At 42.1% G+C, this 144179-nt stretch overlaps 2 protein-coding genes across 2 annotated transcripts in view; both read left to right on the forward strand.

Annotated features, from left to right (window-relative positions):
* The window catches only part of LOC126336167 (trypsin-1-like), a 26217-nt gene extending 14246 nt beyond the window's left edge, over window positions 1-11971 (forward strand). Inside the window, exons 4-7 of the mRNA XM_049999661.1 lie at window positions 1371-1462; window positions 7953-8065; window positions 8306-8505; window positions 11789-11971. Of these exons, the coding sequence (XP_049855618.1) occupies window positions 1371-1462; window positions 7953-8065; window positions 8306-8505; window positions 11789-11932 (549 nt within the window). The 3' untranslated portion in view covers window positions 11933-11971. The remainder of the gene's footprint in view (window positions 1-1370; window positions 1463-7952; window positions 8066-8305; window positions 8506-11788) is intronic.
* Window positions 11972-28414: 16443 nt separating this feature from the next.
* Window positions 28415-76361, forward strand: LOC126336115 (chymotrypsin-like elastase family member 1). The gene is made up of 7 exons (XM_049999593.1): window positions 28415-28475; window positions 28565-28663; window positions 45241-45371; window positions 49553-49644; window positions 60009-60124; window positions 64023-64222; window positions 76001-76361. The coding sequence occupies exons 1-7, from the start codon at window positions 28415-28417 to the stop codon at window positions 76142-76144; spliced, it is 843 nt and encodes a 280-aa protein (XP_049855550.1). The 3' UTR covers window positions 76145-76361.
* Window positions 76362-144179: the final 67818 nt, after the last annotated feature.

Below are 144179 nucleotides of genomic sequence, written 5' to 3' on the forward strand. Positions count from 1 at the left end.
CTTGCAGCGGACCATAACGTAAAAAGCGACTATTCAGGTTCTTGACAGGTGGCATCATTAATGTGACTGGACAGTGTAGAAGTTGTTGTTCTGAACGTCTCACAGTTTTTACGAATGTACGAAACACATATAGTTAGTTGCGATCTAAGAGCTTAGTAATTCTAATGAACCGGAAAATTCTGTATAGGGTGGTGTGACGATCTTTCTCTTAGGGATTTTGTCTTTTCTTATCACTTTTACTTACGTGCATAAGTAAATATGCAACGGGTTCTTGAAGGTCATGAGTTTCGCATGTACCAACTTTAGATTTTGAACGTGATGACTAAAATATAATTCCCGTTAACTGAATTGAATCTAATTTTGTTAATTTCTATTTATTGATTGCAAAGCAAGGCTTGAGAGAATTTCGATTGTTGCCGTGGATCGGCCAAGATAAAACTTACTGAACTCATGGAATCTGTATAGTGTAATAACATGAACTTTAACGTAAATAAATTATCTGTTGCAATTTAAAAAGGTTCTTATAACGAAATCTCTCGGATTTACAGTTACTGTTAACACTGAAAAGTAAATTAATACTTCGGCGCGTAATGGCCGACCAGAGGCTCCATAGGAAGATGAGCTTCTCGCAGCGCAGTTTACTGAAAAAATGCTTATTAAAAATAGTTAGCCTCTGCTAGCCGTTGAGGTGACAACTGTTACAAATAAATTCATTTCTTTAAGCAGAAATACGAATAACTTACATAAAATATGTGTAGCCGCTCAATGGCTGCCCTCCATATAGCGAAACAAAATAGTGTGTGTCTCAAAAAATGTGTCCTTCCTCCTCGGTTGCACAATCGGGACTCTTTCGATCCTTTCTTATTTTCATAGACATTAAATAAAAATGCTGCATATCAGTTGTTTCAAGAACATAAACTATATATTTTACACTAATTATATTCTCAAAATACTTAATTACGGTTTACAACCGCTAAAAATGTCAATATTTATGTGACGTACCGTCATCGGAAGCGGGAGAGGGAATTCCCGTCACAATTTTTCTTAAGTGTACTGAATAGTTACTAGACATTCAGAATATCGTGCTGCACACAGCATTGGTGTTTTGCTTTTCTTTCGTAACATGTCAGCTAAGCATTGCGTTTCAGCAGCTATTACTTTTATTTTTTCTCAAATACCCTGTCAACTGTTTTCTTTTCTTTTATCTCTCCTGGTGCCCACTTTTTCCACTGCTTCCTTGAAGCTGTTCCTTGGAAACCATCCAAGATCAATAACATTTGGAAACTGCCCTACTTTTTAATCTGTAATGTAATTATAAAACAAACTGATAAGTGGGCACTAGCACGTGTGCTTTGTTCCTGTGTTTCCAGGCGGTTGCTGGAGACTACGACATGAGCACAGATGAAGGCACCGAGCAAGAGGTGCTGGTCACGGAACAGATCCCACATCCTCAGTTTAATGGGTGAGTGTCTTTCGTAATTACCAGCTGGATCTCTTGTGTTTCAGCTGCACAGTAAAATTCTCGTCGTGGGTCACATCACACCGATCAATACTTTCTCAAGTGCCATTACACAATGTTACTTAATTTCTTACCGTGATCCAGTCTGTTTATCAACCTCTACATACCGAAATGAAATGCAAAATACCTCGTCGGCGTTAATGTGATTATAAACGGACCACAAGCTCCGACTGGACAAGATAATTGAGGAAATGTATCTTGGAGCTTTAAATGAAAGCCATGATCTGATTCAAGCAAACCATGGAACACCTAAATGTAGATATTCATTGGTCCTTAAAGCGGCTACAGAATTAAACACAGTTGTGTTAGTACTTGAAATACGTACAGTATTCAGCTATTTATAGAATATGGTGCCTCGATATGCAGCAAATTATATAACCTTCAATTAAATTTCCTGCTACACTCATTTTTCCTCCTTGCATCTCCACAAGTAATGAATCTGTATACCCGTTTTATACTCAGCTATCTTCAAAGTATTTTCGAAAGTGGTTGCATCTGGAAGTGCACTATGTGGTCTTTGATTCTGGCCAGTAAATTTCAAATGGAATGAGAAGGCTATGTTTTCTTATTCTTATTTCTTTCACACAAGAAATACTATTGACCTCCTGATGCCGAAACAGGGTAACACTGCATCATCTTGCCAGCCTCCGCTGAAATTTTCATAGTATACTGCTGCCTTGTATTACTTTCTGCAGCAATGGACAACACTAACGAAAATTGATGTAACAGCAAACGAAGTCTTTTTTTTATTGAATTATTTGTTCTGTAGCTTACACCATTTCGTGAGCTCACACATAAAGTATACAAATATTGACACAAAATTTGTGTCAATATTTGCGTTAGAATAATCGTTTATTTTCACGTACACGCATGTTGTAGATAGACCAACACCGTATAACCACCGTAAAGTCAAATGTTATAGAATACTTTTGTGCAGGCATAGTCTTCTGTACTTAATGCTACATGCTATCTTCAGGACATATATTTGGGTACCCTAGTGGTGCAGTGTTGTGTCTACTAGTGTTTAGCATTGACTAAACGTGTAAGAGTACATGAACAAACATAATATCTTATTATATCTATTTGACGCGCAGTTCCCTATAAAACTTAAGAGGTACGTGGGTCGAACATAATTTTTCAGTTATCAACGGAAACACAAAGGTTGCATAATTAACTGCTTTATTTGTTTGCAGCAAGTGTTAGCATTGTTTCCCATAACATGTTAAGCCTCTAGATAAAAATGGAGCAGCCTGTTAATGAACTATAGCATTGTGTGCTAATCCATTTTCTGCCATCAAAGGGAAACAAAGCTGTATTAGTGCAATCTGAGTTCGTGACGGGCGTATGCAACAACGCATCAATGTATGACAAAGTAGTTAGGCAGCTCAGAAGCTTCCTGTGTGGCCAAACATGTATGAATGAAGAACGAGTTACAGACCACCTCTTTTTGAAGAACTGGGAATAGCATAAAGGAAGATTTAATGGTTGAAAACCAGCGTATCACAATCGAGTCATGGACCAGTTTTCAATGTCTTTCACGATATTTTGATCGTAACAATAGTCGTCCCTCGCTGGATTCTTCACAACCTTTCAAAAACCCGCTGAACAAGGCAGCAGCGGTGGTTTAACAGTTGTTTCAATCCAATCCAGATGACTTCTTTAACTGCGCATTCACGATGGACGTGCGCTGCGTGTTATCACTATGATTGCAAGACGAAAGAATAGAAATACGATGACCCGTTCAGCACTGTTGAGAAAGTCGCAGTCACATTTATAATCAGAAAATGTGTTCCCGTGTACGTTTGGGACCTTTTACGATGTACTTCTAAAGTACAATAATATAGAAATTACGCCGTGACAAAGTTTCCAAGGGTGTTTTTTTGCTCCACCCAACGCCCCAGGTCATTCTGCATATATCACAATCACACATGCTGCTTCCTGGGCTATCAAAGTTTGCTACGTAACCTTATTCTCCACCCACTGCACTTAGAGAATTCTTCATCTTTTCTAGAATGGCAGGCATTTTCAGAATGGAAACCAGCTAATTTATCTAGATGGAACTTTTCTTCAACAGCCAAATTATTGAATTCTACAAACAAGTTCTGCACCTCGTCATCCATCATTGTGAAAAATGTGATGCATAGAAGGACTCACTGAGTTTTATGGAAAAGGCTAGATCTTTTCGTGGCGATAATATAGGGTTTGACTATCCCTCGTGTATAACTGATGCAGCACCCACCACAAGTACTGCAGCATTATTAATGAAACGCAATACCAGGGTATGTGACGCTGGGATCTGGGCATTTACCAACGATGATGATCGACTGGTTGACTGTTAGTTTAACAAGCGCGCGTAGACATAAGGTATCGAGAGAGTAATGTCGATACCCATTAAGCTGCATCGTAAGACAAGTGTCGTCATCAAAAAAGTACTCAAACAGAAATACCGATGTTGTTTGGAGATTATTGTGTCTCCCAATTTTACACGGTTGTCTGCTTACGGAAACGTCAGAAACACAACACACTCCCAGGCCTAGTATGGTTTAGGCAAAACGACAGCATTGAAACAGTTCCCGGCCGTCTTAGAAGGGTGAAATGCAGGCCCTGTACGTTTTTCAGCGGAACCTGATACCAATCCTCTTGCATAACAGAAGAAAGTTGAAGTAACGGTGATGGATATTGAGATCTGGTGATTGTGTTGGCCAGGGGAGATGCGACAATTTATCCTCGTGCTCGCAAAATGAGGTTTTAACGAAGCAAGCTGTTTTAACACGGCCTCCGTCGGAATACAACACCTCCACTGGGGAGCAAACTTTGTACAATGAAACTGGGCTCATCAGACAAATGGCTGCATAATTCTTAGCAGAATACCAAAGAGGTCCATGGACTAGCACGAGATGGCTGCCAAAATCATCACTGAACCCCTTCCATGTTGCATGTAATCTCGCTGTAAGAGAAATAATGAATAAGAAATTTGATTTTTTAGATGCTTGGTGGCTTCGGGAGACAAGAGGAAGGGCAGAGATTGAGTATGCTAAGCGGAAAGAGATGAAAGAGAAATGAAGAATTTCATTAAACCAAGATAAAATTTTGGTGCCGGTAGTAAATTAGAATATGGTATTATGAGACCATGTGATAGAGCAGACGATTAATCATAGTTACTTGCCGCACAGATGCTAATTCCTTCATAGAATGGCCCTGTGCAAACCATCGTCTCTGTAAGAGGATTGAAAGTGGGATCCAGTTCATCCACGTTGGAAACAGTGTGCGACGAGCCTCGTGCGATGAAAGGACTTTCTCCATTTTTTTATTTTTGCACTGTTCGCTACAAGTAAGGCAAAATAGTCGTACAAAATTTTGAACAAACCTGTTTTGTGCTTCTCTTACATGCCTCTTTCTTAACTTTTCCTCATCCTTTTTTATCAAATACACTGACGAAAAAAAAACGACAGTACTAAGAAGAGCTGCGCAACATCAGTAAAAGTTGGTAGACGTGTTTCTACATGATGATCTCCATTCAGATTTCGCCCCAGTCATATAAGAGTAGCACTAGTACCGCCACTAAGAGGACGCATATCAGGTTCTCTTTAAAAACACGCTGTAACGGTCGTGAGCGTTATTTACCTTTGAGATTGGACGAGGTGAGTTGACGTTAGTGAAGAGTGCCTGAAGGGACAAAGACACCATTATAAACATCTCACCGAGTTTGAACGAGGTCATGTAACAGGGCTACGAAAAACTGATTTTCCCTTCTGCGATATTGCAGAAAGACTTGGGAGGAACATAACCGCTGTACATGACTGCTATCAGCGGTGGACAACAGAATGAATGGTCGCTAGCAGACCGGGCTCCGGACGGCCACGCCGCTCTACCGAAGGGGAAGATCATCGTGTTCGACCTATGGCACTGGCGCATCGTAACTGCGTATGCAGCAGCATTTTGAGCAGCAGCTGGCACAGCAGTGATACAACGAACTGTCACAAATCGGTTACTTCAAGGACAGCCCCGAGCCAGACGCCCTGTGGTGTGCATTCCACTGATATCTAACCATCGCCAATTGCGACTTCAGTGGTGTCAAGTGGTATAATGTCCCATGCCGTCCATAAACGAACAGATATACGAACTATCCAATTGAGCAGGAGAAGAGTAGTAAACAACGCTGTAGTGTGAAAGACGAAAATTAGAGTTGGTTTCCCCATAGTTCTCTCTTTTGCGAAAGTTGTCAGAGTTGAGCATATAAGCCCCTACATCTCTCAAGCGGAGCTGGTAGAAGCTTCTACGTTAAAAGGAAAACATTCACACTAACATTTTTCAGATGCAAATCTTGAATGATATGGTCTGAAAGCAAGAAAACATCAGAAAGCCTCTTGAAGAGAGAGAGACTATGAGAGGGAGAGAGAAAGAGGGAGAGAGAGAGAGAGAGAGAGAGAGAGAGAGAGAGAGAGAGAGAGAAAGAGAGAGAAGGGGGAGGGGAGGAGGGAGAAGGGGAGAGATAGAGAGATCACTAGTACAAGAATATATGGTGACTTAATAGTGAATAAGATCAGGAACAAGAGGAAGAGCTACCTGTATTGAGTGATAAATGGGGTCACAGCCACACAGACGCAGTTATTGATCTGAACAGGAAATACGACAATGAATGAGTTATGTCAATCATTGCAGTTGTACCAATGTCTGGTACAGAAGCAAAATTAAAGCGAAACCCACGAAAAGAACACAAGTTTAAGAGCTTGTCAGCTTATTCAGAAGACTGAGGAAATACCCTGACGGGAAGAAATCTGAACACCAAAAAATAATTAATGTATACTAAAGAACTTTCGGGAATACCCTTGTCTAGGTAACTTATGTAGGTAAAAAAAATGGTTCTGAGCACTATGGAACTGAACATCTAAGGTCATCAGTGCCCTAGAGCTTAGAACTACTTAAACCTAACTAACCTAAGGACATCACACACATCCATGCCCGAGGCAGGATTCCAACCTGCGACCGTAGCAGTCGCGTGGTTCCGGATGAAGCGTCTAGAACCACACGACCACCGCGGCTGGCCATGAAGGTCATTAACACAGCAAGATCACAGGTTAACGTAAGCGCGAGATAAGCTGCCTAATATGTCAAATGCTAGTAAATTAACAGCCAGTGTAACCTAAGGATGGGTTGAGTGCAAGAAGCACACGTGCATGTTGGGTGCTGTACAGGTGCTGGATGGCCGTTTGTGGGATGGAGTTCCGTGACTGTTGCACTTGGTCGGTCAATACAGGGGCTATAGATGCTTTTTGCTAATAACGCTGGAGTTGTCCAATATTGTCACATATGTGCTCGTGGGATACATACGTGGTGTCGAGCAGCCCAAGGGACGTGTCGATACTCTGCAGAGCACGTTGGGTTACAACAGCGGTATGTGGGCGAGCGTCATTCTACTGCAAAACATCCCTTGGAATGCTACTGATGAGCGGCAACAAACAGGTCGAATCACGAGACAGATACATGTACAAATTTGCAGTCCAGTTGCGTGGGATAACTACTAGTGTGCTCCTGGTGTCATACGAAATCGCACCCCAGACCATAACTAAAGGTGTAGGTCTAGCACGCAAACAGGTTTCTTTAAGGCCCTCATCTAGCCGACTTCTAAGTCATACGCGACCATTACCAAGGGAGAGTCAGCTTTCATGAGAAAACACAACAGACATCAACCTTGCTCTCCAATGAGGTCCACTCTTTCCACTCAGATGTACGTGATGTTGATGATTCTTTCTGACTCAAGAATCATTGCGGCACCAAAGTTTTGCCAAGGAGCGAATTAGCCCAGTGAGTACCATATTAACTAGACTCACATTCTATAGAATGACATTTCAGACTCCCATTCTGTCACTTTTTCCGGCTTTTCCCTAAATAGGTTTGGACAAATTCCGGGATGGTTCGTTTGTAAAGGTCATGGCTTACTTACTTCACCATCCTTTCCCAAACCGAGTTTATATTGCGTCTCCAATGGCTATTCGTCAACGGGAAGATGTATGTTACTTCCTTCCTTCTGAAGTTTCCTGACATTGCCGCTGAAAACGAACTTGATATGTAATGGATAATTCTGGAAGTTTAGAACGATATCGCTGTACAGCACAGGCATCAAGCTTTGAAATACATCACCCAGTCCATTTGCTCTGAAATCGAAAACTGTTCTCAGCGGTCAGCAGCTCGTGGTCGTGCGGTAGCGTTCTCGCTTCCCGCGCCCGGGTTCCTGGTTTCGATTCCCGGCGGGGTCAGGGATTTTCTCTGCCTCGTGATAACTGGGTGTTGTGTGATGTCCTTAGGTTAGGTTTAACTAGATCTAAGTTCTAGGGGACTGATGACCCTAAATGTTAAGTCCCATAGTGTTCAGAGCCAATTTTTTTTTTCTTCTCAGCGACTGACTTTATACTGAGTTTATATTCTTCCACAGCGCTGCCGGCGTGGGGCCATACGACGTCTCAGTCTTCAAGCTGCAGTCCGCCCTGACACTGAACTCCAATGTCCAGATTATCAGCTTGCCCAGCGCGGGATCCATCCCTGAAGGTATGCATAACATCTGCATTAAACGATAGTGCCGATCTTTCGACTTCTTTCACGTTGACTATTAGGACACACTTCAAAAAGGTATTCAGATCCCAGGTACATTTACATACTTAGCAAAGGATCATTTACTTACATATAGTGTTAAAATTACGACCAGTTATAATAAGGATGATCCCTTGAACGTGGATACTTAATGAATCTTACATTATTTACACGTAAACCAGACTTTTTTATCATTAGGTGGGTCCATCGGCGTACTTTCTGGATGGGGCTATACTGAAGACGGGACGCAACCTAACATTCTTCAGACGGTCGATCTCACTATCTACGATTACGAAACTTGTAAGGCGCACATGGATGAACTGGATCCCACTTTCAATCCTCTTACAGAGACGATGGTTTGCACAGGGCCATTCTATGAAGGAATTAGTATCTGTGCGGTAAGTAACTATGATTAATCGTCTGCTCTATCACATGGTTTCATAATACCATATTCTAATTTACTACCGGCACCAAAATTTGGTCTTGGTTTAATGATATTCTTCATTTCTCTTTCATCTCTTTCCGCTTAGCATACTCATCTCCGCCCTTCCTCTTGTCTCCCGAAGCCACCAAGCACTTAAAAAATCAAATTTCTTTTTCATTATTTCTCTTACAGCGGCCTATATGGATTATTTCAGAAAATAAAATACGCGCCTCTCAAGTCTATTATGATTTTCCTAAGGTCCTATTCTTGCCAATACCTCTTCAGTCTCCACAACACATAGCACAACATTCCAATACATCCATTTCGTCTTTCTCAGCTATACCACTAGTATTACGTAGTATTTAACGGCGTCGGAGTTGAAACTCTTTCCTGGCTACTTACTAGTCGCTATTCGTATCGCATAACATTAACAATACTACATACCACCAGGTCTAATCCCCCAGCCGGACGCTGTGGCCTAGCGGTTTTAGGCGCTTAAGTCTGGAACCGCCCGACCGCTATGGTCGCAGTTTCGAATCCTGCCTCGGATGTGTGTGATGTCCTTAGGTTAGTTACGTCTAAGTAGTTCTAAGTTGTAGGGGGATAAACTCAGATGTTAAGTCCCATGGTGCTCAGAGCCATTTTCTATTCCCCCCACCCCCACCCGTATAAACTATTTTATAGGCGCCCTTGCTTCCATTGCACGTTGGGTAACACGTCGACAGTTACGCAAACAGCATCCACAACTCTACTACTCAACTGCTTAACTCAGGGTTGTTTCACTCATCGAAAATGTTTACTTCACGTGACCCAAATTACTGCTAGTACGTCATTGTTTAGTCTGTTTCGAGTAACTACCTCACAGAAGATAAAATTTCTCCATAATAATCTTTCGAATGGTGTCTCTTTTCTTACTTTCCCTGCTTTCAAACAAAATTGAAGGGATATTTAGCCAATGGTGAATTTTCTCACGAAACAAAAACAAAAGTTCAGGTGTGTGTGAAATCTTATAGGGCTTAACTGCTAAGGTCATCAGTCCCTAAGTTTACACATTACTTACCCTAAATTATCGTAAGTACAAACACACACACACACACCCATGCCCGTGGGAGGACTCGAAACTCCGCAGGAACAAGCCGCAGAGCCCATGACAACGTTCCCCAAACCATAATGCTGGTCCTTTTTACTGGACCTCTTTTCCTTCAGACATTTCACGCTGTACACGCCAACGGTCGTCTGCCTCATGGGGCATAAAATGCGATTCCTCTGAAAATAAAACATATCGTCCAGAGTGGATAGCTAATTACGGTACTAGCGTGTCAATCTCAGCCTTCCTCACCGATAAACTGTTTTCATCACGGGTGCACGGACAAGATGCCCGCAAGGGGATCCACACGCAGCAACTTTCGTTTCATTTCATCATTACGATAATGGCTGCACTGTTTTCGCGTCTACACTCCCCCCACACCCCCCCCCCCCCCGCCCCCACCGCCACCCGACACGCTGTATTCAACCTCCGCTGCCAACTGCCGTCTTGACGGTTATTGTACGTTGATATCGAACGCAGAGAATGGTCACATTATTGTGACTGGGCCATATACACTCCTGGAAATTGAAATAAGAACACCGTGAATTCATTGTCCCAGGAAGGGGAAACTTTATTGACACATTCCTGGGGTCAGATACATCACATGATCACACTGACAGAACCACAGGCACATAGACACACGCAACAGAGCATGCACAATGTCGGCACTAGTACAGTGTATATCCACCTTTCGCAGCAATGCAGGCTGCTATTCTCCCATGGAGACGATCGTAGAGATGCTGGATGTAGTCCTGTGGAACGGCTTGCCATGCCATTTCCACCTGGCGCCTCACTTGGACCAGCGTTCGTGCTGGACGTGCAGACCGCGTGAGACGACGCTTCATCCAGTCCCAAACATGCTCAATGGGGGACAGATCCGGAGATCTTGCTAGCCAGGGTAGTTGACTTACACCTTCTAGAGCACGTTGGGTGGCACGGGATACATGCGGACGTGCATTGTCCTGTTGGAACAGCAAGTTCCCTTGCCGGTCTAGGAATGGAAGAACGATGGGTTCGATGACGGTTTGGATGTACCGTGCACTATTCAGTGTCCCCCCGACGATCACCAGAGGTGTACGGCCAGTGTAGGAGATCGCTCCCCACACCATGATGCCGGGTGTTGGCCCTGTGTGCCTCGGTCGTATGCAGTCCTGATTGTGGCGCTCACCTGCACGGCGCCAAACACGCATACGACCATCATTGGCACCAAGGCAGAAGCGACTCTCATCGCTGAAGACGACACGTTTCCATTCGTCCCTCCATTCACGCCTGTCGCGACACCACTGGAGGCGGGCTGCACGATGTTGGGGCGTGAGCGGAACACGGCCTAACGGTGTGCGGGACTGTAGCCCAGCTTCATGGAGACGGTTGCGAATGGTCCTCGCCGATACCCCAGGAGCAACAGTGTCCCTAATTTGCTGGGAAGTGGCGGTGCGGTCCCCTACGGCACTGCGTAGGATCCTACGGTCTTGGCGTGCATCTGTGCGTCGCTGCGGTCCGGTCCCAGGTCGACGGGCACGTGCACCTTCCGCCGACCACTGGCGACAACATCGATGTACTGTGGAGACGTCACGCCCCACGTGTTGAGCAATTCGGCGGTACGTCCACGCGGCCTCCCGCATGCCCACTATACGCCCTCGCTCAAAGTCCGTCAACTGCACATACGGTTCACGTCCACGCTGTCGCGGCATGCTACCAGTGTTAAAGACTGCGATGGAGCTCCGTATGCCACGGCAAACTGGCTGACACTGACGGCGGCAGTGCACAAATGCTGCGCAGCTAGCGCCATTCGACGGCCAACACCGCGGTTCCTGGTGTGTCCGCTGTGCCGTGCGTGTGATCATTGCTTGTACAGCCCTCTCGCAGTGTCCGGAGCAAGTATGGTGGGTCTGACACACCGGTGTCAATGTGTTCTTTTTTCCATTTCCAGGAGTGTATAAGACTTATTTCTTTATGTTATGAAGTATTATTTGATCAAAATTTTATAGTACTTGTCACAGAATCACTCTCACATCGACTCTAACAAAAACTCATTGTTGTTGATCACCATGAGAATCCCGGTATTGTAATTAGTGCCAAATATGACGTAATACTCCAATACAAGCAATACGGAAGTCCATTAAGAAAAATGTATGTTAATTACTCAATACGTTTGTGTTTGCGTTTGCAGGGCGACTCTGGTGGTCCGCTGGAGCAGAACCAACAACTTATCGGGATAGTGTCGTTCACGATGAATCCTTGCGGCGCAGCGGGAGCACCGTCCATTTTCACGAGAGTCTCCGCCTACCTGGACTTCATCAACGAAAATCTGTAAACACTTGGAACTGTCGTCTTAATAAATGTTTAAATGACAGCTGCAGCTCTTCTTCTCTTATTTTTTTGGTAATACTTTTACTATCTCTGTGGGAAAGGGAACTGTATGATAAATACACTAGAGGAATGGTTAGTGATCCTTTTTTATAAATGTAGATCAACGCTTTGAAGCACGAAGGTAGTGTGTAAGCGGTACGATGTCGTCAAGTGAGCCTACACCTCTTGAGATAAGTCGTGGCCACAAAGTTGTGTGTAAATGTAAATCGATGGCATGGCACTGTGTAAATGCCATGTTGCATGGTCGAAGTGGAGAAGTGTTGTATTCCCTTGTGACTACACCGTGAATTAGGCTGGCTTACATGATAGTGAATCAAAGCTTATTTTCAAACTTATCCACGAGGTTTGGTGCACAATTATCAGCCACTTAACGCGACCCAAGGTCAATGTACGTAAAGAGATCTTAAATTACAGGGACAGGAGGTGACAATCACTTTCAAAATCGACAGGAACTGCTCCTCGCAGTAAACGCAGGTTCATCTCATTCAGCTCCCTACTGAATTTTGCGAAGGGAACACGGTACATGGCTTGTGTGTCGTACACCGCAAAATATAGAATGGTTATAACTACAGTGGAGCTATTCGTCGAGGGACAGTGTGGGCTGCTATTATCGTATGAAACTTCAGCTTCGCAAATATTCTACTGTGTTAATATGAGACTCATTTACGCTTGAAAACTAATTAATTCCAGTTGTGACAACCACGTGCAAATGTCTGTTGTTTCATTGTCGATATGCAACAGCGGCCGGTCAGATATTTACCAGGGAAATATCGCCGATCAGTCACACGATTTCAGAAGTTACTTCATTTAGAAGACCAGTTTCGCATCTGAATAAGATAACTTCTGAAAACTGACGGCCATTTGAGGATTTTTCTGTGGTAAAAGGTGCAAATGTGGCGCAGTAAACTGTTTGTATGATAATTTAATAACCACGCTGGCATTTGACAATCCATAACCTGAGTGAACAATATGGCTACCGAGAAATGAGGCCGTGCTCTGTTAGTGAACGTATTTTACACTGAAGAAACTGCTATAGGCATGCGTATTCAAATACAGAGACACAGTAGGTAAACAGCGCTGCAGTCGGCAACACCTATATACGACTACAAGTGTCTGGCGCAGTTGGTAGATCGTTTACTGCTCCTAAGATTGTTTCAAGATTTAAGTGAGTTCTAACGTGGTGTTATAGTCGGCGCACGAACGATGGTACCCAGAATCTCCGAAGTAGCTGTGAAATGGTAATTTTCCCCTACGACCATTTCACGAGTGCACCTTGAATATAAGGAATCCCGTAAAACGTAAAATCTCCTGCAACACCACGGCCGGAAAATGATTCTGCAGGAACCAAACCAACGAAGATTGAAGAAAATCGTTGAACCTGACAGAAATGCAGCCCTGCCGCAAATTGTGCAGATCTCAACGCTCGGTCATCAAGTTCAAATGGTTCAAATGGCTCTGAGCACTATGAGACTCAACTGCTGTGGTCATTAGTCCCCTAGAACTTAGAACTACTTGAACCTAAGTAACCTAAGGACATCACACGCATCCATGCCCGAGGCAGGATTCGAACCTGCGACCGTAGCAGTCGCACGGTTCCGGACTGCGCGCCTAGAGCCGCGAGACCACCGCGGCCGGCGGTCATCAAGTGTCAGCGTGCGAAGCACTCAATAAACATCATCACTTTCGGAACCAAAGGCCCACTCGTGTATCCTTGATGGCTGCACGACACAAAGCTTTACGCCCCGCATGGGCCCGTCAACACCGTTATTGGACTGTTGACTGGAAACATGTTTCCTGCTCGGACGAGTCTCGTTTCAAATTGTATCGAGCAGATGGACGTGTACGGGTACGGCGACCACCTCATGAATCCATGGACCCTATACCTCACGAGGGAGTTGTTAAGCTGGTGTAGGGTCTGTAGTGATATGGGGCGTGTGCAGTTATAGTGATATGGGACTACTTATACGTCTAGATACGACTCTTATAGATGACAAGTGCGTAAGCATCCTGTCTGACCACCTGCATCCATTCATGCCCACTGCACATTCCGACAGACTCTGGCAATTGCAGTGGGACAACGCGAGGCCTCGCACTTTCAGAACTGCTACAGAGTGCTCCAGGAACACTCTTCTGAGTTTAAACACTTCCGCTGGCCACCAAGCTCCTCAGACACGAACGTTATTGAGCATATATGGGGTGTCTTGCAACATTCTGTTCAGAAGAGATCTCCACCCCGTCATACTCTTACCAATTTATGGCTAGCCCTGCAGGATTCATGGTGTCAGTTCCCTCCAGCACTACTTTTGACATTAGTCGAGAACATGCTACGTCCTGTTGCGGCAGTTCTGGGTGCTCGCTTGGGCCCTACACGATGTTAAGCGGGTGTACCAATTTCTTTGGCTCTCCAGTGCATGTGAACGGCACCAATTACACTGCTGCACTGAGAGGGAGGATAGCTGACTAAAAGGTTTGAGGAGAGGCCTGGGCTCATTCAGTTGCTTAAAGAAGACGACAACGAAATTCTAAAAAGCGGGTGAGTATACTATGGCACGTGAAAGAGGAACGCATTTTTTCTCAGTGGAAGTTACTGACGAGAGTGTGGTTGCTGTAATATGTAGCACGTGACCCGGGCAGTGTTCAGTGCTTGTTCCATGTCACGAGAATGGTCCGTCCCATGGTCCACAGCACGGAAAGTTTTGTGGTCTATTGAACACTGATACCTGTACAGAATCCAAACACTGCAAAGTTCTGAATTAGATCTTCGGTTTCTGTCACGCGTCGAAGTAGATTTTATACTACAGGGTGTAATGAATACACAGACCTGACGAATTTATGGTACTGTTAAATGGCGTGGTGCCGGGATGAAGAGCAATTGCAGACGCCGTAAGCGCCTGTCTGGTGTCGATTCACAGGCACCTCTACCCTCGTTCCTCTCTTGTTTGAAGAGAATAGACAGAGAGGACCTGTCATATGCTCAGTGGCATCTGCATCTTATCAAGACCTCCTTGTATCGCATGAGATTCATGTTTTGTAAGAGCACAACTGTCTGGAAACCAATGTTTTCATCCAACATGGTTCAAATGGTTCAAATGGCTCTAAGCACTATGCGACTTAACTTCTGAGGTCATCAGTCGCCTAGAACTTAGAACTAATTAAACCAAACTAACCTAAGGACATCATACATAACCATGCCCGAGGCAGGATTCGAACCTGCGACAGTACCGGTCGCTCGGCTCCATACTGTAGCGCCTAGAACCGCACGGTCACTCCGGACGCTCATGCAACATGAGGCTCGTCCAATAAAAGATCTGATTATTGCATCCTTCCACGAACTTGTTACCTGCAGATGTTTTCCAACTGAATGGCCTGCAAGATCACCTGAGGCGAGTCCATGTGATTTTAGGATCGGGGAATATAAAAGCACGCGTTTACTAGGAACACCGTCGGTCTCTACCTGATGTGAAGGCCAATGTACAGGAAAGCGTTGCTCGTCGATGTCTCCAGTGCTGTTATTTAACAAATTGTATAAGTGGCTGTTAATAACGAAATCAGATTTTCTAACTTGACCTTTTCTATGCACGTTCACTTCTAATCCATTATATGTGGAAACATTTCTTGCAGTCACAACGCCAGATTTTCACCTGCTGGCCAACACTGGAAACATTTTTTCCAGTGTATAATTGGCTGCACATTAATGAAGTATATCATCTACCAGGTTTCTCTGACATACGATACGATTTGTTTGATCTCTAGCACTGAAGGGGTTTGCAGCAGAGGATGTAGGCGCTTAGTTTCATAAGTGGGCGATCTCAGGGTCGAATCTCAGTGCCACAATTTTTAATTCCCGCGTAATTGTAAGGATTTGTTATGAGTGTGTAAATTATCAGTATTTTAAGATTCATAATCTTCATCCTGAATAAGAGAAGAAGTGTTTTCCTAAGTATGTCGAAAATAAAAAAAAGATGCAAGAGAACTTTCAATCGGTCTATTTACGTTATTCCTACAAGTATAATGTGTAACCTATGTCTTGCAGCAACCGTATGTAAGTCTCGACGGGGAACTAACTAGCAACCGATCACAAATAACTGTTTAGTTCAATGCCCTAGGTTTCTACACCTCTAAGGAGGTCTTCATCAGAAAGAAATTCTAAAAATCCTGTAAAGATACACAGAAAAAGAAGTATGACATACACATTAACCAAAATGAAAAAAGTTGTAACATAGCAACGTTACTTACTAGTACGTAAAGTTACATTGTGAGAAGGCACCAGTCAAACGCTAGAGAAGACGTGCTCAAGTCAAAACCAAAAACCTTCCAGCCCTTGGTACATATGCCTTGCAAACAGCAACATCAAACTGATCGGCCCACTGGGTTCCATGGATGCTACAAAAACAAGACACAAATTGCGTCGTCCATCAGGGTTGGAAAGTGACATATGTCCCATATTATAACGAAAATAATCGAATTAACCAAAAGTTAATTATAACAACGAAATTAAAAATATGAGATTTTAATTTATTTTATAAAATACGAAGTAGCCAAATGAAGTTCAACTAAGATCCATCAATTATGCTTCACGGAAATGCCCATTATGCACAGAACAGAATATTCAGCTGAAACAGTCCAAAAAAAATATCTCCATGAAGGAAACCTTCCTAGCTCACAACTGTATGAAATTTTAAGAAAAAGATGTTTCCGAACAAGGGGTAGGGAAAACGTAGTTAAATAAAAAGGAATTAAATTCCAGCGAGTAGTGTATTAAAACCTATGAAAAAATTTTTGTTACCTAATTATAATTGTTCGGTGAGGATGATACCATTGTTATTGGAAATATGTTAAGAAATTTCCGACTGTTTGAGCACGTCTAGCCTGTAACCTTTCTTTCCCCTGCGTAATGTGGAAATTTCTTCAATAGTTTTGTGGCCGGAAATTAACAGATTATCACCGCAAGTGGAATTATGTACATTAGTGCCACATTCTCTCAATAAACGTTCGTTATTGCTGACGCTGAAAGATCTTCTTGTTAGTCCTATGTTATAAACAGGGCACGTATCAAAAGTGACTTCATAAACTCCTGAAGTGTTTGCAGGAGCAGCTGCGAACTGCAGATTGTGAATAAGATTGTTATGCACGTAATTTTAGTAAAAAAATGGCAACTTTGCACCCATATTTTTTAACTAGAGGACGACGAATTCAATAGCAAACAGGCCATAGATATTGAATCGAAAAAACCTTTTTATACTCGATACGTTACTGCCAGAAACAGCACTGATGCCTGAAGTAGCATTTTCAGGTCAGTTTTAAATTTGAAGATATTTTCAACTAATGAGGGATCATAACCGGTATTAACTGCAATATGTAGGTCTGCACGAGTCAATGTGATACTGATCGTAGAAACACTGAAAACAACTATTGGAATATTGCACGTGTAATCATGGTTATATACTTCCAAACTTCTAGAGACAAATCCGATTTTTCAGAGCAAAGATTACGAAAAGAATAAATGATTCGTTTTAGGGTACTGACAGTTTGCACCGTCGTAATAAACTGCTGTTAGATTTACACGGAAATGAAAAAAAGAAATAGCGGCAGTGGGGCAACTACGTGCCTTCGCATTTCTTGAAAACTAGTGAACATATGCGGCTACAATTTCAAAACACCATTTTCTCGAAAACGCTTGAGTTACATCTTCGTGATTACATATAGTTAAGTCTTACACACCCTGTCGCAATGAACCAAATAGGTAAGTTCCCATGGTCTACTTGCCAGAGCAGAACTTCACTCAAAGCCCTGAATTATTTATTGGATGTATACCAATATCTGTCTTCCCTTACAGTGGAAGATATTCCCAGATGCCTTAATACATGTCCCTTCAGAACCGTTATGCGGCTCGCGCCATGTCTTCTGCAACACCATCTTTGGTGTGATGGGGGCGTGCGGGAATGCCGTTGAGGCCGTTTTTCCTTGAGAGGCAATGAGTGAAGAGGTACGGACAGAGCGGGTCTCTGGGGCAACGGACTGCCTGTTTTTTCTGACATCCGAATGACTTCCAAGTATGTCTGGATGAGCATCTTCCAGTCACGAGGGATGTGCACCGGTAACGGAATTGGACACATTATTCTTTTGGACAACCAGATTTGCAGGCGGGCGGTGGGTCATCGTCACCCACGCAACTCTTGGAGGCGCCAAGTTTCACCATTGTTTGCACAGCACAAAGGCTTTGTATGCTCGGCGAGCTACTTTTACTTGGGCGCTTCGGTGTCGATCGAGATCCCGCGGCATTCATAAAGACTGATACTGGTCCCCGCTGTGAGCTGATAATTGTGACTGGTTCGGTTCCTGATCGTCTTTGAGTCTTGCTGTTCCTATATCTGATCTGGTTCATCTCTTGTTGTTACCTCCTCCTGTGTCTGGCCAAGCGATTTGAAGAGCGTGTCGCTCGTATCAGAACGTAATACTTTCGATTTGGTGTCATAGAGCTATGATCTGATTGCCGTTTTACATTATTGGCATTGTAATTACTTTTTATGGTCAGTGTTATCAATTTTGACGTCCAAAACATTTTTCTAGTCTAGTATTTTCTGTACTAAATCACCAAGTCGCTTTCTTTGATTAGTTGGAGCCTGAAAGCTTATGCGCCTCACCAGGGCGAATCTTGTTTCTTGTATTTTGGCGGGTTACACTCCCAAGCCAAGCATGCGTTTACGTAGGTACGGTTCATCAGCCGATCGTCCACACCTGTATTTCCCGTCCCACGCAACGGTTAAATACTTATCTGTTTCCGTCTCGTGGTGTGATATGAAGCTTTATCTCGGATGTACGCTGAGGTTCTTTACAGTTAGGTGTAAGTGGAATGGTTGCCTTGGCCAGTTACCTCATTTACTTAAACCGTCTTCAAACAACTGTTTTGTCTACGCTGCCAGAATGTAATAAGATGACATAAGTTTACACTCGCCACAGGACCTATTCCTCCGGCCATGCATGCATGAGCAAGAGAGCATTGTAATATTGTATTTATCCACCGACACTGGGCTAGTAACTTTCAAGTGAAATGAAACCTCCTGGCAGATTAAAACTGTGTGCCGGACTGACACTCGAAGTCGGACCTTTGCCTTTCGCGGGCAAGTGCTCTATCAACTGAGCTACCCAAGCACGACTCACGCCCCGTCCTCACAGTTTTACTTCTGCCAGTACCTCGTCTCCAACCTTCCCAACTTTACAGAAGCTCTCCCGCGAACGTTGCAAAACTAGCACTCCTGAAAGAAAGGATACTGCGGAGACATGGCTTAGCCACAGCCTGGGGGATATTTCCAGAATGAGATTTTCGCTCTGCAGCGGAGTGTGCGCTGATATGAAACTTCCTGGCAGATTAAAACTGTGTGCCGGACCGAGACTCGAACTCGAGACCTTTGCCTTTTGCGCCCTCCGTTGCAGAGTGAAAATCTCATTCTGGAAATATCGCCCAAGTTGTGGCTAAGCCATATCTCCGCAATATCCTTTCTTTCAGGGGTGCTAGTTCCGCAAGTTTCGCTGGAGAGCTTCTGTAAAGTTTGGAGGGTAGGAGACGAGATACTGGCAGAAGTAAAGCTGTGAGGACGGGGCGTGAATCGTTCCTGTATAGCTCAATTGATAGAGCACTTGCCCGCGAAAGGCAAAGGGCCCGAGTCTCTGTCCTACACTCAGTTTTAATCTGCCAGGAAGTTTCGTATCAGCGCATACTCCGCTGCATGTGAAAATCTCATTTTGTTGTCAGGTGGAATGTCTGTTTATCCGCACTTTTGATACTACCATAAAAGGAGATAGTTTTTGTCACCGTCAATTGTTTATAGGGGCTGAGGGAAAGTATGTGTGCTATGAGAGGAGAACGGGGAGAACACTGAAACACTGATAATAATTAGTGACAAGAACACACACACTAACTGACGAATACTCAACTTTGTACAAATACGCTCAGGCAGCTCTTGAACTACTACTCCAGGAGATAAGGCTGGATAGTAGATGGTCTTTGTAAAGCAGCAAGTTATTACGAGTTGACATTCGTTGTAGTAATGCACGCAGCCGTGCAGTACGCTGGCTGCCGGATGGCTATGTTTTATTTTTTTCGCGTTGCTCACAGCAGAGCTGGCGCTGCCTGCCTTGAGAACTGCATAGCGTAACATTCAGTCGATACGAGGGTATGGAGTCCATGAGTGGGTGCAAATGGTCTCCAAATACCCTACACGAACTAAATAATTCGTATTAGTTATTATCCAATTTTGTTCAAATTTGGTTAGTAATGGAATGATGCTTTTAAAATTTCAGATTTTTATTTATTATAGTACGGAAGATAAAGACAATTACCTAAAACTCCTAAAACCTACGCTTGTTTTTTTTTTTAAACCAAGTTAGGAACAATAACAGATTGAATTTCAATATCACTTGAAGCCATTCCAAAGTTATCAGTGCATAAAAATGAATTGGTTATAATTTTCATTTTAAAACTTGTGTCACTGTGCCTTACGTAAAGCAGAAGTCGCTAAAATTATTATTAGGTTATATTTTGCCATGTGAGTGCGTGAGAACGATTAAGTGGGTGTATGTGGGACATAAGTTAAAATTTAATATTTCATTTAACTTAAGACTTTCTACAAACGAACTGTTGGAAATTTATGTGGCAACGACGATTCAGGTGACGTATGTTGGGGTGTGCTTTCTTTTGTATAACAGCAGCCAGAGTGGAAGTTAGAAGTGGAATAAGTTTATTTATCAATTAGAAGAATATTTCGCACTTGATTAAACAAAATACAAGAATTTGAGGTTTTTTTGACATTAATTACTGTCAAATTAGTGATTGGATAAGGCAAGATTTGCCGCGAGAATGATCTGGAAGGAACGTTCTGATTGGTCGTTTGTATCAACAGCCAATCAGAATTAAGCTATTCCCGCGCGAATACAGAAGTGTGATGTAGGAGAGTACCTCGAAAGTAGTCGATTTCTAGCCGGTCTACGGATAACACGATGTCAGATCGCTCCTTAAAACTACTCTGTGAGATGAAGAAATAATGAGGTAATTTCAGTTCGAACATATCGTGACTGAAGCTGTTGGAGTTACGAGAAATTTTAATGAAAGTTTCGTGTTTCTAAATTAAATAGTTTGAGAGATAAAAGCGTGTGAACTTTCTGGTCGTAGTAACAACTCCACGTGACGTGTTTCGTGCTCTATAGGGAATATTTTGGCGAGCACCCTTTACAAAGAAGACCACGGAAACGACCGAATGTTTAACTCACAAATAGTTGTGGGTCTGTGACTGGTGGAAGGTGAAAGTTAGTCGGGTCGGACTTACTAAAATTCCGGCTGCTTTTCGGGTGAATATTTGTTATACAGACAGTGAACTTTGAATGATAACGTTTTACCATATTAAATATGGACTTGATAGCCATTCCATGAGTTTCAGTAGGAATAAACAGCAGAGTAAATCTAATTATAAAACGGTTTTCTCCAAGTAGACGGACGTTCCCGAACGCCTGATTTTTTTGATCATGAACTTTCAGGAACTGATTTTCAGCTAGAGTTACGCGGCCTCTGCGTGCTAGGTATTAGATGACGGTTTCCATCAACGCTGCTTTGCACTACCTAGCACGTATCTGCTACCACAGAGTGAAAGGACCTCGCAAGAATATTATCTAGGTTGATGGACTGAATAATAGCGTTAACTAAAACGCAGACGACCGACCCCGTTCGGCTGCATCTTGTCCCACTACAGTGTACACTGAAGATGGGATGATCTGTAGTCGCCAGAAGCAAACGATCCGGCCGAGAAGTACACAACTAGAAGGCGGTCTGCTCGATATCCGAGCTGACTTGCAACTGCTCGCTCTGTTGTCCCGTCGGCGTATGTCATTTCTTTGGAGGCACAACCGCTGCGACTTCTTATTCCGGCAACCGCTGGGCTATACGCCTTCTCTGAAGCGGGTTGTCGACCTATAGACTCCTGTGGTGTTGCGTGGATGTGCGTGCTGTCCTTAGGATACCGCTCTCCTACCTCCTACTCCCCCCCCCTCCTCAAAAAAAAAGAAAATCTCCTGGTCGTGGTCGCCTATGGCTGCGGTGCGAACCGATGGCGCGTGGAGGTCTGGGTGCAGGCGCAACAGATGGGATTGAGACCTGGGACTGAAGACGGCAACAGGCTTCCGTTCACGAACCGAAATTTGCCTTCCCACAGGAACGCCTCACGAATCACAGGAAGGGGGCACAAATACACATCCAAGACTGGTGTCTCGACGCTGGAGGACTTCCCTTGGAGAGGAAGGTGGCAAGCGCAGACCCGTTGTCCACGACGACAGAGGTTGTTGTGAAGGTGGTATCGGGGATTAGGGAGCGTCCAGCTCCCTGGGATCACCTCGGGCCGTGACCCTGGCTATTGGCTGCGTGCCAAATCTGCAAAACGAAACGCATCGGCAGGATCACAGAATTTCAGGAACGAAGCTGGTTCCGGTGTCTTTTGAGAAGTGGCCTTGTAGGGGAAGAAACAAGACAGCACGAAACGATCGCCTGTTGCCATCGCTGTCCAGGCTTCAAAGTCCTGAAAAGTATTGTGTCCTGGATCTGAAGATGAGAACCTTTGTACTGAACAGTACTTTCCGTTGGTGGGGCAGCAGATAATGCCGTCGGCAATGAGGGAGTTCGGCGCTGGAAGACGTATCTCGATGCATCGGACGCTAGGTGGACAGGAACAGTTACAAGGCCTACTCCCGTGAATGAGTTCCACGTAATTTTACCCATCTGCACCTTACATGACAACACGTAACGATCGGCTTCACTATTTGGTTGCAGGTGGAACGGCGCTGTGGCCACACGTTCAGTACCTTGGGCGGTACAAAATTATTCATATTCCTATGAGGAGAACACTTATTGCAAGATCTCGATGCCAAAAGATTGAAATAAGTGTTGCGATAGTATTGACCTATGACGTAAGAGTTCATTGGAAACACAAAGGCAAAACGACTGAAGACATCCACTACAATAAGCCATCGTGTGTTCCAGAAAGGTCCATCAAAATCACTATTGATGTGTTTCCACAAAGTGCTGGGGCGTGCCCACTCAGAAAACGTTGAGGTGGAGCCGCCTATTGCTCCATGCAAGCGGTCAAGCGTGACGTCATGTGTTCAGTCTGATCATCCATCCCTCCTTTGTCTTCACAATATCTCAGTGTCCTTGATACAACAGCTCTAGAACAACATGCTGAAGGGAGCATGCGGTGATGACCTGGTCCTGGTAATTCTCTGTGTGTAACAGTGAAACACCACGCTGTATTGTCAAGACTTACCTGTGAGAGAAGAGTAGACGTACTTCCGGCCGAATGATGTCTCCTTCGCAACCCTTTGCGCATGTAATTCAGTGCAATGCTTAAATATCATCCTTGTTCAGCGGCAGCCTTGGCATCATATCGGCGTTGGAGTGCTGAGCTACAGAGCGGTACGAGATTTCATTGTTGTAGTTCAACAGCAATAAATCCCTGCGTTAGAATTGCTGTCTCGTGTGTGGTAGAGCAGACTAGGTTGGGTGGAAGAGTGAAGTAAGTGTCTTATGATCCTTCACCAAGTAGAACTTCTTCCATATAGGTACTGATGAAACTTCGTTACACCATAAATGATGGTCATTGCTTCATTTTCAATCTGACGGTAATTTGCCTGAGTCCTCGTCAGAAGTTCAGAGGCAAACGCTAATGGCCGTTCCGCTGATACAACGCGATGCCAAAGAGCGACGCCAAGGCCAATAGAAGAAACAGCAACCGCTAATTGGTTTAGCCGGATAAAAATTTACGTTATTGAGTAGCTCCTGTTTCAATTGATCAAAAGTCAACTGACGTTTCTTAGTCACTCTGTTGCGTCCACTTCTTCAGAACGTGTTTACCTGGAAAAAAAAATTATTTCATTAACCACAAGACCAGTCCCGTTCGTCGTTATATATATCAACTTGCCTTACAATATTTTAAATAATTTTAATCTAGTGGTTTTTTTCCTGTTTAGGTATTTGGCGAGTGGCTGCACTTTCTCAGATTTGCTTTACAAGTATCTCCTGGGGATTTCGACTATAAGAAAGATCGTTAGTTAGGTTTGTTGTGCAATCTGGACGGTATTACGATTGGAATCGCTCCAGATAAGAAGAAATGGGAATCAATTGCCCAAAAATTTGAAAATGTCGCTACTTTCTCGAACTGGGAAACATATAAGGATCGTCCACCCTCTCAACTCGATGCATATAAACTATAAAGGATAATCCTCTACAGTTCTGATGGCAGTAGCCGATGCAGGATAGCGATTTCTTTAGGCTAATGTTGCAGCGTATGGGAAAGACTGAGACACTAACATTTTTCAAAACTGTCAACTGTGGAGATCTATTATTAGCGGCACCATAGACCTACCTTAGGACAAGTGTCTTCCAGGCGCAAATAACCCAAAAATTCCTCACTATCTCATTGGAGATGATGCTTTTGGCTTACATAAGCACCTCCACAAAGTGCACAGTGGAAATAGTTTGACCGTAGAGAAAAGGATCTACAACTACCGTGTGTGCAGAGCTCGCAGGTACAGGGAATGCACTTTTGGAATACTTAGCAACTAATGGAGAATCTTACATCGCGCAATTAACTTGGATACTGACTATTCTGCGGACATAGTGAAAGCTTGTGTTGCTCTGCACAATTTTGTACGAGACCGAGGTGGTTTTCAAAAGGAAAGCACATTGTCCATCTCGGGTTTTGAAGATGTCCCCTCGGCTGAAATGAGGAGAAATCAGGCAACTATATTGGCATAAAATGTAAGACATGTGCTGAAAGATTATTACCGAAATGGGTTCAGTGTGTTGGCAAGTTTCTAAAATCTGACTTACCTAGGTACTTATGATAAAAATAGTATACTGTATTATAGTTGTGATATGTGTTTTAAATAAAGGTTACTGATTATTTTCTTCATTTTCAAATCATTTCCTTTTAAATGTTCGCAGATTCGCCGTGAGTTTACCAACTGCCGTAATGTACTTGGTGCCTTATTCGACAAAAATGAATTCGTTACTTACCCAATTCTATATTTTTAGAGACGTCAGATTCATCAAAGTCGTTAAAAATTTCAACACCAACATCTTTCCATACTTCATGCGTCTTAAATTTATCCTTATATTTTTCACAAGTTGTGTCCCACAGCACTGGTTTAGACTGCACTGCAGAAATCATTCGATCCACTTCAACATCTGGTAAATCGCTCATTTTATCAGAAAAACTGCGACAACAAATAATGATAACAAGATATAATGTTTACAGACATCCACTCGCTATCAGGTTAAAACAGAAACTGAACCGTGCATGTGTGAACGCCTTGATTGCTTTCTGTTCCTTGGACGTGAGTTCTAACCTCATAGAAACCTAATGAAACCTATTCGGGTGCAGGGAGTATTCGGTCCTATACTGTTTCTATTAGGTACCGAATAGAAACCGAAGCACCGTCTCACACTTGCCGGTAGTGACCGAAAAGGAACCGAAAACTAACCGAACAGAATGGAATTGCGTACGTGTGAAACAGGCCTAACGCATGTGTGTAATGTGGCGTCATCTTTGTAGTCGTTGATATTGAGAGAAGAGATAGGGTGAATCCTGGTGCACTCCTCTTGAACGAGGCACGAAGAGGGCCATCGAGTTTAACGCCCCCATCTGGTGTGACGGTGTCGCATGTCCTCACTTAATGAGGATACCGGAGAGACGTTTTTAACTGAAGCTACCACCCCTCCTGACCTTTGCACAAAGACAGCTGCTGACGTACCCATCCAATTAATGGCCACGCTCAACGTTGCCTATCTGCGGTGATCTTACAAGGGAGGAATGTTGGCATACTTTTAGTAAATATATTATAATATTTAAGTATTTTAACAATAGAACTTGTAGTCCTACAGGCACGACTACAAATAGCCACAAACACTGCATAACAACGTTTTAGTCCCTAGATTTACAAGAAGAGTATAAAGAAAAGAAGACCAAAACATCCAGAAGCATTTTGGAGCTCATATTGTAGCAGACACGAGGATCCACTGGGTCCCTGGTAAGAATCCAGCAAGTGCTCACGTTTTCGACAGATGATGGCTCTGAGCGCTATGGGACTTAACTTCTGAGGTCATCAGTCCCCTAGAACTTAAAACTATTTAAACTTAACTAATCTAAGGACATCACACATATCCATGCCGGAGGCAGGATTCGAGCCTGCGACCTTAGCGGTTGCGCGGCTCCAGAGTGCAGCGCCTAGAACCGCTCGACCACTCCGGCCGGCTTCTGTTTTGAACACAAAATGATCAGTAATGCTAACCGGAGACTTCTGGTGTGACGAATCACACTATTTTTGCTAACTGCGTTGTCAGAGAAGATGGACGAGTGGATAGAGTTTCAGGAAAACATCTGGTTTTGGGTGGAATCTGTACCTGAAAGTCAAAAGCATCTGTAGTGTTCAACGTCATGACATTATACATGGCAATGCAAGGACCTCCATTAGAGCCACATAACGTAAACCTACAGGACATGTGCGTTGTCCTCGTGATCTCTCCATTGGCAACTTAATCCGGGTTAGCAGCTGAAAATGGTATAAAGGCAGCAGAATTCGTTACGAATAGGAGGGAAGCGTATAGAATCTGCTAGTGTGAACGGTTCAGCTGTGTAGCTGGTCTCATCAGTTGGGACAACTAACCAACGACAACAAGAATATTTGAAGTATACATGCCGACGTCACAAGCAGAAGATACAGAAGAAGACATAGAACTAAGTGGAAAATTCGGTATGAGAAAAAAGACTGACAGCCGACTGGAACCACGAAATAGGAGAAGGGATGGAAATTTCGTGCTTGGTAGCAGTAATGAGGGAGGAGATAGGCTAATTGAGTGCTCCTTTGCCTTTCAGCTGTTAACAAAAAATACACCGTTCAGAAGTCACAAATGGAGGAGATGTTTAGGGAGAAGGTCTCGAGACATAGGAATACTCTAAGTGAATTACGTCATGGCCAAATAGCGATTCGAAAATGAGATATGGGACCGCAAGGCGCACTGAGTGGCGGATGTAGACACAAACCACAAGGTCATGAAGTGTAGACTGAAGTTTATGAGAAACGTCTGAAAGACTCAGTATGGAAATAATTAGGTTATTGAAGTGCTGAGCAATGATGAAATGCGTTCGAAGTTGGTCGATATTGTGATAAGGGATAACACTGTAAGCAGTTCATTTAAAAAAGTGTGAACACAGGCAACGAGGGAATTCTTGGCCAAAAGAAGTTTACTCATTCCAACATAGGCCTTATTCTGAGAAAGAAATTTCCGAAAGTGAAGTCTTGAAACGGAGCATTGTACGTACGGTAGTGAATCATGGACTGTGGTGAAACCGGAAATGTAGATAATGGAAGCGTTTAGAGTATACCACTGTAGGAGGATGCTGAAAATTAGGTGGACTGATAAGGAATGAGGAGGCCCTCCTCACAATCAGCGAAGAAAGAAACGTACGGAAAACACTGAGAAGAGAACGGATCAGGTTGATAGAAAATGTGTTAAGGCGTCAGGGGATAACGTTTAGTGTACTAGGGGAGGGTAAAAGCTGCAAGGGAAGGCAGGGAGTGGACTACATCCATAATTACGGACGTTAAAGTTCAAGTGCTACGCTGAATGAGAAGGTTGGCGCAAGAGAGGAATTCATAGCCAAACACGTTACCAGAATTGTACCTAACAAAAGAAGGGAATGGTCAGTAGTTCTCTGATGATCAGAATATGACAGACGTACCTTTACAGCTGCTCTACTAGTAATTATTTCACGTAACAGTATTTAAAATGTGATTCAAGTAACTTCTTTATTGCCAGTCAAAAGTAAGCTCCTAATTACCCTTATAGTATGGTATTGAAAATGTCGTGCTGTTGACTTAGATCCGTTTTGCGTCCATAATTTAACAGAGCGTGCAGCAATTTAAGCAATACGTTGATTACATCCAACGATACGCAAAAACAGATTTCTCGAACGTGACTCTGTCTTCTGTAGTCTGTGAGAACTCGCCTCATATCGCCTCAAAATCGAAGATTTCATATCCATCAACAAGACACTTAGCTTCAAGATTAAACGTGATGAGTATAAATGGTGAAATAAATGGCGAGTTCATGTAGTTCCACGCATCATTGCAAATATTTGCTTACCACAAACACATTAAGAGATCATGAGTCACATTCTAACATCCCAGAATTGAGCCACATTGCAAACAGCTCATTAAAATCTTAACTGAAATATCATTAACATCTGGCATTTAATAAGACATCATTTTACACTTCTTTACCCACTTTCAAACAGCGAAGATTCGTATCTGAACTGTTGATAACATTAGCTAAAGCCACTTGACGTTCTATATAAACTGGAGCACGCACTTTTACGTCATCACGATGGCGGTCAGTGTGCTACGAGATACGTTAGTGCTCTTAGCTCTCGCTGCGTGTGTGCTTGGTGGGTTTGTTGCAAATGTTCTTCAACTACTTTGCGTTTCCGACAGCTATAGTGGTACTTTCGTCACACTCAGACGTCTTCGTTTCCAGGGGCAACGCTATTCCCAAGTCGCACGCTGGATGAAGATCATTTTAGCGACAAGGAGTTATACAGCGAGCGTATCTATGGAGGAGAGGACGCCGTTCCAGGCGAGTATCATTGGCGTCGACGATTGATGTCAGATACGACTAAACCCAACAGTATAATATGAAAATAATAGTCGATAGGGTGATATTCATTGAGATATTTCTCGGAGCAGGGTACCGATTATAATTGCTTCGGAATACTTTTGTACTGTTTTTCTTTGTCAGGAACACGGTTAAGAGAAGAGAAGGACACAATGTTTGACACAAAAGCATTAGTGGTGTTGGTATTTTTTGCAATTCTTGATGTTGTATAAAAATAATTTTTTCCAAACTCTTCTTCGAACACATTACAAGTAGTAAACATAGGAGAGAAGGTGTTTTCTGGATGTCTGATTTTTCTACTAATTTGCTTACATTAAAGTAGAAGACGCCGAAACAGTCCATCTGCAAATAACGAAAATGAATGCTCTTAATATTCACAGAATGTACAGGAGTCTTGTAAGATACACCATTACAATGACCTTCACAATAAATATAGAGAAATTAAGTACCTTGGTTAATGCAATAACATGATGTGGAAAGGTAATAGAGGAAGAGTGAGGGGGGGGGGGGGGGGGGGGAAGGTAGTGTGCTACTACTAATGCAGCAGATACGAAATGTACTTTTCTACTTCGAAATGTACTTCGTTCTCTTTCCCGCGTTGGCCCCAGGTGGTTCGAAGGACTGCAGTGGTGGAGATATTGACTGAGATGTTTCCAATTACTTTTGATGTGAAGGTCACCAGGTGGCGTGCACGTGATTTCGGTCGCGTCACGTAAATATTTGAATGATCATTTTGTAATCAGTCCAGAACTTTTAGCGTCTTGTAACATACTCTGGTATTTACGCGCATGGCGTCACAAAGATTCAGCTCGTCCGTTTTCGTAGACTGGAAGCTAATTTATGGGATCGAGTGTATCTGTTCAATCCATTGTCTCCTTTTTCCAGTCCTACCAGCCACTTCCCACGTGCCTATGGAAGCTGTAACTTTTACTAGAACATCAAATTACGTCTACTGATAAAGTTGTTTTTGTTATCTATATGCACAGTCTGAGTACAATATACTAACTGTATTTAGTAGTCCTGTTTATTGCTTTGTTCTTCCTTATCCATTAATTTATTCTCTGATACAAAATAGCTTCACGCCGACGTGCCGTCTTTTTGTCGACACCTGTTGCTAAAATCCTTGTCTCATAAATGGTAAGTCAGTTGGCGAGTATTCAGATTTTTCATTCGTACTCAACTATTTCGGTTCATTAATAATAATTAATAAGTAATATACAGATACATTAACGTGAGTTTAGACGCTATTCCGGAATGCCGGCCAGGGTGGCCGAGCGGTTATAGGTGCCACAGTCTGGAACCACGCAACCGCTACGGTCGCAGGTTCGAATTCTGCCTCGAGCATGGATGTGTGTGATGTCATTAAGTTAGTTAGGTTTAAGTAGTTCTACGTTCTAGGAGACTGATACCTCAGAAGTTAAGTCTCATAGTGCTCAGATCCATTTGAACCATTTTCCGGAATGGAGACCCCTGTGGGAAACTAAATAGTTTGTTTCCTCGTATAGCAGTGAAGCATTTTGTAGAGTACATGGTATTAACGCTTATCCCATTTTCAATAATGTGTGCAGGACTTGCTTTCGAATTACATCATGTTCAAACTGACTTGCCGAAGTGTTTCAGTGATAAACTTTTTTGAGTCAATGTTCAGCAATTACAGTCACGAGGAAACATATTCAGAGCACTACTTTTGGCTGTAAGCCGGAAGTATCCACATTATATGATATTTGGGTAGGACTTTATCAGCATTTGCCAAATTGTTTTACGATTGTGCACTGCGTTAGTGTATGTGTTGCTGTTAAAATTTCATTGTTTTCTTGTGATCAGATACCGTTTTTAATTGAATACATGGGCATTATAATTGATATTTTAGAGCATAGCTTTATACATCAGAGTTTTATCTATGACTGTAGGTCAGTTTCAGACACAACTGACAAATCTGACACTTTGCAATAAGGAGCTGCAGTATTTGAACAAAAACCAATGAAATAAAATACTGTTTTTTAATAAACTACTTTCTGAGACTAGATAATTTGCTTTTGAGATGTAATTTTCAGCAGAGTCCTACGCTCGAAGAAGTAGGTTACTTGTCATCCAGAATATAAGAGGCTGCAGAGCTATTAACATTAAACCGTGGAGTTCCCTCGAAGCAGTTACCACTAATAATTCAGCTACTGCTCAGTATACCCACCAATAGAACTGAGGTGCTTGAACCAATAGATCCACATTATATTCCTTTGTAATAGAAATCTGCCTATTATAATCGGATATATTCCTTTGTAATAGAACTCTGCCTATTATAATCGGAACCAATTTGTGACACCCGTCTGATAGCTTTCGTCAGTATGGAAACGTTGGAAGTGTCGACAGATAAAGGAGAAAACATATAGAGTCGGGTGGATGTCTACACTGTATGAAGGAAGGTCAAAACACTATACAGCGGAACTGTGTCACAAAATATGATGGCTTGTAAGTGGGTGACCATTGTCGAAGATTAGTACAACTACGCTGATTGGCGCGACTCCCCCCGTCGGAGGTTCGAGTTCTCCCTCGGGAATGCATGTGTGTGCTGTCCTTAGCGTAAGTTACTTTAAGTTAGATTAAATTGTAACCTTAGGGAATGACGACCTCAGCAGTTTGGTCTCATAAGACCTTACTAAATTTTTACGCTGATTGTAAAGCACATTTATTTCGAAACACCTCGTTACAATTTCAAGAGGTGTGGCAAATGATTGTTGTGTTTAAAATAATCCAAACGTGACGGTTCTCGACACTGGAATGCGCCACCTACTCCATAAGGTCGACAGACAACCTTGCGCCCTTTCTTTTCGGTACAAAAGTTTCCAAGACTTTGGCAAACTACATGCACCAACAACCTATCACCATGAAGTCCAATCCGTAAACAAGTCAGAGCAGAAGTCAAAAATTTCGACCTCCTCCAATTCGTGTGTGATCGTAAGCTTCCGTGTTGGGCAGAAGAAAACTAACAGGCCCACTTATAATCCTCTAAAACGGTGATATAGTCAGCGATTGGGAAGCACAGTTTGTAGCACAGCTACATGTTGGATGTTTCACACATTCTCTTCATTAGCATCGCATGGCATACTATAATAAGCCTGCCTAAGAAACTTACTGTAAGAGCTGCTGTTGACAAGGGTCCATATCTCAAACTGGAAATATTTTTAAGGCGACGTCCTTAAATTACTGTAATACCTTGTCCGAAACTACACTACCGGCCATTAAAATTGCTACATCCCGAAGATGGCGTGCTACAGACGCGAAATTTAACCGACAGATGCTGTGATATGCAAATAATTAGCTTTTCAGAGTATGCACACAAGGTTGGCGCCGGTGGCGACACCTACAACGTCCTGACAGCAGGAAAGTTTCCAACCGATTTCTCATACACAAACAGCAGTGGACCGGCGTTGCCTGGTGAAATGTTGTTGTGATGCCTCGTGTTAGGAGGAGAAATGCGTACCATTACGTTTCTGGCTTTGATAAAGGTCGGGTTGTAGCCTATAGCAATTGCGGTTTATCGTATCGCGACACTGCAGCTCGCGTTGGTCGAGATCCAATGACTGTTAGCAGAATATAGATTCGGTGGGTTCAGGAGGGTAATACGGAACGCCGAGCTGGATCCCAATGGAACGGCCTGGTATCACTGGCAGTCGAGATGACACGCATCTTATCTGCATGGCTGTAACAGATCATGCAAGGCACGTCTCGATCCATGAGTCAACAGATGGGACGTTTGCAAGGCAACAACCATCTGCAAGAAAAGTTCGACGACGTTCGCATCAGCATGGACTATCAGCTCGGAGACCATGGGTGCGGTTACCCTAGACGCAGCATCACAGTCAGGAGCGCGTGCGATGGTGTACTCACCGACGAAGCTGGGTGCACGAATGGCAAAACGTCATTTTTTCGGATGAATCCAGGTTCTCTTTACAGCATCATCATGGTCGCATCCGAGATTGGCGACATCGCCGTGCACGCACATTGGAAACGTGTATTCCTCATCGTCATACTGGCGTATCACCCGGCCTGATGGTATGGGGTGCCATTTGTTACACATCTCGGTCTCCTCATGTTTGGATTGACGGCACTTTGAACAGTGGACGTTACATTTCAGATGTGTTACGACCCGTGGCTCTACCGTTCATTCGATCCCTGCGAAATCCTACATTTCAGCAGGATAATGCACGACCGCATGTTGCAGGTCCCGTACGGATCTTTCTGAATACAGAAAATGTTCGACTGCTGCCCTGGCCAACACATTCTCCAGATATCTCACGAACTGAAAACGTCTGGTCAATGGTGGCCGAGCAACTGGATCGTCACAATACGCCAGTCACTACTCCTGATGAACTGTGGTATCGTGTTGAAACTACATGGGCATCTGTACCTGTACACGCCATCCAAGCTCTGCTTGCCTGAATGCCCAGGCGTATCAAGGCCGTTATTACGGTCAGAGGTGGTTGTTCTGGGTACTGATTTCTCGGTATCTATACACCCAAATTGCGTGAAAATGTAATCACATGTCAGTTCCAGTAAAATATATTTGTCCAATGAATACCAGTGCTTCATCTGCATTTCTTCTTGGTGTAAAAATTTTATTGGCCAGTAGTGTACTTGCACTCTGACAACATTACTAATAGAAATCCTTTAACCATGATTTCCAGAGCATCGTAATTTGCCTCCTATACCTAGCAACACATCGTCGAAGTTATTTACATTATCTTTCAACAGCCGTTACATTTCAGAATAATTAGATACTCGTTTATAGCACTGACCGTCGGTTTGCAGTATTTCATTCTCAAAAAAAAGGAACATTGACGCACAGAGCCCGCGGAATGTGTGACCTGTAAGTAGCTGACAGGTACCTTCCTTTCGCATTGTCACTTTTGCGTATGATAGGTTTGCTAGCACATGTATCAGCAAGACGTTCTTTGTGCTGAAACCGTTTTTTGTTTTCCCTTTGTTTAATCGCTGAGACATCATTCAACTGCAGATTATCTTATTCAATAAACGATTCAAACTATAAGCGCTCGGAAAATATCGGATGATAAAAACATACTGTAAGACAAACTTTAACAGCAGTGAATTTCGTTCCTTGAAAAAAAGATGTACTAACTTCCCCTTTGCTCATTTTCACACATTTCTATTTTCGACTATCCAGTGTTGTCATATTCGTGGGATTCTTCTGATTTTGTTAGACAGTAGTGATGCGATTCAAAATAGCAATCGCGGTCGCAGACTCCGATGAATCGTCTCAGTTGTGTTACTTTCCTGCCTTTCTTTACAGTTCTTTATTGTGTAATCACCCTCCGACAAGTAAGAAATGCCCCTTGATGTCGAAAACGGAGATTGGATGACAGTATTGGGGAGGTATATGGTCTTCATTGCTATGCTGTTTTTACGTAACTAATATCAAATGAAAACGTTTCCGTCTGTAAAAGTTCGCAGATTCTCACAATTCCCGTCACGGCGCACTGTAAATTTTGTGCTTTTTCAATTTTTTGTTGTTGGTAGTATTGGCTGAGAAGAGGATTATAAAGTATTTGTCCTATACTCCGTTCGTCGTAAGAATAAACCACATGTAAACATTAAGTATTCTTCCGCGTTTGCTGGGACCTTTTTTCGAGTACAATCAAGTACGATAATGAGGATACGTAATATGCTGTGCGTTATGCGTACATCAACTCAGCGATAATACGTGGCAACAGCTTTATCGGCGCATTAACTTGGACAGCATTGGCCAGGCAAGTGATCCGGCTAAGCAGCAGTGATGTGAGCAGTTGCAGTAAAGACGTAAAAGGAAAAGAGACGAGCAAAGAACAACATAATTTTGAATATCATTTAATTTTTAAACAGGAGGAAATTATATATGGCAAAAAACAGGAGATAGCTTCGTATGTGACCTGACGGGAAACAATAACATACTCTTGAACTTTGCTAACGTAGGATTGCAATTAAAAACAAGACTGATGAAAATTTCAGACTTTAATGAGGGTAAGTGTTCTGCATGAGCTACGCGTGGCGTAAAAGCGCACTGCTGATTTCCCGTGTAGTTAAATATTTAAGCCACAGAAGGTGTTACAGTCAGTCGTCTGGTAATCTCCGATCTCCACCCATATCTGACTCCGAGGAATACATTTCCGTACTGCTATGTAGGTAACGATGCCATCAGCGACAGAATCCCAAGCCACCAAGAGTTCGACGTTTCCTGCTGCTCTTTTACGACGTGCTGTTCTGCATTTCGCCATCGTTAGGCAGTGACGTTGCACAAAGCTTCGTGCTTTAGTTCCAGTACGTTTGACAGCTTAAATGTCTTGTTATTTCTCGCGACAAATCCCGTAACTTGGCCCTAGTTCAGTTCTGTTGTGTTCGGATAGCAGTTTTCAGGTGACAACTGTAAGAATTTAGTATTTCTACAGAGTGCTAGCCGCCGTGAAAATTATTGTTTTCCAAGGTCATCATTCTGGCTCGTAAGAGGCCACATCTGTCCTTCAGAACAATGGACATTCCAGAAAATTGTTTGTTTAACGTTTTCTTAACTTCAGCAATCTTTAACAATCTTTTATAGAATATCGATGCTCAAGAATTTATATTTCCAACGAAAACTAGAATTTTTCGTGCGATATGTAATTAGAAACTAGAAGACATGAATTTTCTTGAAAAATGATGGTTATGTATGAGTTAATTAAGATATGTTTGATGAATTTCACTTTTAAATGGTCTACGTATTCAAATCGAAAAAAAGCTTCGTACTGCCGCCTCAAAACATTAATGAGTGATATGCTACGACGCTAATGATTACGCCACGCATATAATTCAGACAGTAAACATTATTTAGTACATAGTGTTTCTCGGAAACCGTTAGAGCTGATTTTTCCCTGAAAGCTTGTGACAAACATTAAGAAACACATGTAGCTCGCCATTAACGGTTTTCGTGGTGATGTTTCACTACGAAGCAGGAGGCAGGGTCATCCATTTTCACAGTATATGTTCAAAGCTATTCAGTCAGATCACTAGTAGCTTTAGGCAGACTATGTGCACGACGTTTGGAATAAGAATTACGCAGTTCCAGTATGATTAAAAAAACGTTGATGCCTGTTAATGTATCAGAATGTCTAAAGGTTTCATTTACAATGACATAGTAATAAGACATAAAATACATATATTATGTGATCAAAAAATCCGGACACCTCCAGAAACATATGTTTCTCATATTAAGTGAATTATGCTGCCACTCACTGCCAGGTACTCGATATCAGCGACCTCAGGGGTCATTAAGACATCGTGAGAACATAATGGGGTACTCCGCGAAACTCACGAACTTCGAACGTGGTCAGGTGGTTGCGTTCACTTGTGTCATACGTCTGTACGCAATATCCCCTCACTCCTAAACATCACTACGTGATAGTGAAGTGGAAACGTAAAGGGACACATAAAGGGCAAAAGCACGAAGGCCGAGCTCGTCTGTTGACCGACAGAGACCGCCGACAGTCGAAGGGTCTCGTAATGTACCATAGGCAGACATCTACCCAGACCATCACAGAGGAATTGCAAGATGCATCAGGATCCATTGAAAATTCTATGACAGTTAGTCGGGAGGTGAGAGAACTTGTATATTATGGTAGTGTGGCTGCTAATAGGTCACATATCACGCCGGTAAATGGCAAACGACGCCTCGCTTGTTGTAATGAGGATAAGCATTGGATGATTGAATAGTGGAAAAACGTTGTGTGGAGTGATGAATCAAGGCACAAAATGTGCCGATGCGATGGCAGGGAGTGGGTATGGCCAAAGCCCGGTGATCGTCATCTGCCAGCGTGTGTTATGCCAGCAGTAAAATTTGGAGGCGGTGGTGTTATGGTGTGGTCGTGTTTTTCAAGAAGGGGGCTTGTTCCTCTTGTTGTTTTGCGTGGCACTATCACAGCACAGGCTTATACTGATGTTTTAAGCACCTTCTTGCTTCGCACTGTTGAACAGCAATTCGGGGATGGAGACTGCATCTGTCAACACGATTGAGAACCTGTTCATAATACACAGCCTGTGGTGGAGTGGTTACACGACCATAACATCCCTGTAATGGACTGCCTTGCACAGAGGCCTGACCTGAATCCTATAAAACACGTTTGGGATGTTTTGGAAGGCAGACTTCGTGTCAGGCCTCACCGTCTTACATGGATACCTCCGTGAAGAATGGTCTGCCATTCCCCAATAAACCTTCCACCACCTGATTGAACGTATGCCTGCGAAGTCATCAAGGCTAACGGTACGCCAATTCCATATTGAATTTCAGCACTACCGATGGATGGCGCCACGATTGTGTAAGTCATTTTCAGCCAGGTGTACAGTCCGAAATCGAACCTACTTCCAAAAGCGGAACGACACCAATATACTAGATTTACGGATGCTGACCAGTCATAGCGCTTCTGTTTGTTTACGTCAGGTTTATTTTTATGATGAACGTAGTATAAGAGATATAAGCCGGACGTCAGTTAAGAGACAATGACTAGATGTGTTAAAAGGCAGGAGAACACAGGCGTCAACTGTTGCAACAGATGGTAGTGTAATGGAGAGCTGTGAAATGAGGATTAGTCTATTTCATGTGGAAGGCTGATGGAGCTTTAGTCCATATAAAATTGCTTCACAGTTCACTTTTGTCACTTGCAGTGTTGCCACATCGGTTACCGGTTACCGGTCGATTATAGGCCGCACACTATAAGGTGGCGACCGCTATGGTCGCAGGTTCGAATCCTGCCTAGGGCATGGATGTGTGTCATGTCCTTATGTTAGTTAGGTTTAATCAGTTCTAAGTTCTAGGCGACTGGATGACCTCAGAAGTTAAGTCGCATAGTGCTCAGAGCCATCTGAGCCTATAAGTTGGGGAGGCACATTATAAATGCTTTTAATGTTTACCGCGGAGCAATGTTGGAAGCGGAAGCTTCGAAGTGTGTTGGAAATACGAGATGCTCTGTCGACTGTTGCTTTTTGGTGACCAACTGCGGCTGACAACGCTTTTTGTAGCCCTGAATTTTAAACTCATGTCCTAACCTAACCGCAACTTCGTGATATTCAATGTATGCGAGATAAGGGTGATAAGCAGTATGTGGCAGAACTAAAATCACGATCACCTTCTTCAAGGCGTTTAAAACAAACGTTTACGAGAAAACTGAAGACAGAAATATGTCAGTTTCAGTTCTAAAAGCAAACTGTAATCTCTCGCTACCATAGATTACTTGAAACAATCGCCATAGTGGCTTCACGAGCTGCAGGGTTACCAATATTACCAACCAATGAGCAGTCATGGTTGGCACTTGGTTGCAGATTATAGGCGGCACACCCAGATTCACAGATGACAGGAGAAAAATAAGAGCAAACAAAAAAGTGAATACGCTGATGTAAATGATGCGGCAAAGTATTATAAATAAATAAATACACCTAACAATTTAATTGAATAAAATACCTGTAATAATCAAACTATCTTAGTAAATTCAGAAATAAAAATTTTTGGTGCATTTGATGATATTTAGACTGATGACCTTCTACACGTATTTATACGCTACCACACCACTACACGACTAAATATACATCTACATGATTAATCTACAATTCACAATTAAGTACCTGGCAGAGGTTTTATCGAAGCTCATATTTATACGCTAACCACTGCACTACACCACTAAACATACATCTACATGATTAATCTACACTTCACGATTAAGTTCCTGGCAGAGGGTTTACGAAACCATCTTCAAGCTGTTTCTCTGTCGTTCCACTCCCAAATAGCATGGGAGAAACGATCATTTAAATCTTTCCGTGTGATCTCTGAATTCTCTTGACTTATTATAATGGTCACTTTTCCTTATGTAGGTGATCGCAAACAAATTATTTTCACTCTCGCAGAAGATTCTACGGCAACAAAAATCATCTGTGCTTTAATGACTGCCGCCACAGTTCTCGTCCATGGCGCTCTCTCCCATATTTCGCGATAATACAAAACGAGCTGCCCCTCTTTTTCCTATGACCCCCGTCAATACCGTCTGATGAGGATTGCATACCGTACAGCAGTACTCAGAAGAGGATGGACAAGCAGTTTCTGTGTGATCTGCCAATAAATTGCAGTCTTTGATTTGCTTTCCCCATAATATTATCTGTGAGATCGTTCCAGTTTAAGTTATTCGTAACTGTTATCACTAAGAATTTAGTTGAATTTATATCCTTCAGATTTGTGTGATCAATCGTGTAACCTAAACGTAGCGAATTTTTCATGCTACGCATGTGTGTGAATTCACACTTTTCCTTATTTACAGCGAACTGCCGCTTTTCGCACCACACAAGTGTCTTGTCTGAATAACTTTGCGACTGATTTTGATTATCTGGTGACTTCACAAGACAGTAAATGTCAGCATCATCTGCAAACAATGTAAGAGTGCCGTTACCATTGCCTGGTTATGTACATTAGGAACAGCAGAGGGCAAATCAGACATCCTTGGGGTACTTCTGTTTCACTCGGACTTTCCGTCAACTATTACAAACTGTCACCTTTCTGAAGGAAATCACGAATCCCGTCACATAAGTGAGTCAATAGTCCACAAGTACGCAGTCTGATTAGAAGCACTTGAGAGGAACAGCATCAAAAATCTTCTGGATATCTAAAAATATGGAATCAGTCTGACATTACATGTTCATAGCATTAATTACTTCATGAGAATAAAGACTAGTAGTGTTTCACAGGAACGATATTTTCTAAATCCGTGTTCGTTGTTTCTCAATAAATCGTTTTCTTCCACATAGTTCATAATGATAGATCACAATACATGTTTCAAAATTCATCGAAAATAGAAGTTAGTTATATAGGTCAGTAAATCAGTGGATTATTGCTATTTCCATTTCTTGAATATTGACGTGAACTGTGTAACCTTCCAGTCTTTAGGTAGGTGTTTTTCGACGTGCGAGTGGCTGTATATTACTGTTAAGTTTGGAACTATTGTATCACCCACGCCAAGGATATGTACTAAGCTATTGATTCTTATCTCTTTTTGTTTGGTAAAGGAATTCCGGAAACTCTGCTTGTGGCGTTATCATCAATAACATCGCCATTGCTATAGCCCAGTGAACGTATGTATTGCGTCTTGCCACTGGTGCACTTTACATATGATCAGAATCTCTCTGGGTTTTCTGTAAGATGTCGGGGCAGTATTTCGATGTGGCCGCGCGCAGAGGCCGCACGGTTTGAGCCGCCATGTCACTGCGCGGCCCATCCCGCCGGAGGTTCAAGTCCTCCTTCAGGCATGGGTGTGTCTGTTGTTCTTAGCGTAAGTTAGTTAAGTGACCTATGATCTCCGTAGTTTGGTCCCTTAGAAATTCACACACATCTGAATATTTCGATGTGGAGACTATTAAAAGCACCTCGTATTGAAGTTCGCGCTGATTTCGTGCTTACGTAAAGCTTTGCCAATATTGTGACCTTTGTGTTATTTCAAATTTGGCACCCTTCTTTTGTTGCTTCTGCAACGATGTTAGGACCTGTGTTGTGTACCATGGAGGGTCAGTACAATCTCTTATTAATGTAGATGATACGTATTTCCAAATTGCCTTCGATACTATTCCTTTGAATTTAACGCACAGCTGGTCTACGCTTATATAGTCATATTGGAAGGAGTGGAGAATGTTTTTAGCTGTCATGCGAATTTTTACTTGCTTTTTTAAGAATTTTGTTTTGACTTTGTTGGGTCTAGATGTTAAGGATTCAGTCTTACCGCAACAATCTCGTAGTCACTAATCCCTGTATTCGTCATGATGCTTCCTATCTGCTCAGGATTATTTGTCGCTAAGAGGTCAAGTATGTTCCCGCAGCCATTTACATCTCGAGTGCGTTCCTGGACTATTAGTTCAATAAAATCTTCTGAGAAAGCATTCACTACTTTTCTGATGAAGTTTTATGTCTATCACTGGCTTTTAACATGAACACTGCGTGACGCTGTACTATTTATGTCTCTGGTGACCCAGTCGAAACAATGAATTGCAGTCTTTTGAAATTCGGCTTTACTCAATGTCGTGCAAAGATTTCTGATATAAGCTGATCTCTGTGATTATAAGAACTATATACGTGACGGTCACTCGAGTCTTATGCGGAGAGATCTTATAGGGTTTGGTTAGTGCTGTGTATGAAACGCATGTACATCGTTAGCACCATAGTGTGTTTATGTGTGCGTGTGTGTTCTCAGGATTCGGGATGAAAATACATTACAAAAGAAGGAGGAGAAGGAGACATGAATTGACCAACTGTTATCGCAATTTTTGCTACGGCGCATGGTTACGGCATTGGCATGAGTGCTGTGATTAGAGATGTGATGTTGCGCTCTTGCGAGGTCGACAGCACACTAACAAGTAATTCATTAAGAAATGAATAATCGCTGTCGAAAATCTGAACCTGGAATTAGACAGTCTGCAACGCATAACTTGATGAGCATGTTGTAAGACTTCGATATAGTACGTCGCTAGGCCGGTTCGCGCTACAGTTAGAGAGTAACAACATTGACATTACGTCACACCACGACTAATTTTCGTACAATACATACTGCCTGACAAAAAATTTCAGCATCCAGATAGGATACAGGAAATTAATGAAACTTTACAGGTTTATGGGTTATGTGATTTTATTTGTGATTACGAAATCGAGTCAGATTTACAAACAACAGGTCCCCCGTTTCAGAAAGACATTGCATTTCTCTGGAATGTATGCATGCACTGATTCGGTTGCGAATGGTGTCATGTAGGCATCGTATCCTTGCCGAGACAGATGGCCTCAAACTGTTGTCAGTGGTTCCTGATATCGTGGATGCTGGCACTAGAACGGACTTGACGTCCGAACCGGTTCCACAAATGTTCTGTTGGGGACAGTGGTGGAGCTCTTGCTAGTCACGGGATCACGGCGGTAAAGTGACATGAGGTAACACCTGAGGGAGCACGATTTCGGTGACGTACCCTTGAGTCGTTTGAGAGTTCCCTGTCACTACCAGACGTGACCTGAAGTCGTATCACATGGCTCTCTACACCATGCTCCCTCTCTATACAGAGTGTTTCAAAAACTTCAAATGGTTCACAAGGTTCTGAGCACTATGGGACTTAACATCTGAGGTCATCAGTCCCAGAACTTAGAACTACATAAACATAACTAACCTAAGAACACCACACACATCCATGCCCGAGGCAGGATTCGAACCTGCGACCTTAGCGGTCGTGCAGTTCTTGACTGAAGCGCATAGAACCTCTCGGCCACTCCAGCCGGCTCTCAGTAAGAATAATCTGCCTTTGGACGGGAGTAATTACGAAATATGGTATGTGACACCAAAGTAATATGTGTTGTTTGAATAGGCGTGAGCTAGACTTTTAGAAAATCGCCGTTGTATGTCAGACAATGCGTCTTCTCAGTTATCAGTCAAATAGAAGCAAGATGGCATCCGCTCAACGGTAGGAGTTTTGTGTACCCCAGTTTGCAAAGAGTGAGCCAGTCTTTTCGGCCCAGAGTGTTTTCCGTTGGCCTTTTGCCATTGATCCGGCTGCATCCAAAAACATCCGACGTTGGTGCACCCAATTTAAACATACAGGATGCTTTTGGAAGACCAGAATCTAGGTAGACCCTACACTTTTGATGACATGGTGGAAACAATTCCGCAAACGTTTGAGCGAAGTCCACGAAAGTCTACCCACGGTGCACGCAGGCAACTGCCAATGCCTCATATGACTTTCTGGAGAGTATTAAGGCTTCATTTGGTCTATAAACCATTGAGAGTACAATTAGAGCAAGCCCTTTCTGTCCGCGATAATAGGAAATGGGTTGACTTCAGCAATACTCTACTAGATAACATGAAAGACAACACGATTTTATTTAATTTTCAGTGATGAAGCAGCATTTCATGTCAGCCGTATAATAAATGAACATAATGTCCACATATGGGGATTCCAGAGTTCTCATGACTTTATTGAGCGGGGAAGAGACTCACCTAAAGAGAAAATTTTGGGCACATTTGTCGTGAAAAAGTGTATGGTCCCTTCTGTTTTGAAGAAAATGCAGTGACTGGAATGGTCTGTCTCCAAAGGCTGCAGAACTGACTTTTTCTGCAACTGTAGGAAGTCTCCAATGACTTAATTTTCCTTGATGAAGCGTCTTGTCACTGTTCGCGCTTCTCCCCCCGTCGGATGTCCGAGTCCTCCCTCGGCTGTGGGTGTGCGTGTTGTCCTTAGTGTGACTTAGTTTGAGTTACATTGATTAGTGAGTAAGCCTAGGGACCAATGACCTCAGCAGTTTGGTCCCACAGGAACTTACCACCAACACCAAACTTAATCGTCCAACAAAATGGAGCTCCACCACACTGCCACAACGACGTACGTCAGTTTCACAATGACATTCTGCCTCAACAGCACGAGACCCGAGACACTGCCCTGCATTCCTGGTCTTCAAGATCGCCAGATATGACCCCCTGCCATTTTTTCGTCCGGGGATAGGAGAAGGAAAGTGTATTCATCTCCCATTTACCTCTTGGCAGAGTGACGAGCACAGTAGCAGCTGCCTTTCATAAAAGCATATGCCTATGGTGTGCAAAGTTTATGACGGATTTAGCTATCGTCTATATGTTGTTCGTGCAACTGCTGGTGGACACACAGGGCATTTGTAATAGCTTAGCTACAACCTTAAGATTTAGCGAGTATTTTACAATTCATTCAATGTCTGTACAATGTTGTATCAACAAATATGGAGATTTGAAATCGAGTCATTCCTTTTGAAACACCCTGTAAATTAGAATGTTACTCTTCCCTAGGTTCCGGAAATTGGCTCCTACCGCTAATCCGTGCGCTGAAAACAATGCTGCACGATTCATCAGCAGTCCACGCTTCCCAGCCATGGCGTCACTCTGTACTCAGCCCTCTGTGTTGTGATGTTAACGGCAGTGTAGGCATGGGAATATAATCCAAAGTCTGGTTGCTGATGGTTTCCGACCAATAGGTGGGGATGACACAGAGCGCCGCCTCAGTTCAAGATAAAACATCGAGCTTTCGACGGTTTCTACCATCATCATCCTCAAGAGCAAATGAGTGTCAAAATCGCTGCTGTGCTGGCTTTCTATAGTCCAAAGAGGGCATCTGATTGGACGGTAGTTACGTCATAATGTCGCAGATGGTACAGCAGACGTTGACACCATCTGCGACACTAACTACTAATGAATCAGAAGCCCTCTTAGGGCTATTTAGGGCCACCACACCAGCGATTTTGACTGTTGCCTCACAAATCTGAATACTGCATAATACGACAAGGATGGAAAAGAAGGTGCAAACAGGCCTTGAAGGCCCAACGGTACAGACTGGCGGCGGTGACATACTCAGTTTGAGGTATCACCGGATACGGATGCAGAGGAGCATGTGATCAGCTCACCGTTCTCCAGGTCGTTTTCAGTTTTCGTGACCAGTGTTACTACTTCTCAATCAAGTAGCTCCTCAGCCGACATCACAAGGACTGAGTGCACCCTACTTGCTAACAGCACTCGGCACTGCGGTAACGCCGTTGGCTGGCAAAATGAATACATTCAATGAAATCCTTTTTAAACTCTTTCAGAAACCGGCCAACAATGTTTCACACGAGTATGTGGCATCTCTGTGTACTTCCCAGTGATTACCCAACGCCGGCCGCTGTGGGCGTACGGTTCTAGGCGCTTCAGTCTGGAACCAGGTGACCGCTACGGTCGCAGGTTCCAGTCCTGCCTAGGGCATGGATGTGTTTGATGTCCTTAGGTTAGTTAGGTTTAAATAGTTCTAAGTTCTAGGCGACTGATGATCTGAAAAAAATGGTTCAAATGGCTCTCAGCACTATGGGACTTAACATCTATGGTCATCACTCCCCTAGAACTTAGAACTACTTAAACCTAACTAAGCTAAGGACATCACACAACACCCAGCCTTCACGAGGCAGAGAAAACCCCTGACCCCGACTGATGACCTCAGAAGTTAAGTCGCACGCTGCTCAGAGCCATTTTTGGTTACCCAACTTATCACTTTACTCGTACCTTTTATATACTTTACCAGACCTGGTAACAACATTAAGTAAAAACAACACTAATGTAATCTGGTGGCTGCTCAACTTGTCACTTGTAATTGTAACTCTAACAATTTCCATATCCGCAGATGGTGTGTACGTGTACTAAGCTACACTGACAACCGACCATGTGCTCTGGGTGCTTCACTTTCTCTGCCACGCATTGGATATTGCTAGCTCGATGATGACTGTTGGAAAAGGAGAGCTTCGTACAAATTTTCCAGTTCAGGAGTCGGCTGCCTAAAATAGTTAAATATTAATGGTATCCCATTTCATTATTTAAGACGGTAAAGTCATAAACACCAGCCAGTCAACACGTCCATGACGGGTGCTTTCCTGATGTTGCCCCCAATTTGGGCAGCACCAGTAAATGGCACTGTAACTGTTTGCTTCTGTAAACAATAAGAATTAAAGTCAAAATTCTTATAAATTTCAGGGGAGGCTCCATTCATCGTGTCGCTGCAGCTATTGCTGGGAGAACGCCTCTACCACAACTGCGGTGGCAGCATCATCACAACCACAGCCGTGCTTACGGCTGCCCACTGCACATCCGACCTGCTGGTTGTGGTATGTCGCTCATCATCGTCGTGTTATGTGATTTTCTTAAGAGTGCCATATCAAAACGGGAGACTATGGAGGTTGCTTGCCTACACATTGAAGGGGACATTTTCTTTGGATACAAAAATGAATGATCACATAAGATACAGTTGTAGATAAAGTATGTGGAAGACTGTGGTTCGTTTATTTGACGCTGGGGAAATGAAGTCTAGAAAGGAGATTCCGTATAGTAACCGTACGCAACCCATGCTAAAATAGAACTCAGATGTGCCAATACTTATTAATACACATAGGAAGTAGTGAAAGTACACTGTCTGAACACCAGTACCTGGACACTCCTATGTATCTCACCACTTGACATCACGAGAGGCGGACCCGCTGGTGTAAAAACAGACAGTGAGTATTGATAGCAGATTGGGTGAAGTCAGAAGAGCTCAGTGACTGAAAGTAAGCTAGTCATTGTGTGTCGCCTGAGCCACAAATCTACTAGTAACACACCAAACCTTCTATAGCTTCTATCGACTCTTGTTTCTTCTCTCACATCATGAAACAAGTTCTTCCCGCACAGCCTACTCTTTCCACCTATCCGCTCTCTCCTCTACACTGAACAGTAGAATTCCCATTGCAGTCTTAATGTTATCACCCATGCTTTTAATTTCACCGAACGTTTTTTTTTTTTTTTTTTTTTACTTTTCTATATTCTGAACCAGGCCTTTCGACAATCATTTCTTTTCCGATTTCCTTCAATTTTTTTATGGAGCTATCTCGCCTTAGCGTCTTTGTATTTCTTTTTTTTCATTCCTAAATGACTTGTATTCCTAAATTGACCAGAACATTTTTGTTCTTCCTTCACTCGTCCTTCGGCTGAAGTATTTCTTCCATTACCAACGGTTTCCTCACAGTTACTTGACTTGTACCTACGTTTTCGTTTCCAGCTTCTGCGATTCCTCTTTTCAGATATGTCCATTCCCCTTTAACTGATCTGCCTACACAATTAGTTTTTCTCCTCTGCCTTTCCTACTACCAAATCCACAATCTCTTGTAACCTTTCCTCTATAAATGCATTCCATTCCCCCATGACTATTGGATTTTCATGTCCGTTTACGTGCTGTTTATCCTTTAAATATCCCCATACATTTTCTCCATTTCTTCATCTTCAGATTGCTGCGTCGGCATGTATACCGAAACTATCTTCAGCGGTGTTGGCTTGCTGTCGAATCAGATAAGAACAGGCCTGAAGTCTCCACAGTTGCACACTCTCTGCCCTAACTTTCTATTCATAAGGAATCGTACTCATGTTATAACATTTTCTGCTGCTGTTGATATTACCAAATACTCATTGGACCACAAATTCTTGTTTCCTTTTATATTAAAAAACCAGAAACCCACCTCGATTGCGTAATAAGCCCCTAGTGTTAACCTAGGTTTCGGCGTAGATACCTAAACCTTCTTCAGAACAATAAAACCCACAAGTGCCGAAGAAGACCTTTGTCAATGATTAAAAGAACACCACAGCGATACATCTGCAAACGAATAAAAGGGAAAAACACAAACAGTACATGTGTACAAAGTCTAAACCACTACTTAACATAATGGTGTAACCTCCATCTCACACCGGCCTATGTTCGATGGGCCATGACCCGCCCTAAACACTAGGTGCTTTTTACGCAATCGAGGCGGGTCTTTAGTTTTTAAATATATTAACTAACGATTGCTGACGCGCTGCGATGTTGAAGGTTCTTGTCTTCTTTCTATTTCACTTCCCTGACGCCTACTTTATCTAGATTGAGTCTTACCATTTCGCTTTCGAGATTTACCAGCTTCCCTACCACCTTCAGGATTCTGACACTTCACGCCCAGACACGTAGAAGGTTATCCTTTCATTGGTTGTTCCATATTTTTCTCATGGTTCCTTTCCCTTGGCAGTCCCCTCCCCAAGATCCGAGTTGGGGACTATTTCGGAATCTGTTTCCAGTGGAGAGATTGTCATGGCACTTATACAATTACAAGCCACATGTCCAGCGGATACACATAATGTTTCCTTTGCTCTCTGGTGTCTATTGCATTCTGCATCCTCATGCCGTTGACCATTGCTGTTTCATCTGCCTTTCAGGGGCAGTTCCCCACCGCAACGGGAAGACAGTGCCCTGAATCTCTGCCCGCTCCTTCACCCGAGACCGAAGACGTTTAAATTTCCAGTCAATGACGTTATTCTTAGACCACGGTAGCCTTAGAAGCGTTGAAATGTCCCCGATCGATCTGTACTTCGACGACTTAGAATGGGTGATACACGCGCCTGTTTTTATTCTGGTGGGTCACCTCTCGTGAAGTCTAGTGTTCACTTCCACGTTACACAGGTGTGTCAGCTACTTACGATCAGACCGCCGATTTTTCCCTGTATCTACCTACCACCTATCGCCAACACAAAGCGGTGAATGCAACTACTCTTTTCGGTTACCTACACCTGCCTGTCCTGACCATAAACGGAGTCCTGTTGTCTTTTCGCAGACGTTGATTACTGCCTAAAGCTATCGCTAAACAACAAGTAAATGAATTTTCGTTTACGAACAACTTCTAGTTATTTGCAAACATTTCTGTACGCATCAAAATGTCACTTCGTACATGTCATGAAAAACAAAAATCCTCCGTTATGTGTTGAAAACTAACGTCAACGTCGCAACTGAAGGACAGAAATCGAGAATCGTGGCAACGAGATTAAGCATATATTGCGGCAGCTCCAATGGCATTTTAACGCAAGCATCGGTTACTTCTAGCACACTTCTCCAAGTTCACGAAATATTGAACCCAATCCAGTCATCGACTGAATACCTTCGGCTGCAGTCACATTTGCTAAGAAAGCATACAGTGCATAGAAGAAAGCTCAGTTTACGCAATAGGTGCAGACACCAAATGTAATTTATTTTTGTTCAAAAACCAAATAAAGAAAATGAAACACAAATGAATAATTATGATACGGAAGCTGTTAACTGTTTGCGGCCAGAGTACGTAATTATAAGATGAAGGAGAACTAAGCCAAAAGCTTACGGGTGTTTAACAGGGTCAGAGGTTAACCACACTTAGTTACCACATGCAGCCTGCAGATCTACAGTATATTCTAAATAAAACAACTTCCCCGCCCCGCCTTCGTGCTCCCACCACCTGTTGCGTCTCCGGAAAGCACTAGCGTTTACCTCAAGTCTCTTTGTGTGACAAGACATCTACTGTGGAATAACCTCCCCTGTTACATAACAGAATAATTAAATAGAGAAGAAAGTTGCGGCTTCCTTTATATACATAAAATTTCATAAAATCACGGTGCCTTAATCCCCACTTCATCTCTATAAGTACGCCTATAACTACCGTCGTAATATATTACTACAGGACACATCTTCAGATCCTTTCCTGTGGTAATTTCACTTTTCGTAGCATTATATACTGTAATGTAATATTTAATGAAGTAAACTTTTTCGTCAGATGATGACACTTATTAGAATAGCTTATAGTTTCGTTCACAATCACATTCTGCATTTGTTTTTTAGGGTTAGTGGTTTGGACATTCTCAGTCATCTTCAGGACAAAGTGTGGTCTTCTTCTCTAACATTTTTATCTGAAGAGGATCAGAAATGGAAATTTATGAACATTAATGTAACAGTGTTTGGAGATACAGATTATTATTCTTTTCACCTTACAACTATTTTATAAAATCCTATTCTTTTTTTGGATGCAAAGTACATGTTGATCCTACAAATTAGTGTACAAGTTACCCTCAAAATTCTTATGTGGCAACCATAAATTCTCTGCTCACACTGAATAGTTATTTACGGTTTTGACGTTACTATTTCACTGTTGACCTCCAACTTTTCACCATATTGAATAGCAATGTCTAAAAAGGCAAATCCATTGTCATGCAGTTGTTTCATTATTTAACTATTGCATATTTTTGAGTATTTATTATAAAGAGATATTTCGAACTATAAGGCAAGTTTGTCAGACTGAGAATGCAGTTCATACGTCTGAAACACTTCCGTACTCATTCTTCACAAACTAGATGACAGTGTAATGATTTCCTTTAAGAAATATTCTCTGTCCATGCCTGTGAGCACTCTACGATATTTTTGTAGGTTGCTGTAAAATTCATTGTCTTCTCTTAGTATTGCAATATTAATCTCTTGTACCTGTTGTGTTGACAGGCAGTGGCTGGAGCATACAACATCAGCAGTAATTCAAGCACAGAGCAATACGTTCCGGTGATAGAACAGATCCCATATCCTGAGTACAATGAGTAAGTTTATTCCACTGCATTTCTCTGGATTAGCGGTATCTCATCATTCGTCAAAATTATTTAGCTGTACTACGACTTAGCTATTCCAAAATGTCCTTGCCGACTTTCCTTTTATTAAAAAAAAACTAAGTCTGTGTCCCTCAACGTAAACTACGGCTATCTTGAAGTACAAACTCCACATGTTGCCAGGTAAAATAATCTCATGAAGAAACGAAACGATAGTAACATGCTGAAAAACTATACTTTGTCTTAGTGGAAAATGTTGTAAAGTCATTATACAGTGTACGCTGGAATATTTGAATATTTGTGGCACGTTCTTGTTGTGTGTGTGTGTGTGTGTGTGTGTGTGTGTGTGTGTGTGTGTGTGTACATGGGATTTTGGGGAGGGGGGCTATCATTCAACTCATGTACTATAACGTTGAAAATATAACGAAAGTCTCTTACTACGACTTGTCAAATGTATATACAGCTCTGTTCGTCGTCTGTACTTCCTTGGTAACAATCTACTGAAACTATTCCCATGAACTCTTAACTTCCCATTCGAACATCTATAAAACTTTTCTCGTGTCTATTTAATCGACATACTGCTATCTAAAAACCTCTGTTACTCCTCTTTCTCACCCTTTGCACATTGACAGTGCAAGAATGAACATACACATTCACAAATTCATGTCGTGAAACAAAACACAAATGTAGAATAATTGCAAGTTGTCGTAATTTGCCAACTTCTATTCTCTCTTACTCTCAAGCAATATACGCTTTGAACGAAACAGTTTGCTAGATGACCTCTCGCACGTCGTTAAGATTTATCCATCGTGACATTCTTTCCTCTGCAGTATCAGTCCATGTCACAGCTCGGTGTGGAAACATAAACTTTCCAAGTGTACAGAGTAAGGAGACTTTCGGACGATGCGCCTTGTTTTGTTTATAATTCTGGTACGGACAGTATCTTTAGTTTCTAAGTCAGTTCAAATTTCTTGAAGTAATTGATAATGTCATTCCATGCGAGCTGAGTTGGTGACACTTCGCTGTCAGCTCCAGGCTTTGTTGTCTTCGGTTACACAACTTGAGGCCGACCTTAGGGATCCAACGGAGGTCCAACACGGCGCAGCAAGTCCGCTGACCAGCCTAGTTACCGCTCGCATTGAGGTTGACCCATCACCTGTGGTGGCTTGGAAGGTCACCTCGGTGCATGACAGGGTGCGAAAGAATTACCTCAGGGGGGGGGGGGGGGTCAAACGTAAGGCCTCCCTAGTTAGTCTGTCAAACAGATTCCAGGTGCTACCTATGGCTGACAATGTTCCGCAGTTTGATGCAGTCACTTGTCCTGTTGGGAGCTCCAATGTTAAGCCCATTACAGATGCTGTTGGGGCTATGTCTGCAAAAGAGGCGAAGAAACCAGTGTGAATTCCGTGTGCATACTGGTTGGAGTCACTCCAGAGCAGAACGATTCCTTTCGGAAGAAGGGCACTTCGTGCAGCCTACTGCGGGTGGTGGCTCACGTCGGTACCAGCGATGTAGATCGCTTTGGATCAGAACAGCTTTTCTCTAGTTTCGGGCGGCTATCCGAGGCTTTAAAAGGTGTCAATTTTGCTTGAAGCGTAAAAGCACAGCTCACCATTTGCAGCATATCGACAGGACCGATTGCGAACCTGTGGTACAGAGGTGACTGGAGGGTCTGAATCAGAAGGTCAGCTTCCTCGACTTGCGCCATATGGTGGTGGGACCAAATAGATCACGAGACCACTACACTCAATAGCCCGCTTCACAGCTAGCGGGGACGATGTGGCGTGGACTGTGCAGTTCTTTAGGTTAGAAGGTTTCAGAGAAACACAAAGAGGACATCAGTCACAAAGCGTGCACGTCAGACACAGAACAAACTTAGACCCTAATTATGTTAGGAAAGAACCAGAGCTCCAAGTGGTAATAGAAAGCACTGAGGCCAAAATCGTTTTAGACACCCAAAGTTGGCTAAAGCTGGATACAAACAGATGAAATATTTCGCAGCACTTAATGTTGTTGTGCCTGTTAGAAGTAGTTTACCTTGTGGGGAAATTTAAGTAGATAATTCCTGTAAGTTAGTATTATTAGAGATCATTCTTGTTAACCGGCATAAAACAATAACTGGATCCTTTTACCGACACCGCCCCCCCCCCCCCCCACCCCACACCAACTCAGGTGACACTATAGCCGAAAGGCTTGAGTCTAATTTGAAACACGCTTCAAACCGACACAATTATGGTTAGTGGTGACTTCAATTTACGGTCGATATGTTGGCGAAAATATACCTTTAAATCCGGAGGTACGCATAAAACATCATCCGATATGCTTGCACAACACTTTTCCGTAATATTTTGGAGTACTGCAGCGCGGTGTGGGATCCTTACCAAACAGAATTAGCGGAGTATATTAAGAAATTTCAAACAAGGGTAGTGCATTTTGTATTTTAGAGTAACAGGGAGGGGAGAGTGTCACGGACGTGGTACAGGATTTGAAGTGAACATCACTGAAACAAAGGCGTTTCTCGTTGCGGTGGAATCTTATCGCGAAGTTTCAGTCAAAAACTGTCTCCTCCGAATGCGCAAATATTTCGTTGATGCCGACCTACATATGAATAAACGATTCCCATAATTAAATAAAGCAAATCAGAGCTCACTCGGAAAGATATAGGTGTTCGGGAATGGCATAACAGAGAAATAGTGTGAAGATGGTTCGACGAACCCTCTGCCAGTCGCTTAACAATACTTTACAGAGTAGTTATTTAGATGTAGATGTTGATTTAGACAATGTAGATGTTCATGTAGCGTACTGCCAACACCTCAGAGCATGTTTTCATTCTCAGCTAAATTCTCTGTCATTTACTGAACATAGATTAATTATGCATTACCTTAATTTGATTTTGTATTTATAACCCTGTATTCACCTGACGCTTTTTAAATTTTCTAACCTACCTGCCCGATTAAGGGATCTGACATTCCACGCTCCGATCCGTAGAGCGCCAGTTTTCTTTCGCATGATAACGACGTCCTCTTGAGTAGACATAGATTAATTATGAAGACCTAACAGACGTATTAATCGATTACGGAAACCATAAAACCTCCACTTGATCCGTTTAATATATTACCTCATACATAAAAGGAATTCATGTACAAATCAAGTTTATTACACTTTTTTACATTGATGTATATCATTTGAATTAATGGAAAATCGGTAATAAAATACACTCCTGGAAATGGAAAAAACAACACATTGACACCGGTGTGTCAGACCCGCCATACTTGCTCCGGACACTGCGAGAGGGCTGTACAAGCAGTGATCACACGCACGGCACAGCGGACACACCAGGAACCGCGGTGTTGGCCGTCGAATGGCGCCAGCTGCGCAGCATTTGTGCACCGCCACCGTCAGTGTCAGCCAGTTTGGCGTGGCATACGGAGCTCCATCGCAGTCTTTAACACTGGTAGCATGCCGCGACAGCGTGGACGTGAACCGTATGTGCAGTTGACGGACTTTGAGCGAGGGCGTATAGTGGGCATGCGGGAGGCCGGGTGGACGTACCGCCGAATTGCTCAACACGTGGGGCGTGAGATCTCCACAGTACATCGATGTTGTCGCCAGTGGTCGGCGGAAGGTGCACGTGCCCGTCGACCTGGGACCGGACCGCAGCGACGCACGGATGCACGCCAAGACCGTAGGATCTTACGCAGTGCCGTAGGGGACCGCACCGCCACTTCCCAGCAAATTAGGGACACTGTTGCTTCTGGGGTATCGGCGAGGACCATTCGCAACCGTCTCCATGAAGCTGGGCTACGGTCCCGCACACCGTTAGGCCGTCTTCCACTCACACCCCAACATCGTGCAGCCCGCCTCCAGTGGTGTAGCGACAGACGTGAATGGAGGGACGAATGGAGACGTGTCGTCTTCAGCGATGAGAGTCGCTTCTGCCTTGGTGCCAATGATGGTCGTATGTGTGTTTGGCGCCGTGCAGGTGACAGCCACAATCAGGACTGCATACGACCGAGGCACGCAGGGCCAACACCCGGCATCATGGTGTGGGGAGCGATCTCCTACACTGGCCGTACACCTCTGGTGATCGTCGAGGGGACACTGAATAGTGCACGGTACATCCAAACCGTCATCGAACCCATCGTTCTACCATTCCTAAACCGGCAAGGGAACTTGCTGTTCCAACAGGACAATGCACGTCCGCATGTATCCTGTGCCACCCAACGTGCTCTAGAAGGTGTAAGTCAACTAACCTGGCCAGCAAGATCTCCGGATCTGTCCCCCATTGAGCATGTTTGGGACTGGATGAAGCGTCGTCTCACGCGGTCTGCACGTCCAGCACGAACGCTGGTCGAACTGAGGCGCCAGGTGGATATGGCATGGCAAGCCGTTCCACAGGACTACATCCAGCATCTCTACGATCGTCTCCATGGGAGAATAGCAGCCTGCATTGTTGCGAAAGGTGGATATACACTGTACTAGTGCCGACATTGTGCATGCTCTGTTGCCTGTGTCTATGTGCCTGTGGTTCTGCAGTGTGATCATGTGATGTATCTGACCCCAGGAATGTGTCAATAAAGTTTCCCCTTCCTGGGACAATGAATTCACGGTGTTCTTATTTCAATTTCCAGGAGTGTATGAAGTAACGTTGAGAACAAAGCAGACCGACAAAGCAGAAAACACTGTCGAGTTTACGCATAATAATTACATAAGGCATCCAGATAAATTGATGATTGTAATACATACCCCGCATGAACCATGGACCTTGCTGTTTGTAGGGCGGCTTGCGTGTCTCAACGATACAGATAGCCGTACCGTAGGTGCAACAACAACGGAGGGGTATTTTTCGAGAGGCCAGGCAAACGTGTGGTTCCTGAAGAGGGGCAACAGCCTTTTCAGTAGTTTCAGGGGCAACAGTCTGGATGATTGATTGATCTGGCCTTGTAACACTAATCAAAACAACCTTACTGTGCTGGTACTGCGAACGGCTGAAAGCAAGGGGAAACTACAGCATTGAGCTTTACTGTATGGTTAAATGATGATGGCGTCCTCTTGGGTAAAATATTCCAGAGGTAAAATAGTCTCCCATTCGGATCTCTGGGCGGGAACTACTCAAGAGGACGTCGTTATCATGAGAAAACTGGTGTTCTACGATCGGAGCGTGATTTGTCAGATCCCTTAATCGGGCAGGTAGGTTAGAAAATTTAAAAACCGTCAGGTGAAAACAGGGTTATAAATACAAAATCAAATTAGGGTAATGCAGGAGTAGGTTTAATAATGAATAAAATAAATTAGGAATTCGGGTAAGCTAGTACAGAACAGCATAGTGAACGCATCATTGTGGCCAAGATAGACACAAATCCCACACCTACTACAGTAATACAAGTTTATATGACAACTAGCTCTGCAGGTGATGAAGAAATAGATGAAATGTGTGATGAGATCAGTGAAATTATTCAGGTAGTGAAGGAAGACGAAAATTTAATAGTCATGGGTGACTGGAATACGAGAATAAGAAAAGAGAGAGAAGGAAACATAGTAGGTGAATATGGATAAGGCGTAAGAAATGAAGGAGGAAGCCGTGTAGTAGAATTTTTCACAGAGCATAACTTAATCATAGCTAACACTTGGTTCAAGAATCATAAAAGGAGGCTGTATACATGGAAGAAGCCTGAAGATACTAAAAGGTATCCGATAGATTATATAATTCTAAGACAGAGATTTAGGAACCAGGTTTTAAATTGTAAGACTTTTTCAGGGGCAGATGTAGACTCTGACCACAATCTATTGGTTATGAACTGTAGATTAAAATAAGAAACTGTAAAATGGTGGGAATTTAAGGATACAGGACCTGGATAAGCTGACTAAACTAGAGGTTGTACAGAGTTTCATGAAGAGCATCAGGGAAAAATTGACAAGAATGGGGGAAGGAAATACAGTAGAAGAAGAATGGGTAGCTTTGAGGGATGAAGTAGTGAAGGCTGCAGATGATCAAGTAGGGAAAAAGACGAGAGCTAGTAGAAATCCTTGAGTAACAGAAGAAATATTGAATGTAATTGATGAAAGGAGAAAATATTAATATGCAGTAAATGAAGCAGGCAGAAGGGAAAACAAACGTCTCCAAAATGAGATCGACAGGAAGTGGAAAATGGCTAAGCAGGGATGGCTAGAGAACAAATGTAGGGATGTAGAGGTGTAAGATAGATACTGCCTACAGGAAAATTATAGAGACCTTTGTATAAAAGAGAGCCACTTGCATGAATATCAAGAGCTTAGATGGAAACCCAGTTCTCAGCAAAGAAGGGTGGAAAATTGGAAGGATGATATAAAAGGTCTGTACAAGAGTGATGTATTTGAGGAAAATATTATGGAAATGGAACAGGGTGTAGATGAAGATGAAATGGGAGATATGATACTGCGTGAAGAGTTTGACACAGCACTGAAACACCTGAGTCGGAACAAGGCCCCGGGAGTAGACAACATTCCATTGGAACTACTAACGGCCTTGGGAGAGCCAGTCCTGACATAACTCTACCATCTGCTGAATAAGATTTATGTGACAGGCGAAATACCAACAAGAATGTAATAATTCCAATTCCAAAGAAATCAGGTGTTGACAGATGTGAAAATTACCGAACAATCAGTTTAATAAGCCACAGCTGCAAAATACTAACACGAATTCTTTACAGACGAATGGAAAAACTAGTAGAAGCCGACCTAGGGGAAGGTCAGTTTGGATTCCGTAGAAATACTGCAACACGTGAGGCAATACTGACCTTACGACTTATCTTAGAAGAAACATTAAGGAAAGGCAAACCTACGTTTCTAGCATTTGTAGACTTAGAGAAAGCTTTTGACAGTGTTGACTGAAATACTCTCTTTCGAATTCTAAAGGTGACAGGGGTAAAATACAGGGAGCGACAAGCTATTTACAATTTGTACAGAAACCAGATGGCAGTTATAAGAGTCGAGGGGCTCGAAAGGGAAGCAGTGCGCGAGAAGGGAGTGAGACAGGTTTGTAGCCTCTCACCGATGTTATTCAAATCTGTATTTTGAGCAAGCAGTAAAGGAAACAAAAGAAAAATTCGGAGTAGGTATTAAAATCCATGGAGAAGAACTAAAAACGATGAGGTTCGCCGATGACATTTTAATTCTGTCACAGACAGCAAAGGACTTGGAAGAGCAGTTGAACGGAATGGATAGTGTCTTGAAAGGAGGATATAAGATGAACATCAACAAAAGCAAAACTAGGATAATGGAATGTAGTCGAATTAAATCTGGTGATGCTGAGGGAATGAGGCACTTAAAGTAGTAAAGGACCTTTGCTATTTGGGGAGCAAAATAACTGATGATGGTCGAAGTAGAGAGGCTATAAAATGTAGACTGACAATGGCAAGTAAAGCGTTTCTGAAGAAGAGAACAATGTTAACATCGAGTATAGATTTAAGTGTTAGCAAGTCGTTTCTGAAAGTATTTGTGTGGAGTCTAGCCATGTATGGAAGTGAAACATGGACGATAAATAGTTTGGACAAGAAGAGAATAGAAGCTCTCGAAATGTGGTGCTACAGAAGAATTGTGAAGATTAAATGGGTAGATCACATAACTAATGAAGAGGTATTGAACAGAGTTGTGAAGAGGAATTTGTGGCGCAGCTTTACAAGAATAAGGGACCGGTTGGTATGACATGATCTGTGGCACCAAGGGATTACAAAATTAGCACTGTAGGACAGCGTGGGAGGTAAAAATCGTAGAGGGTGACCAAGAGATGAATACACTAAGCAGGATGTAGGTTGCAATAAGTACTGGGAGATGAAGAAGCTTGCACAGGATAGAGTAGCATGGAGAGCTGCATCAAACCAGTCTCAGGATTGAAGATCACAACAACAACCGTAATACATTGCAGAGAGTCTTATGAACAGTTCTTTCCTTGGATGAGTGTATGGGGTAGGAACCCAAACACTTAACACAATTAAAGTTGCTTCGTACCTTAGTGGAATCATCACAGAAAAAAATTAAGTATCCATCGCTGTCTCGCAGTTAACAACGTTACCTCGGGTAATTAGTTTCCAAAATATATTACTTCTCATATTACTTTTCTAATAGTGGACAGTAAGAACTATGGAGGTTTTTGTTGTTGCCGTGATCGTGCGCGTCTAGCCAAAATATGATGGCAACCAACCGCTTGAGATAAGCGGGAAATTCTGCTGCAGGTCTCGGATCGGCCCAAATTTTAATATGTTATTCATAGGTGAAAAGGTACAGTATATTAAGTGATTCTTTTCGTGGTGACTTCATATGTTTCTGTCCAGAGCCGCAGTTAATTTAATTTGCTTAGCCGCTACCGCTTTCGGTACACTCTACCATTCTCAAGCCACTTGCATAAATGCTCGGGAAACTAGCCTGACGACTGCGTCCATGATGGTGACCCGAGGACAGTTCTGTGTACCGAAACCGGTAGCCAGTTGGAAAAATAGAAAAAAAATCCTGCGACACAGACGCAAACATAGACTTTTTCAGTTCCGTATCCTTGGATAACCTAAGAGATATTGAATTGATGAAAGGAGAAAACATAAAAATTCCGTATATGAAGAAGGCGAAAAGGAGTACAAATGTCTGAAAAACGAGATCGACAGGAAGTGACAAATGGCTAAGCAGGGATGGCTAGAGAACAAATGTAAGGATGTAGAAGCATATATCACTAGAGGTAAGAGAGATGCCGTCTACAGGAAAACTAAAGCGACTTTACAAGGAAAGAGAACTACCTGCATGAATATTAAGAGCTCAGACGGAAAACCAATCCTAAGCAAAGGAGGAAAGCAGAAAGGTGAAAGTAGTATATAGAGGGTCTATACAAGGGAGATATTATGGAATGGAAAAGGACGTAGACTAGGATGAAATGGGAGGTATGATACTGTGTGAAGAATCTGACAGAGCTGTGAAATACCTCAGTCGAAACAAGGCCCCGAGAGTAGACAACATCCCATTAGAACTACTGATAGCCTTGAGATAGCCAGCCATGAGAGAACTTTACCGTCTGGTAAGCAACATATATCAGGCAGGCGAAAACACCTCAGACTTCAAGAATAATATATTAATTCATAATATAATATGAAAATTACCCAACTGTCAGTTTAATAAGTCACGGCTGCAAAATATTAACACGAATTCTTTCTAAACGAAAGGAAAAACTGATATAAGCCGACCTCGAGGAAGATCAGTTTGGAATCCGTAGAAATGATGGAACGCGTGAAGGAGTACTGTTCCTACGGCTTATCTTAGAATGCAGTGGTTGAGAAGGGAGTGAGACAGGGTTGCAACCTGTCCCCATTGTTACTGAAGCTGTACACCGAGAAAGCAGTAAAGGAAACAAAAGAAAAATTTGAAGTATGAATTAAAACCCAAGGAGCAGAAATAAAAAAAAAACAACTGAAGTTCGCGGACGACATTGTAATTCTGTCAGAGACAGCAAAGGAGCTGGAAGAGTAGGTGAACGGAATGGACAGTGTCTTGAATGGAGGGTATGAGATGAATACCATTAAAAGCAAAACGAGGATAATGGAATGTAGTCTAAGTACATCGCGTGATGCTGAGAGAATTAGATCAAGAAATAAGATACTTAGAAGTAGTATATGAGTACAGGGGAGCAAAATATCTGATGATGATCGAATTAGAGAGGATATAAAATGCAGACCTGTGATAGATTTATGCGTCAGAAAGTTTTTCCTGAAAGGATTGGTATGGAGCGTAGCCACGTATCGTAGTGAAACATGAAGGGTAAATAGTTTAGATAAGCAGAGAATAGAAGCTTTCGAAACGTGGTGCTACAGAAGAATGCTGTAGATTAGATGGATGGATCGTATAACTAATGAGGCGGTACTGAAATGAATTGGAGACAAGAGGAATTTGTGGCACAATTTGAGTAGCAGAGGGGATCGGTTGGAAGGACATATTCTGTTGCATCAAGAGATCACCAATTTAGTATTGGAGGGAAGCTTGGAGTGTAAAAATTCTAGAGGGAGACCGAGAGATGAATACACAAAGTCTCAGGATAGATAGCAGGGAGAGCTGCATGAAAGCAGTCTCTGGTCTGAAGACCACAGCTACAACAACAAAGGTAATACATCCATACCTAATACAGATGACGTCACTGAATTCTCAGCTAGTGAATAAAACACAAACGTCCAATATCATCCAATTTGCACTTAAATGACACGATTATACGTTCTTTAACTACGATAACGACTTCACTATTTTTCAATGATTTTTCTTCTCAATATTTCCAAACAAACTCTTTGTCACACACTGTTAGTGCTTCCACTTATTGCAGGCATGTAATTTGCTCTCCCTCTGTCCATCAGCACTGGTAGCCTCGTCGGGCCTTACGATATCGCCGTCTTCAGGCTGGAGTACGCCCTGACGCTGGACTCTTACGTACAGGTTATTGGCCTACCCAGCGCTGAATCCATCCCTGAAGGTATGTCATAGACTACAGTTTCATATATATTAACACCGTAACCTGCAAAGCTAAGAAGGGACCATCAGACCTGTTAAACGCGGACTTCGGTGAGTCCTAAATATGTTGCAGAGTGACCTTTCTTGAATACCTGGCTTGCGGATTTTCATGCTACGACTCCTATTTTCTGAGAAGATTGATGTTGAAATTTTATGTGTACCTCCTGTACCTGTACCTTTAGTCCTGCTGCGACGTAGAGAGCGTAGCGCGGCGACTAAGGTTCACGGCTACAGTGCTGGTGGCATGGGTTCAAATCCTACCCGTGCATTTTTCCATACATTCTTGATTCGTGGAGCATACAGACTAATTAGAGACATTACGTCCACATCTTTGTATATGATAGAGAAACATGCTGCTACATTGTAAAAATTATCTCACCCAAATCTAGTCCACCTCATTTTCAGAGGTGAACTGTCTGCGCTAGCAGAATAGAAATACAGAAAACAAGTCCAAAAACATTTTATTGTACTCACCGAAACGAAACAATAATACAGTCTCCAAAAGAATAACAGATTCGATCACAACTGCGCTTCGTTACCAGTATACAATAAGAAATAATAACAGAAAGACGCAAATCGTCACGGGAAGAGATCACAATCCAACTATTCTGCAATGTCAAGATGTTTGTTGACCATACCACGTCCATCTGCAAGATGTTGGCCAGCTAGAAGAGGCGTCTGACTGTGAGTGCCGGGATGGCAGTTCTGTATGCTTACAAGCAGTACATCGAACTGCACGTTTTCGCCAGTGTGCCGCGCTATATATACGATCACCTGTCTGGGGTAGCAAAGTAGTTCCTGGGGTAGCTGCGATCTCTGGTGAAGCTGTTCTGCAGACTATGCGAACGGGAAGCGGTCCCTGGCGGTCATTGGTGGAGACATCTTGTTGTGTTGAGGCAGCCGGTAAATATTTGTGTTGTCAACACAGACGACTTAGGTTTTCCTGGCGAATATATGCCCTGTGATGCAGGCATCCCGTGATGGTTTGACGTGAAGTGGGATGCTGATGGCGTAGGCGCTACGATGTCTGAATGGGCGGCCACAGCAACAGGCAAGCTAAAATTATCACGAAAGAATTAAAAATGCTCTCGACTTGATAAAGAGTAATAGAGAAATCGCTTCAGGGGTTGGTTGCACAAAATACATTATTTAACTCTGCATCAGCGTGGTGCTCCTCCTTTCACAGGACTGATCAGATATGCATGGTTCACATCGAAGTTGATCAAAGTGAGAGGACTTTTTTTTTTAGTATAAATGAAATTGGTTTTTCGGTATCGCTGTTGGAAAATCTGTGTTTCTCCAAGGCAGTAGTTTTCGTAAAATGTGCATGGTGCTCCACAAATTAGCGTTTCAGTTGCTTCTGCAACAAGTACCATCTGGAATTCCGTTCTACCACAGAAAGTGATGGCGAGGAAGACGATTCTGTATTCCATTATGTAACTAACGGAATACACATTTGAAGAAATATTAATGTAGCGATCCATCTATTAACGAAATTAATATGACCAAAATTACTATGCTTTAATAATTTTGCATGGAATATACTACTTAGTGATATTCTGTACAATGGAACTGAAAAAAATATGAACATACCGACAGAATTCTAACCCGTAAAACCAGCGCTGAAGGCGTGAACGCTGGCAGCTGCGCTACGCTCGCTTGGTCGGAACATGAGTAGCGTTAAATTAATGGCTGGTACCATGAAACTAGTTTCTCGGAAACTAAAGGCTGTCACATGAAAAAATATCATCCACGTATTCAGGACAATTTCCTCTATAACATACTGAAGAGTCATCAAAATCCGTGTGTAACAGGTCTAATTGTCCCATTGTAAGTTAATAGTTACAAGTCATTAAAACTTTCCTGGTACACGATGGTGTGGCCACATCGTCAGCTTATTCTCTGCCGGACTAAGTTTCGTAATGGGCAGTAATATTATATTAAACAGAAAGTATTCTAAGCAAAACCTTATACTGTCTAGCAACATCGAGTTGAATGCAGGTAATTATTATAGTTAATTTACAACAATTTCTTGTCTTCAACTTTTTCTTTTGCCTTGGGCAGGGTCGGTATGACTACGAACGGACTTGGCAAGGCTGATTTAAGGAGAGGACGGATGCCATTACCCATTCCTCGCCCCCCCCCCCCCCCTCCCACTACCCTTTGCCGCTAGGGACATAATGTGTCCACTCCAACAGTCTGTGTATAGTATTATTCATGTGGAAGCGTGTGAGAGTTCCCTAAATGTTTGGAAACTGTGGTAGTGTGATACCAGTCAAATATTCACCCAGTCGGATGTGGAAAGCTGCTTGAAACTCACATTATGCCTGGTCAGGGCACCATCTTCATCATTAATTCGATATGAGGTTGGCTCTTCTCGCCGTTCCGGAAGTAACGCTTTAACAAGCAGTGTTATCCAGGACAGTTGTAACCAGAAACGGATACAAAATCGGAATAAAGAAAATTAAAATAATGTATGGAATAGTTACGACAGGAATTGTAGCAACAAGTACCAAGATCCAATGTGAGCATAAGATCTTTGACACAGGCTCCAGTAACAAAAAATGCATGGTAAACACTGGACAAGTGTTGCTTGTTGTTTGTACAGCCTGCCAGCCGGTTGAGAAGTACCGTTGGTAGTAAGGAACAACACTAATACACATTAAATTAAAGCTTCGAACAAAATGTATACAGTGACGGTTGTGTGAACTCCAACATCCCGAAAAATGCTCGAATGAATTAAACGTGGAGGATATGTAAAACAGCGCACGAGCAGTAACTGTCGAAGATAACAAAGGGGCAGAGGTGACTATTACCACAGTCTCGTTCAGTGAAGTGCCGGCTGTCGCTTGGAAAGCTGGCGTTACGACTGGCATGACAAGGTATGGCCGGAGGATGGTACTGTGTGCCGAAAATGGTAGCCAACATGCAAAATAAATAAATTTCCACTGCGAACTAAAACAAACACTTCGTATCTCCGTAAGTGAAATGGACGATTTGGGACGTCAGCTTGTATAATATCGTAAAAAATGACGAAATTCCTCCAGCTGTATTAAGGTGTTGGTTTTATTGGCGACTAGTTTAGATGTTGTTACAACATAATCTTCAGGCCCATACTTGTTGACAGCAACTGTATGCGTCTAACACTAGAAGTCAGTGACGTGATAGGCGTCTTCCACGCGGCAGGCAGGCAGTAACTCTAACCTGCCTATACATAACGTATATCTAAAACACACGGTTTTTCAGAATTTCAGATCAAGTCTCAGTATTTCGGGACTCTGTATCACGTTGGGGAATCAAAGCATACTCAGTTTAGAGAGTTAGATATTGTTTATCGTTTAGCAACTTTAGTCATTTGCATATTGTTGTTTATCTACTTCACGATATAAACTTAATTACATCAATCTGGAATTCCTGCTACGTGTTAGTGTTGTTATTTTCACAAATACCTAAAACTATGACTGCTTGTGTTGTTAGTCTCACTGTTATCCAAGAGGTACCGAGGTGGTAATGATTTTTTAGTACTTAATTAAAAACATTTTAATTTTGAGTAATAAAACATATCTTAATTTAAGAATTAACTAAATGGTTTCCTATAACCCCTCGGGGTAGAATCTGTGAGTTCCTCCTTCTTATTTCGAAATGATATTTGCATTGTACTTTCATATCTGCATAAAGCTACCACGCGCTTACGTGGCTCGATCTACGTATAATTTAATTAATAAATATTAATTAACTCTCATATTTTTATAAAATATTTATGGGTTTCCCTCTTATGCTTGCCTTTACTTTAATGTATTCATGTACTGTTGCCACACACATATTGTTTCGCGTCCTGTATTCTCTTGTCCACATTTCAGGTGGGTCCGAAGCAACCCTTTGGGGTTGGGGATACACGGAGACTGGTCGACCCACTGAGATATTACAGACTGTCACCGTCACTATCTATGACTATGGAACTTGCCTGGAATACCTTCAATACATGAATGTGACATCGTTTGTGCTCACAGAAGCCATTTTGTGTACAGGACCTTTCGATGAAGGCATTTCCATGTGTGCGGTAAGTATACAGATCAAATAGCCTCCCTCCGCTTGCTTAGGTCTAAGTGCTGCTGAGGCTCCTTTACCATAATAAACATTTCGCTCGGCGGCAGAGTGTGCGGTTTTTTCTTCTTTCTTTCTTTTTTTTTTCTTAGTTTGTGAGACGATCACTTCTTATGTGAAATTTCAGCTGTTGATGTAACGTGAGAAATACATATTATGCCCTGAAATTTACCTCCAGAAAGTTAATTTGATACGTGGAAGATCTGACCCTTTTACCATCGATAGGTGGAAGTGAACGTTGAAGACGTGCATGCAATTATTTTATCATCTACGACAGAACTTACAGGTGTGGGAGTGGCAACACATAGGTCCAACTCGTGCATGATCAAATCCCTTTGCCACCAAACTGTTACCTAATGATCCACAATCACGTAATATCACCACTCAAAGATATATGAGTAGCAATATCAGCTGCTTATTTACCTTCATTGTGGAAACTTGTTAATCACATATAAGTTAAACAGAGAACGAATGTGGAAAATAGCCCTGAAGCAATAAGCTTACCACACCATGAAAATACATGAAATTTTCAATAAGCATTCAGATACATATGGTGGAAACTGGTAAAACCTGGCAAAGGTAGAAGATAATGAATACACAAGATTTAGTGTAATAGAATAGTCATACAGTTCCCTAGTAGGCCAACTATATAGGTTTTTTTTCAGAGTGATTTTTGATGAACATCGGACACGAACACTTAACTCTCCTTTCGAAACAATATCAAAATGTTTCCAATGCCTCTAAGCACTATGGGACTTAACTTCTGAGGTCATCAGTCCCCTAGAACTTAGAACTACTTAATCCTAACTAACCTAAGGACATCACACACACATCCATGTCCGAGGCAGGATTCGAAACTACGACTGTAGCGGTCGCGCGGTTCCAAACTGTAGTGCCTAGAACGGCTCGGCCACTCCGGCCGGCTATCAATACTAACCGCTTCTTAAAAATTCAATAATATCAAAGGTTAACAAAAGATGCCCATGCATATCACAAAAGTTCATGTATGTATGTTTCGCATCTCCTCCTAAACCGCTGCACCGGTTTAAATCAAATTTGGTACACGTATCCCTTACTGTCGAGCAACAATTTCCGAGGGTGAAGAACCACCTAACTGCCAAAGTTAGGAGATATAACGTCCTAAACAATAAGATGCGTGTAAAACTGCTGCATCATGCGTGACGCCTAAATTAATATTTCTGTGCTGCTAACTCTATTCGCAATAAATTTCGTCAACAGTACCCATATATACTGCTTAATGCACCTACAAACTTGTATCATGGTACCGCAGATAGTTCAGCAGATAAGACGCTATAAACAGCTGCTTGAAAAACTGCAGCCTTATGCATGACGTTCAAATTTATTACTTCTTTCGTACTAACTCTACTCGCAATATATTTCGTATACACTGTTCCCATATGCCGCTAAATGTACCTACAAAGTTATATCGTTTTATGACCCATAGATCAGGAAACATGTTGTCATAAATACAGAAATGGGTAAACAACTGTTGCATCACGCATGAAGTTTAAATAGATTTTTTTACTAGTAATACACACTATAGTCAAATCAGAGAAAATCCTGTCACTTAGCGGCGCCTTTGACAGATTTCAAGTACGAAGCAAAACGGCTTCGGGGCGAAAATAGTGGACGTCTATTGCGCTATGAAAAGCCGTTGCCGTAGAGACGCTCACAAAATTGAGTTGTAGTTACGCAAAGGAGTTGCAACCAGCCTACATACAGAAACTGTCAGCGATCATCTCACACCGAGGGTACTGCAGGAGTATATACACTGATGCGCCACAGAAACTGGTACAGGCATGCGTATTCAACTACAGAGATATGTAAATAGGCAGAACATGTCTCTGCGGTCGGCAACGACTATATCAGACAAGTGTCTGGCTATGTTGTTAGATCAGTTACTGCTGATACAATGGCAGGTTATCAAGATTTAAGTGACTTTGAACGAGATGTTATAGTGCCCGCACGAACGATGGGACACAGCATCTCCGAGGTAGCGATGAAGTGGGGATTTTCCCGTACGACCACTTCACGAGTGTACCGTGAATATCAGGTATCCGGTAAAATATCGAAACTCCGACATCGCTGCGGCCGGAAAAAGATCCTGCAAACACGGGACCAACGACAACTGAAGAGAATCTTTCAACGTGGCAGAAGTGCAACTCTTCCGAGAATCGTTGCAGATATCAATGCTGGGCCATCAGCAAGTATCAGTGCGCGAACCACTCAACGAAACATCATCCATGCGAGCTTTAGGAGCCGAAGGCTCACTCATGCTTCCTTGATGACTGCACGACATAAAGCTTTAATCGTCGCCTGTGCCTGTCAACAACGACATTGGACTTTTGATGACTGAAAACATGTTGCCTGGTCAGACGAGCCTCGTTTCAAATTCTATCGACCGGATGGACGCCTACGGGTATGGAAACCATAAATCCATGGATCCTGCATGTCAGTAAGGAACTGTTCAAGCTCGTGGAGGCTTTGTAATGGAGTGGGAGGTGTGCAGTTGGAGTGATATGGGACGCGTGATACTTCTAGATACGTCTCTGACAGGTGTCACGTACCTAAACATCCTGTCTGAGCACCTGCATTCATTCATGTCTATTGTGCATTCCGACTGACTTGAGCAATTCCAGCAGGACAATGCGACACGCCACTTGTTCAAAATTGCTACAGAATGGCTCCAGGAACACTCTTCTATGTTTAAACACTTTGTCTGTGTTGTGTTGGCAGAAGAGCCAACACCGTGTTAGGAATGGAGGCCGAAACGCCCGCGTTTTAGCTCACGCAGGCTGGCGTGAAGAGGGAAGAACTATACTGACGTGAGGTCTGGAACATGACAAAGAATGAGAATTCAGAATGCGGACATAATTAGTTTGATACTTATCTTTATCCATTAATGATGGACGTCGCTCTTGACGGTACATGATTCACAATATTATCTATTCAGAATACATTACTGAATATGGCGCCTTGCTAGGTCCTAGCAAATGACGTAGCTGAAAGCTAGGCTAAACTGTCGTCTCTGCAAATTAGATCGTCTGTAGGCAGTGAACCATAGCTAGCAAAGTCGGCTGTACAACTGGGCCGAATGCTAGGGAGTCCCTAGACTAGACATGACGTGTGGCGGCGCTTGGTCTGCAATCACTGATAGTGGCGACACGCGGGTCCGCCGTATACCGGACCGCGGCCGATTTAAAGGCTACCACCTAGGAAGTGTGGTGTCTGGCGGTGACACCACACCTGGCCATCAGATTCCCCAAACATGAACAGTACTGAATATATCTGGGATGCCTTGCAACGTGCTGTTCAGAAGAGATCTACACTCTCTCGTACTCTTCAGATTTATGGACAGCCTTGCAGGATTCATGGTGTCAGTTCCCTCCACCATTACTTCAGACATTAGTCGAGTCCATGCTACGTCGTATTCTGGCACTTCTGGGAGCACGCGGGGGGGGGGGGGGGGGGGTACACGATATTAGGCCGATGCCCCGGTTTCTTTGGCTCTTTAGTGTATAATTCTACTCGTAGGTAGTTTACGGATGCGTCTTCTGGAGCTGTAATTAAGAGCAACACTTGTTCTGAATTAAAATTTGAATAAGGACACCAGCCTACATGTGCGATTTGTCCTTCAAAAACTCACGAGAACGGAACAACTGAGCTCCCGATTATTTGAGGCGAGTGCAAGGCTTGCTACAATCTGCGACCTTACCAACGACGCAATTCTTGATGGTCAGATGCCCTCGTATTCACTCTAGACAAAATGTATGCAAGAGTGTTTGCTGTATCATGCTGCCCCGGGCGACGACGAGGAGGAAGAAACTCTGCCTCACGCGGTGACGAAGCACGCTGCGTCTCGCGAAACGTTTGCTGAAACAGGACGAAACCTGACGCGTTCCGTTTCCGTTTGGCAAAGCGAGTCAATGCCTGTTAGTTCGTGCTAACGTACTTACTCGATTTTCGCATCAGTATCTCCGAGTCTCTGTAAGAAAATCGCTCGCAGTTGTTGTGAGCCGGGGACAGAAGCAACGAGGGCCTTCTCCAACCATTCACGTTACGCGAATTTGTGAACTTTTCTGTACCATCAGCTTATTCTTACTCAAGTGCTGTTAACTTCTGTTGTTTCCACCTGCAGCCGTTGACACTTCGTAGTAGAAAGCTGCCGTGACCGTTGCCGTCGGTCAGGGATACACTTACGCTGACTCGACTATAGCAGAAAGAAGGAACAGGCGACTTAATGTCTGTGGTCAAAACAAGTGAAACTTTCAGCATTGCAGCGCGTCAGCAATCGTAATTATCTAAATAAATTATGAATAATCCGCTCGATTGCGAAAATTCCCGGTGTTTACCCAGGTTTCAACGTGGATAACCACGCCTTCTTCAGAACAAAACAAAAAAAAAAAAAACAGCTTGCCTAAATGGGCATAGTCAATTTCAAGCTGTTTTTTTTATTTTGTTCTGAAGAAGGCGTGGTTATCCACGTTGAAGCCTGGGTAAACACCGGGAATTTTCGCAATCGAGGCGGATTATTCATAATTTATTTAAAACAAGTGAAACGTCAAACGTTGCGGAATCTTGTGATGTATGAAAGGCGCTCGTTCGAAACGGCGGCTTTCTAATTCTTGGTAGATTAATGCCTGTATCGGACCAGGTCTCCATCTCGAAACCTCGTGTAGGAATCGATCCCGGAGCTAGTCCCGGCCCAGCAAATCTTTTTCAATTTAGCAGTTACTTTCATGGGTCCATTTACTTATATGATGTACCGATTAATAATTTTTAAGAAGTGGTTTGTATTGAGTGGCCGAGTGGTTCTAGGCGCTTCAGTCTGGAACCGCGCGACCGCTACGGTCGCAGGTTCGAATCCTGCCTCGGGCATGGATGCGTGTGATGTCCTTAGGTTAGTTAGGTTTAAGTAGTTCTAAGTTCTAGGGTACTGATGACCTCAGAAATTAAGTCGCATAGTGCTCAGAGCCATTTCGTTTAGTATTTATAACATAGCAATCTTGATGGGTATCTTTATGGAGAACAAATATTGGTAGGCTCACACCTATCTGAATTGCAGACAACGTAATGATCAGAAGTCTGCTACCCCGTCAATCACATAGATTAGAGATTAAATTTTTGAAAAATAATCCCATCTGGATACGTTAATGCATTTCTTTTTGTTTATAGAATTTCCTCACACTCAGAATCATTGCAAGCTCACTCAATTAATTTATTTTCTCTCGTGATGAAAGCCGAGGGTCGTAGCTACGCGATCTTAACGTCTTGCCATGGTTGGCGCGGCTCACCCCGTCGGGGGTTCGAGTCCTCCTACTGGCATGTGTGTGTTCTTTTTGTCCTTAGCGTAAGCTAGTTTATGTTAGATTAAGTAGTGTGTAAGCCCAGGGACCGATGATGGTTCAAATGGTTCTAAGCACTGTGGGACTTAACATCTGAGGTCATCAGTCCCATAGACTTAGAACTACTTAAACCTACCTAACCTAAGGACAATACAAACACATTCATGCCCGAGGCAGGATTCGTATCTGCTACCGTAGCGGTCGCGCTGTTCCAGACTGAAGCGCTTAGAACCGCTCGACTACAGCGGCCGACGGGACCCATGACCTCAGCAATTTACTCCCATAGTAACTAACCACAAATTTACAAATTTAGTAATGAGAGATCAGATTAAAGTCAAATACGTACGTAGCCAGAGCATTCTTGCCAGCTCTGCGAGAGCAGTGCGTATTTGTCGAGGTTGGGAACTATTCACGTGTCTCACCTAAAAATAGTACCCTGGCAGGTAAGGATTTATATGACCGTTTATCGGAGGCATTACTATCAAGTGCGGGAGGGATCCTGGAGCATCGTTTTGGTGCCCCGGATGAACGAGTATCGGGAACAGGCGGTCTGGGGCCACTAGGACAACAGCTTCAGGCCACGAGGCAGGCCCACAAATTCCTGCTTCCGTACCTTCCTACTGAGACAAAATTTACGGAACGTTAGGATTCGAAGACTTATTCGTAGAGTTAGAAGAGGGTGGTAGAATAAGAGTCAAAACACAAACTTATCGTGACTAGACTCCACATACTTTGCATTTAAGTCGATATATGGAGAAGTAGAGAACAGACTGTACAAGTATGTAAAGATTTCTTCAAATAAATCTAAAGTTAAGAGATAAATTAAACATGTAGACAGAAAATTTCGAAAATGCTGTTTCAAAACAAACACCAGATAAGGTTTTTAATGAAGGTTGAGGTAAAAAAGTTCCAAGTGTTTCTTTGCAACTGATTAAAACAAAAATTAACTGCAAATTTTTCTACATAATGTTAAGGGAGGAAGACAGCTCTCCAAACGGCAATTATATACCTTACAAAGATTGAGAACAGACGTAAAAAGCTACACAAATCTGTCGCCTGAGAAGGAGTAAAAATACTAATTTCGTTGATTGCCAACGTAAAAAAGAATTACATTTTAGTCAGCAAAGGTGTTGCGAGAAAAGGAAGAAATACTCAAAACGAAAGCGCGGTTTGGCAACAAAAATTAGATCTTTGAATTCAGTGTTTAGCTTTTGCCGACCACCATGCACTACCGTCAGGGTACATAGCAGTGGCAATAAAATAAACAACAACACTTTGAAAATAATTGTAGAAAAAAGAGATCTTAAAATATAGTATAATAAAACAGAGTATAAATAACGGGTTTTTATAAAAAGTACGACGTTTTTCTACTGGAGGTAGTATTTACCAAAACAAGAAGACAGGTGATAAACAACACATTTTGGCATTTCCATCAGTCTGTTACAAGTGGACACTATAATCAGTGTCGGTGCAGCTGGTGGCTTCTACGTATCCTGACATATTTTTCAGCTATTGCTCGCAGCACGTCACGCACTCTTTCTAATTCACCTAGATCCATTCGCAACAGATCACAGGCATCGTTCAACGCTTCTCTATTGTCTGGGTATTATCTACAAGTTGTGGACATACCAGTGACTTTAAATGTCCCCATTGCAAGAAACCCAACAGATTCAGGTGCAGTCAAAGGGGAGGCCATCCTAATGGACGTCCTCCACCAATTCATCGCCCGTGAAACATTATGCTGAGGTATTGTTGGATGATCCATACGAAATAGCGTGGTGTCCCGCTGTACATAAATCATAAGCGTTGTTTTTCTGCAAGGATAACTTTCTCAAACATCACTGGTAATTCATCTAGCAGAAATCGGTGATATCATGCACATGCCAATCTTTTTGACCCTACGAGTATGACACCGACAGTTCCTGCCCATACAATGAAAGTGAAGCGGTAAAGCTACGTCCGTGATTGCTCAACGACTCACACGAGGGTGTTGTAGTAATTTACTATGGCATCTACTATGAATCGTCTATAAATAATAGGTTGAAAGAAATTTCAGCCATTTGACTGGTACTTGTCCATTTATTAAAAGTCCAATGGCTGAAATTACTTTCAAAAAATTCTGTGTGACTATTGTTCCCCAAGAAGGATAGATCATTATCTACCAACAAAATGCAGGCTGTGAACTGAGATCTTTGACAGCTCATACCTAAACAATTATTTGTTTTCAGTCATATGACTATAGTTATTTTTCTTCTAGTTTTCGCCAATACTACAGCCTGTAGGAATATGAGACTCTTCTTTTTTCTTTTAAGTAGCATGTTTAAATGTGCAACAGACTTCATACACATATCTCAAGGAGGATGAACATAGCCTTTAATTTGGTAAAATATGTGTACAAAAACAGATATATCCACACTTAAAAAGAGTTTCAGTATGTTACAGTAATAAAACCAGAAAGACTATATGCAGCTGAAAGCTCGAATTTTACTGAGAGCGAAAACACGAAACGTCTAGGAGAAGCAGAGCAAAATTTTAAGAAAATATTGGTGTCAACAAATCGTAAATACAGGAAAACGAGTAATGAAGATCTGTTCGAGAATACTGAGAAATTAAATATAACGAGAAGAAACTTAGAACGAGAATTTATGGCCAACTGATGCGGATGAATGGAAACAGAATATGAAAGAGAATTTAACTGGAAAAAGGAGCTCTGGTGCCAGATGCCCCAAGATCTGAAAGAGTTCCAGATTGAAGAACATGAAATTGTGAAAAGATGTATTTTCCAAAAGGAGGCTTTACATTACCGTCTCTAGTGAAAACCAGAGAAAGAAAATTGGAGAAAAGCATCCAGAAATTCGGAAACAACAGCACTCTAATCGAACGGAAACTTACTGGAAGAACCTGAAGAACAAAATGAAGTAGATATTTACAGGTACCGCAGGAGAATAAAATCAATATTTTTAAAAGTTTTCTTGTTAACGCACGTTTTGCTTTGGAGATCTAATCGTACGAAAGTTTACGTTCTGTAAATTTTCATTCGAGTGGCTAATTTCACACAAAATGCGGAACAATAAACAAAGATCGACTGCAAGAGGATGTAGAAGACAATGAAAACCTTAGCATTAAAGATAATGATCTCTCCATTGGAAGAGTATTTAAGATTCGCCTCTCATTTGAATATCCGTTAGGGGGCTGCAAAGGGTGAGGAAACCATGAGAAAATGATTGAATGACCAACCAAAGGGAAACATTCTAGGTGTTGGATCGCGGAATGTCAAGAGCATGAACGCCGTAGAATATCTAAAAAGGAAAATGCATGTGTTTTGTCTAGATACTGTTGGGATCAGTGAAGCGAAAATGAAAGAAGATAAAAATATCAGGTGGGCAGCATAGAGAGTTGCATCAACAGTAGCAGAAAATCATATAGCGGTAGGTGGGATTCGTTATTAATGGGAAGTTACGTTAGAAAGTGAGTTAGTTTGAAAAAATTTGTGTTAGGATTATTCTCAACGAAACGATAGTAAACCAGCACCAACAACCACGTTTTAGGTACACACGTCAAACGAACAAGGAGCAGATGACAACTTAGAGAAAATATATGACGACAGACGACAGTGAACAGGTAACTTAGTATGTAAAGACAATGATAATGGCATGGGGATGAAGGACTGGAACGTACGACCTGTGGAAGATATAACTAGGGTAGAGTAGGTTGGAATATGTCCATCAAGTAACTGAGGTCGTTGGGTGGAATTGGTTCTCTTGGGCGAGGAAGTCGTGGCGGGCCGCATCAAAACTGTCAGAAGACTGATGACCTGGAAAAAACAATAATACTAATAATTTCTACATTGTGTGGGATCGAGAGGCAAGCATGAACATTGCAATCGTACATAATCTGTGCTTAGATAAGAGTAAAAGCAGAAGCTGCTGGCGTCACTCAGTTGAAACTGATTTCTGATCGGAAGAATAAACTGATTATGAATTGCGTAACAGATGTAGAACATGAAACAACAGCTGAATTGCGCAGAGGTACAGTATTCTACGTCAAATTCGTGCTGTTTTAGATAAAATGAGCCTTTTCTTCAAGGAAAGTCAAGTCAGAAACGAACTTAACCCTAATGCTGTGAACCATCCTTCACATTAATGTTCTAACGAAGACGTCTAGTAACTTTTGAGTGAAATGTTTCTAGGTTATGCCTGAGACTGGTCATTTACTGATGGCTTTTAGTAAGCATCTAAAAGAGATAACTACCAAAAAGTATAAGACTTACCGTAATTTTATCTTTGCATTATTGTTTCTTCAAATTTTTTATGGTTAATTAGCTCTGCACAATTCCCCATAACTGAATCATGGGACTTAGGGAGATAGATTTTACTTTGTGGTGCAGTGTGATAAATCTGACACAAATCCGGAGAGCTTTACTAGGCTGTAGGAGTCGGTACGTTGTTCCTTGATTCCAATCTTTTAACTGACTCATCCAGCCAATTATAGGTGAACCTACAGATTAACGATGATTCTGAACCACTGCACAGCTCGCCATTTTTCAGGTTATCAAACATTTTTCGAGGTGAAAGACATCTTAAGTAACAGATAAAAATGCGGGTACTGATCGTGAATGGGACGCAGGACTTTTGGATACATAGTCGAACGCTGTACTATTTTTTTAGCAAACATTGTATTGACATTTCATTTCGCTTGGAAATGCTTTTCATGAAACAGCATTAATTCCATCTAAGAAACTTTTTACAATACAACGAATGGAAAAGAAATTTCTGTATCATAAATCTAGGAGCACTAGATTTAATATGTTACTTTCCTCTTCTGACTTCTTATGTGTAAAAAATTCTTCTGTCTTGTAAGTGGATAATCATACTTTTTTTTAAAACTGTACTTACATTCTTCAGTCTCTTCTAAAGCAGTGTTAATAGATCGGTACTCACAAGTGATATGTGTCGAATAGAGTACAAATGAAGTAATTCAGCGCACGATGCTCATCAGTGTTCAATAGTTATTGTGTCATATTGTTCTTCCTCGTAAGATACATTAATTTTACGATATAACTTGCTTATGAAATATTATTTTCTAGTTTTTGCCAAATTTTCCGTTGTGATCTCACCTAGTGTATTCGTTACAGAATGTTGGGTTTGTAATCCTCAGTTGAGCCTAGATCTGTTTCACACAACACATAGAGCCACCGAGCCACATATTAGTTTTGTATTAACTAGAGAGGACTGCAAAATTGTTTGGAAACATTTGTATGCGCCATGCTGCGTGCTACTTGCATCCATAACTCTTACTTAGTACGCCAATACGAGAAGACTGTCATTTCCATAATTTACAATGGAACTGGCTATTTCTGTCATTATTTTGTATATATGAAACTAAAGAAATTGCTCATTTTAGCCACCAAAACAATAAGTCAATAACTAATGTAGAACTAAATAGAAATAAACGCATAGCTGCAAATCCTTGTAAATTACAAAAAGTGTGAATAAGTGACAATAACGATGAATTAAATACTTACCTTTTACTAGTAACAGACAGCTATCCCCGGAAGAGAAATGAGATATATAGGGCATTAATGATGTCTTAATGATGTCTTAAAGAGCAGACAGAACCTAAGACAATGCTACAAACGCTGCTGCTTGTCTATTCTACAGTTTCTGTTTCTTTAACAATTAACCCTCACAATTATAGAGGTATAGGGTGCAGATCCTATTATGCCCACATTTTGAAAATGTTGCATTCTAATCAGTAAATTTACCTTTGAAAATTTGGGAAAAATATTCATTGGTTTTAAGAAATTCTTCTACCGAATACCACATATGTTTTAAAATATTCAGTTATGCTTAACCTAAAACTATAAATCTCTGTAGTAGATGTCATTTTCCACAGCGAATGTCGTATTAAATATTACCTGAGTCAGAGCAATTATTTCACATCGCTGTCTCTTTGGAGACTACATTGAGAGTAAAAGTCTGCGAAAATGAACGAAATTGGCATTTTCAAAATTTTTTGTGGTACTGATAAGGTTCGTAGTAGACTTTACTGAAAGTGCGTTGAATTTGCTAAAAGTGTGCTAAAACGTATTTTCAGATTCTGGACACTGCTTACGCACCAGTACCTCCTTAAAAATTATGTTGCTAATAGAATTAAACAACAATTACAAAATTAGTTTCTTTTTTCAATTTTTGAAGGGTGGGCATAAAGTGCTACCACCCTTCCTTGGTAACACACATTATGGAAAATGCCTTGGTATGGCCAGGGTTAATAACTTGCATAGCAAGTGGCAGTGGTGACTAGTACGAGGCATTTCTTCTGTGTACCAACGCGGTGGTCTCACAAGACTCTTGGTGTACTGTGTACAGGGCGACGATGGAGGGCCGCTGGAGCAGGACGGAGTGCTGGTCGGAATCGTCTCCTTCTCACCGACCTCGTGCTCAACTCAAGGGGGAGCCGCAGTCTACACGAGGGTCTCCGCATACATGGACTTCATCACTGAAAACATTTAAGTGATCACTACTGCTGTCTACAAGAGGCTACTCGTGACGATGTCTGAGGTTTTCAGCTTTCTCCCGTACTACGAATTCTTACCAAGTACAGAATCATATATGCAGCATAAAATTGTATAACTTGTCACTCCTTGAAATCAACATATTGAAATGTACTATACTAAGAGGAAATTGTACTTTAGATCTATACAATAAAAATAATCCTGTAAGTAACTGTCTAACGCATAGATCATTACACCTTACCGCCGTCATTGGAGCAGACTAACTATCTAGCATTCAGTTGGTATAGTTACAGTTTTGTAAATGGTGAGCGTGCAAAGACAACCTGTGAAACATTACTAAATGCCTTCTTTGAAAAATACCTAGAATACATAGATGCAGAGCCCACTCATGATAATAATGTACAGGATCCTATAGTAACTAACAGACTAGTAGATTTAGGGCAAGTACACATAGGTACGTTTTCTGGACTGGGGAAACAACTTTGAACCAAACATGTGTAAGTGGCTAGCCTAAAGCGAATCATTTCCGCTGGCTTGAAATGTGATCTGTTCAACAACTTTGTGAGAGTAACTAAACATTCATTGATATACTCTTTTATAAAAAAAAAACCTCAAATATCGACGGATGGGAACCTACAAATCGGTAGGACAGATGAGGATTTAATTTTAGGCACCAGGTCGATTAAATTCAAAACACCGTACTGCTTTATGTCGTCTTATTAAAATTGCAGTTTTCTTCTCAGTTTATGGGTTGGAGCTACGAATGAGGATAAAGCTTGTAGGAAGGATATATCTAGTTCATGATATACCAGTATGCCACGTGGTGTGGGATAATCTGGATTCGTAGTGGTTAATAACGCAGTCTCAAACTCAGTTATTGCTTATACAAGTCTTTTCTCTTTCGCTTTATATAAATTTTACATGTTCTGTTCATTTGAGGTTATGAGTTTCAACAAATTCATTTTGCCTTGAATTCAGAGATTCCTATTGCAGAAATTTCTTACATTGCAAAGAGGAAGCTGGTGTTTGCCTTCAGTTTCTTCTGTCATTTTCTTGCTATTCTGATATGATGAACCACAAAAATATACTTCCATCATGTAGACACCTTTTCTTTTCCAAGTCTTGGCCAGTAGTTTGAGGTAATATATTCTGCTTGTAGGTAAATTGTAGAAAATAAAAAGAAAGTTTTCTTCTGTTTAGTTGAAAGGAAACGAAAGCACTTTGATATGCACAAAATAAAACGTTTACATTTGCTTGACATCAAACAAAACTCAAAGAAGCAATGAGACGTAATAGTCGCCCATGGTTCTTGCACAGTATATTATTTACTCTGAGAGGTGCGTAACACAGAAAGACAACTTTAAACCGATAGATAAATAGTTCAACTTCAGTCAGAAGCAGCAACCTTGTACATTTTTCGATGTGTTTTGTACTCCGGTCGCAAGACCAAAGTTAACATAATACGTCTATAAGAGGGTAAGTTTCAGGCTGTACTACGTTTACTAAATGTCCCCACTACATTATATTTCAACTTTTGCTTTGAGTTTCGAATGCCACAGAAAAACGATGTTACTCAAAGTACTTTTTTTTCTTCATCCGAATATCATGGTGTTGATCTATGTTTAACATTTCCCCTTCGTCAAAGTATGATAAACAGCTTGGAAATACAGAAATCATATATTCCTAATATGGCCAGTTTGGTGGCGATCTGCCAAGTATGAAAACTGAAGGAAACTTCACAAGCAATCTTCATGCTTTTTTTGGAATTTTCGCTTTTGAAGTTTTATTCAGTTACCACACAGAAATCAGTTGACTATACGTGATAGTCCTCGCCAGCAATTCTCTCGCGTAGCTGATGCAGAAATGGTGTAGCAAAACGCGTTCCTTTTACCCTTTACGGTAGTAATTTAATAAGGAGTGACACAGATTGAAAGCTAAATACTGAAAACGTTAGTGTTATTGCTGGGATTAAAGAAAGTTTATTTCCAGTTATTTGTCAACTACAGTAGCTCAATGAAGATTTGTTTCAGTAAACTGGAAGTCTTCCCAGCCAGCTAGAAGTGGTTTCTGACTGGAAAGATGAAAATCACCAAGAACATATTAAAATTCTTTTATTATTTATGATTCCAGAATGTCTGACTTCTAAATCAAATCGGGACTCCTACATTTACTTCATGCTGAAAAGTCAACTAAAAAATCATTCTTGTTGGTGATAGACGATGGATGATTGTCATGTACAGCTCTCGTATCCAAATCCACAGAGTGAAAATGAGGTTCACGCCAGTATTTTCATCAGACTCAAAACGTAACACACTTCGTGATACATATGTTATGTAGTGGTAAAATATAAGACAACTCTAACTGTTGAAAATATGTGTCAACATGTCTAGATGGAATGCCAGGTCTGTTTCACAGAGGGTACGCTTCTGCAGTAGCCCCATACTTAACCTTCATTTATAGTGAATCTCTCGTCCAGTGGAAGTCCCACATTACCGGAGAAAAGCAATGGAGACTCTCCATTCTAAGAAGTGTAAAGGAACGGACATAATGTTACTGACAATTATTCTGAACGTCGGTCTGCTGCATAATTATTGAGCACATTCTAAGATCGAACATAATAAACTTCTTAGAGAGAGAAAAGCTTATACCCACAATTAAAATGTATGTAGAAAATATGGGTTGTGCGATGTTCAGTCTATCATTATCTCATACGACTACTGTGCCATGGGTAAAGAGCAAAATGCTGATTTGATATGTCTATAATTTTTTTAAAAAATTGTCAGAGTGCACAGTGTAGACTGTTAACGGAGGTTCGAGCATATGGAATAAGTTGTAAAATACGTGATTAGCGTCAAGGTTGTTTACGTAAATGAAGTAAGTGCATTGTCCTAGACTGTGAGTGTTCATCGGATACAAAGATATCGTCAGTAGTCCGACAGGAGAGTAAAACAGAGCCACTGTTCTCCTTATTCCTAAACGATCTGACGAATAGGATGATCAGAAAACTGCAACTGTTTCTTAATGAAGTTACGGGAACACTGTGAGGGGAGCCAAGGTGACTTCAAATATCTCTTATATGTGTTGAATGACAGTTTAATTATAGAAAAATGGAATCTAAATCATATGAGTACGAAAAGCAATCCTGTAATGTTTGAACACAGTATCAGTGATGTGTTGCGTGACATAACCGCTTTGATTAAGTTTCTAATCATAATGTTGCAAATGTATATAGAACAGTATGAGCACGTAAGTTGGGCTACAGGGAATGCTAGTGGTCGACTTCGGTTCATTGGAGGAAATGTAGGAAACCGTAACTTATTTATATAGGAAACCGCCTAAAGAACACTTGTGTGATTCATTCCTGAATACTGCTTGCGTGACTGGGGTCAACAATAGGCCTTGATAAGCAAGACGTGGTTCAGAGGCGTGCTACTATATTTCTTACTGGTAGGTCCAGTCACCACGCAAGTGTTTCAGAAATGCCTCATGTACCAAATGAGAATCTGATACAATTAAATTTTGCTCTACACATTTGAGGATGTAAGGATGTAAGATGAACGAGTGAACTGAAATGTGTACCATTTCCAGGACTTGAACGCAGGTCTTTTTACTTACTTGGTAGGTACGCTTGCCATTACACAACCACAGCACTACAACAAACGTAGCTGCAAGGACTACTCTTGTGCAACGCCCTCCCTAACACAAACTCCATGCTGAATATGAGGACCGAAGTTTTTGTGAGGGAGGGCATGGCACAAGGGTAGTTTCTGCGCGGCTTTTAGCTATAGTGATGTGGTGTAATTGCTGGCATACCTGCCTCGTGAGCAGGGAGATCTAGGTTTAAATCCTGGCTATGGCACACATTTTAATCCATTTCCTCAGCTTTCATCAAATAAGAATCACCGGAGGGAAGAAGACGATGTTTTTGCAAAACACTATTGAGACAGGTTAGAGAACCTGTGTCCACGATAGAATTCAGAACGATCTTACTGCCACCAACATACGTCTAACATGTGGACGGCGAAGACAAGATCTGAGAAATTAGGGATAGTACATCAGAATATTACTTTTTTATTGTTTTTGTTGATTGTCACTTACAATCTTGACACCCGACACATGGAATCCAGTGCTGGTTGTATTTTCACATAGCTGCGGAATGTTTTATGCAACCATTATTAACACTCACTTCAAGATTTATAATTTAATCTTTCTTAATGATTAGTGAAATGAATAATAAAGAGTACACAAAATTTTAAAAAAGTTGAATGTAAAGGGAGAACGTCCAAAAACCGTAACCATAAGAATACAATTTCTAATCTTATAAGCTACCATCTCAGCACGTGGATTATTGGCAATATCTGGTTTTAACAACAGAGAAACCTCCGAATTAACGAGGAAATACTCTTCAGGCAAATTCAGTTGCGGAATTCTGCATGCATGTTTCCTGCTACCCTTACTTACTCCTATGCTAGTGAGTCTCCGATTGCTGGGGACAGCACGCTATACATCTAGAAACGGAGTTCCAAAACTCCCACACCATCCCCAAACAATAGTGAACCCAGCTCTCGACAGCCCTGAGACTGGACCACAGTTGAACTAGTGCCATCGTCTGCGGTCCCCGTGGAGTCACCCACGGGAATCTAACGGATTCAAGAACTGATAACGTGGTCGGTAAGCGCCCATAAGCTCCAGACACACACACACACACACACACACACACACACACACACACACACACACACACACACACACATTCACACACACACACGCACACACCACACGGAGCCACCACACAAACGCCTAGCAGCCCAGTCTTGCTTGGAGACCCACGTAAGTAAACTCTAAGTTCCCACTCATCCTACTTATTCTGCCATAGCTATCACGTTGTTCATCACATTTCAATGCTTCTGGTCGTCCTCAGTGTCGAAATTAATTTCGACTTCGGTGAATCATCGGTGATATTCACTCGTTCACTCAGCTCACTTGAGCATTATCACTTGAAAACTGGGTTTCTGTTGGACTCTTAAATATTTTCTAAGTTCCTTCCCAGATGTCTCATTCTCTACGTGTTTTACCAAATGTCATTTCTCTTTGTCTCTAACAGTGTCAGTGTACCAATATCTGCGGAATCATACAGCTAGTAATTTTTCCTTCACTACAGTTGTGAGTAGAAATCGAAAGGGCAAGATTTTCGGAACGTTAGAAGTACCTTCTCGCATAAATGTAAGTGTAGATGCAGATGTGATCTATGGGTCTCCACTTAATAACTACAGATTTTGTTTGCTGTTCTGCTAAACGACCAAAGGAAGATATAGAATTTTATAATTCACAAATTTCCGTGACCAGGAGAATCTAGAAATGAAAGGGTATGTTGTGACGAAATTTTCGAACTTTTGCCCAAATTTTAAGTGCTGTATTTCAATTAAAATTGTGCTAAGCCTACAAAACTTGGCCAGCTGTTTTAACAGCTTGCACTGTGCTAGTGTTACATGTTTTATGTCCTGTTCTCCTCCTCGCATCCAAAATTGCCAAAAAGATTTTGGAGCGACAGAATTCATCCTAAGACGAAGTAGCCTGATTTCTTCACATAATTATTCAGTTAGTACTGGTGTTTCTGGTATGTAACTGTGAGTAACAGAATTACAATATTTTTTAAAAGTATTCCAGAATTAGCACTTAAATGACTCACCCTTCGGATTTAAAAAGTTATAAGACATGGGAAACGCTTGATGCACTGCATACTATGTTTTGATTGTTGTTGTTGTTGTTGTTGTTGTCTTCAGTACTAAGACTGGTTTGATGCAGCTCTCCATGCTACTCTATCCTGTGCAAGCTTCTTGATCTCCCAGTACCTACTGCAACCTACATCCTTCTGAATCTGCTTAGTGTATTCATCTCTTGGTCTCCCTCTACGATTTTTACCCTCCACGCTGCCCTCCAATGCTAAATTTGTGATCCCTTGATGCCTCAAAACATGTCCTACCAACCGATCCCTTCTTCTAGTCAAGTTGTGCCACAAACTTCTCCTCTCCCCAATCCTATTCAATACCTCCTCATTAGTTACGTGATCTATCTACCTTATCTTCAGCATTCTTCTGTAGCACCACATTTCGAAAGCTTCTATTCTCTTCTTGTCCAAACTAGTTATCGTCCATGTTTCACTTCCATACATGGGTACACTCCAAACAAATACTTTCAGAAACGACTTCCTGATACATAAATCTATATTTGATGTTAACAACTTTCTCTTCTTCAGAAACGCTTTCCTTGCCATTGCCAGTCTACATTTTATATCCTCTCTACTTCGACCATCATCAGTTATTTTACTTCCTAAATAGCAAAACTCCTTTACTACTTTAAGTGTCTCATTTCCTAATCTAATTTCCTCAGCATCTTCCGATTTAATTTGACTGCATTCCGTTATCCCCGTTTTGCTTTTGTTGATGTTCATCTTATATCCTCCTTTCAAGACACTGTCCATTCCGTTCAACTGCTCTTCCAAGTCCTTTGCCGTCTCTGACAGAATTACAATGTCATCGGCAATCCTCAAAGTTTTTACTTCTTCTCCATGAATTTTCATACCTACTCCAAATTTTTCTTTTGTTTCCTTTACTGCTTGCTCAATATACAGATTGAATAACATCGGGAAGACGCTACAACCCTGTCTCACTCCCTTCCCAATCACTGCTTCCCTTTCATGCCACACGACTCTTATAACTCCCATCTGGTTTCTGTACAAATTGTAAATAGCCTTTCGCTCCCTGTATTTTACCCCTGTCACCTTTAGAATTTGAAAGAGAGTATTTCAGTCAACGTTGTCAAAAGCTTTCTCTATGTCTACAAATGCTAGAAACGTAGGTTTCCCTTTCCTTAATCTTCCTTCTAAGATAAGTCGTAAGGCCAGTATCGCCTCACGTGTTCCAACATTTCTACGGAATCCAAACTGATCCTCCCCGAGGTCCGCATCTAACACTTTTTCGATTCGTCTGTAAAGAATTCGCGTTAGTATTTTGCAGTTGTGGCTTATTAAACTGATAGTTCGATAATTTTCACATCTGTCAACACCTGCTTTCTTTGGGATTGGAATTATTATATTCTTCTTGAAGTCTGAGGGTATTTCGGCTGTCTCATACATCTTGCTCACCAAGCTGGTAGAGTTTTGTCATGACTGGCTCTCCCAAGGCCGTCAGTAGTTCTAATGGAATGTTGTCTTCTCTGGGGGCCTTGTTTCGACTCAGGTCTTTCAGTGCTCTGTCAAACTCTTCACGCTAAATCTTATCTCCCATTTCGTCTTCATCTACATCCTCTTCCATTTCCACAATATTGTTCTCAAGTACATCGCCCTTGTATAAACCTTCTATATACTCTTTCCACCTTTCTGCCTTCCCTTCTTTGTTTAGAACTGGGTTGCCATCTGAGCTCTTGATATTCATACACGTGGTTCTCTTCTCTCCAAAGTTCTCTTTAATTTTCCTGTAGGCGGTATCTATCTTACCCCTAGTGAGATAAGCTTCTACATCCTTACATTTGTCCTCTAGCCATCCCTGCTTAGCCATTTTGCACTTCCTGTCGATCTCATTTTTGAGTTTGTATTCCTTTTTGCCTGCTACATTTACTGCATTTTTATCTTTTCTCCTTTCATCAATTAAATTCAATATTTCTTCTGTTACTCAAGGATTTCTAGCAGCCCTCGTCTTCTTACCTACTTTATCCTCTGCTGCTTTCACAACTTCATCCCTCAGAGCTACCCATTCTTCTTCTGTTGTGTTTATCTTCCCCATTCCTGTCAATTGTTTCAACCTACAGGTCATAACCAATAGATTGTGGTCAGAGTCCATATCTGCCCCTGGAAATGTCCTACAATTTAAAACTTGGTTCCTAAATCTCTGCCTTACCATTATATAATCTATTTGATACCTTTTAGTATCTCCAGGATTCTTCCATGTATACAACCTCCTTTTATGATTCTTGAACCAAGTGTTAGCTATGATTAAGTAATGCTCTGTGCAAAATTCTACCAGACGGATCCTCTTTCATTTCTTTGCCCCAATCCATAATCACCTACTATGTTTCCTTCTCTCCCTTTTCCTATTGACGAATTCCAGTCACCAATGACTATTAAATTTTCGTCTCCCTTCACTACCTGAATAATTTCTTTTATCTCATCATACATCTCATCAATTTCTTCATCATCTGCAGAGCTAGTTGGCATATAAACTTGTACTACTGTAGTAGGCATGGGCTTTGTGTCTATTTTGGCCACAATAATGCGTTCACTATGCTGTTTGTAGTAGCTTACCCGCACTCCTATTTTTTATTCATTATTAAACCTACTACTGCATTACCCCTATTTGATTTTGTATTTATAACCCTGTATTCACCTGACCAAAAGTCTTGTTCATCCTGCCACTGAACATCACTAATTCCCACTATATCTAACTTTAACCTACCCATTTCCCTTTTTCAATTTTCTAACCTACCTGCCCGATTAAGGGATATGACATTCCACGCTCCGATCCGTAGAACGCCAGTTTTCTTTCTCCTGATAACGACGTCCTCCTGAGTAGTCCCCGCCCGGAGATCCGAATGGGAGACTATTTTACCTCCGGAATATTTTATCCAAGAGGACGCCATCATCATTTAATCATACAGTAAAGCTGCATGTCCTCGGGAAAAATTATGGCTGTAGTTTCCCCTTGCTTTCAGCCGTTCGCAGTAACAGCACAACAAGGCCGTTTTGGTTAATGTTGCAAGGCCAGATCAGTCAATCATCCAGACTGTTGCCCCTGCAACTACTGAAAAGGCTACTGCCCCTCTTCAGGAACCACATGTTTGTCTGGCCTCTCAACAGATACCCCTCCGTTGTTGTTGCACCTACGGTACGGCCATCTGTATCGCTGAGGCACGCAAGCCTCCCCACCAACGGCAAGGTCCATGGTTCATGGGGGGGTTTTGATTATTAATAACTCAAAATCTTTCCATATGGATAATTGTAGATACATTCCCGTGATTTAATGGAACGTAGTAAGATATCCTTCGGAAATATTTCGTATAACGCGTCAACGGGATGTTTGAAATAATTATTCATTCCACATTTGACACTGATTCACACCTTACTTTCATTGTGCAGGAGTATATATCCCATGTAATGGAGAAATAAAGCAAACTGAATTAATAAGTGGAATTATAGATTTTGAGAGACATTTTTCACCATTTGACAGTTAATTAGTAGCCATCCCTTCACACAAGCGTAATTTCGGGTTTATAGCCACTCTCAAGTAAAAGTTGAGATGTCGCAAAATCTCCAACTTGCTTAAAAAACATATTATGAGGTATTTTAAATGTACACGGAAGAAAATAGATTAACAAAACAGTTTTGAGCTGCTAAAGCTCTTGTATTTCTTTATCACTTGGCTGCCCACAATATATATATATATATATATATATATATATATATATATATATATATATATATATATATATATATATATATATACTCCTGGAAATTGAAATAAGAACAACGTGAATTCATTGTCCCAGGAAGGGGAAACTTTATTGACACATTCCTGGGGTCAGATACATCACATGATCACACTGACAGAACCACAGGCACATAGACACAGGCAACAGAGCATGCACAATGTCGGCACTAGTACAGTGTATATCCACCTTTCGCAGCAATGCAGGCTGCTATTCTCCCATGGAGACGATCGTAGAGATGCTGGATGTAGTCCTGTGGAACGGCTTGCCATGCCATTTCCACTTGGCGCCTCAGTTGGACCAGCGTTCGTGCTGGACGTGCAGACCGCGTGAGACGACGCTTCATTCAGTCACAAACATGCTCAATGGGGGACAGATCCGGAGATCTTGCTGACCAGGGTAGTTGACTTACACCTTCTAGAGCACGTTGGGTGGCACGGGATACATGCGGATGTGCATTGTCCTGTTGGAACAGCAAGTTCCCTTGCCGGTCTAGGAATGGTAGAACGATGGGTTTGATGACGGTTTGGATGTACCGTGCACTATTCAGTGTCCCCTCGACGATCACAAGAGGTGTACGGCCAGTGTAGGAGATCGCTCCCCACACCATGGTGCCGGGTGTTGGCCCTGTGTGCCTCGGTCGTATGCAGTCCTGATTGTGGCGCTCACCTGCACGGCGTCAAACACGCATACGACCATCATTGGCACCAAGGCAGAAGCGACTCTCATCGCTGAAGACGACACGTCTCCATTCGTCCCTCCATTCAAGCCTGTCGCGACACCACTGGAGGCGGGCTGCACGATGTTGGGGCGTGAGTGGAAGACGGCCTGACGGTGTGCGGGACCGTAGCCCAGCTTCATGGAGACGGTTGCGAATGGTCCTCGCCGATACCCCAGGAGCAACAGTGTCCCTAATTTTCTGGGAAGTGGCGGTGCGGTCCCCTACGGCACTGCGTAGGATCCTACGGTCTTGGCGTGCATCCGTGCGTCGCTGCGGTCCGGTCCCAGGTCGACGGGCACGTGCACCTTCCGCCGACCACTGGCGACAACATCGATGTACTGTGGAGACCTCACGCCCCACGTGTTGAGCAATTCGGCGGTACGTCCACCCGGCCTCCCGCATGCCCACTATACGCCCTCTCTCAAAGTCCGTCAACTGCACATACGGTTCACGTCCACGCTGTCGCGGCATGCTACCAGTGTTAAAGACTGCGATGGAGCTCCGTATGCCACGGCAAACTAGCTGACACTGACGGCGGCGGTGCACAAATGCTGCGCAGCTAGCGCCATTCGACGGCCAACACCGTGGTTCCTGATGTGTCCGCTGTGCCGTGCGTGTGATCATTGCTTGTACAGCCCTCTCGCAGTGTCCGGAGCAAGTATGGTGGGTCTGACACACCGGTGTCAATGTGTTCTTTTTTCCATTTCCAGGAGTATATATATACGGAAGAGGCGCTGATGACTGATGATGATGGCTGCTTTCAGAGGCAGTCGTAATCCAACATAATTAAGGCGATATGGTGATCTACATAAACAACAGAGTGCGGATACCGCACGTGAATATCGTCAGTCAGCATGCTGCGAGAAGCGTTTCTTTTGATAGCTGGAGCCGCATGTATGCGTGGTGAGTCGGTGCAACACAGTACTTTCCAACGTCGCTACTACATCTGCTGCCGCGGCAGGTTCCTAACAAGTGGCTAACTTTTTTCCAGGGGCAACCATTTCTCTGTGGCACCCGGTGCGTACAGGGGAGGAATCAAACAGCCGTATGTTCGGAGGACACGGAGCCAGTCCAGGTGAGCATCAGTGTTACTAATTTTTATCTAGGTACATATTTGCATCAATATTTTTTCATCAAATGATCGCAATACTTTAAGTGTCTTAATTTCTAAATAGGTTCTTAGGCGTCTGAATATGTGGTGAAAAGGGAAATATCTATTTTAAAACTATTACTTGGTGAAAAAACAACAATTGTTGTTTGCGTCACAGAATGCACAGAGTAATTGAATGACGATGTTACAAACTTTCAAGGATGATGGAGAAGGGCAAATGTATGAATCTGAGGTAAAGGAACTACCAAGTCTGGAGGTATAAGCGAAAATTTATTCAAGTTCCATCATAGCTTCGCGCAGCGCACAAAGTAAGGTCCTCAACTTCTCAAGTTTTGTCGTGATGTTCAGCATCCCTGCTGAATATTTCCCAACACCCGCACAGATAATTTACTCTGTTAATGGTATAGTAACGACGCATGTAAACTGAAGGCAGACAGACCGAAAATCCTGTCTGTGGTACAATGATAATGAGTTTCATTTATCTGCATAAGTTTCACACGTTCCTCCATTTAGCACACTTTTTAAGAATAACGTCACCCATCGTCAGTACAACCAAGGAATCGTCGCACAAAGTTCTGTTCTACCCGTTTTAGTATTCCGGGTGTCGTTTGAAAAGTGTCCCAGGCCGCGATAATTCTTGCCATGAGGTCCCTTAAAATCTGAACTGGCGTCTCGTACACGAGGCTTCTCACGTCGCCTTACCGGAAGAAATTAGGTGGGGTGAGATCAGGTGAACGTCCTGATCCATGTGTTCATGAACGCTCCGTCCAAAGTATGATGAGACTCCATCACGTTGGAACCACATCCGTTGACAAATAACAATGATATGTTCTAGCAACTGAGTAGCAAGTCTCTGATGAAAACTGTGTGCACAGGTGCCTTTAACCGAGGAAGGAAAAGAAACGGCCCTAGTACGTAATCATTGACGATGCTTGCCCGTATCATGCCTGGCAATCTGTGCTGATTGCTCTTCACAACTTTAGCGTGGGGATTCTCATATGCAGGGAAGTGAGAATGCACTGCAAGGCGCTGCAAGAACAATTGATTGTACACGACACGAGATCGGAAGTCAGCAAGAGAGAAAGCATGCAATTTCTGTGGATAGTAGGGGTGTATCTCCATTCTCCGTAACGTTAGCCATACAGTACTTCGCGAGACACTAATTTCACGTGCGACTGATAGAGTGTTGATTGCAGACGCTTCATCCACTAGAGCAAGCACTGCGTGTTCTAAGTCCGGAGTCCTTGCGATTTCTCGCCCTCGCCAATTTCCTGTTCCACTTAATCGTTGTAACAGTCTCGGAAAGATAGTGTGAGCCGTATGCCTTCTAGGTAAATATTTGGTGCTGTAGAACATTTCAGTTTCTGTTCTGTTCCTATTTGGTTGTCGATACGCGAAAAACATACGTGCAGCTTTACTAACTCGGTACGTCTGAACTAGCTTAGGGCTCATCAACATTAATATTTCAACTTGAAAATATACATTATTGTCCATTAAAATTGCTACACTTCGAAGATGACGTGCTACAGACGCGAAATTTAACCGGCAGGAAGAAGATGCTTTGATATGCAAATGATTAGCTTTTCAGAGCATTCACACAAGGTTGGTACCAGTGGCTACACCTACAACGTGCTGACATGAGGAATGTTTCCAACCGATTTCTCATACACGGAGAGCTGTTGACCGGCGTTGCCTGTTGAAACGTTGTTGTAATGCCTCGTGTAAGGAAGGGAAATGCGTACCATCACGTTTCGCACTTTGATAGAGATCGGATTGTAGACTATCGCGATTACGGTTTAAGGAATCGCGGCATTGCTGCTCGCGTTGGTCGAGATCCAATGACTGTTAGCAGAATATGGAATCGGTGGGTACAGGAGGTTAGTATGGAACGCCGTGCTGGATCCCAACGGCCTCGTATCACTAGCAGTCGAGATGACAGGCATCTTATCCGCGTGGATGTAACGGATCGTGCAGCAATGTCTCGATCCCTGAGTCAACAGATGGGTACATTTGCAAGACAACAACCATCTGCACGAACAGTTCGACGACGTTTGCAGCAGCATGGACTATTAGCTCGGAGACCATAGCTGCGGTTACCCTTGACGCTGCATCACAGAGAGGAGCGCCTGCGATGGTATAGTTAACGACGAACCTGGCTGTACGAATGGCAAAACGGAATTTTTTCGGATGAATCCAGGTTGTGTTTACAGCATCATGATGGTCGCATCCGTGTTTGGCGACATAGCTGTGAACGCACATTGGAAGCGTGTATTCGTCATCGCCATTCTGGCGTATCACCCGGCGTGATGTTACAGGTTGCCATCGTTTACACGTCTCTGTCACCTCTTGTTCGCATTGACGGCACTTTGGACAGTGGACGTTACATTCCAGATTTGTTACCACCCGTGGCTCTGCGCGATTCGATCCCTACGAAACCCTACATCTTAGTAGGATAATGAACGACCGTATGTTGCAGGTCCTGTACGGGCATTTCTGGATACAGACAATGTTCCACTGCTGCCCTGCCCAGCACATTCTCCAGATGTATCACCAATTGAAAACGTATGGTCAATGGTGGCCTAGCAACTGACTCGTCACAATACTCCAGTCACTACTCGTGATAAACTGTGTCATCGTGTTGATGCTGCATAGGCAGCTGTACCTGTGCACTCCATCCACGCTCTGTTTGACTCAATGCCCAGGGGTAACAAGGCCGTTATTACGACCAGAGGTGGTTGTTCTGGGTACTGATTTCTCAGGATGTATGCAAGCAAATTGCGTGAAAATGTAATCGCATGTCAGTTCTAGTATAATATATTTGTCCAATGAATACCCGTTTATCATCTGCATTTCTTCTTGGTGTGGCAATTTTAATGGCCAGTAGTGTAGATTCCAGTCTATTAGAGTACACATACTGTACAGCAGTGCTGCTCCTATCAGTACACAGTACACCATTTGCATACGATTGTTTGAGTTATTATCTCAACCTCCACACCTAAGTGCTTATCGGCGCTGCCTGTCCCACAGTCTTAGCAACAACACTACCGGAACATGCAGTCCACTGTCAGAGTTACCAGAAAGATTTTCGCTTAAAATTCACGAGTCTGTCTTTTCTGGACCAGGGTCCCTTACCTTTGTTTGAGATGATTACCCCAAAACATTAAAAGTTTGTAACACCATCACCTAATTAACTTGTAGAATGTAATTCACTATGACCGATAACCTTACCATTGTTTCCGTGGCCTATTCAAACCCGCAAACATGATACAAATATTGCGATGAAACTATCTATTGAGAACACATTATTCATCTTCCCGACATTTGAAATTAGAAAGCTGGTCTTCAAACCTAGTTATTAAAATGTTTAATGGTGGGTGACTGTAGGAAATTTGTGTCTAGTTCCCAATACTACTAAGAATAATTAGCGATACACCACAATTTTACAAGAGGTAGGAATTTTGTGTAACAATTTCAGAAAACTATTAAAAACTATAGAAGTGCAATACTTTCAGTAATGGTTCGAACGCAGAGAGCTGTCCGTCGACTCAGTTGTATTAGTGTTGGGTTTTCATGTATTTCCACTACTGTTGTCGTCACTGATGATGAAATGTCAAGCACATTAAAACTCGGGAGTCAAACCCAGAACCTTGCATTTTGCAGGAAATGTTATCGGAATGACGTAGTCATTCTGGGAATGCTGCACTGTATGCTTCTTTTTACACGTGCTGGTCCGGCAGGATCTGCAATAGAGCTTATGCGAAGTTTGGAAGTGAAAACTCGATGAGGGTATATCGTGAGTCGTGGCTGAACAGCACAGTCGATAAGAACATTTTCCGAAAATGGCAACGTACGATATAGGAATCTTTGTCTCTAATACAATTTCAAACTGTCCGTAAGTTTCAAAAGAGCTCACACTCTACTGCAAAGTGAAACACTCATTCTGAGCACCGAAGATGTTTCAGAATCATGCCACGTATTTGTTTAAAGAAGATTTTTTCTATTACTCAGTGAAAAGCAAAAACCTGAAGCTATATGCTAATGAACGCCGAAATTGTGCGATCTTGAGATGCTAGCTAGGAAATCTGCACTGAGAAAGGTATCAAATACCTATAGGAAATTATAACGAACTGCAGTGTCAAACAAATCCGTTAGCGTTGTACATTATATAAGTACTGCATGTCCCCGGAAACATCCTAGAGATTCTAATAAATACTATATACTATAATAATTAATTAAAAGTGCTTTAAAACACAGTTACCGTTCCAAGATATAGAACTCTTTAAGTAAGAGAAAATACCGTGTAAAATCTGGACAGTACAAGAAGTACCACATAGAACATATGTGCGATTTTTTTCTTGTTGACAATTATGGAGAAAGGGCAACAGACAGATTCTATATTCCTGGATTTCCGAAGAGCGTTTGACGCTGTCTCCCACGGCATACAGTTAACACATTTTTTTAGGCAACATAGTTGTGTGGGGATTACAGCGATTAATTTACTTATAATCAATTATTCAAAAAGACAGTAACAATCGCTTTATTTATTTTGCCGCCAACCGGTTTCAACCCGCGTTGGAGTCATCTTCAAGGCAATTTACACCATTTGGTGTTACCAACCGTGCACAGGCAGGGTGACGACTCCAGCGACCGACCAAATAGTGTAAATTGCTCTGAAGATGACCCCACCGTGGGTTGAAACCGGTTGGTGGAGAAATGAAAAATGGGATTGTGACTGTCATTTTGAATAATTGGCTTGAAGCGTATGGAATAGGTTCCCAGATATGAGAGTAGTTTGAAGACTTCTCTAAGAAATAAAACCCAGTACGTTCTCCTCTTTGGTGGATGTTGGCCAGAGACAGTGGTATGGACATGAGTGCTCTAGGGACGTGTGGCAGGACTGCTGTAATTTTGTGTATACATAAATGATTTGACAGGCAGGGTGGGCAACAGTCTAGGGTTGTTTGATGTATAGGAAGTTGTCAAAGTTGAATGACTGTAGGAGGACACAAGATGATTTAGACAAAATTTCTAGTTAGTGTGATCAATGGAAACTACCCCTAAACCTAAGTTAAAGCAGATAAGTAGGGAAAACAAACCCTAATTTTCGAGCACAGCATTAGGATAATCTTGATTGGCACAGTCACGTCGTTTAAATATCTGAGCGTAACGTTGCAAAATGATATGAAATGGAACGAGCATGCGAGAACTGTGCTAGGGAAGGTTAATGGTTGACGTCGATTTATTGTGAAAAGTTTGGGAAATTGTGGTTCATCTGTAAAGGAAACCGCACATAAGGCGCTAGTGCGACCTATTCTTGAGTACTGCTCGAATGCTTAGGATCCGCAGCAGTTTTCTTTACTTTTGTTTTATCTACAACATTTACGAAGAATAATACTTTTCACAATAACAAGAATTTAAGGTTGAAATATAAGAAGAATATAAAAAGAAGATAGGATAGATGAGTGATTTGTTAGTACCATCACCAAATGTGACTGACGGTGAATACCTCGGAATGGTTTCTTGAGCCGTTGACCGCCAGTCCCACACACACACACACACACACACACACACACACACACACACACACACACACACATTGTTATTAGTAGAGAAATAATGTTGCTTATCCTATTTATTAACTACTTTAGGTGCCAATCCATGTACAGCACTTGGTGTTTTCTTGGCTAGACTGCCAGCACTTTTGCTTATTTACTGTCACATCTCAGCTTCCTCCTCTCGTTCCTCCTCATTGTCACTATTTTCGCTGTCACTGTGGCTATCGATGTCCATCCTCTGGAGATTGCTGTTACGCTGCACATAGGCATGTATGTAATGTCGTGTCCGCATATACTCTTCATGTGTTGTTTTTGAAATACTGTTTGTCAGTGCGTTTAATTGTGCCCATTGTTCTTCGTCGCTTATTGCTGTGTATATATCTGTATCTGTATCTGTGTAGTCTAAGTGTAGTGTATGTCTATGGTTCGCGTATTACCCGCAGAAAAAGACAGCGTGTTCTGGGGAACCTTCTTCCTAGCATGTGTATGTAGGTGTCTGCCTCAGACTCACGCGGTTTAAGTGCGTGGGATAAGGTCCGTGTCCGGTTAAGAAATGTACCATACCGCAACTGGGATCGATATGTCTCATTCTCAACCGCTCCTTTATGTCAGGGAGTAAGTCGTGCAGTCTACGTCCCCTACCACTTACATCTCACTCACCTTGCCATGTGTCCAAAGGCCAACTTTTAAGGTGACGTATCGTCTCAATGGGAACACCAGTTATTGTGTGTAACTTATCTAGCCTCCCCACACTTATCCAGTAGCTTGGAGCTGTGTATTTGATCATGATATCTATGAGGCATATTCCGAGCACCACACACAGTGCATCCGCTGAGGTGGTACCGAAGGCTCCAGATAGCCTAAGTAGGACACTTCTCTGCCTTCGTCTGACGGATGCTTTGTTAGTGACCACGTTCAGTCTATGTGCCCACGTGCTAGCTGGGAAGCTGAGTACTGATTCGAAGAGCGCACAGTGCTATGTACGTATGACTGGTAGAAGTAGTCTGTACTGTTTTGAATGTAGCCTCACCAGTTTGTGTAGTATATTTTCTGCTTTAACTGTTGTTAGCCTTATGTGTTCGTGGAAATTCAACTTTTCATCTATGTGTACCCCAAGATAGCGCGTAATGTGTTCTCGTTTGATGTTTGTGTCCCCAGTTTTAACCGAAGGATTCCTTTGGAGTGATCCTTTCAGTAAAGTGTATGTTGTTTTGTTTTCGGCTATCCTGAGTTTGTTGCTGTGACACCACTGAGTAATTGTTTGTAGTATTCCACTGGCTTTCTCTTCTAACTGGGCTCTGTTGTTTGCAGTGACTACAACTTTTAGGTCATCGGCGTAGCAGACAATTCCGTCTGACCTGTCATCCCCATCCAGAAGTTGTAGGAGGGGTTCGATTGTTATGTCCCAGAAGATGGGGCCGCAGATCGACCCCTGAGGACAGCCTTTGGTAATTCTTTTAATTACTTTCCGGCTGTCCATCTGCCATTCGACTACTCGGTCTTTACAGTAGTCTAGAAAAAGTTGTAGAGTGATTGCGGTACCTCCAGATGTCTTAGCCTCTGAAACAGTGCGGGCCAGCAAAAATTATCAAATGCTCCGGCAATGTCAATCATTACTGCCATGACGTATTCGTGTTTTGTAGTGTTAACTATGTGCAGGGCCTGGTTGATGGCATCATCTATTGATCTGCCAGATCTGAAGCCGAATTAGTGTTGGCTCATACCCCTGAGAACTCTGTGTGTTTGCCGGCGCTTACACAGTAGCTTCTCCTGAATCTTTCCTAGGGTGTTCATTAGGCATTTTGTTCTTTAAGTCTTTGGATCTGAAGGATCCCTGTCCGCTGATTTCTTACTAATGACTGCTTTGGAGGTTTTCTATACTGTAGGTACCCTGCCGAGTCGTAAGGCATCGTTCAGTAACGTTGTTAAGAACGGGGTGATCTGCGGTGCTAGTTTTTTCAGTGTTTCCGAGTGGATACCATCTATCCGAGGTGCTTTTTTGTTTTTGAGCTCTGAGATTGCTAGCGCAACCTCTTCTTGCCCAAAAGGACAGGTGACAGTTGCAGTGTTATATGGTGTGTGTAGGTTTTCTCTTAGTGTTGCATGATATTGTGTGTCTGTATCGATAACGTCGTCAGGGAGCAGTTTATAGAGCAGAAACTCCTCTGTATTCCTCCATCCCCTCGTCATCGTGCCGTAATCCTGCCTTAGCGTTCCCAGAAATAATAGGGTTTTTATCTTCTCTATCAGTATTTTGTATGGTTCCTCCCATATATTTTGCTCTGTGTTCTACATCTACATCTACATCCATACTCCGCAAGCCACCTGACGGTGTGTGGCGGAGGGTACCCTGAGTACCTTTATCGGTTCTCCCTTCCATTCCAGTCTCGTATTGTTCGTGGAAAGGAGGATTGTCGGTATGATTCCGTGTAGGGTCTAATCTCTCTGATCTTATCGTCATGGTCTCTTCGCGAGATATATGTAGGAGGGAGAAATATACTGCTTGACACTTAGTTGAAGGTATGTTCTCGAAACTTTAACAAAAGCCCGTACCGAGCTCCTGCAGAGTCTTCCACTGGAGTTTATCTATCATCTCCGTAACGCTTTCGCGATTACTAAATGATCCTGTAGCGAAGCGCGCTGCTCTCCGTTGGATCTTCTCTCTCTCTTCTACCATACCTATCCGGTACGAATCCCACACTGCTGAGCAGTGTTCAAGCAGTGGGCGAACAAACGTACTGTAACCTACTTCCTTTATTTTCGGATTGCATTTCCTTAGGATTCTTCCAATGAATCTTAGTCTGGCATCTGCTTTACCGACGATCAACTTTATATGATCATTACATTGTAAATCACTCCTAATGCGTTCTCCCAGATAATTTATGGAATTAACTGCTTCCAGTTGCTGACCTGCTATTTTGTAGCTAAACGATAAGGGATCTATCTTTCTATGTATTCGCAGCACATTATACTTGTCTACATTGTGATTCAATTGCCATTCCCTGCGCCATGCGTCAATTCGCTGCAGATCCTCCTGCATTTTTGTACAATTTTCCATTGTTACAACCTCTCGATACACCACGGCACTATCTGCAAAAAGCCTCAGTGAACTTCCGATGTCATCCACCAGCTCATTTATGTATATTGTGAATAGCAACGGTCCTATGACACTCTCCTGCGGCACACCTGAAATCACTCTTACTTCGGAAGACTTCTGTCCATTGAGGATGACATGCTGTGTTCTGTTATCTAGGAACTCCTCAATCCAATCACACAATTGGTCTGATAGTACATATGCTCTTAATTTGTTCATTAAACGACTGTGGGGAACTGTATCAAACGCCTTGCGGAAGTCAAGAAACACGACATCTTCCTGGGAACCCGTGTCTATGGCACTTTGAGTCTCGTGGACGAATAGCGCGAGCTGGGTTTCAGACGACCGTCTTTTACGAAACCCATGCTGATTCCTACAGAGTAGATTTCTAGTCTCCAGAAAAGTCATTACACTCGAACATAACACGTGCTCCAAAATTCTACAACTGATCGACGTTAGGGATATAGGTCTATAGTTCTGCACATCTGTTCGACGTCCCTTTTGGAAACGGGAATGGCCTGTGCCATTTTCCAATCCTTTGGAACGCTACGCTCTTCTAGAGACCTACGGTACACCCCTGCAAGAAGGGGGGCAAGTTCCTTAGCGTACTCTGTGTAAAATCGAACTGGTATCCCATCAGGTCCAGCGGCCTTTCCTCTTTTGAGCGATTTTAATTATTTCTCAATCCCTCTGTCGTCTATTTCGATATCTACCATTTTGTCATCTGTGCGACAATCTAGAGTAGGAACTACAGTGCAGTCTTCCTTTGTGAAACAGCTTTTGAAAAAGACATTTAGTATTTCGTCCTTAAGTCTGCCATCCTCTGTTTCAGTACCATTTGGGTCACAGAGTGTATGAACATTTTGTTTTGATCCACCTACCGCTTTCTCATAAGACAAAAATTTCTTAGGATTTTCTGCTAAGTCAGTACACAGAACTTTACTTTCGAATTCATTGAACGCCTCTCGCATAGCACTCCTCGCACTACATTTCGCTTCGCCTAACTTTTGTTTGTCTGCAAAGCTTCTGCTATGTTTATGTTTGCTGTGAAGTTACCACCTTTGCTTCAGCAGCAGTTTTCTAACTCGGTTGTTGTACCATGGTGGGTCTTTTCCATTTCTTACGGTCTTGCTTGGCACATACCCATCTAACGAATATTGTACGATGGTTTTGAACTTAGTCCACTAATCCTCAACACCATCTGTACTTGAGACAAAACTTTTGTGTTGAGCCGCCAGGTACTCTGTAATCTGCTTTTTGTCTCTTTTGCTAACCAAAAAAATCTCCCCGCCTTTTTTAATATTTCTATTTACGGCTGAAATCATCGATGCAGTAACCGCTTTATGATCGCTGATTCCCTGATCTGCGTTAACTGTTTCAAATAGTTCGGGTCTGTTTGTCATAAGAAGGTCTAGTATGTTATCGCCACGAGTCGGTTCTCTGTTTAACTGCTCAAGGTAGTTTTCAAATAAACCACTTTAAAAAATTTTACTGGATTCCTTGTCCCTGCCGCCCGTTATGAACGTTTGAGTCTCCCAGTCTATATCCGGCAAATTAAAATCTCCATCCAGAACTATAACATGGTGGGGAAATCTACTCGAAATATTTTCTAAATTATCCTTCAGGTGCTCAGCCACAACAGCTGCCTAGCCAGGGGGCCTGTAGAGACATCCAATTACCACGTCTGAGCCTGCTTTAACCGTGACCTTCACCCAAATCATTTCACGTTTCGGATCTCCGTCAACTTCCTTCGATACTGTTGCACTTCTTATCGCTATGAACACGCCTCCCCCTTCACTGTCCAGCCTGTCTCTGCGGTATACTTTCCAATCTGAGTTTAGGATTTCATTACTGTTTACGTCTGGTTTCAGCCAACTTTCTGTCCCTAGTTCTATATGGGCGTTGTGACCGTTTATTAATGAGAGCAGTTCTGGTACCTTTCTATAGACGCTCTAGCAGTTTACTATTAGCTCATTAATATTGCTATTCCCTGTTGCATTTCGCCTACTCCTACCTTGCCGCGTCTCAAGAAGCGTCTTGTCTGTCCTAGGAAGGGAATTCTCTAACCTAAAAACCCCCATGTGCACTCCACACCTACTCCGCTACACTTGTAGACGCTTCTGACGTGTAGTGCACGCCTGACTTATTCAGGGGGACCCTACATTTCTCCACCTGATAGCGGAGGTCGAGAAATTTGTACCCCAGATCTCCGCAGAATCGTCTGAGCCTTTGGTTTAAGCCTTCCACTAGGCTTCAAACCAAAGGAGTGCACCCAGTGCTCTCTATCGCCGCCGGTAGCGCCTCCTCCACATCTCGGATGAGACCCGCCGGCAAGCAGACAGAGTGAACACTGGCCTTCTTCCCAGACCTTTCCGCTATTTCCCTAAGGGACTCCATCACCCTCCTAACATTTTCACAATATATATAAATGACCTAGTAGATAGTGTCGAAAATTCCATGCGGATTTTCGCGGATGATGCTGTAGTATACAGAGAAGTTGCAGCATTAGAAAATTGTAGCGAAATGCAGGAAGATCTGCAGCGGATAGGCACTTGGTGCATGGAGTGGAAACTGACCCTTAACAAAGACAAATGTAATGTACTACGAATACATAGAAAGAAGGATCGTTTATTGTATGATTATATGATAGCGGAACAAACACTGGTAGCAGTTACTTCTGTAAAATATCTGTGAGTATGCGTGCGGAACGATTTGAAGTGGAATGATCATAAAAAAATTCATTGTTCGTAAGGCGAGTACCAGGTTGAGATTCATTGGGAGAGTCCTTAGAAAATGTAGTCCATCAACATAGGAGGTGGCTTACAAAACACTCGCTCGACCTATGCTTGAGTATTGCTCATCAGTGTGGGGTCCGTACCAGATCGGGTTGACGGAGGAGATAGAGAAGATCCAAAGAAGAGCGGCGCGTTTCGTCACAGGGTTATTTGGTAACCGTAATAGCGTTACGGAGATGTTAAGCAAACTCAAGTGGCAGACTTAAAAAGAGGCGCTCTGCATCGCGGTGTAGCTTGCTCGCCAGGTTTCGAGAGGGTACGTTTCTGGATGACGTATCGAATATATTGCTTCCCCCTACTTATACCTCCCGAGGAGATCACGAATGCAAAATTAGAGAGATTCGAGCGCGCACGGAGACTTTCAGACAGTCGTTCATCCCGCGAACTATACGCGACTGGAACAGAAAAGGGAGGTAATGACACTGGCACGTAAAGTACCCTCTGCCACACACCTTTGGGTGGCTTGCGGAGTATAAATGTCGATGTAGATGTAACGTTGGAGCTCTCAATAACTAATAAACCCCTTCCGCCCCCTCCCCTCTGTGCCTGTCACATGTCCACTCACAGGCAGAGCGGGCGAAGCCACACGGCCAGCCTCCACATTTACCCTCCGCCTCGTGCGCCGCGAACGCCGCTGAACCCGCCACTCCCCTTGGGGAGAGAGTGGCCCAACCGCGCCCGGTACCCGCGAAGATGTCTCGACAGCAGGGACAGTGGGTGAAGCATGTAACACCTGGGGTGTACCTTGCGACGCACCAGACTCCCCACTGCCGCTACACTCCGAAGCAGCAGCCGGAAGACGGTTGACCGCGGCCATCAATACGCTCAGCTGTTCGCGAACAGTGGCCAGCTCCTGCTGCTCCTCCTGCGTCCGTACACAGCAGTCACACATCCTATCCATCCTAAGGAATCAATTTACAGAAGAGAGTTAATCAACTTTTAAGTAGACTGCATATTAACTAAAGGCGGCTGATTATTCACTAATCTGTGATTGCTAGCAACTTCTTGTAAAAAAACAATGAAAATAGCGCTACCTGTCTTTGGACTGTATTGAAAACAAACACTAGCACTACTGGCACTATGGCTGACTAAAGGGACTCTCTCTGACTGTATTCAAGACAAACACGAAATCTATCGAACACTATTAGTAGCACTCGACAATTAAAGCTTCCTAGGCCGGCCGCGGTGGTCGTGCGGTTCTAGGCGCTCCAGTCCGGAGCCGCGCTGCTGCTACGGTCGCGTGTTCGAATCCTGCCTCGGGCATGGATGTATGTGATGTCCTTAGGTTAGTTAGGTTTAATTAGTTCTAAGTTCTAGTGGACTGATGACCACAGCAGTTGAGTCCCATAGTGCTCAGAGCCATTTTTTTAAAGCTTCCTAAAAGCAAAAACACACGGAAGAAGAAGTGACAAGTAAGAAAAATACAGTTAATACTTAAATTAAGGTAGCTCGCTGCACAGCAGACGCGAAGCAGACGGCGATTAGGACGACACTGACACTACTGACACTATGGCTGACTAAAGGGACTCTCTGACTGTATTCAAAACAAACACGAAATCTATGGAACACTATTAATAGCACTCGACAATTAAAGCTTCCTAAAAGCAAAAAAATAGCTCCCATTGTTTTATACGCTTGTTGTATAGGGTCTGTCTGTATAAGTCTTCAGCATGCCTATATGCTTCAAGTCTTATTCGTCTGTCCCTATCTGTAATCGCCCTTTGATATAATTTTCGTGTGCGTCTTGCGTCTTGCTTGAGGCTCGTAAGCTGGTGAGCAATTTATATTCTTTGCTGTCGGTATTGAAGTGTTTTGTGCATGTTGTATTACCTGTGTTAACGGAAAACAGGCAGATAGTCGCCTTTCCCTCGCTCTGTTTGCGAGTGGTATAGGAAAGAAACTGATTAGTAATGAAACAGCGTACCATCCACCAGACACTGTATGATGGATAGTGGAGTTTGTATGTAGATGCAGATGCGAGAGAAGGGCATAAAATTGTTTCTTTCTATGAGGTAAGGGCTTGTCTTACGGCTGGGGTAGTGATGATTCGCTGCCTGGATGTATTAATTTACAAAACACATAGTTGCTCGGAAATCTCGCAATAGCTGTAAGAATATCTACCATACGATGAGAAAAGAAAGTAGGAACAGGAAGACAAAGGACTGACGTCTGCTACATATATCATACATCCTTTACTCCTTCATAGTTTTTGTAACACCTATTTGTGCTGTCACTGCTGTAACTTCTCCGTATGAAGCTATTGTATAACGGTTGGAATTCACGATGTGCAGTGATTTATGGCTCTATACGACAAGTTCGTTTATTCAGATAAAAGCGTATGGGGCCTGAAGATGGCAAAATTAAATGCCGAAACTGGTTGCTTTCAGAGTAAATAACAGTTCTGAAAGTATAAAGCTGTTAGTGACGTTCACTGACATTGAAAACTGTTGTTGTGGCTCGACAATTTTTTGCGCTGGCTGGCTAGAGAAGCTTAAATGCAAATGCCCTTCAGTCTAACATCATCGTAGACCAATCGTTGAGTCCCCTGCCCTGTCATCACACATCTCAAAGCAGCTGCGTATTACGGATTCTCGTTCGCAGAGCTAAAACTATCTCAGATGCACAGCTTATCATCAGGGTTTAGCCATCTCCGTTCTATGTTTGTCCATAAAGTGTACTCTGATAAGCTTATCGGAAATACTTTTCGACTAGAACGCATTAAACCTCAAGAGCGAGCAGAACAAACGGAAAATCCGACGAGTGTGGTATCCTTTAAGATAGATATGCTAATCAAGAAATCCTTTAAGATAGATACGCTAATCAAGAAACATCAAAGTGCATCTTCTGCCCTCCAGCAAGAGTGTGATTCTGGGTTCCGTTAAAGACGAGCTAGCTCTAAGGAAACCAGGACTATGCAGTCTAAACAGTCTAAAATAATGCAAACAAGTCTCACCATGAAGAAATTATCTGAATTGGACGGAAGACGACAGATGTGACGTATATGTACTGACAAAAAAGAACGTTGTTGTTGTGGTCTTCAGTCCAGAGACTGGTTTGATGCAGCTGTCCATGCTACTCTATCCTGTGCAAGCTTCTTTGTCTCCCAGTACCTACTGCTACATATTTCCTGAATCTGCTTAATGTATTCATCTCTTGGTCTCCCTCTATGATCTTTACCCTCCACGCTGCCCTCCAATACTAAATTGGTGATCCATTGATGCCTCAGAATATGACCTACCAATAGATCCCTTCTTATAATCAAGTTGTGGCACAAATTTCTCTTCTCACCAATTCTATTCACTACCTCTTCTTTAGTTATGTGATCTACCCATCTAATCTTCAGCATTTTTCTGTAGCACCACATTTTGAAAGCTTCTATTCTCTTCTTGTCTAAACAACTTGTCGTCCATGTTTCACTTCCATACATGGCTACACTTTCAGAAACGACTTTCTGACACATTTGTACTCGATGTCAACAAATTTCTCTTCTTTACATACACTTTCCTTGTCATTGCCCAACTACATTTTATATCTTCTCTCCTTCGACTATCTTCAGTTATTTTGTTCCCCAAATAGCAAACCTCATCTACTACTTTAAGTGTCTCATTTCCAGATCTAATTCCCTCAGCATCACCGACTTAATTCGACTACAAACCATTTTGATTTTGTTGATGTTCATCTTATACCCTCTTTTCAAGACACTGTCCATTCCGTTTAACTGCTCTTCCAAGTCCTTTGCTGTCTCTGACTGAATTACAATGCACTCAGCATGCCTCAAAGTTTTTATTTCTTCTCCATGGATTTTAATGCCTACTCCGAACTTTTCTTTTGTTTCCTTTACTGCTTGCTCAATATACAGATTGAGTAAACACTGCTTCTCTTTCATGTCCCTCGACTCTTATAACTGCCATCTGGTTTCTGTACAAATTGTAAATAGCCTTTCACTTCCTGTATTTGATCCTTGCCCACTACAGAATTTGAAAGAGGATATTCCAATCAACATTGTCAAAAGCTTTCTATAAGTCTACAAATGCTAGAAACGTAGGTTTCTCTTCCTATAATCTGTCTTCTAAGATAAGTCGTACGTTCAGTATTGCCTCACGTGTTCCAGCATTACTACAGAAATCAAACTGATCTTCCCCGAGTCGGCTTGTACCAGTTTTTCCATTCTTCTGTAAAGAATTCGTGTTAGTATTTTGCAGCTGTGACATATTAAACTGATAGTTCGGTAATATTCACATCTGTCGACACCTGTTGTGTTTTGGGATTGGAATTATTATATTCTCCTTGATGTCTGAGGGTATTTCACCTATCTCATACATCTTTCTCATCAGATGGTAGAGTTTTGTCAGGGCTGGCTCTCCAACGGCTATCAGTAGTTCTATAGAATGTTGTCTACTCCCGGGGCCTTGTTTCGACTTAGATCTTTCCGTGCTCTGTCAAACTGTTCACGCAGTATTATATTTCCCATTTCATCTTCATCTACGTCCTCTTACATTTTCATAATATTGTCATCAGGTACATCGCCCCTGTATAGACCCTCTACATACTCCTTCGACTTTTCTGCTTTCCCTTCTTTGCTTAGAACTAGGTTTCCTTCTTAGCTCTTGATATTCATACAAGTGGTTCTCATTTCGCCAAAGGTCTCTTTAATTTTCATGTAGACAGTATCTATCTTACCCCTAGTGATATAGGCCTCTACATCCTTATACTTGTCCTCTAGCCATCCCTGCTTAGCAATTTTGCACTTCCTGTCGATCTCATGTTTTGAGGCATTTGTATTGCTTATTGCCTGCTTCATTTACTGCACTTTTATATTCTCTCCTTTCATCATTTAAATTTAATATTTCTTCTATTTCCCAATAATTTCTACTAGCCCTCGTCTTTTTACCTACTTCATCCTCTGCTGCCTTCACTACTTCATCCCTCAAAGCTACCCATTCTTCTTCTACTGTATTTCTTTCCCCCATTCCTGTCAATTGTTCCCTTATGCTCTCCCTGAAATTCTGTACAACCTCTGGTTTAGTCAGTTTATCCAGGTCCCATGTACTTAAATTCCCACCTTCGTGCGGTTTCCTCAGCTTTAATCTGCAGTTCATATTCGATAGATTGTGGTTATAGTCCACATCTGCCCCTGGAAATGTCTTACTATCTAAAACGTTGTTCCGTACCATTAGATAATCTGTCTGAAACCTTCCAGTATCTCTAGGCCTCTTCCATGTATACAACCTTCTTTCATGATTCTTGAACCAAGTGTTAGCTGTGCTTAAGATATGCTCTGTGATAAATTCTGCCAGACGGCTTCGTCTTTCATTCCTTACTCCATTCCATATTCTCCTACTACTTTGCCTTCTCTTCCTTTTCCTGCTATCGAACTCCAGTCACCCATGACTATTAAATTTTCTTCTCCCTTCACTCTCTGAATAATTGCTTTTGTCTCATCATACATTTAATCAATCTCTTCGTCATCTGCGGAGCTGGTTGTCATATAAACCTTTACTACTGTGGTGAGTGTGGGCTTCCTGTCTACCTTTGCTAGAATAATCGTTCACTATGCTGTATATAGTAGCTTACCCGAGCTGCTATTATTTTATTCATTATTTAAACTACTCTTGGATTACACATATGTGATTTAGTACACTACTGGCCATTAAAATTTCTTCACCAAGAAGAAATGCAGATGATAAACGGGTATTCATTGGACAAATATATTACACTAGAACTGACAAGTGATTACATTTTCACCAATTTAGGTGCACAGATCCTCAGAAACCAGTACCCAGAACAACCACCTCTGACCGTAATAGCGTCCTTGATACGCCTGGGCATTGAGTCAAACAGAGCTTGCGTGGCGTGTACAGGTACAGCTGCTCATGCAGCTTCAACACGATACCATAGTGCATCAAGAGTAGTGACTGGCGTATTGAGACGAGCCAGTTGCTCGGCCACCATTGACCAGTCGTTTTCAATTGGAGACAGATCTGGAGAATGTGCTCGCCAGGGCAGCAGTCGAACATTTTCTGTATCCAGATAGGCCCGTACAGGACCTGCAACATGCGGTCGTGCATTATTCTTATGAATTGTAGGGTTTCGTAAGGATCGAATGAAGGTCGTAACACATCTGAAGTGATGCGTCCACTGTTCAAAGTGCCGTCATTGCGAACAAGAGGAGACCGAGACGTGTAACTATTGGCACCCCATACCATCATGACGTGTTATACGCCAGTATGGCGATGACGAATACAAGCTTCCAATGTGCGTTTACCGCGATATCGCCAAACACGGATGCGATCATTGTGATGTTGTAAACATAACCTGGATCCATCCGAAAAAATGACGTTTTACCATTGACGCACGCAGGTTCGTCGTTGAGTACACCATAGCAACCGCTCCTGTCTGTGATGCAGCGTCTGATCACCCTATCACAACAAAGGTCAAAATTTAATAATGACTGTGATATTCCTCACGCTGCTAAATACTGCATTTTCGAGCAACAACAAAGTCATTATGTGGCAGGTGTCATTAGAGCACAGTTAATAAAGTCATTTCATGTAATAATGAATAAACTAGGCATTCATCTTTTCGTGTTTCCCACGCTGGTCTCGTTGTAAAATCGAGCCTCTATCGTCGAAAATCTAGGTGGTGATGATTCCAAGCTCGGATGCAAAGAGGCCTAGGTTTTATTATGCTATATTCAAAAGTTTTATAGATGTGTTTCACAAAAGAATTGTTGAAGATTAAACCTTTGAAAATTAGCACAATAGTGATGTAAAAAAAATCAGCACTCCGAATTTAAGTTATACTTCTTTTTTATCACTTCACAATACAAAACATACCTGAAAACGTCTTCCTCACTGTTAAAGTTCACATTTAATAAGCTGACTAAAATATGCGTCTTTCCAACATGGCGTCCAAGACTTGATTTTCTCTAGGTCCGACTCTAACTACTACCTGCTTACACACCCAAAAATCATGAGTTAGAAATACGTTAAAGATCACAGTGACAAAAGAAAGAATAAAATTAAGGATTATATCATTGCAACATAAACATATCGATGTATCAAAGTACCTCTACATTAATGAAATCAAATCTGAATATTGCCTCAGAAATATGCTAACTACTTTACAGAAACACAGAATAATATTGCTGGTATCGATAGGTTGAGTTGAAGTCACATAATGCTTACGTAATTCAAGCACCATTACAAGCGTCAAGGGAAACCGCAGCCATGGTCTCAGAGCTGATAGTCCATGCTGCTGCAAACGTCGTCAAATTGTTCGTGCGGATGGTTGTTGTCTTGCAAAGGTGCCCATGTGTTGACTCAAGGATCGAGATGAGGCTGCACGATCCGTTACGGCCACTCGAATAAGATGCCTGTCATCTCGAGTGCTCGTGATACGAGGCAGTTGGGATCCAGCACGGCGTTCCATATTATCCTCCTGAACCCACCAATTCCATATTCTGCTAACAGTCATTGGATCTCGACCAACGCGAGCAACAATGTCGCGATACGATAAACCGCAATGGCGACAGGCTACATTATGAAAGTCGGAAACGTGATGATACGCCTTTCTCCTCCTTACACGAGGCATCACAACGTTTCACGAGACAACGCTGGTCAACTGCTGTTTGTGTATAAGGAAACTTACCTCATGTCAGCACGTTGTAGGTGTCGCCACCGGCGCCATGCTCTGAGAAGCTAATCATTTGCATATCACAGCATCTTCTTCCTGTCGGTTAAATTTTGCGTGTGTAGCACGTCATCTTCGTGGTGTAGCAATTGTAATGGCCTGTAGAGTATTTATAACCCTCTATTCAACTGACCAAAAGTCTTGTTCCTTCTGCCACCGAACTTCACTAATTCCCACTATATCTAGCTTGAACCTATCCATTTTCCTTTTTAAATTTTCTAATCGACCTGTCCGATTAAGTCATCTGACATTCCACGCTCCGATCAGTAGAACGTCAGTTTTCTTCCTCCTGATAACGACGTCCTCTTGAGTAGTCCGCGCCCGGAGATCCGAATGGGGGACTATTTTACCTCCGGAATATTATACTCAAGAGGACGCCATCATCATTTAATCATGCAGTAAATCTGCATACCCTCGCGAAAAATTACGGCTGTAGTTTCCCGTAGCTTTCAGCCGTTCGCAGTACCAGCTCAGCAAGGCCATTTTGGTTAGTGTTACAAGGCCAGGTCAGTCAATCATCCAGACTGTTACCCCTACAACTACTGAAAAGGCTGCTGCACCTTTCGAGGAACCACACGTTTGTCTGTCCTCTCAACAGGTACCCCTCCGTCGTGGTTGCTATCTGTATCGCCTCCCACCAACGGCGTGGACCTTGGTTCATGGGGGGAAAGATTACAATTCCAGAATACTTGGAATCTCATTGACGTAAGTAGAAATGTCTTCATTGACAAATCACGCTTCTAACTGACCCAAGACGTGTCTGGAGAGGCCCCAGACAGCGTTGGGATACCGACCTCATTGTCGCCCGCCGGTCTGACTACAATGAGTGATGTTCTGGTATGCCATTTCATTCCGTAACAGGACCACTTTTTCTTTTTTTTTTTTTTTCAAATCCGTGGCACGGCACTCTTGCAGCACAGCGGTACTTTGACGATATTCCACGCCCCATATTGCTGTTTTTTATGACAAACCATCCTGGGCTTACATATCAGCAACTTAATGCCCGCCCGCACAGGATTGTGTTCGTGCATGCCAACCTCTAACTTGGCCAGCAAGGTCACCGGATCTCTCTCAAACTGAGAACGTTAGGAACATCACCGGCAAGGGCCTCAAACGAGCTAGGGATTTTGACGATCTGAACCACCAGTCTGACAGAATTGGAAAGATATTCCTCAGGAGGACGTCCAGGAATTGTGTCATCAATGGCAAACCGAATAATTGCTTGATTAAGTGCCGTAGGTGGACCAACGTATTACTGACTTGCTCAATTTGTGAAGCTGTTCCTATTGAAATATATCATCCCATTTTTCTGAAATCGTAAGCATTTGAGTGTTCACATCCACCAATGTCCATCCCATTTCGGAAATTCTTTCGTGGTGCGTGTTTTTTTCCTTTTTTTCTTTTTTCCTATGGAGTGTATAAAACCCAATGCCAGAGAGAAATAATCTTTCATTGGCCAGACGTGTCGCTCTCTTAAATACAGGTTCGGTGACGTAGGCGTGACACCTACTTGGGTCAGACAAAAATATCTGCTGTTGGTGAACACTGTCTTCGGATGGGACAATACGTGGTTTACAGAGAGACAAAAACCTTCTCTTCCACCTTTACGTACTAGGGCTCTGTCTTTACTGAAGCAATCTAAATGCGTAGCGTACAACTAACGACATAATTAACACAGGCCTGGGATGTCAACTCAACAAAGCAAGATACCTAGTACTCGTGAGATTTCAACTCTAAAAACGGGTACTCGGAATGGCAGGTCAGACGCGCTCTCCGCCCACCTCTACAGTACACCGAGTGGAAGCGGAAGAAGTAACGGAGAAAGAGTTAGCCACTGCTTATATACCGTATACTGGCGCACTATTGGGGAAATAGGACGAATATTGAGGAAAAACAGTGTAGGAACTGTCTTTTGCCCACCAAATAAAGCGCAAGCATTATCGGGAAGTGTCAAAGACCATCTTGGTTTGCGGAAGCCCGGCATATACCAGATGTAGATGTGGGAAGACGTATTGGATAGACAATGTGCACCATCGAAGATCGTTGCCAAGAACGTCAGAGGTACACTCGATTTGGGTACCCCAACAAGTCGGCGGTCGCAGAGCACTGTTTGTTCGAAAAGCACCAAATGGACTACGAACATACCAGGGTCTTGACACAGACATTTAAATACTGGGACACCGTCGTTAGAGAGACTATCGAAATTCGTACCACGGACGGACTCATCAACCGAGATTGCGGCTACAACATCATCATGGCATGGGAACCAGCAGTAAGTCTAATTAAAAAGACGCTCACCAAACGAAATGAACGGGCGACTAGGGCGGACGAGGCAATTACACCGACGCCACCACAGACGCTGACGCCAGCGTCTCACAGACCGCTGACGCACGGGCGCAGACCGCTGAGAGAACGCCTCGCGAGGGGAGGGGATTTAAGACTGCCGCCCGCCCACAGGAGCTCAGTTCGTCAGCGCACCTGACGATGACGACATGTCTGATTGCCGAAACATTGTGCCTGTTGGGCACTATTGCCCTTCAGTACACAAGTGGACATATGCCTGGAGAAACTGAAGGATCACATGTTAGGAACTGCATCATGTAGTACGCTGCTCAATTAAGTTTTTATTTTGACTGCAGATATCATTCACACTCTGACCATCTTCAAGTTTTGGGAAATGAGTTCAGCTGTGCATTTCATAAACGCAATGACTATTCATTCTTGAAATGTTCTGTTTTATTTATTTATTTATATAAGAAAGCTTGTATGGAAATAGGTCAGGTCGCCGGTCGTGGCCTTGATAAAAAATCACCCCAGCATTTGGCCTAAATTATTTCAGAAAAGCACTGTAAATATAATTAAGGATGACCGGGGGGAGAAAATTCCATACTCTGGAATATGAGGACAGCGTTATAAAACTTCGCAGCCTCATTCTCTTGGTTCCTACTGAAAAATGCTCCTTGATTCAGGGACAGTCTGCTTCAAGTAACTTGTAATATCAAATATAGTTTTGTTTTTCATCGCTGCACACACAGAGGACACCATATCGTGACTTCTCAACCATGATCATACTGATATCAGATCTGCACTAATTCCAGTCAGCTCGAAAAAGTTACTCCAGCCTGTAAACATTCAATTATGCTCAGTGCTTATCTTCATGCACTCTCCTCCAACCCATCTGTAAAACAGATCTGAGTTACATCGCCGCTCCCCCCGTCCGTGATGAATAAGATGTTAAACTCTGAACTATAAGACATTGCATACTTGTTCCATACATCTTTTCAGACGGTGTTCTTTTAAAAGCATATTCTTAGCATGTCTTGCAATGTGAGAGGTTGTTATTAACCATTACGCTGACTCCTCTAGGTAATCTTTCATTATTATGCACTACTTATGAAATATGTTTTAACAATTAAAAAAAAAGATATATTTTATAATCTTGTGGGTGAAGCACCTGAGTCCGTGCTTGATTGAAAATAAATTTGCTTTTGCACGGGGGTCCACCTTGAGCGAAACACATTTATTTTTCTATCCTTCTATTCAATAGACATGTTTCGCTGAAGTTTCAGCGTCATTTCATTTCTATTAAACTGGAAACACGCTCTTTAGTACTTGTACACATATAAATTCAAATTTTTAAGAATGGATTTACAAATTTTAAAAACAGATAAAGTATTGTATACATACCTTTTTTACAAAATGCTGTATTTTTAATATTTTTTTATGTTTTGCATTGCAATTGTTTTCCTTTCGCAATCAGTCTTCTGCAAACATACCGCATTTAGTGTATTTATTATGTATTTATTATTACGTATACAAGTTATTTGCATCGAAATTTTACGACTTGAAATGTGGTTAGGCCTAACATTACTACGTGGAATAGTGTGTGTGTGTGTGTGTATGTGTGTGTGTGTGTGTGTGTGTGTGTGTGTGTGTGTGACTCTATTCGCAAAATGTTTCAGTTACTTATTGCGGTTTCCACTTTAACTTCACTGTGAAAAACTGATCTAATTAACTTCCAGTGTCTCTGTTCATAAAATAAGTTAAAAACAATCAAACAAACATGTGTAGAAAATGCATATCACACAAAAACACTATGAAAACTGAATCGCAAAATTAAATCAAAAGTGAACGGGACATCTGGCACATAAAAGGAAGCAGCACCATCACCGACATCCAGACTCAAACACACAGACCACAAACAAACAAAACCTACGCTCAAGCACACATTAACAAGAAACCGTCACAACAGGAGCCAAATGATACACTCGTGCTTGCAACAACAAAACATCCCACAGGCTAGGCAACGTATTCTAAAAACAGGGGCTAAAAATACCCAACAGAACGGATAACAGAACATAGAAGCAACTAAGGTCAACCAATACAAACACAGAAAAACGTAACACATGTGGTATTTAACAACTGATATGGCAGGAATGCAGATCAATTTATACAGGACAGACAAGCAGAAACTTTAATACTACACACACAGAATACACAAGACCGCTGAAGAGCAGCGGCTACCATTCTACATTTGCTGAACATCATATGGACATGAAACACAGTCCAAAATCCGTCAACACTGATTTGCAGATTCTCAACTGCAGCAAAAAGCCTCCAGAAAAACTAATAATTGAAGAAAAATGCCAAATAAAAAATCCATGGTCAGAGAAAAACAAATAACAAATTAGATCATAAACAAACACACACACACACACACACACACACAAATAAAAGTAAATAAATATATAAAGTAATATCAATAAAGAAATTAAATAAAGAAGAGCATACACCCCTTCACTCAGTCACATCCTCACACACACACACACACACACACACAGAGTGATAGAAACACCTCACAAAGGTTCAAGACTTCCATCCAAAACACATTCAACTGTCCATGGGCCCGCTATCTTGTTTTCGTAGGCTGTAAACAGAGACAATGAAAGGTAGACATTACAGTTTTTCACAGTGAACTTGATGAAGGAATCAAAGAAAGTAACTGAAAATCTTTGGAAAAGAGCGCGTGTGCTCACACACACACACACACACACACACACACACACACATACACACACACACACACACACACACACACACACACACACACACACATACAAACAGGAGAATTATTTAATGTTAGGCCTAACCACAACATACCCGGTCGTAATATTTCGAGGCGTGTAACTTTTATGTATGACAGATGACAGACTGTGAAAGGTCCAGCCACAAAGATAAAAGCATAAGAAACCAGGAAAACTACAAAGTAAGGTAACAAAGAATGTATACAAACTTGTGTCTATATTTGAAAGTCGTAAATACTTTCTCTAAAATTCGATTTATATGTGTACAAGTATTAAAGGGTACGTTTCCTGTTCAATAGAAAGAAAATAAAGAACCATTGACGATATTGAAACGTCGTCGAAACATGTCTGGGTAATACAAGAAAATAAAATAATTGTGTTTAGCACAAGGTGGAACCCCAAGAAACCAAATTCAGATGCAAATTATTCACATTTTCTATCTCAATGATAAGTTCATTATAAAATGTTGTTCTCTGATAAAAATGCCATTTAAGTTTCCTTCTTTGTTTTCCCTTAGTAAATCTAAGTCGGAACTGTCTCCTGTCCAATGATTAAGCATAGAGCCTTTAGTGAAATAGTTTATAATGTTTTATCTCATATCTGCAACAGATTTATTCATTTGCCCTACTGAGGACACCTAGATATTTGAACAGTTTTTTACAATGAGACTGACTACTACTTATAATTACTATTCTTTTTTCAGTTTAAAAGTGGTGCTCATGTTCTGTGTCTTCGATCCGCAAAAATGAATCACATAGCTGAGAACAGTACATTACCATAAGACATTGGCTGTTACAGATTAGAGAACCTTAACATGCAGCTAACACTATTTTAGCCAGTATCTTTGTGTGCTCATTCCATGTTTACTGATAATCAATATTCGACGCAAAAACTTCGTGTTTGCTATATAATCTGTAGATTTAACACCTATGCGACCTATGTGACAGCCGGCCGCTGTGACTACGGTTGCAGGTCGCAGGTTCGAATCCAGCCTCGGGCATGGATGTGTGTGTTCTCCTTAGTATAGTTAGATTTAAGTAGTTCTAAGCTCTAGGGGACTGATGACCTCAGATGTTAAGTCCCATATTGCTAAGAGCCATTTTAACCATTTGAACCTATATGACAGGATCATTTTTCCTGGGTATACTATTTGTTTGCTTTATGTTCAGTGTTAATTTATTACATACTGCCCAATATTCGACATCCATCAATGTCTAATAGAAGCTCTGGTGGTTTATCAGTGATTATGATGTTGCAAATAACAGCAGAGAGAACTTATTCACTATTTCTTATATGATGTGGAAAGTCACTGAGATACACAAAGAACAGAATTTGAACAAGTGGAATACCCTGAGGATACGTATACTTATACTTCTCTTGTGTGACATTGATTTTACCAAGAATGTATAATCAACAGATCTGTGAACTATCTGTACCATTTGTACCCCTTTTTATGTAAGACTGTAATCGATTTCCTGCTATTTATTATACACTTAGTTGTTCTAGTTTGTTAAGTAGTATTGTATGGCCAACAGTGTCAAAAGGAGTGGACAAGTGCAACACGTGTTACAGGAAACTGTTACAGGAAACATTTACTGTCTTGCATTACAAGTATTCATTAGCCTGGAGTAAACCTAGCACCCAGTCAACACTTGCAGACTCTAGTGGGCCCAAGTAGACTAGATACGAAGGTCTGTCTGGGCACATTAATTTTTAATCTGCAACAAAGGGCAAATGAGTGTAGTAACATAAGTTTAAGCTATACCCAGCAGAACATTTCAGGAATGATTAGTTAGTACGGTTGAATACGTCTTTTATGGCACGAGCATGGTTTGAAAATCAAAATGTAAGTATTAGTTCGTAAAACGTGAAGCTGTTCCTAACATTTACGAAAAATGTCCGACACCGCCACCTCCTACATAAAATATTGTAAATTTCATTCGGACGGAGAAGGAGCAAAATCGTCTTGTGCTGCTATCATTTTGGTTTATGTTTTAAATGTCCCCCTACATCACTTCAAGCAAATCTACTCTTTCATCAACAAGACCAAGACTTTCTTCCAGATACTGTAAACTTGTGCTTCGTGGTTAATGACTTATTTGATCTAAAGATTTTACTTAAGTGATTGATGTCAGTTAAGTTTTCTAGGTCCTAGTTATACCTACCCTTGATGCCAATCTGCTCAAGATATAAGTGGTTGACACACAGAAGTCCTTCGCTCACAGTTGTTTATGAGTACTAGTATGTCAGTCTTCCAAATACTATGTGCATAAATGGAATCATTAGCCTTGCTGGACAGTATAATTATAAAGTGAGCCGTTCCATACAGAGTTAAACGTATTGATAGAAAAATAAATGATGTTGTGGGTTGCAGGTCAATTCCCGTGCGTCTTTTCCCTGTAGCTAGCATTAGTTGGAAATCGCTACCACAACTATGGTGGATCCATTATCACAACCACATCGAATCTGACGGCGGCCCACTGCGTTCTCGAGGATCAAACTTATTACGTAAGTACGACCCACAAGCAAAGTGAATTTCGCACGGCTTTCCTGATACGACGCTGGTGGCTGGAGGTTCATACGTTATCCATATTACACAGGCAGCGTAAACTTACGAAGAAAGTACATGATCTCAGACGGGAAGAGTTTAATCACACGTCAATCAGAACCATGGCTGAAAATTACTAAGCAATATGTGCTCATTTTTTAATAATTTCCATTTAATCAAGCCGAACATCCTACCATAGCCAAACGGATGCATTTTGTCAGAATTTCGCACAATTATTCTATGAACCAGCAGCAATGTACAGTTCACCGTAACTAGTGCCTTTGTTGAAATATTGCATAAATAATGTATAGCTTACTTTGGCAGATATTCAGCAATAGAAAGCATCTCCCATTTGTTCATATGAGACAATTCATTCTTAATAATTTAAGCAGCTCCTCTTTGACATGGGCCATTACAGTCTCTAATTACTGGCTATGTTCAAAATGGCCACATGTTTCTTATACAAAATAAGTTAGATCTTAAGAATACATTCAAAGTGCTTGCAGGAAGTAGTGTGTCATAGTGCAGAGGAATTCATTTTACTTTACAACACTTACCAGCAGTATACTGCTTTGTATCTACGTTTGTCAAAACTAGGTGCAAAAGTAAAGTTTTAACCATATAGTACAATGTGGTAAATATAATGCCAATTTTGAACTGGCTGTGGCGTAAAACCCAAGTACAAGGTTATTCATAAGCATCTCCGGGTTTTCAGAAGGTAATTGCACAAAAACTACAACATATACAGAAAGGAGATATACATTACTGGATGGAGAACCTCCCCAATAACTTAATTCATATCATAGTCATTCAATATGGATACCATTTATGACATGGTCGCTTTAGATGATCACTTTACACGATTAAGAATTACCAAAATGTATATAATGTAGGAAGAGGAAGTCAAAGAAATCAAATAAACAAATTTTATGTGGATGGACCTCATAACGCTCTGTATAATTTCTTAGTAATCCTGTTCCTTTCTCAAACACTTTATTCTTGAAGACCATTCTATGGTACTTCATTTACGTAATACCAAAACTTTTTATTATTACTCGCGTAACAACTAATATATGAAATAAAATATGTTACTACGAAAAGAGCCCCGAAATACCTTTTAGTGATGCAGTGCTGTGACTTTCTTTGGATCATTAGTTTTCAACAGAACCAAATATATTATGTTCTTATTATTCTGGATCTGGCTTCCTAACTTTATAGTTATTGAAAAGGTTAATGAAAATTACTTTGTTATCAATACTGATGTTACAGTACGCAATGATTGTTCAACATCAAAATTTTGCAGTGCATTTTTGTTAACAGTAAAACACCAATGAGTACCACGACTAACACGAAAACATGATAATATTATCGGAGAAAACAAATTTTTACTATAAGGTTTGCCAGACCAGAACTACGCACAGCAAGATTTCTTTTATGTTATGAAGGTAAATTATCTTTTTGCACTGTTAGTAATATATTATCAGCAGCCCGCGTCAACCCGTGATACACATCATAAAATCTGCTGCTCTGCTCTGCAATACCGAAAGCTGAAAGAAATAATTTTACTTCACTATTACCTGCCCGCTTCTTTGCGGTATGACAAATTTAATTTAATGCAGTTTGAATGAGCCACGAATAATATTTAAATAACTGAAAATGTCTTAAAGGGATGGGATAAAATACCAGGCAAGCTTATTACAAATCATAATGCAAGGTTTCACTAAGTAACTCTATTCAAAACATTTAAACAAATCATTTAATTACACACCTCTCCAAGGCTATGTCTAATGGCGTCCCTCTCACAATCTTGACAAAAGAATGCTACGCAAGCGTACAATATAATGTCACAGGCTCTTCCTACTCATGTAACTACAAGAAGACGACAGAGAAATTAATGTTCTTTTTTTACTATTTCTACTAGTCACCTATCCTCATATTTGTTTGATATTTAATAAGTATCGTCTGTGGCGGTTTCAGTACTCGTCGACACAGATATTATCTAAATAAAAAAAGGTACATAATTCTATACAAGAACAAAACATGTCACATAATGTTTTCTCTTTACTACATAATATGTCTTTTGCTAAGAGACGTTACATTCTGTTCATTTCACAAACACTTTATTCTTAAAGACCATTCTATGGTACTTCATTTCCGCACTACCAAAACATGTGTTAATTTCTGCCTTTACTTGTGATCAAATTAAGATCATTATTTCTAAAGAAAGTAAAGATTTTGTATGAAAACGACATATGGTCACTGAAATGTTTAGGAACCTACAGAGGCAGGTAAACATTGTTTTAATATTTTCAACATTTCGCGGCTCTGTCAGAAACTGTATAAATATGAATTTTAAATTAGCAACGGCCTCAGTTACAATGTTTACCTAAATTTACTAGGCTTAAGTTGGGATAACCCAACCTTCTTCAGAATAAAAAGAACAAGTATTTGTTCATAATGGACAACGTCAAAAACTAAAAACTATAATATAATATATCATCATATTACAATAACTTACCTGGGAAACAGCCTCGGCCACACTCCGCGACCGTAGTACGGCAGCAACGAATGTTGTTCCAATAGGCAATGTTATTGCAATACGACGATGTATCATATTATAGTTTTTAGTTTCTGACGTTGTCCATTATGGACAAATCGTATTTCCTTTTATTCTGATGAAGCTTGGGTTATTCCAACTGAAACCTTCGTAGATTTAGGTGAACATTGCAACTGAGGCTGTTGTTAATTTAAGATTAAACATTATTTGTCTTAACGATGTGGAACACGCCAGAGTAAAGGCACAATCGGCAGCACGATGCAACGACCACAGTCTTCTTTCTGCATCTAGTATTTTAATGTTGTCTGTCTTTTTATAGATTTTTGCGTTTTATTGTGAGTTTTTTCTGCACCATAACTGTGCTCACTTACTTACTTACGAGCAGGTTTCAATAAGTAATGCAATACGTTTTTCTCTCAGTCAGTTTCGGTTGAAGAAATGCGGAATTTGTTGTGGGACATCATGGAATATTCCCGCCTCAGCCACTATAGTTTCATGGAGTTCCGCTATAATAGCCATTAATCTGGCGTCTTTTACCGAGGTACCCTCAAAGCAGCAATCTGTCACTGGGTTTCCTTTTGCGCATAACCAGAGCATGGCAGGCATTCATAGGTGCCTGCAGAATGTCTACAGAGACCTGGCGGTGAACAAAAATGGAGTGAGTCGTTGGCCGAGGCGTCTGTCATCATAGTAACTTGGTCGAGCACACCTGACCAATCTTCCGCTTTCCGGAAGACCGCACACAGCTGTGACCCCTGCAGTCTGTTCACCGTCACAAAAATTCAAAGGAACTTTTCTACATAACAACACGCCTCGCACAAGTCTGCCCAAATGAGAGGAGCTCATAAACCTTCATTCGACTGTTCTTCCTCATCCACCCTACCTATTCTCATTGTAATCATAGGCTGCAAAATAAAGTTATCGATGTATTCCATATATATTAAAAACGGATGTACATATATGCATGTTCCACCAATGGACCGATTTCAATCAGACTTCGTACCTACATCACTTACTGTCTCGAAATCATCGCTGTAGGAGTGAGAACGACCTGCCTATCAAAGTGGTGCGGGTGGGGATAAAACAAAAGTATAGCTGACGAAGCGCGAGTAGATGCACTTCACTTATTCAGCTTTGGAGAATGAGAAGACCTGGTGGTGAATTGAAACAAACCTTACTCATAACTTCGAACCTTTACAAATATTTTCCTCGCTGACAACCTACACAAAATGGTGAAAGGAGAAACATTACTAGTTTACCACATTTTCGCTGACTGTGCAGTAAAACTTCCGCATAAAACATGACGTTTTATTTACTTACTTCTTTACGACTTAGTGTATTCATGACACATGGCGCATACGGTAGCCACATATACCACTTAATGTTCATACACAATTATGTCGTTTTACATCACGTAGTTCAGCAGATATGACGTCATAAACATTAAGTTGCGTGAAGATGAAGCTGCACTGTGAAATTCGCTATAGATGCACATGAGATGCATGTACAAATTCATATGACGTATGTGAAATATAACGGATAGGTGCATTCGCGGGAAAATCCATGGGAAATATCCTCGTCCTAAACACCTAGAACGATTTCTACTATATTTGGAACCCATATCAGTTAATATCTGGAAAGAAATTCTGTGAGAGTAAGAACCACCACCGTTCTACTGGCGTAAGCGTTATAACGTGGAGAGTGAAAGGAGGGTGGAGGATATAGACAGCTAGGTGTACACAGAAAGAGGAAGGAGTAAATGGGCATAGAAAGAGGGAGTGACACATGGACAGAGAGAGGAGAGAGCAGGAGGTACATGGAGAAATGGGGAGAGCAAAGACAGGGAGATGCAGAGGTAGGTGGAGATGGGAGGGGGGGGGGGGGGAGATGAACACAGAGAGGAACACGAAGTTATGGACAGAGAAAGAATAGAGGAGGTCATAGACAGAGAGAAGGGAAAAGACGAGAAGTACAGCGTAAGGAAGATGAGGGGAGGGGAGAGGAGGGGGTAAACGACAATGGGAGTTGGGGGAGGAAAAGTACAGAGAGGGGGCTTAAGGATGAGATGGGCAGAGGCGGTGAAATAGAATAAACGTATACCAGGGCCAAGCCAGATACTCAGCTATTAGAAATACAAAATTCTCTGTGTGTTTGAAATTATTATTCCTTTATTACTGTGTGTCGTTTGGGTAACTGTTACGTTAATTATGAACATCAAAACAAATTTAAATTACAATATTTGCTGTTTCTGAAAGATAGTATGGTAAATGCAATATTGTAAATACAGTACACTATAGCTGTCATGACCATTTGACTAGCACGATTAAGAAATCTGACGTTCAGTTAGCACAGCAATATTGACACTGACTGCCTGTTGTTGTCAGGCTGTGGCTGAAGAGCACGACTTAGTGTTGATGAAGGCACTGAACAGGACGGTCTGGTGACGGAGCAGATCCCTCACCCAGGATACAACAATTAAGTACGTTTCACGTTAATCCTGCCTGGTTTCACCTGACCGGACAAACATTCCAAAACGAAATTGCGTTCTACAGCAGAGAATACACTGTTTTAAAAAGTGCAGGTAGATAACAACTGTTGTGAGGCAGGGACTGGCACCTAGAACCTCGACTAAGTGCTTATTTGCTATTACTAACCTCACAGGTTCTGTTGAACGAGTAGACTATGAAATATGGCTTAAGAATGGCTGCAGTAATACTTCGCTCCTAGTTACGAGTACCGCTGGGGAAGGCACACTTCCAGTTTCGAGTCGCGATCTGGCAGATAATTTTAAGCTGTTCTGTTATGTGTAATGACACTATGTGCAAATATGTACTACATTTTGTGAAAGTAAGAGTCCAAGAAGCATATATTACTTACCTGGCAACCAACAAATGATTCGTAGGATATAACTATACATACGACCTGTAAGGCTGCTGTTCACACATCCTCAAAATATCGATAAGTGCATGTCGCAGGCAGTATCACTCGGTCGGCAGAGCCGTTGGCAAGCATTCGTAGACGGGTAAATTCCGGTAAGTCTAGGCGTTTGGTAAGAGCTCGCAGTGGCTTGTTCTCTACAGTGGCAAGACTGGCCGACAGCGAAAAAGTATGTTCAGCACTTGAAACTGCACTGACTCCATCACAAGTATTCCTGATGAATTCCACCCGATCGGGAATCGAACCCAGGTCCCTTGCATGGCATTCTGAAACACTGACCACTTACCTAAGGAGGCAGACTGTGTGCAGTAATTACTGTTTGGCTTGTAACCGACTGTCTTTAGTAAGACGTGGCTTTTGTATCTGATCCCTGTCTGTAAGAATCGTTTTGCGACCTCTGTTCTTTCGCCGTTTATTGCTGGGCACATCCAAACGCTGTAGCTCCTTTCAGCCATTGAGTTATGTCTCCACGATCCATCTCGCTGCCCTAAATCCATACTATCGACTGAGCCCATAAAAACCGCTTCACAACTATGGTTTACAGCTGCGGTTGATGGTCGCTTGAGTGTCCATTAACCTACATCAACTACAGAGCTCTCAGACAGCTAGTGTGTTACACTCAAATTCAGGAAAAACTCCTTAAATGACTAGAGACAGGGCGTTCATATTCACAAGACATCTACAATATCATGTTCTTCAGAAATGATTAGCCTTTCAGTCACCACGGTTCAGCATACGTACTGTTGCCTAGTACCCACAGGGTCCGCCATGGGCCCTGACAACATGCTCCATGCGTGGCGTCCTGTGGTACAGCCATCTATGCTGCGTTCACGTGGTTCCAAACTTCTTCTGTGATGGCTGGCGTTATGTCATAGCGCTGCACCACACATTTTCAATTGGCGACTAGTGATTTGGCGGGCTTTGGCAAAAGGTTGACATTCCGTGACACGAAGAACGCACGTGTTCGTGCAGCAACATGTGGTCATGCATTGTTTTTCCGAAAAACGGAGTCTGAGGTGTTGTGCAGAAACAATGTTGCTAGGGGTCGCAGGATGTCATTCACGTAGGTCACACTGCCCTGGCCACGCACCAACTGCGATTTGTGGTTATACTCAAGACCACCACATACCATAAGGCCTCGATTGGCGAGATAGTCTTTTGCAAATGCAGTCACTGTGATTCCGCTCCTCCTGTCTGCAGCGAACCGAAATGCGGCCGTCATTTTCAAACACACAGAACCGAGATTCATCCGAAAACACTGTCTGAAGCCATTCCTGTCCCCAGCGATGTCGTTCCATACGCTGCTGCCGTTTAGCGTCATGGTTCTGCACGTTCGTCAAACGTAGACGGAGAAGTGGACGACGCGCACCTTACCCATGCCGTAATAAACGACCACGAACTGTTACCCCTGGTAGTGTACGATGCGCAAATTTATCCTGCAATGCCATTCGGATTAGGCGTCGATCTTCTGGTGGTGGTAGGGGAGACAGGTGGGAGGAGGGAAGGGGGGGGGGGGGTCTGGGAGATGGGACCTGACACATTTCATCGTGTTCTATGGCTCTTTCTGTGAACCATTCGGCACACACCTTCTGCACTGCCGAATTAATTTCCGAGATGGATGCATAACGTTCTCTCATGCCAATAATGTTCCCTCTTTCAAGCTCACTGATTTGACGGTTCGGTTCGCGCATCCGTCTGCGAGACATCCTGCACGTTACAGTGATCCATTACCTTCGGTTTATAGCGTCAATGGGAGCCACAGGCACATTTTACCGTTAGGTGCTGTTGCATCACGATATCGATGTTGGCCTTTGAACCCGCTGGCCGCCATGGTCCAAATGCTAATCATTTCTGCAGAACTTACTAATGTACATGTCCTGTCAATATGAACATCCTTAGTCATTCTAGGTGTTCTGTTTTTTTTCTGAACGTAAGTGTATTTGAAGTGATCAACCAAAACTTAGTGTGAAACATTCTCAGACCTCGTGCTGCGTCAATTCGGGATAAAACCTCGAGCTTTCGACAATTACATTCATCGCCTTCGTCAGAATCAAGTGAATAAACTGATTCTGTGGCGGCCTTATGTAGAACAAGGACGGCTTGTGACTGACCAGTAATTACTTAAAGCTGCCGCAGCGCAGACGTTGTCAACGCCTCCACTCCCGTACTAGTGGAAACATGCGGCCAATACCTCTGCCTCAACTCTACATCGAGAGTTCCATGCACCGCTAAGATTATATCCACTGTTACGGTTGATGTTCTTCTCTCACATTCTTATTTCCGCAACTTCTTTAATTACAGAGTCCCGGTATATAGCACTCTTGGACAAAAGATTTGTTTCGACAAACAATATACTGTGTTTGTTTAAGAGGCAGTGTTCAGCAACTGCAGATTTTTCCGGTGCTCGATTTCTGCGCAGCGATCAGGAACTGTACCTACGGACTGACCGATATAATTGCTTTCGATTTACAAGGGATCTTATAAATCTCAGAGTTCCAGAGTCCAGACTGTCTATAATCCTTTGAACCCCAGTGATTTCTATCTGAAATCACCACTTAAATATTTCATTTAAGTCCACCACCTTCCGCATGAAGCCACCGGTGATACTATAAGACAGACACTTCTAGTGGCACACTTAATTACTTTTACGTATGCAGTGCATTGTGACAGACACTTATAACGCTGAATGCAGCAGTCTTCACGGAGTTGCACTATGTCATTGTAACGGATTCGAACATTCATTTTTTTATAGTTGCCATATTGAGGAGATTATTGACTGTGAAAGAAGGTATATCTTGAAACTTCTAAACTGCAGTCTAAAGCGCTGCCAACATACTAACATATAAACGGGCTACTTACAATCTAAAGTTATTGTAAGGTAAAATTGGGTTTATACTACTGTGTTTATGATTAGGTCCCTATTGTGGAAAAGAAACCACAGGGAGAGCATGTTGCTGTGATACAAAATTTGTTAAAATTTTGGCCCAGCTTTGCTTGTTGTTTAGGGCTACTTTGTTTTAGCATTACTAGTTCATGGAAGTTTCCAGCTATGGGACTCTGAGTAGGAAAAGTCGAAATTTCCTGTGAAGTACATCGCGTAGAATGGTGGTCTGTTAAAATCTATATGTTGCACCGGTTCCAAAGTGAAACCAGCTTCTCAGAACAAGTAATTGTTTACCATTTGCCAGGTTCATGTTATACTCGTTGCTTACTATGATGATAAAGATTGATCTCTTGACAAAATGGAACCACCTCCTTAAAACAAGTGGTCATATTGCTGTCTGTCCTTTCGGACATGATGACGACATCTCGGATAGAATAAACACCAGTTTTGATCCAGCAGCTATTATGAATTAAGACACCAAGGAATTACAGATCCTGTCGGCCAGCGAGCATTAATTGGAATCAGTGGGAGAAGTGGAGAAATGGTGCCATGCCAGGATTCGAACTCCAGGTCGTCTGCTTACTAAGCAGTTGCTGTGAACACTAAGCCGTCCAGTCACAGTGTCAGTGAAGCTGTACAAACTGCTATAGGAGTCCTCCCGTCCCAACTTATCAACTTATGCACACACCACTAACGTTGAGCGTATTGACCATTATACTCATTCCCGTAAATGTTCGTGCCTGATGTGCATCTGCAATATATATATATATATATATATATATATATATATATATATATATATATATGTGGGTGTGTGTGTGTGTGTGTTGTCTGTTCTTTCACACTTTCACACAAACGATTGAGTCCTGATGGTGTAGTGGTCAGATCAACTATTTAGTAAGCAGGGGACATGGGTTAGAATCTTGGAATGGCAGCAATTTGCAACTTTCCCCACTAACTTCAATCAAGGCCCGTTCGTAGCCAGTGTGTGTAAGGCCTTTGTGTCTTGATAGTTACTTTTTGCTGATTTTCTTGTATTCGTTACTTGCTACGACAGTGGAAGATAATTCTGTGAAAATTTTAACATTATATTTATCTCAAAGTGTTGATACTCGAAGGCTTAAAAGGATGTCGTATCTTGTTTCTTCTTAGGAGGTCGGAAAAGAGGTCGTATAAATCGTCCTACCAAGATTCTGCCTATTTTGCTGGATGTAGTGGAACAGAAAGAAAGGAATACAATTGGTGGCTCATCAGTATGTTGAACATTTTCTCGTTTCCCTTTCTTTGAGACCACGTAATTCAGATGATTCATTTTTAAATCCAGGTGGTCCTATTCGAGAACAACTGTGTTCTCTTCTGGACAGTGTTGTGAAAACTCGGGCCACTAAAATATAAATCATTGTACGTCGGCTCGCAGTACAGTGAGTGGCCGAACGTCCGTTCTGTTTTCGTTGTATCAGAACATCAAAAAATTACAGCTCTCCTTCTATCTCTGTCTCTACACTGGTCTGGATGTTTAGGTGCATGTTGTACACATGTTCAAGGAAGTGCTCGAGACCTTGTGTGCCGTAAGGCCAGATGATGAAGTTGGCGTCAACAGAACGATAAATTGAAGATGGGGAAATGGGAGCCCATTTTATTGCACGTTGCTAAAATGTTCTATACGAGAGTTGGCCACAGCTAGAGACAACAGGAAACATATAGCCATTCCGCCCATCATTTTATATAATTTACCGCTATACAAGAAGTGGATGGTCGTCATAACATGTCGGAATAACTTTATCGTTTCAGGAGAAAAATGCTGTGCAACAGTTTCAGTGCGTCCTCCACAGGAACCGTCGTAAGCAGTGCGACCACATCCAGGCTGGCTAATACATCGTTTGGGCCTGCTCTAAACTGTTTAATTTTCTCAACGAAGGTCTACGAGTTTTTGATTCAATGCTCGTAGCGGCCAACTGTCAGAGTTGCTTATTTAGATAATCACTTGGCTAGCCTTTAGGTAGGAGAAACAATAGCGCTAATAATTGGTGTCAATGGGATACCCTCAGTGTGAATTTTAGGTAATCTGTACAGCGTGGGAGATCAAGGAGTATGGGTCTAATATTTTGTCTAGTTAGCTTACTGTTTTCCACCCTTCCAGTGGTCATCTTGCAAGTTCAGTTGCATTTAGTGGTAACATTTGTTTGAAATATTCTAGTCAGTTGACTTTATTCATGATTCTTGAAAACGTTATTATCTGTTTCAGAGTAGCAAAGCTCTGTTTTCAGATCCAATGTGGCTAACAAAAATTTAGACTAATGGGTGTCTCGAACACCAGACAGAGAACATAGTAAATTTGCGCCTGAGGATGCGCACTTCATCAGCTGATAATTCAAGAACAGACTAGCACTGATGTCTAAACACGTACGTGTGTGAAACAGAAACAGTCAGAGAAAATTAATGCTCTGGCAAAACTTTCACACCCATACTCTTTTAATGTCTATGCCACAATACCACTGGCACGAATTTTTGGAGCTAATATTTACGTCCTTTAATAGACTGAGATCTTTTTTAATATCGAGGCATCAGTGCATAATGTGGCAGAACTATAACAGCCTGGGCTAACATCATATACAGGACATGTACGAACACAGTACGTCTTCTCACTGAGAAAGGCAGTTTACTCCCCCGTTGCAGTCTTAGATGTTCTATGTCCAAAACAGTACGTCTCGTCAGCCAGAAAACCAGTTCGTATCCCCGTTGTAGCATGAGCTGTTCGTGGTTTCACGGTAATGGAAGTAATATCTTGAGTGCCATGAGCTCAGTCCTCGACAAACTGTAAAGACCACTCGCGGTGCACACGCACCACAACGATCCGACGTCGAGAAACCCTCTTGGCAAAGCTGTGAGGTCCATTATTGCCAGTTTTTCTCTGGAATATACATTTTATTCAGCTTGCACTAGCCGAAAAGCACTCCATGTTCTACCTGGAATAAAAAGAAACTGAAGTCGTTAGATATACAGGTTGGACATATCGAATAACAAACACAATAAGTAAACTTCATACTGGTTTGATACGCCAGGACACAAGCTCTTTTCCTTTATTAACCTCTTTATCCCGGAATAGCAGTATCTACATCTACATTACCGTCTACATCTGTGAAACAGTTATAGGGTGACGATTATTGAACTACATTTACAAAATTTAAATTAATTACAAACTCGGTGTGCACAAGCTTTATTCTACATATAAACGTTACTACAGATATTCCAATTTTGATTTGCCTGCCACCATTGGCGATGATGTGACGCAGGTGAATAGTGAAATTCTGCATGGCCCCCTAAAGTGTCCGAACATCGATGCTGCCGATGACCTTCTGAATGGCTGTTTTCAGCTCAGCAATGGTTTTATGATTATTGCTGTACACCTTGTCTTTCATATTGCCCAGCAAAAATGAGTTGCATGTGTTCAGAAGCGGAGAATATGGCCGCCAATCGAAGCCCATGCCAGTTATTAATTTATCCACGTTTTCAGTTATAACCACTATGCATACTATCTCACAGGGTAATCAATTTCACTACAAGGTACACTATTTCTGACAGCAATAAACGCTCCACCACCAACTGTATTTAATCTATCATTTCTGTACACGGTTAGGTTCTCGTAAAAATTTCGGCGAAAATGATTTCCTGCTTTACCACCTTCCAATACCTATAACTATTTGATCTTCTTTGCTTTTATCAGCGCTTGGACCCGTGGTTCTTCCTCAACACATCTACTACAATTTATAACTACTATACTGTTAGCTGCTAGGTCGGCCGTCCTGTGTTTGCTCTGCATCATTTAAGACTGCCTGTACTTTCCCGAGATCCACCAGTCTTAGAAACCCGCCCAGTCCTCTCCATATGGCCCTTACAGACTTCTTGGCCTCTGGGTACCCCAGAACCAGAATGCGAATTTCTCCTCCAGGACATCATTCTCCTGCTTCGATGGGGAAAAGCTCCATCTTGCATGAACCACACCTTGTCGCAATCGGGGGCACTTTGGATAGTGGCGATTATATCCCCCAAAAACTCCACGTACCATTCGGTAGTCACAATGCGTCAAGGGATGTCGCTCCGATTATTCCATGACTGGACATTGCACACCACACAGTCACCCCATAAGGTTCAAATGGCTATGAGCGCTATGGGACTTAACATCTGTGGTCATCAGTCCCCTAGAGCTTAGAACTACTTAAACCTAACTAACCTAAGGACATCACACACATCCATGCCCGAGGCAGGATTCGAACCTGCGACCGTAGTAGTCGCGTGGTTCCGGACTGAGTTCCTAGAACCGCTAGACCACCGCGGCCGGCTACCCGATAAGGGTGAAGAAACTTCTTTATCGCACAGTGCGGATTCATAGCCCCCTAAATGCATCAGTTTTGCTTATTGACTAACGTATCCTTATGAAAGTGGTCTTCGTCGCTAAACCAAACCATACAGCGCATACTAATTCCCATCAAGTCCTGCGGCCAACCGTGCAGTTGGAATGTCCTAGTGCAAACGTTCAGAAGCTATGACGATTTTATTTCTCTTGGTTCAATAATTGTCCCTCTGTAGTTGTATGGCAGAGGGTACGTCTCACTGTCCAGTTATTAGGACATGAGAACGAAGTCTTTCGCGACGTGTGATATACCTTTTGGATTTCTTACTTTTATGTTTTCATCCACTTTAAAAGCAAAGAGAAAAGATGAGGTGGTAGTAGCCCAGCGTAGGGCCTGTGCCTACCGTCAGGTATTTTTTGACTTTCAGATGTTAAAAGACAGAGCAGTTTTTGTTCTTGTACGAGTTGTGGGAAGGAAGGTTTCGCTCAGTGAGTGAACGAGTGAGAACCGCCATTTTTTAGCGAGTAATTGCAGACCGCCATTGTGTGTATTTTCTATGTGCATCGAACAGAAATATAGTAGTGTTTTATTAACAGAATATTTGTGAGAGTTATTATTATTTCAAATAGTAATGCAATAAGAAGAACGGAAGCCCACCTGTGTACTTCGGAAAATTTACGAATATCCGAATATAATAACACGGCCACAGTCAAGGAGACGGCGATCGGACATAATATTAATAATTGGTACGCATAAAATACTATGAAGACGATTTATTTATATAAATATAAACTAAAATGATTCCTTTCCCGTTACAGGCAATGCCTAGCTTATTGTGCTTGTCCTTCATGCCAAAGAATTAATCTCTTTAATTCATCCATTTTAAAAAAGCCACACATTCCAACATTTTATTGTCATTCATTCCCTATCCTATTATCATTTTATTATATTATAGACGGCACTGTCGAATAAAATATTCTCGGACTTCTTGCCGTGTCGAATCTTGGTAAAACCTCGTGCTTTCGACGATATTCACCACCATCGTCATCGTCAGGAAACTGACTGGCTAAACAGCAGCTGTGGTGGACCTCATGTAGCCCCAGGACGGCTTGTGATTGGACGGCTCCTGATTGGACGGCGAATACGTCACTGTGTCGCAGATGTCGACGCCTGCACTTGTGGCGCCATCGCTCCCGGAGTATCGAAGACCCGCGGCGAATCTCTCTGACTCTTCTCCATATCGAGCGCTCGCTTCCATGCACCACAAAGGTTGTAACCATTGTCGCGATTAAAATTGCTATCGCACATTCTAATTTTTATCGCCTCTTTAATTACCGAGTCCCAGTATGTGGAGGCCTGAGACAGAACTTTTGTTTCATCAAACAAAATTTTACTTTTCCTAGTGAGGCTATGCTCCGCAATTGCCGATTTTTCCAGCTCCCTATTTTTAATGTGACGTTGATGTTCTGTACAGCGATCGGAAATGGTCCGGACTGACTGATCGATGTAACTACTTCCACATTCACAAGGAATTTTGTAAATACCAGGAATCCTGAGACCGAGGCAGTCCTTCACAGGACGCAACATCCCCTTGATTTTCCTTGGAGGTCGAAAGATCGGTCTTAAACCTCGTCTACGAAGGATCCTGCCTATTTTACTGGAAATAGAACTTGTTTCCGTTCCGTTTAAGTAGGGAAGTCACAAAAAATGATTGAGTAAACGCCTCTGTGCGTGCTGTATTTAATCTGATTTTCTCTCACGACATCTTCTGGAGCGATACGTAGGGAGCTCTACCACATTCCTAGACTTTCTCGGGATAGTTACGGCTGTCTTCAGGAGTCTGACAGCTCAGTTTCTTCAGCATCTCTGTAACATTCTCCCATGGGTCAGACAAACCTTTGGCCATTCATGCTGCCCTTCTGTGCTTACGTTGAGTATCTGCTGATAGCAGTATTTGGTACTGGGCCCACAGTTAAACAATGTTCTAGAATATGACGCACAAGTGATTTATGAACCATCCCCTTTGCAGTATGGTTGTATTTTATTGGTATTCCACCAGTAAGTAGACCTGCACTACGATAGAAGCTATGTGATCCTTACATTTCATATCCCATTTAAGTTACAGCCACTTATAAGTATCTGTAAGAGTTGACTAGTCTATACAGCAGTCGTTTCATATTTTTCGTAATGTGAACTACAAAGATTTACATTTAACATTTGAAGCAAGCTGCCAGTCATTGCACCATTTTGATATCTTATCAAGATCTGATTGGATATTTGTACGACTTTCTTCGTACAGTAATTCAGCCTACGTAAAGGTGTCATCTGCAAGAAGTCTGTAGGGGCCATATGGAGAGGACTGGGCGGGTTTCTAAGATTGGAGGATCTCGGGAAAGTACAGGCAGTCTTAAACGATGCAGAGCAAAACACAGGACGGCCCACCTAGCAGCTAACTGTATTGTAGTTATAAATTGAAGTAGATGTGTTGTTGAGAAAGAACCACGGGTCCAGGCGCTAATAAAAGCAAAGAAGATAAAATCCTTATAGGTACGGGAAGCTGGTAAAGCCGTAAATCATTTCCGCCGAAATTTTTACGAGAACCTAACCGTGTTCAGAAATGATAGATTAAACAGTTGGTGGTGGAGCGTTTATTTCTGTCAGAAGTAGTGTACCTTGTAGTGAAATTGAAGTAGATTACCCTGTGAGATAGTATGGATAGTGGTTATAACTGAAAACCTGAATAAATTAATAATTGGGTCCTTTTATCGATCTCCCTACTCAGATAATACAGTTGTTCGACAGTTCAAATAAAACTTGAGAGTACCATTTCATATCCATACCTCATTCATACATTTATAGTCGTTGGTGACTTTAATCTATCCTCGAGAATTCAACGAAAATAAGGGTTTAAAGTGGGTGAGCGTCATAAAACTTCGTCCAGAATCGTACTAAATACAGTCGCTAAAAATTATTTTGAATAGTTAATTCGCGAGCCCATTGGAAGTGTAAATGATTACGAAAACGTACTTAATCCCTTAGCAAGAAATACCTCTGAGTAAACCATGACCGAAACAGGGATTAGTGACCACAACTTGTTGTTACGCGGACTAAGGAACTGCAGTCATGGACTGAGCGGCTGATCCCGGCGGAGGTTCGAATCTCCCTCGGGAATGGGTGTGTGTATTTGTCCTTAGGATAATGTAGGTTAAATAGTGTGTAAGCTTAAGGACTAATGACCTTAGCAGTTAAGTCCCATAAGATTTCGCACACATTTGAACATTTCTTGTAGCAGGACTGGATTCCGTTAAATCCAAATCCACCAACAAGAAACCCAAAATACGTCTACTTAAAAAGGCAGATAGAAAATCGTGCGACGTCTTCTTGACAGAAAATCTGCACACCTTCCAGTCTGACAATGTAAGCGTTGAGTACATGTGGTTTAAATTCAAATAAATAGTATAGACGGCAGTTGAGAGATATATGTACCACATAAGAGAAGGGTTGCTACTGTTCCCCCGTGGTACACAATACAGATCAGGACTCTGTTGCAGAAGCAACGGGAAAAGTTCTCAGATGAAAAGAACGTGAAACCCCCAAGATAGGCGAGTTTCCACAGAATCTCGAAATTTAGCTCGAAATTTCGCTGCGAAATGCTTTTGACAACGAATTATGTCTCGAAATCTGACAAAAAACTAAAAGCGATTCAGGTCATACGTGAAGTACTCCGTGGCATAAGCAATCAATATCTACATAGCGCAAAAACAGTGGTAATGCTACTGATATCATCGCGAGTAAATCTAGCTTATGAAACACTGTTTTTCGAAAGTCCTTCAGGAAAGAAGACGAAGTAAATATTCTAGAATTCGATTAAAAAACAACTGCAAACATGAGTAGCTCGGAAGCTGATATCCTCGGTGTGGTGAAACACATTAAATTGCTTGATAAAGTCAAGGCCACTGGTCCATATTGTACACATGTCAGGTTCCTTTCAGAGAATGCTGCAGTAGAAGAATACTTAGCCATCATGGACAACTGCTCGTTCTTCGAAAGATCCGTAGGTAAAATCTGGAAAGTTGCACGTCTGACCAATGCCCAGGAAACGAAAGTGGAGTAATACGCTGAACTGCAGATTCATACCACTAAAGTTGATTTGTGGTAGGATTTTGTAACAAATACTATGTTCCGACATTAAGAATTACCTTCCCCAGGCACTGCTCGAGAGTGGAACGGTAGAGAAATAGCTTGAAGGCGGTTTCAATGAGCTCTTTTCCAGGCGTATGACTGTCTATTGCACAGCACTCATGTGGATGTAGAATTAGAAGTTATTATTAATATTGTCTGATACATCATTAACATTGAACATTTCTCTGGGGGCACTCGAAGCTATTTCTACATACATCTATGATTCTCTAAACGAAGCCAATTTCCAGAATTCTCCCTACCAAAAACTTACCAGTCGGTCAGAAATTACGCTTGTTACCGCATACGATCGTAGTTTTAACGATAAACGTAGATGTGGTGCTGAGTCAAATGCTTTTCTAAAACCGATAAATACTGCATCTATCTGATTGCCTTAATCCACAGCTTTCAGGACGCCATGTAAAACTTGTACGATTTGGATTTCACATAAGTCGTGCTGGTAAATACCGAGGAGGTCATTTTATTCGAAAGGTGGAATCAGAGTTCAATATCCCGTCGACCATGCTGTTCGAAATACATCATCATGTTTGAGCTCAGAATATGTTCTAAGATTCTACAACGAAAGGACATTGGGGTTACTGTATAGTAATTCTGTGGATCACTTTTGCTACCCTTGTCGTAGACAGGTGGGACGTGCGCGCTCTTCCAACTACTGGGTACGCTTTTACGTTCGAAGTATATACAGTAAATTCTAGTTACCAATTTGTTGTTACCAATTTATAACCAATTCTGTGTCACTTGTCAGCCATGACTGCGCAGATAGTGCCAAGATTGCAATAATGTTACCACACTAAAATTAATACTGTGTTGCATTTTAAACTATGATACTGATAAACATATTAAATATAAGAACTCGATTACATTGTACAATTCCAATAGTAACACAATTATACAGGGTGTTTCAAAAGTGATTGTCAGTATTTAGGGATATGACAGGAATGATCATTCGAAACAAAAAGGTCCAGTAGACATGGGCTCTACTGTAATAGCTGTTAGCAATTCTCGATCTTCGATACTGTGTAACAAATCTCTTCTACTGCAAGCTCTTTGCTTTCTGTATTTTGGGAAGTGGCGGTATGGACGAAAACAAGTAAATACGTCCAGTAAACAAGTGCTCTTAGATGCATACCTTAAAAGTTATGAGCATTTGTTCATTAGGAGATTGGCGTTTCGAGGTTGCGAAGATGAACAAATGTTTATAGTTCTTAAAGTATGCACTTTACAGCACATTTTTACAGGACTTTTTATCTTTCTTTGGTCTATGCTATCACTTCCCAAAAAAGGAAAACTTAGATTTTGCAGTACAAGAGATTTGTTTCACAGTGTCCAAGATATAGAATTGCTCATAGCTCCCAAACTATGCGTTTTACAGCTCATGTTTACATGACTTTTTTGTTTCGAATCGTCATTCCTGTCACAGCCCTAAATATTGACCATAACTTCTGAAATATCCTGTATTATTACTATTAGAAAATAGTGTAATTAAACTGCAGAGCTTCTGGTGTAATTAAACTGCAGAGCTTCTGCTGTAGTCATGGCACTGAGTTGTAGCTCAGGTAGACCCTTTTCTATCAGCTGAGAAGAGTTAGTCAATCTGTACGAAGGTTGCTATTTTAATTTACTCAAAATGTTAGTTCTATCTTTCTTCGCTGGTAGTGACTGAATATACTGAGGCAGTGCATTGAATAGTTTTAGGGGCACCACTGGGTAGCAGTTTTGTGTCTTTGTTAATCGACATTCAGGCCAATCTAAACCGTCTTTAATGAGAGTGCTGTGTTGGTGACATTTATTTCTTTTCTGTAGATCTCATGATCTATCTTTGTTTTGAATATAGATTGTCCAAAAACAATCAGACAGTCAGAACTTCTAATGTGAAAAAAAAAGATTTTTGTTTGAGGTAATGATCTTCATTACTTTCTTTGGAAATTCATGTAGCGTTCAGAATGTCTCCACAGTAACAGCCCACATCTGTGGGGCTGTGGAACAATGCATAGTACGCTGGCTGTACGTATTGCTTTGATAACTTATTTTCGTTTCCTCAAACGGTACAGGACCTACGAATTTTTGTAACATACATGTTTGGTGTGAAGTTTCTAGCATAACTTAGTATCGAAGAAAAACCCTAGAAGTTTAACAACTGATATGTCACCCAGTGCTCCAGTATCACTTAAGCTCTACGACGGTAACAGATCTGGATTTTCATTTGAAAATCGAATTCTGCATTTCCGCTTTTGCTTTGCTACCCTTAATTTCAGTCCCAGTATATTCCTGGCGTGTCTGGGCACTTACTTTAACAGCCTTTAGTACGACAATAATACCTTTGGGTTTAGTGAGAGATTCTTCGATAGTATCCTCTACGGTAATTGTTGAAGGCTTCACGTAACGCCCTCTTGATAGCCAAACGCGTTTAATTCAACATCTTCAAACAAGTCAGTGTCCTCAAGTATATATTCCAATATCTATCTGACGTACAAGTTTTACGCTCAAAAACTCACAAACTACCGTGGACGCCTTTCCCCGATGCTTTAAAACTTGTCCTGTCATCCTTCCGAAACGAACATTTTCATAAATCTCTTTCTTCAAATTGAGCTCAATATTTAATAGTAACAGGATTCTTTAGGCCACGTATATCCTTTACGCCGGTACTGGTCTTCTTTCATACTTTTCCTTCTGAGATAGCAGACTTTGGCTACTTCGTGGTCCCTAATTCTGATTATAAGTTTCTCACTGTTCTCATTTAATTCAGTTCAGTAAGTATTACAATAGTTCTTTCACTAACAATAGCGATGTTATCACCGAGTCTGATATTTTTCACTCTGACGTTCAATCCTGCTCCTGAACCTACCTTTCCTGGCTTCATTGTTGCTTCATTGCTTCTTCAACGTGCATACTGAATTGTTGGAACGAAGGGCTACATCCTCATCGGAGAACTTCGTTATTCTCCCGTTCATACTTTTCCTCCTTGTTTCTTGTACCTATTGTACAATAATTTCTCAGAATTTTGAACATCTTGCAATATTTGACATTGTCGAACGCATCTTTACAATGTTAGTCATCTATCTTACTCACTGCAAAGATCACCTTTTTTTTTTTTTTTTTTTTTTTTTTTTTTTTTTTTTTTTTTTTTTGGTACCCACGGCATCACAGCTAACGATATCGCCATCTTTAAATTGGAGTCTGCGCTGACACTGAACTCGTACGTCCAGACAATCACTTTGCCCAGTGCTGGAATTATTCCGGAAGGTATGCAAAGTAAATTTCTTTTCATTCAGTACGCCTACATTTTCCTTTGAGGAAATTTGTGATTTGTATTTTGTTAAGGGAACGTAGATAAAATGCGAATGTGCAGCACATTCGTCTTACTCTTGTGACCCATCGGCACTGTTCTAATAAAATAATATATGGAGCATTCGGTAGAACTATTTTTCCGTTGTTGATCTCTTCTTCATCGATCCAGATAGCAAAAGCTGCTTATCGTAATTTCATTGATAACAGATTTCAAGTAATGACTTGTTAACTGCTTTCTTAGCTCAATCCAACGCTACCGTCTCTGGATGGGGATATTTGCAAAGCGGATTTCATCCAGAGATTCTACAGACTGTTGACGTCACTATCTTCGACAACGTTACTTGTGAGGAGCGTTTCCAGGAACTGGGACTGATATCGAAACTGCTCACGGAGACTGTGGGCTGCACTGGACCATTCTTCGCTGGCATTTCCATCTGTGTTGTACGTAACACTACACTATTATTCCATAAAATGTATTTTATTGGATTGTATGTTAACCGCGGGCCTAGAAACGACGGAGAGACTCCGTCACCGCCGCAGCCGCAGTGGTCCACAACCCCACGACAACTACCGCAGTCCACTTCACCCCTACGCCGCCCCACAACGAACCACCCTTTCAGGGTTATTGTGCGGTTAGGCCCCCGGAGCGTCCCCCCCCCCCCCCCCCCCCCACCTCTCCAGGGAACGTCCCACACCAGACAAGTGTAACCCCTATGTTCGCATGGTAGTTAACGCGTTCGTGGAGAGCTTGTTTGCGTAGCAATCGCCAACATAGTGTAGCTGAGACGGAATACGGGGAACAAGCTCGCATTCGCCGAGGCAGATCGAAAAACCGCCTAAAAGCATCCACAGACTGGCCAGCTCACCGGGTCTCGATACAAGTCCGCCGGGTGGATTCATGCCGGGGACCAGGTGCTCCTTCCCAATCTGGAAAGCCGTGCGTTAGATCGCACGGCTAACCGAGATGGCATTCCATAAATACCCGACGTGTTGGCTTATTTGTTTGGAGCCATACTTTTGGCAGTCAATCTGTGAAGGTGTGGTCGTTCGATTTCCGAGAATCACCTTGTCCAGGGTTTCAGGTTCACCTGGATGAAAACTAACGCTTCCGTGGTCGGTGCCCTAATGCAGACTCCTAAGGTACGAGCATATGGGATTGGTTCCCAAGTATGTGAGTGGATCGAAGACTTGTTAAGTAATAGAACCCAGTACATTGTCCTCGATGGCGAGTGTTCATCGGAGGTGAGGGTATCATCTGGAGTGCCCCAGAGAAGTGTGGTAAGTCTGCCGTTGTTTTCTATCAACATAAATGATCTTTTGGATAGGGTGGATAGCAATATGCTGCTGTTTGCTGATGATGCTGTTGTGTACGGAAAGGTGTCGTCTTTGAGTGACTGTAGGAGGATACATGATGACTTGGACAGGATTTGTGATTGGTGTAAAGAATAGCAGCTAACTCTAAGTATAGATAAATGTAAATTAATGCAGATGATTACGAAAAAGAATCCTGTAATGTTTGAATACTCCATTAGTAGTGTAGCGCTTGACACAGTCACGTCGATTAAATATTTGGGCACAACATTGCAGAGCGATATGAAGTTGGACAAGCATGTAATGGCAGTTATGGGGAAGGCGCATAGTCGTCTTCGGTTCATTGGTAGAATTGTGGAAAGATGTGGTTCATCTGTAAAGGAGACCGCTTATAAAACACTAATACGACCTATTCTTGAGTACTGATTGAGCGTTTGGGATCCCTATAAGGTCGGATTGAGGGAAGATATAGAAGCAATTCAGAGGCGGGCTGCTATATTTGTTACTGGTAGGTTTGATCATCTCGCGAGTGTTATGGAAATGCTTCAGGAACTCGGGTGGGAGTCTCCAGAGGAAAGGAGGCGTTGTTTTCGTGAATCGCTACTGAGGAAATTCAGAGAACCAGCACTTGAGGCTGACTGCAGTACAATTTTACTGCCGCCAACTTACATTCCGCGGAAAGACCACAGAGATAAGATAAGAGAGATTAGGGCTCTTACAGAGCCATATAAGCAGTCATTTTTCCCTCGTTCTTTTTGGGAGTGGAACAGGGAGAGAAGATGCTAGTTGTGGTACGAGGTACCCTCCGCCACGCACCGTATGGTGGATTGCGGAGTATGTATAGATGAAGATGTAGATGTAGGTATCCATTTACACCAAGTGAAATTCGGTGATAAGCACAAAGGTTAACCATCTCGTTTCGAGATCAGGTTCTCATCTACACGTAAAATATGCAATAACCTTCAAACAAGTGCACTTCTTTATCAATGTATCACTGTTTTTTAAGTCTATAACGTATAGTACAAAATTCGTCGAAGATTCTTGTGTATGTTACTTGAAGGTGAGAACCTGCTCTAGGAAAGTCGCTTACATGCTGTGTTCTTATCGTGTGGTCGAGACAAATTTTAATATAAGGACCATTCAAATAAATAGAGACAGAAGGAAACAAATAATTAAGTTGTTTATAATTTCAAAAGTAATCACCACGTCTGTTGCTACATTTGTATTACTGTGAGACCAGCTGGTCAATACCTTCAAGCAAATTGTTTGCAGTGGCCTGTGGAACGCTGACTGCACCCAAGCGTGCACCTCTTCGTCCGATGCAAATCGATGGCTACGAATTCCTATTCTTAAGGCTCCAAAAATATGTAAATTGCATGGGAAGGAAACGAGACTGTCCAGAGGATGTGTAAGGGCTCCGCTGCGGATGGCAACATGAAGACGGGCATTGTCGTTTAGCAGAATGATGCCTACCGTCGACATTCCCGGGCGCCGAACTTGATGACGCCCTTCAGTTTCCGCTGTCCGTTAGCTATGGCCCAGAGCTCCAGAAAGTCAATGGGCACCGGGCTCTTGCGGTCACATCAAAAGGCCATCATGACTGCCCCGCTGCTGGAGTACCTTTTCGTTTCCACTACGCTGCAGAAGTTTCGCTGGGAAGCCCTTACACATTCTCTGCACAGTCCTGATCTGTAGTCAAGCGATTTCCATGTTTATGGAGCCGTAAAGAAAAACTTTCGCTGTCTCTGATTTGCTTCGGACGAAAAGGTGCCCGCCTGGGAACAAATATGCTGCTTCCGCAGGCAACCGCAGTCCTATTCACATGAAGAAATTGAACACCTTGTCGTACAGCGGGATAAGTATATTAACAGTTACAGGGAATACTTTTGAAATAATAAACAGCTTACTTACTTCATTACCTTTTGTATCGGTTTTATTTTCACAGTATCTCATGTCATCTATGTCTTCTAAAATAGCTTGCCATATATTACTTTCCTCCCCTATTCTGTGGAGAACCTCGTAATTTGGTAATAGGCCACATGTGTTTGAAAAATTCTCTAACACAACAAATCATAGTGTCTCATTTCCTTCTTCTACTGTTTTCATTAGAGCAATAGGAGGTTAAGTATAATGCTGTGCTCCTGACATACACTGTGAGGTATTTATTCCTGAAATTAACGCCTAAATTTGACACTAGTAGAAATATTGTCATGTAACACCTAATTCTTCTTTTTAATATTCAGCGACCGGTTTCGGTCATAGGTCAGTACGCAACACAGATTTTTAATAAACCACATACATGAAAGAAAACAATGTCAACAACATAATTTTCGCTATTACACCATAACTAACATTCCATGCATCTAGCTTTGTATGACTAAACAATATTTATAAATATTACATTTTTGACATTGTATTGTTTTATGTATGAATGTAACTCTTGCTGTTACCAAGCATCTGTGCTCAGTAACGGTATTCGAACGAAACCGGTCACACAACGAAAATTAAATTTAAGAGCAGGTTAAGGTGTTACATGATGTCTTTTCTCAATTTATAAAACCTGTGGAACACAATCAACAACAAAAATATTTTCATACTGAATAATTTATTTTATTGAGGATTACCCTCTATACCTGAGTTAATTTTTTTCTTTAATCATTGCATTGTGCGTAATGTATTATTTTAGTTCCAGGAAAGCAGAATTCTATCACGTCATCGACCACAAATTCGATGTTAAGTTCATTACTATCCTTATATCTGCTACTTCGTAATTTTTTCGTCTTTCTTTGATATACTGTCACTCCGTATTTTCTATGGAGATTACATTGTACAATCCATTCAACGGATCGAGTTATTCTTCTCAGTTCACATTAACGTACACCATGAAACAGAAATTTCGTAACTGTTTGCTGGCAATGGACGATATTTCCCTTTCCACTTATGATGGGAAACATTGACGAGCTCTTCACACAATAGTGTAACGCTTAAACTTGTACAGAAGTACAATAGTCTCCAGTGTGAAATGTTTGTTATTAGTTCAGAAAGTGAGTCAAACAGGAAAAGGCACATTTATATCCCCTTCCATATTGCGGAACTTACGAAAAAAAAGTGTCTCCAATACCGACACGAATGCGCAAATCATAGAGCAAGATTAATCGTTAGCTGCACGCTGCACGTTCACCAATAGCCATAATCGAAATATTCCAATAATAAAATAGGGTAATTTCAGGTGCAGTGGTATGATGATTGTTGGTTACGGTGGCGGGTCATGTTTGACTGGCAGCTACTTCCAATAGCTCACGCCTCCTACGGCCTACGACCAACAGTTGGATAAAAATAATAAATAAATTAGGTAATTCAGTACAATTATTATATGGATGCGATAAATCACTTTAACGGGGGACAAATGAACAATTAAAGTCAATATAATTCCAGGAAACCTACAAAACAAATTATTGGAGGGGCCTATATAGATATCTCGCACATGCTAGACGCCCACGAAATACGTAATTTTGTTTTGAAGCTGACAGAAAATGAAAAAATAGGTGCAGTTTACAAGCAGTAATAGTGGACGGCATCAGCTGGTAATATACGTAATTTTATGGTAGCTAATTTTACTACACAAAAATAAAATATGTACTCCCTCCAAAATCAGTTACAAACAAACATTAAAATAAAATTATAATGAACAGAAAAATATCTGAGAAGAATTTTGAAAGAAAATTATTAATTGAACTTTAATTTGGCGGGTTTTCAACACTGTCAACAAGACGAAATAATAGAAAGACTATTTACTGTAACTAAACAAAATTGAGATATTGTGACAGTATGTTTAAAATAGTTAATTTAACTGCAGTTGTCTTTAATTTTGGAATGAGAGAGAGCGTAATAATTTTCTTTTAATGTCTTAACTGCTGCTGCAGGCAGTGCGATGACGTCAGCGGTGGTCCGCGCTGACGATGTGTGAAGTGAATCTTGGGTCGTGGTGTGAAGATAATGATGGATCCTCCTGTTTCACTAATATTCCAGTTACGGCGGTGGTCCACGTCTCCGTTGTAGTCGAATCAACTGGCAGCACTGGCGCGATAACAATAGTTCCAGAGTGTGCGCGACGTTTCATTATTAAAAGTTTATTAATCACGCGGTGCGGGTAGGTCGGAATTATGCAAATTACTTAACATTTTGGTTTCTTCCACTTTCACGCAATTCTAACAGTTAGTGTCTCCACACGACAATGGTGTCTGATACATGGCTATTTTGTCCTAAGTTCACACAGTTTGTAACAACGTCACCACAAACACTCGATATACTTTTCAGGTTTTACTGTTCCCGTAATACTGCATGATCTCCTGTTAACACAACGGACGCACTGTAATTAATTGTTCCTTCTCGTATCACAGTCTTTCACGCCGAACTGTGTCACGTTTTCCGCCCGCGAACCGGCAGCGGACAATAAGAAATAGTTGAAATAAATGATACATATGTGCTATGACAAGGTAATGCACAAAAGAAAAAAAAAATATTATCGACTTCCTGGGAAAGCAATGTCTTTACATTATCCATAGGCAGATGTGTGCTTGGGCATGGCACACTGCACAGGGCGCAGGGTTCGATGCTTGCTCCCGTGCAACAGTTCGACCCTACTGGCCCCGTTCACGGGACGGACCTATACGTGGGGAGGAAGCTGTGTAGTGTTTCCTTCGATGACGTAGCCATCAACGTCTTGCGCATTTCAGTTGTTAACCTCGCGGTCATCTACTCGCTTTCCGAGATGTCCGCCTGCTTGAAGGCGGCAATGTTCAGTGCCGTTATGGCGGCATACGTCCTTTAACTATGAGGACCTAAGCGGGTGAACACTGTCGCGGCACAGCGTGCGGGACGTACCCTCAACTGCCAAACCCGCAAAGAGGGGAGGGTTGATAGCATGGATGGTCGATGACCGCATCTGTGGCCCAAACAGAAAGTTGGTGAAAGCGATCACCTCAAGAAACCTCAAAGATCCGTGAAAGAACCAGTCAAAATCAACATGCGCTGTGTCCCATGGCTGGTCCTTACTTGTTCATGCAGAGAAACGGTGGAGCCGCCAGATTCAGACGATTGACGTGACAAGAGATACGCATTTCAAATGTGGCATTATTCATCGCATATGTTATGTATTTTCTTGCGAAGTGACGCTCTGTTTGCTGCCATTCATAGCATATACACTACTGGCCATTAAAATTGCTATACCAAGAAAAAATGCAGATGATAAACGGGTATTAATTGGGCAAATATTTTGTACTAGAACTGACATGTGATTACATTTTAACGCAATCAGAGTTCATAGATCCTGAGAAATCAGTACCCAGAACAACCACCTCTGGCGTAATAAGGGCCTTGATAAGCCTGGGCTTTGAGTCAAACAGCGCTTGGATGGCATGTACAGGTACAGCTGCCCATGCAGCTTCAACACGATACCACAGTTCAGTGAATGGTGTGTTGTGACGAGCAAGTTGCTCGGCCACCATTGACCAGACGTTTTCAAATGGTGAGAGATCTGGAGAATATGCTGGTCAGGGCAGCAGTCGAACCTTCTCTGAATCCAGAAAAGCCCGTACAGGACCCGCAACATGCGGTCGTGCATTATCCTGCTGAAATGTAGGGTTTCGCAGGGATCGAATGAAGGGTAGAACCACGGGTCGTAACACATCTGAAATGTAACATCCACTGTTCAAATTGTCCTCAGTGCGAACAAGAGGTGACAGAGACGTTTAACCAATGGCACCCCGTACCATCACGCCGGGTGATACCCCAGTATGGCGATGACGAATACACGCTTCCAATGTGTGTTCACCGCGATGTCGCACAACACGGATGCAACCATCGCGATGCTGTAAACAGAACCTGGATTCATCCGAAAAAATGACGTTTTGAGATTCGTGCACCCAGGTTCGTCGTTGATGCAGCGTCAAATGTAACCGCAGCCATGGTCTCCGATCTGACAGTCCATGCTGCTGCAAACGTCTTAGAACTGTTCTTGCAGATGGTTGTTGTCTTTGCAAACGCCGCATCTGATGACTCAGGGATCGAGACGTGGCTGCACGATCCGTTACAGCCATACAGATAAGATGCCTGTCATCTCCACTGCTAGTGATACGAGGCCGTTGGGATCCAGCACGGCGTTCCGTATTAAGGTCCTGAACCCACCGATTCCATGTTCTGCTAACAGTTAATGGATCTCGACCAACGCGAGCTGCAATGTCGCGATACGATAAACCGCAATCGCTACAGGCTACAATCCGATGTCTATCAAAGTCCGATACGTGATGGTACGCATTTCCCCTCCTTATACGAGGCATTCCAACAGAGTTTCAACACGCAACGTAGGTCAACTGTTGTTTGTTTATGAGAAATCGGTTGGAAACATTCCTCATGTCAGCACGTTGTAGGTGTCGCCACCGGCGCCAACCTTGTGTGAATGCTCTGAAAAGCTAATTATTTGTATATCAGAGCATCTTCTTCCTGGCGGTGAAATTTCGCGTCTGTAGCACGTCATCTTCGTGGTGTACAAATTTTAATGGACAGTAGTGTATTTGAATTTTCTGTGATGTCACACTGTTTATTATGCTTTAACGATGGCCGTTCGATGCTAATTTCGCGTAGGCTTACCTATTATTTAACGTTGTATAAAATTTCAGAAAAAGGCAGATTAAACTGTTGAAAGCCATAAAGAGAAACTAAAAGGTTTTCGTGAGCCTGTCGACAGGTTACTTCGGTTAAAATTGTGAATCAAATTTCTTTGCACAGCTAATCATCGCTAAGGATCTACTGTACTTGTAACGACATGTGTATCTATTGTCCGAAAACCTTGGGGAACAGAGAAGGACAATTAAATTGCAGTTCTGTAAACACTACATGGCCTTGGGTGTGACGTGTTGGTTCTAAAACTCACCTGGGATGAGTGTCAAGGACAAGATGATATCGAGATAGGTGGCGACTTCTGCTCGCTGCACAACCAAACAACCATCTATTACACGTGATTATTGAAGTACCCGTTCTCAGCCTAACGTCAGCGATGTTACACACTGCTGAAGACGTGTGACCCATTCACTTTACAAGTACCATTCGCATTATACTACCCTCGTTACTGCACCGCCCATATTACTTTATTGTTCTTCTTTTCGATATGTTTTTGCGAAAAGTCATTTGCGATAATACTCTGGTGTCCAGATCTGAATTACGAATCGACTTTCACGCGATGTGTCTCTGATAAGTAAGGTAACTCGATGAAACTTGGAACTGCTATTATACAGAAGGTAAATGGGCCGAACACAATTGACACTTGTATTGAAAGATAATAATTAACAGACTTCTCCGCGATATACGATGCCGTCCTGGACATTACAGAAGGAGGGAAATGGTTCTGAATAAGGTGTGTGATTACCACGGACGGCAATGGGTGTTCTGCAGTGTCCTCCCATGCTAGCCACAACGTTGGTAATGAGTTCTTGTGGTAGGGCGTTCCATTTCCCCACCACGGCTATTGGCAACTGCTGCTTGGTCGTCAGTGCAAATGGACGTTCTGCAACATGTCTCCCCAATACGTCCCAAATGTGCTAGATGGTATTTGGGAACGGATAGGATAGTTATTCGCCAAATATCCACTCGTTCCAAGAGCCCCTCTACCTGCGCTGTGGTTGCGCAATGTCATCCATTCAAGTCAGGGCCGAATATAACCATGAAAAGAAGCACTTGAGGAAGGAGTACACAGTTACAATAACGTTGATGGATGAATGCACCATGTTCAAAGGTGTGAAAGTCAATATACCAAAGTAACATTATGCCTTCCCAAATCATAGCAGCTGGACCACCAGAAAGATGATATTCGACAACCATCCTGGGCGCATTACGTATCATCATGTGACGAGAGTTAGGAGAACACAATGCTCCAAGGAAATTGTCGAACGTGATCGTTCTGTTGGTCCAGCTGTTATGGTATGGGGAAGCACAATGTTGCACACGCGTATTAACCTCCAAATCTTTGGACATGGTGCGCTCATCGGTCAGTGTTATTGTGACCCACTACTCCCTTCCCATGTGCGTCTTTTCAGGTGTACATTTTGCCTTGACTTGATTTTAACGGATAACATTGTTCGAACACATCGAACAGCGCAACCGTAGAGAATCTGTCTTCGGTGTGTTCGTTACTGTGTCCATCTTCCATCACTGCCAGGAGTCACTGGTAGCGGTAATTATTCATTTCACGAATATGCCCTCCAGCTGATGAGTAATTAGTATCCAGCAAAAGTTTGATTTGATTTTTGAGGTGAAGTTATTATTGAGACAAGAATACTTATCTGTTGTGTGATTCTTCCTTCCAAAACAACAGAAGACATGGCCCTTCTCTCGGCATGTCACTAGTATAATACAGGGTGTTTCAAAAAT

Source organism: Schistocerca gregaria, chromosome 2 (genome assembly GCF_023897955.1).
Source record: "Schistocerca gregaria isolate iqSchGreg1 chromosome 2, iqSchGreg1.2, whole genome shotgun sequence".
Classification (NCBI taxonomy): domain Eukaryota; kingdom Metazoa; phylum Arthropoda; class Insecta; order Orthoptera; family Acrididae; genus Schistocerca; species Schistocerca gregaria.

Excerpts from the sequence above, each read along its gene's own strand:
- LOC126336115 (XM_049999593.1), top strand. The coding sequence starts at position 28,415 with ATGGCGGTCAGTGTGCTACGAGATACGTTAGTGCTCTTAGCTCTCGCT. Across the intron at positions 49,645-60,008 it reads CCATATCCTGAGTACAATGA|CACTGGTAGCCTCGTCGGGC; the intron begins GTAAGTTTATTC and ends TCTGTCCATCAG. Across the intron at positions 64,223-76,000 it reads AAGGCATTTCCATGTGTGCG|GGCGACGATGGAGGGCCGCT; the intron begins GTAAGTATACAG and ends TACTGTGTACAG.